At 46.4% G+C, this 144,179-nt stretch overlaps 2 protein-coding genes across 2 annotated transcripts; one reads left to right on the top strand and one right to left on the bottom strand.

The window, feature by feature from the left end:
• Positions 1-26,501: 26,501 nt before the first annotated feature.
• Positions 26,502-28,308, bottom strand: IMMP2L (inner mitochondrial membrane peptidase subunit 2). Its single transcript, XM_085640015.1, has one exon. It carries the CDS (start codon positions 28,158-28,160, stop codon positions 27,603-27,605), a length of 558 nt encoding a protein of 185 aa, XP_085496141.1. The 5' UTR covers positions 28,161-28,308; the 3' UTR covers positions 26,502-27,602.
• Positions 28,309-28,530: 222 nt separating this feature from the next.
• On the top strand, positions 28,531-72,310 carry EXOSC6 (exosome component 6). The gene is made up of 2 exons (XM_085640014.1): positions 28,531-29,288; positions 69,371-72,310. The coding sequence occupies exons 1-2, from the start codon at positions 28,584-28,586 to the stop codon at positions 69,530-69,532; spliced, it is 867 nt and encodes a 288-aa protein (XP_085496140.1). The 5' UTR covers positions 28,531-28,583; the 3' UTR covers positions 69,533-72,310.
• The last annotated feature ends 71,869 nt before the right edge of the window (positions 72,311-144,179 follow it).

A 144,179-nucleotide genomic window follows, 5' to 3' on the forward strand; every position in this document is an offset into this window, starting at 1 on the left:
TGAGCCTAGGTGCTTCCAAATCTGTATATTCACCTTCTGCCCGACAGGATTCTGAATACTTGACTGTAGCTTGGGCAGGTTCTTACAATATGTCCAAATATAGGTTCCACACACGTGGCTGTTTCTATGAAAAGAGTTTATGAATTTTTGCTCTGGAAAATATAAAAAATAAAAACAATACTGCAATTGCAATTTGGAAACATAAGAAACAATCACTAGCAGTTTAAAGGTTGGAAACAGTCTTCTGTGCGCCTATGTGCACCCGCACACACGATGTTTTAGGGGCAAAATCTACCTAACTTTCACACAGCAAGAACAACATCCTACTACAACTCTGCAAGTCCCAAGTACAACACTTTCCACACGTGACTCTCTGGACAGCGAGGGTAAGCAGTCACAGGCTTCCGAAGGAGGTAGAGTGTGGGTCACTAGCTCTGAACTGAGCAATCAACCACCAGACACCATAACCTCAATGTCTAGCTCAGATAGGTTTTTAGAACAGATATGTATGTTGTAATATCATAGCAGCACTTAACACTAAGCAATTCAATCAAGGGTAGTGAACCTAGTCATGACTCTTGTGGCTTCTACACCTTTTTTCTCCATCCTTGCTTTCTCACACTCCCACCAGAGTGACCCTACATGAAACGCCAGCAATTTATGGGAGAATCATGAATAACACTCAGGTAACAATATGGTGCCCAACAAGTCAAGTGTGCTATTTTACTCCTTTGTTAAGGTGTCTTGGTGGGTAGGAATTCAGTCTCTTAGTTCTTTGTGCTTGACTAGTGTGGACCACTGCTGTCATAGGCCTGTAGGTATTGGGTGCTGTACTTCGGGGACCCCCTGTGCACATTGGTTTGTATGCCGCCAGCCAGATCAATCCAGTGTCGATTGGCAGCCCTAGCACAATCTTTAAGAGCATGGTTCAGAAGCTGCTCCTGTCCAGCCGGTGAGGTCATGGAGGCAGATGTAGCCCCCAACCGGTCCAGTGAAAACACCATAGCAGGTACAACACCGTGCGAATATCACACTTGGCTGACGGGAACACCACAGCAGTTGCAGTCCTGGCTAGGCCAATGCAAACATCAGGGCAGCTGCAGCCCTGACTCGGTCAATGTGCAGTAGCATGTAGACTTTTCACAGTTCTTGCCGGGAACCAGGAAGAGACCGGGAGACCCTCTCTTGCATAGGTCACTCATAGCTTCTCTCTCGGGCAGTCCACTTTGTCTTGGTCCTCTTCCAACCAGAAACACTGTGGGCTTCTCCTGGACAGGTTCTCCTCCTGCAGGGCTGACTCCTTCCCTCTCTCAGCAGTCAGGCAGGTAGGCTGGCTTCTAGGCACTAGGCAGATCCTCAACTTCTCTAACAGACAGCGCAGACTTTAGATGATGTCCCCTCCCCTAGAGAATGGCGTCCAGATACCAGCCCTGTAACACAGCAGTCCTCTTAGTACTCTGCAGAGCACTCCCTTTCTTGGTCAAGAATAACTTGGAACTGGAACAATGTGGGGTGGCGTGTGTCCCACGTTTACACACATTGTCTAGATAGAGGATGTGGATCCGCTGTGCCGAACTTCAGAAACAGCTTGGGGCAGCTCTATTTCAAGTGTGCTTCTCAGGCTGCTCTCCGGACCCAGCCTCGGTGTAAAGTGATGGCTCCTCTAAGCAGGTAGTCGTGAATATCTCCAAACTGGAGCACCCACAACAGGGGCACAAAGACTTTTGAGCCATAGGCAAGCATGTAATTCCTGGTGAGCGAACAGGGCTGAAGGTACAGACCTCACGTGGTAAACCTTGAGCAGATTTGCTTCACTTTCTTCAGCTATTGTGAGCTGTAATTACCCCAGAGATGAACAGATCGCAATGTCAGACATCTATGAGATGGTGACTGGTGGCTGACAAAAAAAAGATATCCAGTGTGAGAAGCCTGTGTAATAATGAATACAATGTTATCAATACCATATCCACAGAAATGTTTTGACAGAATGAAGTGTTGTGGGATTTCTAAAGAAGTTAAAGATGTTACTTAGTACACTGTACAGCTCCTAAATGTAATAAAGTGCCACAAATCCAAGATCTGGTGTGGAAAGTGATTCGTATGAAGAACCACGTATAAATCACTGGTTCTGCAGAACTGTCTGTCAGGCTTATAAAGGCACCAAGAAAACATGTCAGTGTGGTGCCACTGTTTAAGTATTTACGACAAGTAAACTCCTATTGGCTATTGTTATTTCCTGCTATTCAGCTGCACCCTCAGCACAGTTTTGTCATCTACTGAATTCAGGTCAACTTAGCTTTCCAAAGCTAGAAGAAGAATAAATGTACTGCTTGATTAGTTAAAACCATTGCACTACACAGATCCATTCCAACATTAATACTGTGCAAAACCACGCGGCGCCGGCCAGTCCTGCGTTGAGCCAGCTAGAACATATGTACATTAGAGTCCCTATGGCTAGTTGAACAAATCAAGTCCAAGCATGGGGCCAGAACGTGTGCGGCTATCCCTATATAACATTAGACAGAATGTTAACACCAAATACTCTTAAAAAGAATAAAAAGTGCTGGTTGGGCAGCGTGACACTGTCCATTGACCCAGCTACAAATTGTTGCAATAAGATATTTAAAGTAACTGAACAGTCCTTTTAACTCCTTATTATATGAGGGTTGACCCAGTAAATGACCTTGATTTTAAAAACTTGCCTGTTAGCAGGCAGCCACTGTATCGAGAAGTGGAAGGTAGTAACAAAAACGCCCACCTGAAGCTTTTCTGTTTGACTGGATAGAGAGTTTATGCTAGCAATCAGGTGGCGGCAAACTATTTCTACGACAGGTATCCCTAAAATAAGGTGCTGTTAAGCCTGAACCCCCACCAATCGCTATTCCTTACATTATGCTATTGCCTTCCCTGTACTATCTAAAGTAACACGTTAGGGTGCATGAGTTTCGGTAAATAAAGTGCTGGTGCTTTTACTACCTGCACCGGTTTTGCAAACCAAACAGGAGTGCTGCAGATATGGCTAGGTGTCTGCCACTTCTCGTGCCTTATAGTTAATCTTTAGGCCACCCATTACTGCCCATATCAGTTGGATGTTACAATGCTTGTGCATTGGGTGAGGAAAAGTGCTAGTGATCTGGCAGCCCACCCAGTCTTGTGCTCGGGAGAGATAAAGTGCAGGTTAAGCCAGGATGTAAACCTATTCCCGCTCATAACAATTAGTCATTGAGCTGCCCTGCGTTAACTAAATCAACTGACTGTAACAGGCTTGTGCCTTAGTTAGTAAAAAGTGCTGGTGCTCCTGCTCCCCGACCTGTTTTGCCTTCCAAGTGATGAGGGCAATTGTGCTTGGGCATTCACCTCCTGCAGTTCCTTAAAAATAAACTCTAGGCTGCACAGTGCTGCCCATACCTACTGGCTGTTAAAGTGCTTGTGCCTTTGCTGATAAAGTGCTAGTGCTCCTACAGCTCAGCCGCTCTTCCCTTCTCAAGGATTAAAATTAGAGTGCAAATTGTATCTGGAGATTAGCCCCATTCTGTTCCTCATACTATGATTTTATGCTGCCCTGTGCTAACCAGACTGATTGACTGTTGGGGGTTTTATGCTTTAGCTAGTAAGGTGCTGATGGATCTGCTACCCGATCACTTCAACAGTTCTGAAGATGCCATCTGAATTGAGCTTGAAGCTCCTTGGCCAGAACTCTTTTATCAACCCTCTAGAGAAATGTCACCATTGCGCAGCTCAGTTGGGGGTCAGATGGGTTGAAGCAAACTCCCCCTGCCGCCCTATATGTCCTTATACATCTCTCCTTCACTTTCCTGTGCAGGATTATTCGGTGGTCTTCCAGAGTTGATCTGCACAGGCACAAAGCGTGAAGAATGCGCATAGAACCTTGGCCGCACAGCCTGCAGGTTCTTTACCATGTAGGATAGGGCTTTAGAGCAGGCAGTACCCCAGCCTGCATTTCAGGAACTTTACCTTAATCTGGTGACAGCAGGGTTTTCCTAAGTAACTTTGAGGATTAGCCTTGGAGTAATTACAGAGAGTCATCCAGTCATGACTGCGCCTCGCCAAGTTTGCTTTATCCTATAAAATTGTCAACGCTTGTGTGTTGAGTTTCATCAATTTTTTAAGTTCCAGGCGGTTTAGAGGTAAGGGCCAGGCAGGTGAGAGGCCACGAGTAGCAAGGGCCAGATGGAAGTAGGATTTTGCTGCAGAGCAAAAGCCCTACCTTGTATTTCCAGCTAAAGGTGGTGCTCCAGGGAGCCCTCCAGTGGAAGCAGTTCACGAATGCCGCTTGCCACGCCAAGTTAGCTTTACGAGGTTAAGCTCCAGTCTGATTTGGGCAGGTGACGCATATGCTGGCAGATGAAAGATGGACCTATAGATTATCATTATTGTATTGTCAAGGATGGCACTGTCCCTGCCCCTCAGGGATTCGCTCCCATCGGTCAATGTGGAGAGGACCTTGGCTTGGGCCACTTGCAGTACAAGAGTTATCGTTGGCCAGGAGCGGCTCCTCCATTAGAGCAGAGGAGCGTGGTCCCACTAATTAAAATGTCTCATAGATGACAAATAAAATGGTAATAAAGTTAATTTATTACCCTTTTATTTTTCACTACCGGCGTCCAGAGCCAAGTGTCAGACATGTACACTTTAAACCTGTCAAAGATCAAGCACAGGCCTCCGGTGCCCTTGGGCCCACTGTGAGAGCACGCTCCGTCCAATCCTGGCGCTTCTCTCATGTTGGTTAACAGCCTAAGAGCAGGATTGGTTAGGGGGGTTGGCTGAGGCCCGCGCTGGAGGAGAGAAGAACATTGAAACAGGAGCGAAGACGTGCAGGAAGGTAAGTTACTTTTATTTTCCTTTTTTAAATGTATTTTATGTCTGTTACTCTGTCTGTTTATGTGCACTAAATCACTGACATGCATTACATTACCAATTTAGTTAAACTTTGAACTTTAAAATGATAATGTAATGCATGTTGACAATTTAGTGCGTGCGTGCGTGCATGCACCCACTACCTTTTTGCCCAACCCACTATTCCCCATTGTTGGCAGCCACCACTGGCATTGGCCCCTTCAATTTCCTGTGCAGAGAGTAACCAGCTGCCAGTGCGTTACCTTTCCTTTTGATTTCATTGAGTTAGGCAGTAAACCTTCCGTTTGATTCAAATAGCATGTCAAGGTACTTGTAACTGTTTACATACTCTACCTTATTTCTACTGAGGAACCAAGTGCATTTTTTCAATCCTTTTCCTTGAATTGTTAATGTTTTGGTCTTTTTCATGTTGATAGTCAGGTCACTGATCTTTGAGTAGTCCAAGGTGGCATCTAAAAGTTATTGTAACACCACCTTGGTCCTGCTGACTAGTACTAAATCATCAGCATAGGATAAGCTGGACACCACCCAATTTTTGGTGCGTGGCAGTTGACGTAAAGCTGGTGGGAGATCCACCAGAAACAAGGTAAAGAGGATTGGGGACAACACACAACCATATGTAAGACCATACGTTGTTGGATTAGCCCTGGACAGGTAGGACCCATCCCACAGATTGACATGAATCCATGTGTTAGTGTATAGTAATTGTATGGCCCTTAGCAAGCCGGCTGGAATGTTCCACTCTGCTAATTTTTTCCATAGCTTCCCCCGGTCAACCCTATCGAAGGTGGATTTGTGATCTATAAAATATATATAGGTATTTATTCTTGCAAGGTCGTTCAGCAAGGAGAGGGCCATAGTGTTGGTTATTGTCCCTATATGTTTAGTTAAGGTGGTAGGGTTTAATGGTATTATGGTGTTTGCTGCAGCCCAGTGCTGTAATTCTTCTAGAAGGGTCCCTGCAAAATATTTAGCATAACTGTCTATTAGGGCCACCAGGTGATAGTTCTCTGGGTTTCCGTTGTCGCCCCCTTTAAAGATTGGCGAGATGATTGAGCCATGCAAAAAGAGGGGAGCATAGTTCCAGCCTATGACGTTGTATGAAGTTGAATAATGGAAATAGTTGATCTGCCCAGTAAGTGGGATCTTTTTTACAAATCGCCGGAGGGATCCTGTTCGGACCCAGAGCCCCTTCTCAGCACCCCTTAGAGATTTGCCTCTGGATGACCCTTCTGCTGATTGAAGGCTTGAATCTGTTAACATTATAGGGGCCACTGGAAGATCCTTGGAACTATACGAGAGTCTGGTGGTATATCTGGGGAAAAACGACCATTTAGAACTCGAAGGCCATGATGCTCTAAATTGCCAAGTAGCAGCTGGCCTCTTATATCTTATCTATGCCAATATGTCCTTTCTTGGTGTGGTATAACACAGTGTGAGTCTTGTGCCGCCAACAATTATTTCGAGGAGGGTGAGCCATTGAGCCACATGTTAAAATCTACCAAGAGTATAAGTTCAGTTTCTGCTCTCTCTCTTTTTAGCCTTATGATCAGGTTGGTCAATTTGACGACAAGCTCCATCCTCACTTTTGGCTTGGGTCACGGGTGGATATATACATTCACTATTTTGATGGTTTTAGTAATGCCTTCAGGTGAATTCCGAACCATTTCCACAGATTGCAGGCCATCATCACTGCCTCCCACTTCTTTTCCTTCTATAGCAGTGGCTGCTGATATGTAAATTGCGAGCCCCCCTTACAGTGCCTATGCTTGAGTGCTTTGGTCGCTGGAGTGAAAAAGTTGATCAAACCCTCCAGTGGCACTGAGGGCTGCGCCCATGTCTCTTGTAGTAACACCACTTGGAAGGGAAAACTGATCCAGCAGTGAACCAGCAACAGATACACCAATACCATATACTCACCTGGGCCCATAAACATGCCTACACATGCTGGCCAGTAAAACCACTGGAGTCAAAGTTTTTTTGTTGTTTCTTACTTCAAGATTAGTTACCTTTCATTCTTAAATTATCTTTCACCAATCAAAAAGTTCTTTCCTCTGGTCAATGGACCATTAGTTGAACTTGTTGATGGTGAAATGACATGAATTATTTCTCCTTGCGATGAAATAACCACAGACTTGTGGTAAATAAAATATTACGCTGTCAGACTTTTAAAATATAAATAAGATCATGCATAAAGCAAGAGGCTGAGTCTGTGGTATCAGGTTCATAAAGGGATTTATTCCATTAACTCGAGTCAAAGGGAGAATATTTCCATCACCAAAATTGGATCTGGAAAGGGGCTCAAAAGTATTCTCAATATTCTCAAAACATTATTCACAGAGTACAGTATATATACATTTCTCAATTGTACGTAAGCAAAAGAGCAAGAGAGAATGAGATAAGAGCATGTGGGCGTGTAAGTAGGCGTGAAGGTGGGCGTCCATGTGGGCGTCTACTTGATGATAATGGGTAATCTGTCATGTGTGGGTGGATACCTGGAGAATCCTGCAATGTCAGCAGAAATATTTGGCAGAGATGCGTGCGCAGTCGCATGACGTGTGATAGACGTGCAACTAGAGGGAGAAAGGGACTTGACATTTAGCTCTACATGTAGAGACAAAAGTCTGGGGTTATGTCAACCTAATCCCAAATCATATCTAATATCCTATGTTTAAAGAACTGTGTTATCCAAAAAGAGAGGTCTCTTAGGATAGAATCTTATTCTATACTGACTAGTGCGTGTACAAGCGTCTAAGTGTCTACACTAAATGCGAGGGGGTAGGAATATTCCATGGTAACAGGGCTATGAATTACTTGCATAAAGACAGAGAAGCCGGGCCCTTGCTCGGTAGCTGGCAGAATGTTTACTTAAACTACTAGACAGGAATGCATTGGATAGGGACGGAGCAGATAATCACAAGGTGAAATACAGTTCTTGGCAAGCAGACAGGTCGAGTCAGGCACCGTTAGCTGCGCAGAGAATGAGGACAAAGTTCATGGATACAGATGCAGGCTCAGACTGGAGCTCTCAGAGGCAGAAGGCAGGAAAAGGCTTGATGGCAGAATCAGGGCCTACTCGCCTGGACTGAAAAATAGCATAAGTGAACCATATAAAGCCGGTGGCCTTTCGTACTTAGGAATGGAATATCCGGCCCATTCATGGCGGATCTGAAAGAGGACATGTTAACGGTGGACGCACATGTATTTGCGTCTTCATAACTGGAACTGGAGGGAACATACATGTACTTGTGATTTATACATGAAACCGTTGGGGTCCAAGATAGGGGACATAACTGATCATAAAAATCCATATTTCCACATTCCCTCCTTGTCCCCTACTTGCCCGTCAAGAGATATCAATCTTCATCAATCCATTGATCTGTTCATATAGCATCATTTGTTCTTCTTTTTTCTTCTGGGACGAACGAAATCTTGGTGGTGGAATACACGATGTGGCACACAGACCACAAATCGCTGGTCCACATTGTAGGCATAAGCAGCAACTGAATAGTATGAGAAAGCCAATACCTAGGAAGGATAGGACCCTCCATCCAAAGGTAGATAATACACTCCAAAACCAACCGGACCAAGTCCAGGTGCCTGGATTCTGGTGTATCTGGCTTACAATCTTATGAAGGCGAGTTATGGCTTTATATACAGATGGCGAATTTTCTGGTATGAAAAATGCAACAGCTTGATTTGATGACCCTACAAGCTCCGCCCCTATCGGCCAGGATAACGTCAAGGACAAGACTATTTTGAAGCACAACAATCCGCATAGCAGACTGCTCTTCTGTTAAATTGCCTAAGGCGGAAATAGTTTCGTTCACTACTGCTTCAAGGGTTCTGGTTAATCTACGTATCAGCTTACTATTGGTAACTGTACCTATATAGGGAAAGAAACCTTTATTGAAATTTGTGTATTTTTCCCATGCTGTTTCAGTGTAATCGACAATTGGGAGATCTCTCTGCTGTCTATTGTGTACTAAATGAGTATTTCTATGATAATCAGGAGGAGCTAGGAAAACAGGTGGTAGGAGGAATGCTATGTAACAGGTACCATCCCAATCTAGAGGTAGGCGTATATATGCGGTCTGGCCACATATAAAGTAGGAATGACGAGAAGCTCTAAATGTAGACTTGCCTTGATCACTGAATTTTATTACAGTGGTGCATTTACTATGGCCCATGTGTATGGAGCCATTCTTTCTTATACATAATTCCCCTTTTACTGGGAATACGGACATGGCGGGCAAGATTGGTGTAGCTTCAGATTCAACGTTCAGGATCATGAGGTTAAGTGTAAAATTACCTAATCCATATACTTCATTTCTTAGATCAGTTCCTGTTCTTTTGGGAAGTCCCTCCTTGTTAGGGTAGCAGACTTTAAGCAAAACTAAGTTCAGGTTTCCCCATACCCAGTTGTCTTGATAAACTGCGGAATTCGAATCTAGGGAATTAATCAAACTAAACCATGCTCCACAGGAGCCATTGTGTGTGAACGGATAGAGAAAGAGGGGCAAAACTCCCTTATAGTTCTGATAGAGGGGGAGTCGGCCACAGACCCAGCAGTCTGTAGCATTGCTAGTCTGATGTGAATGGTGCAGCATCTGAATAAAGGTATTGTTGCGTAAGGCAAGTCGATATGATAGCTCATAGGATGGCAGATCACTAAATGTGTGCTTTATGGTATCATTAGTGGAGGAGTATAAGAGTGAGGCAATAGGAGGAAAAATAGCATGTAGTATTAAGCTGATACATATTATCGTGATGCACATCTTGCTCTCTTTTTTTTTTTTTATATCAATGTTATTGTCCAAGATCTTATGCAAGCCAGAATACATGTTCAACCGCTTCACCACCTAGTGGACTTAATTGATCAAACGGGTTCTGACTTCTTAGATCAAAGTTTAGCTTTGTGGAAACTTCTGGGGAGTCTCCTCTAGAAAATGGTGTTCAAAATCCAAAATCCAAGTTTAAAGTCTTTTTCCTTTGTAAAAGAGTGGTGAAGGTGCACTTTGACTTTAACGGCCGTCCCCGTGGTCCAGAGCACTGACTTTGGCGCCTTTCATCCAGGAGCGATGGAGTATTCTTTGACCTGGGTGTTGTCAGGGAAGGCGGCAGCAACCTGCGAACAACAAGAGAGTAGTGCAGACATCAAGGAAGCCAGGTAATCTGTCAGCATCAGTAATCTTTTAGGCATTGGAGTGCCCACATATTTGGTGGTCTACCAAAGACCACTTCATAGGGAGATAAGCCTGTTCTAGAATGAGCTACCATTCACATGTAAAAGAGGGCAACCGGCAGGGCTACCATCCAATCTATACCTTTGTCTGCGCAAATTTTTAATGTCTGATTATGTCTTTCTACAAGGCCTGCTGCTTCAGGATGTCGCACACAATGGAATTTCCAGGTATACCCTAACAGAAGGGACACCTGCTTTATTAGTACCAGAACATATTTGTAACCTCTACATCTGTTTATTTGGATATAATCCATTTGGAGCACTTCAAAAGGGTGGTCAGGTGGATGGAATCCACCTTGTTCCATCGGAATGCCTTTACCTGCATTGAATTGGCAACAGATCATACATGTTCTGACCTTTTGTTTCGCTGCTGCACGCAGGTGCTTGTTGAACCATATATTCTGTAAGCTATCTATCATTGCTTTCTCTCCTAAGTGTGCAGGACTATGTGCGGTATTTATGATTATTTGTACCATTGAATCAGAAAGAAAACCATATGGATTTGCCCTTATTCATCCAACCCTGATCAGTCAGTACCCCTCCTTGTTCCGATCATTTCTTTAATTCGTCTACAGTAGCATGTGTCTGTATGTCTTGTACATCCTTGGAAGGATCCCTAACTGTCATGGCTTTGGACACTTATTGAACCTGTAACTTTGTCATGTCTAGTGGGGTCTGAGCTGTCTGTTTAGCAGTTCGGTCTGCCAGATCATTGCCTTGGGAAATGGTATCTGTGGCTCTAGTATGTGCTTTACATTTTAGGATAGCTATGGCTGTTGGTAAATGTATTGCTTCCAGTAGGGCTTGAATATGGGGGCCATGCTGTATCTTGGCCCCATGAGAGGTCAAGAAACCTCTTTCTCGCCAGAGAATCGGTGTAAATGTTTACTCTTAGGTGCTTAGCTCTTATGCACGCTTGTGTCAGGGCGATGAGCTCTGCTGCTTGTGCTGACAATATGTCTATTCTTTTAGTCTCTATTATTACAGTATCAGTAGTCACTGCATATGCTGCCACTAATTCTCCCGCCCCTGTCCTCATGCATGAGCCGTCAACATATAGTGTTAGGTCGGGGTCTGGGAGTGCAACGTCTGTCAAGTCTTGTCTTGGTTTAGTCACGGTATGTATTACTTCAACACAGTCGTGTGGTGAAACGCTTTCTGTACTGGAGGGCAAAAGGGTAGCAGGATTCAGTATGTTGCATCGTCTGATCTCTATGTGTGGTTGAAATAACGTTGGCTCATAGCCTGTCAGTCTAGCTACAGTCAGGTGTTGTGTTTGTGTCCGGTTCAAGAGAACCTCTACTGCGTGTGGTACTTGTACTGTCAGAGGGTGGCCCAGCACTATCAAGTCACTTTGTCTTATGGCTAAGGCCGTTGCTGCAACTGATTTTAGGCACGCAGGCAAAGCCTGTGCTACTGGGTCTAATGTACTAGAAAAAATAAGCACAGGGCTCGTGTTTTCCTGCATGATCTTGTGTTAGGACAGATAGTGCTGTTCCATCCCGCTCTGTCACAAAAAACATAAACGATTTGTTGTAATCAGGGTTTGCTAAAACTGGTGCTTGACATAAAGCTCTCTTTAATTCTTCAAATGCCACAGTGTGTTCTTGTGTCCAAGGGAGGACTTTAGTAGAAACTGTATTAGGGGCTTGGACTAATTCCCCTGAAAGATCACAATAAAACATGAGAAAAAGGGGAAAACACCATACCTATTTCCTTGGCTTAATTTCTAAGGGGGCTAATTTCTAAGGGGCTTAATTTCTTAAGGGGCTAGCGGGAAGCGAACCTCCTCAGGGGCCAGCAGAAAGCCAATATTCTCCTCCTCCCCCCCCTTTTTGACAGGAGGAAATCTGAAACAGATTTCACTGCTGTCAAACACTATCAAACCCTGTGTCTTGTCAACACTATTAATCCCTGTGTGTAGCTACTGGGCGTAAGCAAAATTATAGGAGATACACAGCGTATTTGAAACGGCGAGAAATCCTTCAAATTAATGTACAAACCTCATTGTGTTAGCTCATAAGCTGGCCAAATGACATCTCATATGCAAATGTCCCTATTACATGAACCTACACCAACCTGAAGTCAATATTAATGCTAGTAGGCCCTAATAGGAATGCTAAATTACCTAAATATTCGGAAAACCAAGTTTAAGAACAGTTGATAATGTTGATAATTAATAATTTATCTGCTAAAGAAATCAGTCATTTTGCAATAATTTCCACCTATACAATAAATAGCCTAATTTAAAAACAAGTCAACTTTTGGGGCCACCACTTACAAGAATGAGCTTACTAAAGCAAACTTTAAAAAGGAAATCCTGTCAGATATTTTCTCATTACCCTAAATACCGAGCCTCATTTGTCACTCTGTGGTGGCAGTCCTTATTTAAAACAGGCCTTTCAAGAGTTAAGATGCGAGTGTACAGATCATAATTGTTCCTCAATGTCCAATCTGGAAACATATGACCGAGGCTGCCTGTCTATAAGAGAAAGGCAGTCATGTGAAAAATATTTTAGTCTTGCATAATTTTTCCTTTTATTTCATTCATCTCCAACACCAATTAGACATACACTGATAACGTGTTGTCTGCTATTTTGACAGCATGATAAAGGTAATATCACGTCTGTGAAATTTAGTAATTGTGAACAAGTTCCAGCCAAGCGCTGTGCAAAGATCGCCGTCGTCACGACTATCTCTGTACTTGCACAGGAGAACTTGGTATTAAACGCTAAACAGACTGGTCAATACAACACAAAAACAAAACATATATAAAATACATATGCCAAGCCATCAGTATACCAAGCACAGAAAGCATAGACAATTGCACTAACATATAGAAATGAGCAGCGATGCGCAATTACAGTACCTACAGCTCAGAGGCGAACATTCTGGCCTGCTTAATTTGTCAGGCTTATAATCAATAATTCATTTACCTGCCCTATACACCCCCATCTGAAATCACCGTGTCAAGTCTGACACACAGAATCAACAATAATAATCAAAAACGAAGAACACACGAACCTGTTTGTTTTCTTTTATAAAAACAGAATCAGCAATAATAATCAAAAACGAAGAACACACGAACCTGTTTGTTTTCTTTTATAAAAATGAGCTATGCATCTTCGTCAACACAATGTACCCTAATGTCCCAGACGAAGACGCACCTCTCATCTCTCCTCACAGACTTTTAACCACTGGATCATTTATCCAATGCAACTGGTGGCAGCTTGTGGCCACAATTCAAAAATGTCTGAATTTGAAAATCGTTTTTATATAGGCACATAGCCCTTAAAATTCCAAGCAAGAGCAACACTTTACTTTCTGGCCAGAAGCAATATAGCATTTTCTAAAAAATAAAACAAATCTTCTCCATAGACATTTCCTCGGGGCACTCGTTTTGCACAGAATAGAACAAGGGAATCTTTCTCGACTTACATTTCTCAGCTGCTCTGTCTTATCAGAGAAGTTAAAAATAGCCCCTCAGCGCGGCCTGAGCCTGGGCTGCCAGCCATCTTTTTTTGTTTTTCCTACTCCTTGCCCCCAAGGCTCTCCGCCTGCAGGCATTACACAGATGCGATGTCAGAGAAGCTTTCTAAGCAGTGCCTCTGTTCTGCTCCTCTCACCGGCCCCCACCTACACTGGCTACAAGGTCAGAATCTGTCTCCGATTTCTGTATCACATACTGCTCTACACAGCCCCCACCTTCTCCTCACTCTGAAGCTGTCAAAGACAAAAAGACTACTCAATTCCATAAAAACTGCAATAATTCGCTCAATTGAAAAATTATTTTTACATACAATTTGCACTCAGGGGGTCATAATCTCACCGACTTGACCCAGCACATTGGCTCACTGGACCACCAAGAACACAAACCTGTATTCTTGAACAATTTGCAAATTCGAAATACCCACAATTCTTTTTTTTTTTTTTTTTTTTTTTTTTTTTCAAGCTAAACTTTTCAAAAATTACTTTTTCGTTAGCACTTTGTACATTAGGGGTGTCATCAAATCACAGGTGTTGCTCCTTCTCTAGCTACACCCCTCTCAATTTCCTATTGACAACGTAGTCAAATGTTGGACCATGTAAACACCAGCTATGCGCTGTTCAATTGGTGGGTGGTTCAAGAACCTTCGGGCTACTATACCTACTCCAATTACTCCTGTAACATCTGTTCCTTGGCTTTTCCAGACTCCAGTCTACTCCTCTCTGCTTCGTGAAACACTTACTCTGACCTACTATGTGACTCCTTGCGCCAAAACTCAATGGCATCCTTCCAAGCTGGTCTACATTTTCTCTTTCATAAGAGTGTTTCGTTGTCCATCTACTTGTTCTGCTTTTACTCGGATACCTTCCTCAACTAACACATTTTCTCGAACTTTATTTGAATTCTCCTTACTCTTCTCTTCCTGTCTACGTGCTTTTTCCGTACGTCTATACGATTCTTTTCGCCATAATTCAATGGCGTCTTTCTGTTAATTGTCTAGCTTTCCTTTTCCATAATTCTTCCTCTACTTTCACGATGCAATCTGCATCCCAGGTCCCAGCTGCGGGCCACCTCTGACTTTCTGGTAATTCCTTAGTGTAGTCTACCCATAGATCAAGAAATAATATGGCGTCTAGGCCATGTTTATGATACATGAAGTACCCTGGAGTGTCCCTAGGAGGAATGGGAACAGCTTCTTTGAGTACCCCTTTTCTAGTTGTGATCTGTCTTAGTTTCGAAAAGAGCGGCATATTGAGAACTGATCTGATACTTGGTTTTGAACAAACTTAATACAATAAAACACAATAATGAACAGTCATTCATACCACAATATGCAGGACGTATTAACACATTTAACATTTAACGTTTTTAAATGAGCAACAATGATGATGATGATCTAAGAAACTAGTCACTAAACATAATACTCGGCATTAACTGAATTATTCTGAATTTATATACTTGATATACTAGATATACTGCTAAACAGTACAGATACACTGCTAAAACAGTGCAGACCGGATTTGTGTACCCAAACCCGTCTTGACCGGCACAACCTATGTGCACGTCAGAACGCCTCCCCGGCAATGGTACTCACCGGGTAGCTCGGAACGGAAGGCCTCGGAACTGAACTGGACTGGACTGGACCGGACTGGACTGGACTGGACTCGACTCGTGACCTGGATACTTCGGAACTTCGGAATCTGGTGGGCCTCTGTATACCTCGGACACAGCTCTCTCGCAGGTGGGCTCTGGGTAGGACAATCTGCGTTCCTCACCGCCTCGAATGGATGCCTGGTCGCAGTCTGTCCCCTTCGTTGGCCTGAGGGAGTAGGCGGGAAGACCCGCGACGTGCGCGCTTGAAGTCCATCACGGCTGTGGAAGGGGGCAAAACTGGACCTTCATCTCCGGCGTGTGGGGAAAGAGATTAAACTGTTCGGGCGCCATTATGTGGTAAATAAAATATTACGCTGTCAGACTTTTAAAATATAAATAAGATCATGCATAAAGCAAGAGGCTGAGTCTGTGGTATCGGGTTCATAAAGGGATTTATTCCATTAACTCGAGTCAAAGGGAGAATATTTCCATCACCAAAATTGGATCTGGAAAGGGGCTCAAAAGTATTCTCAATATTCTCAAAACATTATTCACAGAGTACAGTATATATACATTTCTCAATTGTACGTAAGCAAAAGAGCAAGAGAGAATGAGATAAGAGCATGTGGGCGTGTAAGTAGGCGTGAAGGTGGGCGTCCATGTGGGCGTCTACTTGATGATAATGGGTAATCTGTCATGTGTGGGTGGATACCTGGAGAATCCTGCAATGTCAGCAGAAATATTTGGCAGAGATGCGTGCGCAGTCGCATGACGTGTGATAGACGTGCAACTAGAGGGAGAAAGGGACTTGACATTTAGCTCTACATGTAGAGACAAAAGTCTGGGGTTATGTCAACCTAATCCCAAATCATATCTAATATCCTATGTTTAAAGAACTGTGTTATCCAAAAAGAGAGGTCTCTTAGGATAGAATCTTATTCTATACTGACTATACTGACTAGTGCGTGTACAAGCGTCTAAGTGTCTACACTAAATGCGAGGGGGTAGGAATATTCCATGGTAACAGGGCTATGAATTACTTGCATAAAGACAGAGAAGCCGGGCCCTTGCTCGGTAGCTGGCAGAATGTTTACTTAAACTACTAGACAGGAATGCATTGGATAGGGACGGAGCAGATAATCACAAGGTGAAATACAGTTCTTGGCAAGCAGACAGGTCGAGTCAGGCACCGTTAGCTGCGCAGAGAATGAGGACAAAGTTCATGGATACAGATGCAGGCTCAGACTGGAGCTCTCAGAGGCAGAAGGCAGGAAAAGGCTTGATGGCAGAATCAGGGCCTACTCGCCTGGACTGAAAAATAGCATAAGTGAACCATATAAAGCCGGTGGCCTTTCGTACTTAGGAATGGAATATCCGGCCCATTCATGGCGGATCTGAAAGAGGACATGTTAACGGTGGACGCACATGTATTTGCGTCTCCATAACTGGAACTGGAGGGAACATACATGTACTTGTGATTTATACATGAAACCGTTGGGGTCCAAGATAGGGGACATAACTGATCATAAAAATCCATATTTCCACAGACTCAGGAACATTTTAAAGGCTTTAACTGAATTAATTTCATGTGAACCACTTTCAGAGTACAGTAGAGTCTCCGTCACTCATAGAAAGGAAGATTCAATTAATCAATAAAAAAAATCATACATTACATTTGCAATGACTTGTACTCAGAAGGGAGAGGACAGAGAGAATAGAACATATATACATTCACAGAAATTATAATTACCTAGGATGGTGTGAAAACAAACCCCCTGGCCAAGGAGCTGGGAAGGGTCCCCCGGGAAAAGATCAGGCGACAAAGGCTTCAAGACAGGAATCAAGACAGGATATGTGACCTCTCTAACATCGATGCTTGCGTAGCACCCCTCTCTGACACTCTCTTCCTCCTCGAGATTCTTCCGCGATCTTCTTCTAAATTAATTAAGTTTAAGTAGATGGTTCTGCATTCGATTCTTCTTCAGCATTCGCTCGTTACTTTGACAGCATCCCGAGCTCAGCAGCATTCAGCAAATCTCCGTCTCACTAACTAACTAAAACTACCTCAATTATACTCTTCGACATTCCTCTACCACCCATTAATATTTCAATATCACAAAAATACTAACTCTGATTGGACCGGCAAGGGGCGAAGATCATCACTCCATGCAAAAGTGTCTTCTCAGTCTATCAATTTATTGTTCATAAATCCAACCCCCTGCATGTCTATTCATTCAGATGTCTTTGAAGCTGGTTCCCAAGGTATGTAATTTTTGCGTCCTTGAATGGCGTTCAAAAGGTCTCATCACTCTTTCGGCTCAATCACACCATGCATGTGCAAAGGTCAGGTGGTTAACAGACTCTGGATTCATACGAGAGGCCCAAATTACACACTAATAAGAGTCAGAAAAACAAATGTTAATCCCAAGAATAAATTCACTGTATACCACCTATCTCTACTCTAACCCCCGTTAATCAATATTACTTTCCCCGCGTTAGCATTAGTAAAATAGCTGGGTTTAGTTTCGGCAAAGCAGATGCCAAGCTTGTGAGCTTCCAAGCAGCCATTTTAATAGCCCTCCAAGCGACAGCTCGTCATACTGCATAGATGCAGTTGACTCATGTGCAATAAAGATTTACCCATTAGCAGGCATTTTAGATTTTCACTCGAGTTACTTATTAGTAAAACAAGTAGGCAAGCTTCTCTGTCTTTTATATTCAATGTGGTGTGTATTAATTTACACAATACGTGGTTAATACAATGTTAGAAATTATATGAGAGGATTGCTTCCGAGCAAGTCTCTTTTCTACGAGTCCTTGCTCCATCAGAAGGTGCACAAATAGTAAAGGATTTTAGGATCTCTGTTTGCTTGTCACGCCACTGATGTTCCAGGAGCACACGCTCAACATTTTATCTGTCTGGGAGCTTATGTTTGCTGCTTGTCATTGTAGTTTCCTGGTTGTATTGAAAGCACCAGATAGTCAGCCCCAGTCTGTTTCTGCTCTAGGCTGGGGCTTGGCATCAAGGTGTGTTCACTGTGCTCATTCCTATTAGGCCCTGGAGATTTACTTAGTGCCTTTCTCAAGACTGATTAAACTCTTTTTGAATAACTAGGCGGTGTCTCCTAGAACTTGAAAGCTCTGAGTGAGTACGGGTAGCCTGTCCTCCTTGCAGCGGTGATTGAAATCCCACAGCTTTTGAAAGTGTCCGCCTCATCCAACCCCTTCTGAGAGGGGTTAACAGAGCCCCAAGTAACTTTGGTGGTTTTACTATGTTGTCCGGAGCTGGGGTCAAGAAACTCAATCGAGACGATGTCCTTGGATGTAACTTCCTGAAGTGAGTCGATAGAGCGTATGAGCTTCAGGACATTGCCTGTCTACTTGTCGAAGGGCTCTTTTGATATTGTAGTCTGGAAGTAAAAGGGTGTTTGCAACTTCAGTGTCTGTGGCTTCCCCATGTCTTGTAGCTGCTGTGGCCATTGTAGGTGATGAGTTTCGAAGCTGGCTGCTTCTTGCCTATTACCAGTGAGTGTAAATTCTACCCCCGCCCTAGTGACTACTAGGGCCCTTGTGGGGATTGGTTTGCCCAGCTGTCTTGTAGAGGGAATACTATTCAAACTGGATTCCAAGCTCAAATTATCTTTAACTCTCTTTGGCAGGGTGTATTCATTTGATGAGTTTGAGGGCGCACTCTTTGCTGAATTACCTGGTGTAGAGACTTTTTCTTCTTTAGCTTGTCCATTGCATCTCACTTTTTAAGAAACCTGTTGGGTGGGAAGTTGCATAGTGACAGAACCTTTGAGTGGAGAGATCTAGGATAGTTTTGAAGAGTGATTTAATCTGGTTGTATGATCCGGCTCATCTAACTGCGCCTAAGGAGCCACCTCCAGATCTGTTCTTTGGGATCTGTTCCTGCTTCTATTCCTCATTTGATCAAATTGCGGATTCTTACTCCATGCACTTCTTCTAAGACAGCATCCAAGCCTGTTGCATATTCACGGTCATAATTGAGGAGCGCCTCCCTGCTGTGTACATTAAATATTGGCTAGGCAGCTAGCTGACTTGCCTCAAAAACATTTGTATTGTGCCCCTTTATTTTCTTAGCTCTGTTGCCTTTAGAGGTTGCCCCTGCCATGTGGAGCTCACAATCAGTACTCTGAATTTGTGTTGTTACGTTTGTCGTCCCAGGATGCACATCCTTCTGTGCTGTTTCATTCTGTTGTATTGCTGGCCGGGGACCCTTGCCCAGGTACTCTGTTATGGCCACACTACCTGTCACCTTCGCCCCCTGCTTTAGCCCCAGAGTCCTCAGGAGTTTTGATGCATTATCCGATTAAATTCCTGAACCACTAGATGCTGTTTGTTTGACAGTTTCCCTTAGATATTTAAGTAGCTAGGACATGGTCTCTAAGAGTGTTCCCAGTTTGTCCAAGATGGGCGAGCAGCTGCAGCATTGCCCATTGCCCTGTGTGTCAGCTTGTGCTCTTATTAAATTGTTCAGGTTTGCAATCTTCTCATCAATCCCTGACACATACATTGCCAGGGTGTTTAAAAGGCTAATCCATAGATCCTTTTTGTTGGTTTGGTATTTAATTGCCGCTACCAAGCTCTGTAGTGTTCTGAGAAAGAGCGGCCAATGGCCCCCTCGTTGTTCCTTGTAATGTGCTGCAATGGGGCTGGCGTATGAGGCTAGCATATTTTTCCATTCTTTAGTGCTGACGTATGAAAAGTCTTTTGCCTGATCCTGCATGAGGCCAGTAGCTGATGCAGATTCTTATTCTTTTCGTTCTGATTCTCAGGGCGAATTCCTCTTGCTCTCACTCTGCACAGTTGGAAATGCCACTGTCAACACTCGGCTATCGTTCCCCAATTATGGGGTGGCCACCTCGCATAGGTTCCATGCCACCCATAGAGGCCTCTGTGTCGCCAAGTAGTTACTGCCTGGATTCCTCCTCCTCCAATCAATTTATTAGGGGAGAGATTGTCCTCTCCTAACAAGGAGCACAGCTGGCCATGGCGATGTCCTTCTCTGCCCTCCTTGATCTCTTCGGTGCAAGGTTGTTCCAGGGAACTGAGTCAAACTGGTGCTCTTGAAGTAGAGGGCTGGGCCTTGTTAAGTTAGTGGGAGCAGCCTCCCCGTCTGTTGTTGAATGCCGGTAAAACACGGGCAATTACTTTGCATGCCTTTGACACGCATTTTTAGTGCGTATGTTTTTACCGCAAATATACATGTGCAACGAATGCCAATACCACGCATTGTTTTTATATTTAAAAAAAAATGCATTTGTGGGGGGAGACCCCCCTCACCCTTCCCCAACTTACCTTGAATGCGTGGAATTAGCACGCGTTGTAAATGCATATTCGCTGTAAATATATGCGTGGTAAAAAATGCGTGGTAAAGGCACAAAGAGGTAAAAACCTTGTTGTAAAGGCTGTTTCCCCCCCATCTGTGCCATCTCGATCTATAATATCCATCCTATCAAGAACCCCCAGGTTGATGCCAGAAGCTGCTGGGCCACACCTATCTTCAGTCCCTTCAGTTGGTAGTAGGATGCCTGGACCCCACTGTTGTTTTTGCACTACCACGGTGGGGCTGAGTAGAGGGGGTAGCCCAGTAATGTTATTGTTACTTGAATAGTTTGCAGCCCTTCTATCCTTTAAGTACTTGAACTTAGTTGTAATTTTTGGTTGTGATGGACTTGGTCCCAGATTTGGCAGAGCGGGTTCAGGAAGGCCAGCCATTGCGGGTTGCTGAGGTGTTACCTTAATTAGCTGCGAGGTCTGACCAGTGCGCCTAGGCGCCAACAGGGTTCACCTATTTCCTGCAGTTCAGTGGCATCACTGGGTGCCTGGTTTTACCAGAGCGCATGGTGTGACTGCCCAATGTTAAAGTATAGCTCCTTACATCTGTGAGCATACCCTAATGAAGTTGACCATGCCTGGTGCAGACTTGTGATCGCAGCCACTGAAAAAGTTCAGATAAGTGAAATTATAGATTTTGTGATATGACACAATCCAGGTGATCCAATTAATACCAGATGAGTAGGTCAAGTGAGCAGTTCGATTAAGAAGTTTAAATGGTGCTCCTAAAATTCTCAACTCGATCCCGGATTCAATGAGGGCTGTTTTCAACTTCCAATGAGAGAAACAATGCGAAGAGGAATGCAGGAGCAGGCTGCCAGCGGGGCTAGGCAAGCAATTGTGTTATTGGTCAGGCAGACATTGAGCTCTAATGGTGTGCGCCTGAATTGTGCTATCTTTCAGGCATGTAGGCTTGCAAGCCCCTCTGCGGGAAGCAAGCCACACCGGCCTAATGGCGGCCGCCTCCGCACCATCAGAGACAGCCTGCCGCCTACTGCCTGCCCTTGCCCTACATCCTGCCATGTGCTGTTCCAAAAAGCTACTCACTCACAGCACTTTGTATCGTGCTCCAGGCCGTCTCTCTCTTGCATGCGTCTCTCACTGACTCCGCAGATCCCAGCTAATTTGACTTATTTGACTTCCTTGTGGTGCCGCTGCAGAGTGCAAAGCAGAGAGCGGTGCGGCACAGTAAAGTACTGAAACAGCTGCCTGAAGCCGTAAGTTCTGAGGTGCCGGGGGGAGGAGGGGCAAGACGACAATCCTCCAAAGCCCATGGCCGCTCCTCTCAACCGTTGTGCTGCAATGCTGACCACCCCCAGCTTCGTCGTCATCGTCGGCTTTGCAAGAGCAGGAAATCAAGAGCCCCTCAGATTCAGGCCAATTTTGTCTCATACGTGAAAGAGAACAAGAGCGCTCTACCAAGTTTCTTTTTCTCTGAGTATTTCTGACCTGTCACCATTCAGCCAACTGAGAGGACAAGCACAAGTAATAGGTTCAGTAAGCTTGCAATTTTATACAAAATGGACTGCCACTGCAGTCTACATATTTTGATAGTCCCCACATATTCTTTCAAGTTTGATTATCCTTATCACAGGCTAGATCACTTGTGTTATGGTAAATGGTCATGTTTCAGAATATGGAGCAGGTGGTGTATCTCAGTCATCCCTTTGCGACTTGCCTAGAAGGAGACAAGCTTTTAGTTACTGGTAATTACTCCTATCCGGGGCTGGAGACTGAAGAACTGTATGTGACCCTGAACGTCCACTTATGAATTAAGGAAGTGTAGTGCTACATGTATTTTTACATCGTGGGATTGTGGTGACCTTTGACTCTGTGTTTTAACTGACTCCATTTTGAACGTACAACATAATTTTTGTGCTCTTGCATGATTTCATTTCGTGTTTTCTTGCAGCTTCAGAGTGGGATGTTTTCTTTCTTCTAAGCACATAGCAAAACAGCATTGCTTGGAACAGAACGTGGGGAATGTGCATTTGAAAGCGTGAGAGAGGAATGTACTTTTCTATCTCGAAGTCAAAACATGGAGGGTTGGCCAGTTTCCGTCTTGATCTCAAACAGACCAGTACGGTCAGCCTTGGTTTTGCAATAGATAAAGTGAGGGGGAATTTCTAGAAGTTTCTCTCCGTATTAGTAAAAGGTATTAAAGACAGGAAGTTTTGGCAAGCAGACAGAAGCTCACTCGTGGGGGGAACACACCATCACAGGGACGTTTTTGCTGTCCCATGGAGACTTCTGGATGACTGAAAAGGGCTTCCCAGTCAAGATGACCAGAATGTTGTGTTGGAATCAATAGGTGAAGTTTGTTTCATTGCTCTGTGATGTTTTTATGTTGTGTATACCTGCTCTTTATATTTAATTCTTGCATTTGACAGTGCTTGTTTCTTGCACTGGAGGTCGATTATTATTATTTGCATGTGTTTTACTATTATCTGCTTGTGTTTTATCTCATGCATTTGATTACTTATGAGTGTTTTATTATTTGGTTGTGAACATATATATCTATGTACATTTGCATGTTGTTTGACATCTGGGAAAGTCTTTCTAGTAGAGTGTTGCATTAATAAAACCCCACATTTTATTTTGAAACTGCATTTTGATGAGCCTCGTTTTGTGAGTGCGGAGTCTCCTTTTCAGGTGTTTCGTCCTGATTTACCATGTGCCTCATCTTGGGAGTGCTGAATTTCTTTTATTTGGAAGTGTAAAGCAAGCACAATTTTTGGAGGATCTGACCTCCATTGAACTTCATATATACCATAATCATTAAGAAAACTAGAACCTAACAACTTATTCTAAAACTGAAAAAATTGGATTCCCTATCTCGAAAGACATGATGGCTTATTTTGATTTTGGGCACGCTGGTTATACTGTTATGACATGCTATGAACTTTGGATCTATATATGTAGTATTGGATGAACACTATTGAAAAGTTGTCCACAATTAAGTAATTTTCTCAAACGAGGATTTAACACTGGTTAATTAATACAGGTATTTGTTGATTTTACTACTTTAAGTTGTCTGACTGTGGTGCTGCCAACATGTGGGTTTATGATTTAAACACAATTCTTGTTGGATAAAAAATACACTTATGAGGGCACCTTTTTAGCACTGGGCAATTATTAAAAGTTACCCAGGTTGTGCAAATTATATACAGCTACAACTAGAAGGAGCAAGTACAATAAATCATAATGTGACCGAGGCGAAAGTGGCCACTGGAGTTTCCATATAACAAAAAAATGATTAGTAAATGTGAACATGAGGTAAAAACGGCCACAAAGGTGAAAAGCAATGTATCCCCAGACTGATCTTGTGTGTAACATGATAAGTCTGAAACAGTAGGGTAGCTTTTGAGGAAGACAATAAATCAAAGCAAATGCCATATATAAAGTGTACCTGATTTGTAAGCTTGGCTTTACAAGAATTACTACCCTTTAATAAGTATAAGCATGTCAATACCATAATTGTCAAAACCCTGAAAAAAGACCAAAGAAATGTACAGCATGGAGCAACAATTTTACGTTTGCTCTGCTTATGAACTTTGTGGATTATATCCATACTAATTGTGACAATTTCTCGATGTGTTTGCCAATTAAAACACCGTAATCACTAATCCAAAGTGGATATTGGACCCAACCATGTTTACATAAGTACTTACAGCTCCTCCCTAACTAATGCTCTCTAATAAGCCTTGTAATGGCCTTCATATAGTTGGGGTTCGACAAGTAAGTTTAAAGTAACATTTCATGACAAAGTCTTAAAACAAGAAAAACGAGACAGGAAGCAAATGATGGCTACATTCAACGAAGTGACTTCAAATGTAAAGGGGAAATGTTCCTCTGAGTATGCTAAGGGAAGATCAATTGTATGTGCGCTGCTATTGGCTGGTTAGGCAGGGTAAGTTGAGGAGGCGGCTTGGGCCTGGCCTCACCTTTGGTCAACTCAGTACTCAAATCTCACAATAGCCCTCTTTTGCTTTTTTTTCCCTTTCAGCCTATGGTGCTGGGATACTCGCATTTGTTTTCAACCAAAACAGCTAAGAGCTTAGAGCCAGCCTGCTGTATAGGCATGAGTTTATAATGACCGACGTCCCACCAAAAGAGGCCCAGAGATGCTCTCCAAAATTAAAAGCAGAATAACTGAAAGTCAACATAGATAGGACTAACATTCTGATCTTTAGAAAGAAAGGAGTTACATCTACTTTGAGGCTAGTGTATAATATACAAATTGCTATCCTTTCATTTTAAAATTGACCATTGCTATATCCTCTCATGTTCCTACTTAGTTCTTTTTCTAGTATCCCTCTATCCTGCAGACCTCTCAAACCATCCCCCCTTGTTCTGCTCATATAACTTGCCTTTCAACTATTCAACTCCTCCACACTATTCCAAACTGTTCTACTCTTTTCTTTTACCAGGCTACTCCCTTTTGGGTAACTTGTTTTTTTTTAGCATTAAATTGATTAGTGTTTCTGCAGTTTCACAGTAAGAAGGGTTCCTGCTCCCCAGTGTTATTTTACTTGTAAAGTACACTGACACCCAGTCTGGGTTCAGTTGTGCTGTATAACAATGCAAAATAAATAAAATGTATTCAGTGCAAGGAGTTGAATCAGGTGGTTTGATGCACAATTTTGCAGCCTAACTGTAAAAGACTTTCGATGTTTAGTAGTATCTCCGGCCCCGCATGGGTCATAACTACTGACCCTGTATGGACAGATAAGCCATTAAAAGTTATACGGGAAAAGCTTGAAAAGAGCCTACCATCAATTGACAATAGCTGTGTCAATAGAATTAAAATACAACTATGCTAATGCTCAAAGAATTTGTTAGCAAAGACAAGAACTTAATTTCCTGAGTGTGCACTAATAGTAAGATTACAATAATGCACCTTAAACAGATTGAGGGAAAACAAACTAGGATATCCAATGCCTAGAAAGCACATTAGCTTGTCATAGTGATCATCTTGAAGGCTGCTGTTTAGCTAGAATGAGAGCAATATAGAAAATAATGCGCAAGTAAATGTGGGCCAAAATGACCACAATCACAAAACGAAGACATTAGTTGGATTAACCAGAGAAATGGTTTCCTTGACTTAAAGTAGAGAAATCAAATATCAAAACTCCATATAGGAATTAACTTGGGTGAGCAGAGCCTGTGTTTTGTGCATGCAATTGAAATGAATAACGAAAAATGCTAATTCAATCTGAATATGAAGTATTTGAGGCAGCACTCCATCCAAATGAGCTTATTTTGTTTCCCATCTGCAGAGTCGTCATTCATCCTGCTTCAAACGCAGCATTGGCTTCCAAGAAAGAAAAAAAACAAGAACCAGATTTAAATACCAGTCTGCTGTCACCATGAGGCACTTGAAGATTTGCAGCAGAAATATGGCAGACACAACATTTATCTCGTCAGAGGGTAAAGGGTACTATAAGTGTTTACTGGCAATGCCAATCGGTCTCTTTTGTATGTAAAGGTGTGCGATAACAATTGGCATTGTCAATGATTGTTTAATTGTTGCAATAGGACATGAGAAATCTTGGTCTATTCAAGGGAAACAAATGATTTGAACGCATTGTCAAAGTTTGTGAATTGCTGTATATTTTTAGAGGCATTGATTGATAAACATGGTTGCTATTTTGTCTTGAAATTGCATCCTTGTTCCAGCACGATTGGAGTAACATTAATTTGTTTAGCCATTTAACTGAAGGACTACGTCAAGCAAAAGGGGCAGACTCAACCATAATCAATCACCTTTCTTTTGGTTGGAAGTATCATTACTAATTAGTATTGTTGGGGTGGTGTCCTGATTGCAAGGAATAATTGGGCTAACTGGAATCCTTTAAGTATCATCTGCTTGAACAAACACGTCCTCTATAATAGATCAGCACATGTCCCTAGAAAAAGGTACTGCTGGCACAAATGTAAGTGAATGTTACATTTATTATTCACACAGCTTTAGAAAAATAAATATATAACTTTATATTCAATGTTCAAGTATAACATAGCCCAATATTAGGTCACGTAAATGCATAGAAACTGTGACATTCAAATAGCTCAGAGTGGAATTTGATTATACCGATTTTACATTCATTAGCAAACTCGGGTGTTCTATTTTGCGTTACAGGTACGTTGATTTGCTTTGCTTTTTGGGAATACCTTTTTGGGGGTCTATGCCATTGATGTCTGAAGGCAGGACATTTCACTGGAATGCGATGGTCTCTCCATTTTGAATCATTCACACTTTAGCAACCAGTGGAAAAGTCTTTCCATATGGGACGCTGTAGTTGAGCTTTGCTGCTGCAGGGCCATTCTACTTTGGTATCAATTAAATACTGCGTTGAACGCTACCCTTTCCTGTGGAGGGGTTTCCAGTTCACACAAAGCAATCAGTCTTTAAGTCTTTCTGAGAGCTTCCTTATACTCAACTGTTTTTAGGTACGAGTTCGTTATCCAAGTGGGAAAACAGCAGTCGTCTCCGGTTTGTTTTTAAGTGAGGATAGGATTCACCTTTGTGGGATCTGTGAGAAACACGATCGAGAGGAAGTGTCAGCCAGCTTTTCAAAATAGTTTTGACTCGATCTTGGTGAAGGACAAAGTGCCCACATTAGTTTCGTTTTCTCGGCAGTGCATCTTCACTTACAGTTAAGTGCCGACTGTGAGCAGGTCTCGCATGTTTCTGTGGAAATTCTGTTAGTCTTGGAGTCTGTTTCTAGTACCTATTTTACAGATCGTAGTGTTAACTGAATTGGAAGTCAACAGACTTGTATAGTGTACCGTGGTTGCCCTCAATGTGGGAATGAAAACATACTCTTAAAAAAAAAAAAAGATGAATTTACTGGCAGTCTCGAATTCGGATCTCAATGGGCTACTTCGTTTAGGAATAAGAGTGCGGCTCGTGGGGTTGCCATCGGCCCCTTCTTCTGGAACATGAGAACATGTATCACAATTCTTGAAATGCTTCATCATGGAGGTAGTGGTGTCATGACCCACATGCCTTTAGAAGTTATGAGACAGACAAATATGTTACTGAATCCTGGTCACGGGGGAGTCCCCGTCTCTGGAAAATGACACTCTATCCCCTGTGCCCAGGGGCCCTCTCTCTGAGGGAAGCTCCCTGCTCAACCTCTGCCACCGTCGTGGGGGCCACAGGATGTGCGTGGCCTGCGCGTGCAGTAGCCCCAAGGGTACAGGCCCGAAGGCGTTGCTGTCAAAGCTATGTCCACGGTGGTCGCCCTCCACCCAGGCGTGTCCGCGAGGTACACGCAGGGGCATCCGCCGGGCCCCAAGGGGCTGCACTAAGTCCCCCTCCAGTGCAATCAGCCGCTTGATTAGCTTCTGTCGCGGGTCCCTGGGAGAGAGCAACGACACCACGTCCCCGCGCTGCACATGTCCGCTCCTCGCCCGCCAACGGTTCAGAAGCACCACGTCCTGAGCCGCTCCAGGGGGGTTCAGTGCCGGCTGCATAGAATTACCCTCTACCCGAGCTATGCAGGCAACGCGGTCAAGGAAGGCTACGGTCACCGGTACTGCCACAAAAAACCCGCTGGCGAAAGCCTTTAGAGCACGCCGGACCTGGGCCATGGCTCCAAAAGCCAGCCCTCGGGATCACTGCGGGCACCGCGCGAGCCCTTTAGTGCCGCAGCATTCAAAAGTAGGAAAAATCAGCTCAAAGTCCGGGCACCTCTGCCACAAACGACCTTTGAGGAAAGAGAAAGTGAACTGACGTAATGTGGCGGCCATTTCGAAACAGGTTGCCTTGTATAGAGTTCAGTAGACCGGGCGCTCCATTACGGCGGCTGAATAGTCAGTCATGGAAAAAGCCATAACCGTTCCGGAGCTTATTACGCCCTTTCATACGCAGCTTCTTGTTTCACATAGTTCTGATGAGAAGAGGCGCACTCACATTCTTCGTCTCCGTCGGAAGCTCTGCGCCAACACCGGAAGTATTAAAGACACGCTCTGCAGAAGCACCACGTGAGACCTGGAAGTGCTGGTTTGACAGTGATGGCGCGCGTGGATAGCCGCAGGATCCGAGGCCCGGAAGAGTCTCAATCTCCACTGCTGTTTATCGCGCAGCCTTCCCTCGCACCTGATATCCCGACAGAGATCGGAGCGCTGCGGACAGACGGACGGCGCCAGGACCAGGCGGATTTAAGGCCGGTGTACGCGCGGGCAGGACTTTTAAGCCAGACTAAGGGCTCGGCGTACCTGGAGCTGGGCGGCAGCACCAAAGTCCTTTGTGCCGTGTATGGACCGCGGGAGGTGACTGAACGGCGAGATGCAGCCTCTGCGCAGCGCGGCGGTCGCTTGATATGCGACTTCCGATGGGCTCCCTTTGCACGGCGGGGACGCTCGTTGCGACCCTTCACGCACGCAGCGGGCACGGGCAGCCCGGAGCGAGAGATGGCCCTGACCCTGCAGGAGAGCCTGGAGGCGGCCGTACGCCTTGGAAGCTACCCGCGAGCGCAGATCGAGGTGCTGGTTCTAGTGCTGGAGGATCGAGGCTGTGCTCTGCCCGCCGCCGTGTCCTGCGCCGCACTGGCCCTGGTTGACGCCGGCATCGAGATGTACGACCTGGTTGTTGGCTGTGGACTGTGCCGGGGTTCTGGGGGTGGTCTGCTGCTCGACCCCACCGATGGCGAGGAGGAGCCACGGCCTGGTGTGCCCGCAGCCTGTATGAGCTTGGCACTGATGCCGCAGTTGAACCAGGTGAGAAGATGATGCAGGAGGTATATCAGGGCATATGAAGGAAAAATGCCAATGGTACTTCGGCAAATAATACAGGAGCTCTGTATAAAGTAGGCGATAGTGGTACACTGAAGTGCAAGTCTTTATTAAGTACCCAAAGGATCGCAACATCCTCCCGAAGAATAACCGCCATATGTTCCTCCCCCAGTATTCTGACATCGCATATCTCGTACACAACTCTGCACGAGAATAACCATGCCACGCCACACTTTTCTCTTTATACAACTTAACTAAAATTGTACATACAACAAAACAGCATTCCTAGTAAATATTATAGAATATATGGTTTTAAACCGTAATATAAGTATGTACTTCCCCATATACACCTTTAAAACATAACAAAGTCCTTACATTTCCCTGCTTGCTTGACCTCTCTACCTCTCCTAGTAACTCGCGGAAATAGGCTCTTTCTACCAGCGTCACAGTCAGAATCTTCTGCAACTACTTTCGAAACATGTTGATTAGCCCAGCATCCAGATCAGAAACTCCTGACGCATACACTTCCACATAACCGATTTCATCAGTGTTCACAGCTGGTTTATCCAATCGTTCCGTATCCTTTCACCATCCACAATTTGGTAGGCCAGCACCATTCTTCTCCTTCCACAAAATAATTTTGCTGTACTTCACCAACTTACTAAGGTGCTACATCTTATAATTCAACTCATCAGCATTAGAGAAAATGTTACAACACAGTGGTTCACTGTACTTGCCCATACCTTTCTTAGTTCCAACACGATTAACAACATAAACCCAGTCTCCCAATTCTAAGGCAACATTCCCTACACCGTTTTTTACCCATTGCAAGCCAGGTAATTGAGTCAATAGATGACTATGCTGCAGCTTTAAAGAAATTGTCCATTATTTGTAAGTTGGCATGAAGCTTGGCATGAAGCAATCTGTGGTCAAGTTATTATGCATAACAACTATTCTAATCTCAGAGACTGTGGGTTATATGTGATTCTTCCTTAAAATAAGTTGTTGCCATAGCAAATAATTTGCAGTTGTCTAAAATATGTGCTAAGGCAGCTACTAGAAATAGTATGTCCAATATAGCACAGGATGGGGGGAATTCAGTTGTGTGCAAGGTTACTTCTAAACCGGAGTGCAAGTCTGTACCTAAGGGTGGACAGAAAAACATTATGCCCAAAGCAAAGCACTACAGAAGTGAAGAGGAATGTTTTACATGTTGCACTGTTAATCATCTTACCAAAGACAGAAGCTGTCCAGCTTCTAAACAGATGTTCATATTGTGGAATCGTAGGGAATTTTGCCAAAGTGTGTAGGAGGAAACAAGTTTGTGAAGTGTGTTGTTGAAATATAGCAGTCTGAATCTAAGGAGGCTGATGAAGGTTCTACCTCAGATTGTGTTTTGTGCATTAAACACACAGTGTTGAATATTTGGATTGGACAAAATAAATCCGTTTGTCAAACAACCGTGGAGTTGAGGTACAGACTGTGGCGGATTCAGGTTCACCTTACACAATTGTAAACAAATCTGTTTGTTCTAGCAAATTTGGTGGAAAATTAAATAATAAACTATTGTCACTAGATGCACAACCTGTAAGTTATACAGCAGAACAACTCTGTGTATTGGGATACATAAATTTGTTCTTTCTCTTCAAATGTAGACAACCCAAATGCAATCGGTATGTTGCCGTGAATGGACCCTCTATGTTAGATTGGATGGATCAGAAGGCATTGGGTACAACATTGAATCACAACAGCATGGTGGAATCTGTCCTGTTGGTTGACTGTGAGGAATCAAGGATGGGTGTGCCAATGGAAAAGTATTCACTGGTGTGTTTTTGGGTGCTGTTGGGGAAACTCGACACGTTTTCCCACAAAATAGTATTGAAGATGGGCTGGAGGGGTCAGTGTGTCAGGGAAAACCTTTTAGTGTTGGAGATGCGGTACCGTCTGTATGAAACACATTGTTGAGGAATGGTTTATAGAACCAGTGGAAAGTACTGAATGGTTGGCCCCTTTGGTTGTGGCGTGCAAGGCCTCTGGCCAGGTGCATTTGTGTTGAATTGAGAGACCTCAATAGGACCATTGTCATTGATAAATTTCCTTTACCACATGTCCACTAATTACTTGCACAAACTAAGGGTGTGAAGTGGTTTTCCTCTATTTGACTTCTGAATACCATCAGGTGGCATTGTATCCGGATAGTAGGGAGTCTTACTTCCTTTGTGACCCTGTTTGGTTGCATTCGATTTGAGAGGGTGCTATTTGGGATAGCCTCTGTGGCTGCCATGTTTCAGAGGTTGATGCATCAATTATTCAAGAGTGTTACAGGAGTTTTTTCAGGACGGTATACTTATAGGGAAGAACAAAGACAATCGCGATAAGCTACGGAAGTGACGCATTCTGTGATACCTTAGGGTCAACTCGATCCTCAGCGCTGTCATAACAACCTCACACCTCTTCTTGACCATAGCTTATAATACATCAAACACATTCCACTATGGATGAATCGTATACAGTTTACATTAAAACAATGACATACACCATTTTTATTTATTTTTTTATTTCTGGTATTTGTAGAGCGCAGCATTCATCCCAAGGGATATCAAGGCGCTAAAAAAGAAAAGGCTGCTGAGGTTTATGCAGGAGGGGTTAGTATTTGGGAAAGAGGTGTGTTTTGAGTTTTTTTCGGAATGAAAGAAGGTTTACGGTATGTCTCAGGTCAATCAGTAGTTCATTCCATCGTTTGGCCGCCAGGTGGGAGAAGGCCCGTCCTCCTGTCCTTGTTCTATAGATGCGCTTAGGTTTTGCTAGGGCTGAGTTAATGGATCGCAAGTTCCTGTTTGGAATATAAAGTTCAATTTTCCCTTGCAAGATTGTAGGGCCTGTTTTGTGGAGGGCTTTGTGCGCATGACAAAGTAGTTTGAATGTGGCACGCTGGCGCATCGGAAGCCAATGGAGTTGTTTTAGGCATGCTGATGCCGAGTCACGTTTGCCTTTATTGCATACCAGTTTAGCAGCCTGGTTTTGCAGAACCTGTAGGCGGGAGAATAGCTGCTCTTTCATTCCTTCGAATAGAGCATTGCCATAGTCCAGGCGGCTGACTAGGAGGGCCTGGGTAATCGTACGACGACAGTCGAGTGGGATCCAGGTGAAAATCTTAGCGAGGAGTTTCAGGATTGCAAATCCCTTACCCCACAGTGTGCGCACATGATCTTTCATAGATAGTGCGTCATCCATCATAATGCCTAGATTTCTGGCGTATTGTTTCGGGGTCGGGGCTGTTCCCAGTGACGGTGGCCACCATGAATCGTTCCACGATAGTTTGGCTCCTCCGAACAGCAGGATCTCAGATTTTCCGGCATTGAGCTTGAGGCAGTGGTTGCGCATCCAATCTGCCATTTCGGAGAGGCAACTGTGGAGTTTATTTTTGGTTGTTTCTGATCCTTCCGATCTTTCATCCATGGTCACCATCAGCTGCCTATCGTCGGCATATGAGCAGATGCCGATGCCCCACTTTCTTCCGATGTCGGCCAGAGATGATACGTAGGCATTAAAGAGAGTGGGGCTTAGGGAGGCCCCCTGTGGGACTCCACAGCCAATGGGACGGGGTTCTGAATGGAATTGGCCCATGTGCACTGCTTGGGTGCGGTTGCTCAGGAAGGATTCAATCCATTGCAACGCAGTGTCTTGTATTCCTTTGCTCCGAAGAATGTTCAGTAGGCATTTGTGCGACACCGTGTCGAACGCTGCCGACAGGTCTAGCAGTATCAGAGCCACCGAGCCCCCTTGGTCGGTGATGCATCTGACACTGTCCGACACTGCCAGCAGCGTGGCCTCGGTGCTGTTGTTGGATCTGAATCCGGTTTGGGTGGGGTCCAAGAGCGAGTTGTCCTCCAGATATTTGGATAACTGTGAGTTAACCATTTTTTCCAATGCTTTGGAGAGGTAGGGGAGTTGTGAAATAGGCCTATAGTTCTCAGGGTTGAGAATATCGGAACCAGCTTTCTTCAAAAGGGGGGTTACAGATGCGTGCTTCCAGCAGTCTGGAAAGGACGCGGAGGCGAGGGACTGATTGAATAAGTTGGTGATGAGTGGGCATAGAGTCGGTGCAATTTCAGAGAATACAAAGTGCGGGCAGGGATCTGCGGGAGAGCCAGATTTTATTGCTCTAAGGACTGTTAACACTTCTTCTTCAGAGAGTGGTTGGAAGTTGGATAGACGAGGGGAGTTGCCCAAGTCTAGGCGATCGTTGTCATAGTCGGATGCAGATGGGCATACGTCATCACAAGGGGGGACGGGATGGGAAGGGGTGAAGGTTGAATAAATTTTATTAATTTTATCGGAGAAGAAGGTGCTAATCCATTCGCATGCTTCTGTGGAAGGGGTGAGAGTTTGCGAGGTGCAGGATGGGTTGCTGAGCTCTTTCACGATTTTAAATAACTCTTTTGCAGAGTTATGGTTTTCGTTGATTCGTTGCACAAAAAATGCCTTTTTTGCCTCTCGGATGGCAAGGATATATTGTTTCCTTTTGGCAGTATAGTTGGCTCTGGTTAGAGGGTCTTTCGCTTGTCTCCATTGATGTTCTGTTTTTTGGCATTCCCTTTTAAGACTCTTGAGGGCGGGGGTGTACCATTTTTTGTTAATGGTTGTTTTTTTTCTAACTTCTCGTAAGGGTGCTATTTTGTCCAATATTTGGTGAATTCTGGTTTCTATCCGGATGACATTATTACCGATAGGTTCATTGTCTGGTAGGGAGACGTCTGTCTCGTGAAAATGATTTTGGAAGTTGGAGTTATTGATTAATTTCCAAGCTCTCTTAGAGGTGAGGGGGGTGGATCTGGTCTTAACGGGTTTGCCAGGAAGTTCAAATGAAAGCATGAAATGGTCGGTCCATGACAGAGGGAGAGTTTCCTTAAGGGTGGTCGATTCGATGTTCGTAAAAAAGAGATCCAGGGTGTGCCCAGCTATGTGCGTAGGGCCATCGACTAATTGTTTCAGTTGGAGGATTTCCATGTCATATTTGAGCTGTGCGACTCCAGGAGCATTAGGGTTTTCGTAGTGGACATTGAAGTCTCCAATAATCAGGTAGTTTTTGTGCTTTAAGCACAAAGGGAGTACTTGATTCAGGAGTTTAGCGCTGAGTTTGATTTGTTGTCCTGGTGGATTATAGACAACTGCGCCCGCTAACATAACATAATTCTCGGCGAGAATTTTAAATGGTAATAGCTCATGTTCAGGATCCGCATTAGTTGTATCCGTTAGACAAGTTAGGTGGTCCCTGAAAATTACGGCGACTCCGCCTCCTTTCTTCTTACTTTGTCTGTTTTGTGTTATTATTTTATAGTTGGGGGGGAGGGCGTTGGCTAAGTCTGGAGCACTGACATCGGATAGCCACGTTTCTGTGACAAAAACTAAATCTGGCGTTTTTGAGGATAAAATGTCCCATATGTCTAATGCATGCTTGGGTAGTGATCTGGCATTAAAATATAGACATTTTAATTCATGCTGGGGGTTAGTAGGGATTATGTGAGGATCCGTTGAGAGTTGACCCAAGCTGGTCCATTGACATGAACGGCATGAGATGGGTCCGTAGGATATGCCTGGGCCGGTTTGGATGCAGTTTGTTGTTTCGATAGGTTTATGCAGGGCAAGTAAATCGCTACGGTTGTAGCGAATGGTGGCTACCTCAGGTGCGCTGGAACCTACAGGGGATATGGCCCCTGGTCCCGGTCGGTCGCGGACGGGCGCAGACGGGCTTGCCTTAGGCGCGCCTTCGGCGCGCAAAAGTCGCGCCCGCTGCGCACGTCCGCTGCGCTTCCTGGCAAGACACATGCTTTATGTTGGCGGGTCAGGAGGTTGGAGGGGCGTGTCCAGCCGAGGGGGCGTGTCTCGCCTCTCCCTCGGGAATGGCGGGGATCGTTGCAGCGAGTAGCGCTGTTTGAGAAAGCCAAGTGATGCAGGTAAGTGAGATAAAAACACAGTATTACAGGTACAGGTTTTAAAAAGTGAATAGCCCTGCTCCCGGCTTTCCGCCTCAGGAGCCAATCTTTAATGCGACGCTGTAGAGCGGCGCGCTCTATTTGTAGGTATGGCGGGGGGCGTGTCCAGCCGAGGGGGCGTGTCTCGCCTCTCCCTCGGGAATGGCAGGGATCGTTGCAGCGAGTAGCGCTGTTTGAGAAAGCCAAGTGATGCAGGTAAGTGAGATAAAAACACAGTATTACAGGTACAGGTTTTAAAAAGTGAATAGCCCTGCTCCCGGCTTTCCGCCTCAGGAGCCAATCTTTAATGCGACGCTGTAGAGCGGCGCGCTCTATTTGTAGGTATGGCGGGGGGCGTGTCCAGCCGAGGGGGCGTGTCTCGCCTCTCCCTCGGGAATGGCAGGGATCGTTGCAGCGAGTAGCGCTGTTTGAGAAAGCCAAGTGATGCAGGTAAGTGAGATAAAAACACAGTATTACAGGTACAGGTTTTAAAAAGTGAATAGCCCTGCTCCCGGCTTTCCGCCTCAGGAGCCAATCTTTAATCACTTTGAGCGGCTCTCTGGAGATGCTCTTCTTGAGATTGAGAGTCCAAAAGACTAATATCATCTATACCAAAAGTAATACTACATCCACTTTGGCTGTCTATAGGTGAAGAAAGATTATTATTTGAGACTTTCAGAAACCTTTTGTTGCATGCACTACCAATGTCTGATTCTTCATTCTTTTTAACTGGACCAAGAGGATTATCGCAGACAAATATTTGATGTTTTAAGCAGGCCTCAGTGTTTTTTCCTGCTTGACTATTTTGCACGTCGTTACTGAATGAAAATGATGAAGTATGAGTCTTGGGACCTTCGTTTCCAGAAGGTTCAATTTCATTGACAAGAACATCTGTTTGTTCTGCTGGATTACCAAGCATGTCCACGCAGGTCACATCTGCTCTATCACTTCCTCTGGAAACTGTACCTGGGAGTGACCCATACATTGATGTTAAGACATTTTCCATAGCAAGCAAAACATATTCCTTATTCTGAATCAAAACTTGAGTTTTATCAGGTGTTAGGTTGACATCAACAGTAGAAGCAGGTAAGATAATGCTGATGAAAAAAACAGGATATGAACGGGCTGATTCCTTTCTGAAATTCAAGTTGTAGTACTGCCGAACCAGCTGGCTGGAGGAAGACTGCCGAAAGAGCAGCCCGAACTTCCCACAGCCAGTAGGCTTCCCACACCATATTATTATTGTATGATATTCATTACCATCTCAGTAGTAAATTACTTTATTTCGACAACAAGTGCCATAAAGGTTTCTGACAAACAATACTATAAAACCAGACATGTAAAATAGACACTTAGTTCTTGCTAAAGTTATTAAAATTCAGTTCATAAAAAGAATAAAACATCATTACAGATATATGAATAATCTAAATATTAACATAGTTTATACTAAGGCAGTATTAGGTAGCCTCCATTTAAATCCGAAAGATAAGGCGTCTAAAAAAAAAAATGCAAGTAGACCTGCAAGTGATAGGGGCCCAAGAGTGGAACAAAGGGCCACTTAAGGGAAGGCATGCAGGAATGAAGATCCTATGGCTTTAAGCCTGGCTTAATAAAGCCTTCCAAATATGAACAGTAATAATCCTAGGCAACTGAAGGGCAACAATGACATCAAACCCTATATACAAGAACATTAATGAGTGTTTAGACTCAGTATACAACACATTTAAGTTAAAATTTCCATTTTATTGATATGATTTCATATATCAAATTTAAAAGTACTGACATTTACACAAATCACTTAATAACCATAATACATCATAACAAACAATTTGAAATTATGATCAATTATACAAAACCAATGATCACAACCACTGAAAAAATCAATATTTCTGTATAACGCAACAAAAAACAATCAATGTTGATATTGTTAATGTGAAAGTGTGGCTGAAATGGTGAAAAGATCTTGTTTTTCTCTACGCGCGTTTCGGCGTGCAAGACGCCTTCTTCAGGAAAGCCACATTTATTCCTAAACAGACAATAAAAACAAAATAAAAAATGTATACATATATAACAAAGTGTACATACATTCCACATCCTGCCCAAAAATTTTGCTACCACACAAACATATAAAATGCTGGGTTCAGATCTCAATATTCTGAGAGCAACCTCATATTGGCGAGTACCCAACTTCCTGCATACTGGCTTAATCCAGGTAGATTTAAAACGTGAATAAAGCCCATAGGTGAAAAAAATGTGTGCCACAGTTTCGTTAGTAGTTTTACTGCCTGGGCATAACAAAGATCTTGGTGATAGTGTGGACCATTTAGCTGTAAATGTATTTGAGATGCAGTGAGCCCATCCTGAATTGGATGCAGAGCTTCCTGTCAGTAGGATCTGTAATGCTGTCCAGATATTGCTCAAATGCACTGGCAGGTTTAAAGTCTGCAAACTCCCTTGTCCGTACCCCTCTAGTAGCATTTAGCTCTGCATTTTGGGCTACCCACTCCCAATAACACCTTTTCAATTGTTTTTTTGTGGGAATGAATTCCAACGTGGGAGAGTTCCAAGCCTCCTGCATGCCCATGGAGTATAGGATCTTATTAATATTACTAAACCAGACTATTTTGTGGTATCTGTCCAGCCTGACTAGTTCCTTAAAGGCTTCAGTGTAGGATGCTAGTTGTGGCGTAGAAATGAGTCTCCTCCAAAACAAAAGTGGTCATAACCTAGCTCTGTCTTGAATTGATTTTCTTCCCATGTCGAGCTTAAAGGGGTGTAGATGAGTACTATCCAAATTTAAATATCAAATATATATCTTTATTCGGATATTTACAAATAACCATAAAAGATTCACATCATCAAGTCAACATACTTATGTTAAAAACCACAATCAGATATACATAATACCCTAAAATCATCAATACATAAAATCCCAAAATGCGAGATCATAAAAAGCAGGACAATTAAGTGCTAAAGTTCATTTGTCGGCAACCTTCTTGTGCCTATTAATGATTGTCTGTATCTGAGATGAAACTTTTATATTCATATTGGCAAGGGAGCAATCCTAGCAGTTAGTCCTCTCCTCTAATGTTTCTTAATCTAACTGCCAGTCGCAAAAAGTGCACAGTGCTAAATAATACAAATGGGTCAGCAGAGAGTTTAAGAAACAAGAGGGCCACTTTAGCCTTTCTAATTTTTGCGCGTTTCAAGATGTTTTTTAGAAACCGCTTCCTGGGAAGGTCGTAAAATGGACATATAAGAACAAAGTGAATGGTGTCTTGCGGAGATCGTTGATCGCAGCCGCAACACCCTTTTTTGCTAACATCATTCGTGTAACCAGCTGGAACTGAAAGAATATGGTGCAGGAGGTTTAATCTAAATCTTGTTATCAGGAATCTATCATGTCTGTTGTGTATATTGGACAGGTAAAATTCCATCCCTGCACAATTTTTTGTAAGCTGGTGTTCTCTTACAGTGGATTTCCGCCCTTCCCTTTCCTCTCTAACGTTAGCTGAATATCATGAGAAGTCTGCCTTTATGGCCCCCTTGTCTCTCTTTCCTATTGTGGAGGGGTCATCAAAAAGATTAGCATGGCCCAGACTAGTTAGTGTGTCCTTTACATATTTGAGCCAGGGTATTTGCAGCCCCTTGTCCCCCTTTAAATAGTCCTCCAAGATTTGTCTGCTAAGGGTTGCCTCAGGGTTTATCCAGATTTTAATCCAACAGATGATGGGTTTGAGGCATGCCCTATCACTAATATAGGGGATACCCAGCTCTTCGTGGACTATGAAAGAGGGAATACTTTGAGGGACTTGCAAAAGTCTCCTCAGGAACTTATCTTCCTCAATCTGAATTTTTCTCCCATTTGTAAAGCCCCACACCTCACTTCCATACAGGGTTTTAGCGCAGCAGACAAGACTATATAAATGTACAATTTCGTTGGGTGACCAACGACCCAGTCTGCGTGCATAATTCATAATTGACCCCTCGGCACCAAGTTGTTGGGTGCATTTATGACTTACAAGCGGTTTAAAATTTAGGTCTTTGTCAAAAACCATACCCAAGTAGTTAAAATGTTTCACCTTCTCCAATTTGTGTGTGCCTATGGTGAAAACACAATTCTTATGTGGGTTTTTTCCTACTTCCATAATGAAAGATTTTGTGAGGTTAGGGACTAAGTCAAGGTCTGCCATAAAACTGACAAATCCCCCGATGAGGGCCTGCAGGCTCCTGCCAGTGCGCGCCAGGAGGACCGCGTCATCTGCGTAAAGGAGGACAGGTATTCCTCTCCACCCTATGCAGGGGCAATCTGCCTCCAGGGCTCCGAGCGCCTTGTCTAGCCCATTGATATAAAGCGTAAATAGGAAGGGTGCCAGGATACATCCTTGTCTCACCCCGCCCTTACACTGAAATTCCTCAGTGACGTCGCCCTCATTTGTATACCTGACCCGTGCCGTAGTATTTTGGTGAAGCATACGCAGAGCGTGGATCAAACCAGGATCCACGCCCATGGTACTCAGGATTTCCCACAGCCTTCTTCTGTTGACACAGTCGAAGGCCGCTGAGAGATCCATGAATGCCAGGTAAACTGTCCCCTCCCTGGCCACAGTATACTTTGCCACCAGATGGTAAAGGTTAAGGCATTGGTCAGTTGTGGAGCGCCCTTTTCGGAAGCCATACTGTACGTCAGTAATAATATTGTTTTCGTCAGCCCATATCATTAGACGATTTAAAATGACTCTCCCCAAGACTTTCGCCGTTACATCTATTAGGGATATTGGGCGATAACATTGAGGGTCATTTTTGTTACCCTTCTTAAATATGGGCACAATGACGGCCGTAGACCATGATCTCGGCATGCCCACCTCCATGGCGGTGTTAAAAACCCTAGTTAAAATGGGGGCCCAAAGATCTGTCTGGCTTTTAAATAAATCAGGAGGTATCCCATCTGGCCCTGGCGCCTTCCTCACTACTAGGCCTTCTATGCCCAGTTGAACCTCGTCCACCATAATGGGTGTCCAGTCACTAGTGGGGCAACCATTTACTGGTGTTAACTGCGCCTCCGGTGCCCCACGATTATACAATCTTGAGAAGTGTGCCTCCCACGCCTCTGGTAAAATATGGGAGGCCAATTGTGGTTTATCTAGGGTTGGAAACAAGGGGCGTTTATTATCCTCCAGAAACTGCTCATATCTTTAAGCTCGGCAGCCTCTCTTAAAGAAACCCATGCTTCATTTTGTAGGGCTATTTTCCGTGACTTGGTCGCCTTTTTGTAGCTACTCCTGCAAGCGGCTATCTCACCTTTGTCCTTAGGGACCTTGGTTAATGCCAACTTCAGGTCCCTGTGGGCCTTTGAGCAGTTCTTATCGAACCACCTGGGACTAAAGTCACCCTTAGGCTTGGGTTTACTTCTTAAGAGACTATCGATATGCAGAGCAGTGCCCTCAAATGCTTCAATTAAGTCCGTCCCCTCTATGTTGGGATCTAAGCACCTCCAGATATGATTCTCTGCATTGTCGAGGAGAGCTCTGTGGAGTTCATCGTCATCAATGTAACTCCATTTGATTCTTCTCCCCTGGTCCCTAGCTTTGTATTCACCCACAGTAGATACTTCAGCCCCCTTGGTACCAAGTATGTCCGCTAATGATAAAACCAAGGGGTTATGATCGCTGAACACGCTAGGTATTATCTCAAAATGGGCTACCCTGCTTTCAAACACAATGGATATAAAAAAATAATCTATAATTGAATCCCTTCCTCTCCCCTTAAAGGAAGGGATCAATGAGCTAGGTGTCCCATTCCTGATCATGTCCATCGTGTGGGTTAAAGCGAACTTGCTGAGAATTCTAGTTAGTGCCAGGCCCTCACCGGAGTGTTCCGGATGCCAACCAATGGTAGTGGGACAGGCATCCCACATCCCATCTTCCCATTTCAAGTATGGGCACTGGTGGCAATTAAAATCCCCCATAAGAATTAATTGGGTGCCTGCATCCCTTGAATCATTTAGACTAGTCAACCTCTCTTCCAGTTCAACCAAGTTTAGCATGGATTGTCCTGCATTGTAAAAATTAATAAAAATAATCTTTATACCCTTTATTATGAGTTTCACTCCCTGGAGGCAACTTGAATCCCATTCCAGGTCTACCCACCTCCCATTCAGTGCCAGTGCCACGTACATAATTAACCCTCCCATGGCACGGCCCGTAGTTGATTTCCTGGCTGCGACAAAGAATGACTTGTAACCTTCAATAAATGAGGCATTGTTACTTATTTCCCATGTCTCCTGGAGGCAAATAACATGATATTTTCTAATAAAATGTAGCCAGTCCGAATTATGAATTTTAGATGCCAAACCAGCAGTATTCCAGGAGATCAGCCTCAAATCGTTATGGTCTGGGTCTTGACCTTTTGATGCACCGGGCAAGTTCCTTGGGGTGGTGCCCCTAAATAGACAATTGGCATGAGGTCTCCTGGATCCAGCTTCTCTACCCACCATGCCTACATCGCCAACTGCTACATCTGGGTCGGGGGCCCCCAAAACCAAATCAGGTACCATTAAGGGAGGCGATTCTACATGGTTACTAAAGGTATCTATGTCTGTCACATACTCCCCGTTCCCTGGTGTCGTCAGTCAATCTTGCTCATCCAGGGGGGATAGACTTGAAAGGGGGGCAAATCTATTTGATTGAAAGCCTTGAGCCTCCTCCCTTCTTCTCAGTACTGCCCCAGACCCCAGCCAACTAGTACCCTTGGGCGAAGCTCTATTTCTATAAAAGAAATGCAGAGGTAACATCCTAATACAGGACCCAGGGACTCCTTCCTCATATCGATTGTCCAACAAATCTCTGACTAGCTCAGGATACCTGAAGTTAACTATCACACAGTCGCCCGCAAAAATTTTCGCGGACTTTCCAATCCAAGCTACCCTCCTAGCCATAAGGATATGCCTGTGCTGCAAACTTCTATCAGGTGTGTTATTGAGTAACCAGTGTGAGGCTTTATTGATCAGAGCATTGGTTGTTTCCTCTCTATCGTTGTTCAGACCCGGCACTCCTACTAAAACAATCGAATAGGGGCTAGAGGCGGGGGGCAAATCCAGAATCTGGAGGCCTGGGGTGCTTTGAACACAAGCATTCGCAGTGTTTTTTTTCCCTGATAGCTTGCTCGCTTGGTCCCCAGCAGGCCTCATTAGGTTCGGGAGGGAGTTGTGTGGGGCCCTGGGCCATGCCACCAAGGGTTCTGTTGCTTGTATTCCTGTAGTCCGGGGGTACTTGCCTATGGGCTCTAAGATCAGGGTCGGGATTAGTTACAGACTTAATTCCAATATCCTCCACTACTGGCTCCTTCTCCCTCCTCAGTGGAATAACCCCATTGTGCTGCTCACTAACTGAGTTTACCAGCCCACTTATCTTCTCCACTAGATTTAAAACTACATTCAGGACTGGGTCTAGATGTTGGGCTAAAAGCTGTTCCATTTTTTCCCCAAATGCTGTGGTGATATCCTGTAGCTCCCCCACCCTATTTATATTTTGACAGCCTGGGCATGCTATATTCTCATGGTTTGTATTCCCTCTTTTGCTAGACGTGATTTGCCCTCTGCGGCCAGACTTGCTAGGAAGATTAGCAGCACACCTTCCACCACTCTCTGGTTGCCCTGCCGCAAGTTGAGATCTTTTAGAACGTGTGATAACTTCGCTAATGGGTGGTTGTATAGGGTGTAAGTTAGGCATTAGTGATTGTGCACTAGTTGCCCCCCTAGGTACTTCTCCCCCTATGATGTTATTATCATTAACCAGGTCAATGTTGGTACTAGCGGACTTAGGGCTACCTATATTAGTGTGGTCAGTTATCAGTTGACCTATTGGGTCTGAGCCCCCCCGAGAGCTATTATCTATCACTATCGGAGTATCAGAGGACTGAGGCTGAGGTGGATGTGCTTGCGTCATTTGGGGCACGCACGTTCCTCCGCCAGGCGTAGGGCAGAGGGCTATGTTGCCCAAAGAAGACCGTTTATTAGCAATTAAAGAGTCCAGCGAAAGCCGTTTCTCAGTCAACAGGATCTCGTGGGCTAGGAGTGACTCAGCGCGTGTAATAAAGGCGTCCAGGTTTCCCCTAACCCCTCCCTCAGCCCTTATGTGCTGGTTTTTTGGTTTGACCATGATCTGACTGACTCTACACCACTCGTTTGTTCTTCAGCCTTAATGGGGAATAATGTATCTTGTATATCATAGAGGGTACAATGTCCCGACAGTCTTCTCCTGTGGCCCACCTATCTCCTAGCAATACCATAAACCAAACGATGGGGCCATACACAAACCAAGTACCTCCACAGGATGCGAAGAAATCAGGATACAATGGATGTGTCCAGTTAGTCCTCCACACGAACAACGTGTAACTCAAACATAAGGGACAGGGCCCAGCCCTGCCTCTTCCTGCCCCGGACGGCCACAGACGGTCCCGCCCTTGTCCCGGGCTTCTCCCGGCGCCGCCCGCGCGCGGGCCCGCGACGCGGGAGCAGCGTTGATGCTTTAAGCGCCTCCTGGCGCGCAACTATCGGTCAGCTGGTTTGGACCGCTCTGGCTGCTGGGGCGTGTAGTCCCGACTCCCCACTGCGGCCGCGCTGGATGTTAATGCGGCGGTGGGAGACCGGAACAGCTTCAATCAGCAGGGCAACAGGAGCAGGCAACGAAATCCACCGGGAAGGGGCGAGGAGCCAGGTAGGTGTGTGAGTACTATCCAACAAAAGCACTAGTTTCCTTGGGAACTTATGTTCTGACCTAGTTATATCTATGATATTGAATAACCCCCAAAGTTCTGCTCCACACACGGTCAAGCCTACAGCTTTCGTGTCGTAGATCTGTAGTGCGGGTCTTACTGGCTTGCTGTAAGCTGCACAATGCTCTTTCAGTAGAACACATACGACTCGTCTGTTTCATGGCCGTTTTGTTGACATGGGGCTGCCAGGACATGTTAGTCATTAATACCCAGATAATCAAAAGCTTCCACCCTTTCAAGTTCAACACAACCCCCCCCCCCCCCCCCCCCCCTATGAAAATCCTCCTCCTCCGATTGGATTGATGCTGATTTATGGCCATGTATTAGTTCTTTATTGCAGTAATCTCCTAACCACGGATGGTAAAAAATCCCTTGAATCGAATTAGCACGCATTGCAGACCCCCCTGGGGTTTTAGAAGCTAAAATCATATAATAAGCGAAGAGGAGTATAGAAAAGGTTTCCTTGGCAAGAGAGGGGACATCAGTGGGACAAAGGGAGAGGAAGTGGACGACTTCATTAATATATAACAAGAATAGTGTCAGGGCGAGGACACATCTCTGGTAAACACCCTTACTCACAGAGATTTGGTCTGTGAGCTACCCCTGCTCTCCCCAGCGGATTTTCGCAAAATTGTCCTCATGAGGGCATATGACTTAAGCTAAGATTTCCTGTGGCACTCCTAAATCGTGTAATGGGAGCGAGGAGCTTTTCTCAGGGTAACAAATCAAAGGCTGATTTCAAACCAACAGAGGCCACATAAAGGTGACCCCTGTCGAATAGGACAGTTTTCCCGTACAAAAAGAAAAACCGCAAGACCTGATCTATAGTATTGGTTTTCGTTCTGAAGCCAGCCTGGTGGGGGGTTAAAATATCTTTTTCATCAATCCATTCCTGAATTTTGGTCAAAAGACCTTTATGGATTGAGTTGATTAGACTTAAGTCTATAGTTGGTAGGTAAATGTTGGTCACCCTTCTGGAAGATGAGAACCACCTCAGCTCCTTTCCAAGAATGAGGCCACCCCTTGCTATTGTGTTTGACAGAACAAGGATGTATATGAACCGGCTTTCTTTTTCATGATCAAAAATATCCTGTGGCATGACATCAGGCCCTGGGGCTTTACCACGTACTATAGCATCTAGGAAAGTAGTGATGTCACTTAGGATGAACAAATCAGCCTGCCCCAGAGATAAAGATGTTAAAAGGAATCCATATACAGAAGTTTACAATTTGTCAGTAAACAGATTTTTAAGCTGGTTAAACCAATCGGAGGGTCACATGAGGTAAGTTAGTTGGGATAAAGCTAGATTGCGTTGCGCTGCTAAATGATGCTGAGCTGAGGCACTCAACAATGAAACAGACTGACACAGCGGGTGTACAATTAGAAAGCTTGGCACTCTTCGGCGGCAGTGTTTACCCACACGCTCATGGTTTCAGACGCGAAGCTCGTAAGCACAGCCGTTAGGGACTCGTTATGCCGTTGAGAGCCCGCTCACGCACGGCGTGCTCTGCCTCCGCGTCCTCGCCTGCGCAAGCTCCCTGGCCAGGGAGACGCCAGACATCTTGACGCTTGTTGCTTTGAAGTGCTGCTGATACGGACGGCGGTGCAATGAATTCCCTTTGACACCAGCGCATGGGTAGCGGTACATTTTGATTCCACTGAGAAGGCGCAAAATAGTTCTATTTTTACCTATATCTCGAGTTACAGACATTGATGCGCCAGCGTGCAAGAAGCTATAAGTCTTGCAATTGTGGCTTAGTAGACACCCTGAAGAGGTGAAACAGGTAAGTTACGCATGCAGAGCTGACGTCTTCGACTGTGGCAACACTGCAAAGTGTCCAGAACTTATGCTTTGTAAACTCTATTTTCGATTCGTAGATGTGCGCGTTCAAAAACCTGTCAGAGAAGGGATCATGCAAATGAGAACACCTACGCAGTGGTACATTTGTGAGGATTCCCAAAAAATTGGAACATATTTTTCACGCTCATCTGTCCTAAACTCGCACTGTAACGAGGTATAGTAGGGGCACTAATGCACCCCCATTGCACAGGAGACATGTAGACAACAAGCATTGGCATTGCCAATAGGTCTCGCTTTTGGGATCTTATGTTTACTTTTGCTATAATCGCGGCACGTATAGCGCGGGTGCCGCGATTATAGCAAAAGTAAATATACTTATAAGGTCCCAAAAGCGAGACCTATTGGCTATGCCAATGCTTGTTGGATCTTATTGCCAAGGTCAGCTGTTTTCTGAGTCCTACATGCCTTATTAAACCATAAATGAAGGTTTCGTACTTTCGTTTTGAGGTGTGAGGAGGGCGCTAGAAAATGCAAAGCAATGTACTCAAAGAAACATGAGTGAATACTAGTTACTTTCTCTACCTCACTGCTCCCTGGTTGCATACCATCTAGAATGGCTAGAGCTATTTGTAAGTAATGGTGAATGTAAGATAAGGTGTCATGTTGAAGCGCAAGATGGCACCACTTTAGGCGACGCTTGTCATTGGTGGATTCAAAGTCCAATGTGGTACGATGTGGAAGAGAGTCAGATGGCTGTTTTTCCATGCAATTACTACATACAGGGGATTATGGTCACTCTTGAGTCTTTCCCTAACTGCCACATCCTTAACATTATGCCAAAACCTCAGATCAACCTGGTCATAGTCAATATGACTTACACAATTTGTTCTATTATAAGTTCGAGCCCCTTCTTTATCAGACTTTGTTCTACCATTGACTGCCCTTAACCCAAGTTCTAATGTTTTAGTTTTAGTCAAAATTACTAATCCTTTCCATGTCACCAAGGAAAGTGTTCTCATTTGTTGTTTTCCATCGCACAGAATTACAAAAGATGTGCTTTCATAACTATTAAAATGTTTTGAAATGTTTGTACAGCTCATTTACAGCCTATTTTAAATGTGTTGGAAAATAAACTACAGTCTTTCATTTCCTTCTTTGTACAGCACAATTGTCATACAGTTCACTTCACAAAATCTCCTAACTTGGCAACCGGAAAAAGAAAAGTAAATACTAACCTTGAGAAGCAGCAAATTGATGGAAGACATACTGTGATATTTGACCTCTGTCTCTGAACGCAGAGTAAATGTTACAAGATAAAAACGAGATTTAAAGGCATCTTTATAGCTCATTCACTTTGAGTGAACAGAACAAGTGTTCTTTGTCAACCCCCCAGAACGGGCCATTAGACCCTAAAAACAGCTTGCACTGATCAAATCTGCGAGAAGATTTCTCAAGGCCTGTCTAGTTAGACTATGGCCCTTAGGTCTCTAACAACCGGCATCAAAGATAATGTCCTGGATAGAGGCTTTCAGTTTATCTGTAATAAAAAAAATAAAAAAATTGGAGCCATGCAGACTAAAAAAAGGAGCAATACATCTTAAATTTGTAGCTCAATCAAACACAATGGGCCCCATTGAAACTCTAGTAAGATAACATCGTTTCATTTGCAACAGCCAAACTTATCATTTAGATCAGAACCACATCATTGCCCCTGCAAATACCATGCCAGGCAATGAGGGAGACTCTCTGGTGCTATTAGCTCCTCTGTCCCCCACGGCCTCCCAACAAAAAAGCCCAAGGATACCCATAAGGTACTGCATGGTGGTAACGACTACGGCCACCTAGGGCATGCTAGGGAGCTCAAGGACAATAGAAATATTTTGTCCCCTGCCAGGCTACATACAGATATTGATTACCATACTACTGCTATCACAGATCTATTGGGTCCATTGAAAGTCAACAGCATTGACTTGACCCACACTTACATCTCTGAGGTTCCTCATATCATTTTGACCAGAGCCGATCTGCTGCTCCTTCTATCTTGTGACATTCTGTTAATTACATTTTTAGACACACTGGGCATGAGCCACAATGAAGCCACAAGGGTAGTCTGTGTGACCAGTCTGCTCTGTAGGCCCAAAACTCTTTACTATGCAAATTGGGAATATTGGTAATAAAAGTCCCACTTGAAAAGTACCCACTCTTTCGTAAATCCTCCAACCATTCTTTGCACAAACATAACAGTGCACTGGCAGGCAGACCAGCCCAGCTTCCAAAGACACTGACCCATTCAAAGGCCCTGAGTCTGCACTAGCTCAGAACTTCCCCTTGATGAGAATAAGATTTAAGATTCTTAACGACAGAAAAATAATGAAAGTCAGTGCTAAGCTCCTTGAGGGTGACTGGATACTGCAGTGTACTACGCGAAGCATTGCAGGATCCCTAACACATTGTCTAGCAACATAGCACAGATAGTACCTTCATATGCTAATTACTCATTGCCCCCCAAATAAGGTACTTCATTTCACTGATCTCAAATGTCTAACCTGGAATGCGTCAGGCTTGGTGTGCAACCTGGGCGACACTGACTGGTGTGAGTTTCTCGGCAAACACTATATATAGGTATTCCAGGAAACTTGGGCTCTAATCCTTCACACAAATTTGGCAATTTTTGCTGTGATAATTCTGCTGTAAAAAAAAAAAAAAAAAAATCCTAAAGGGAGGCCGAGGGTAGACTGTTCATTTAGATCCATTCCTCACTGAACTGCAAGATTAAGGTCACTACTTGTAGATTGGAGAAAGTTAAGAGCAAGTGTTGAATGTCAGAATTATTACAAGTCTCACTCTTTAATATATATTGTAGAAGGGCCCCAACAGGAGAATTCACAAAAGCACATTTGACCCATGAGCAGGCACTCACAGCTTGCATCTCAAAACTAATATGTGGCAGCCACCTAATGTTAATCTTCATAAGAGATTTCAGTACCTCCTTTGAACCTCATGAAGATTACTGACTGTAATGTGATTGAGAATAAAGACAAGGCATGGGGAATTATATCCTTAAAGGAACGTAACCTGAGCTCCCTTATATCAACAGGGTGCCAGTTAGCCTCGGTGACACTATTATATAGCCTGCATGCCTGTAATGGGAGATCCAAAATGGGTATCTTAAATTTGAAATATATCTATATATCTCTCTCTCTTTCGCGCGCTCTCTCTCTCTTTCGCGCGCTCTCTCTCTCTTTCGCGCGCTCTCTCTCTCTTTCGCGCGCTCTCTCTCTCTTTCGCGTGCTCTCTCTCTTTCGCGTGCTCTCTCTCTTTCGCGCGCTCTCTCTCTCTTTTGCGCGCTCTCTCTCTTTTGCGCGCTCTCTCTCTTTCGCGCGCTCTCTCTCTCTTTCGCGCGCTCTCTCTCTCTTTCGCGCGCTCTCTCTCTTTTGCGCGCTCTCTCTTTTGCGCGCTCTCTCTTTTGCGCGCTCTCTCTCTTTTGCGCGCTCTCTCTCTTTTGCGCGCTCTCTCTCTCTTTTGCGCGCTCTCTCTCTCTTTTGCGCGCTCTCTCTCTCTTTTGCGCGCTCTCTCTTTCTCTTTCTCTTTCTCTCTCTGATAGAATGCGTGACCTTTACATTCCAATGGCGCTCAGGCCGTGCAGCTCCGTTGCAGGCTGAAATGGCATGAAAGCACATTGCACATATGTCTTATCGTTAATATCCACTGCCTTACAAGATTTTTTTACTCCCAAGAAGAAAGCTCCCTTTCTAGTCCACAGCACACCATGAACTAATACAGCAGCCTCAAAGTACCTTAAAGGGCCACTACTACCTAGGCCAATTCTGGGCCGCTAGAACTATACCATCACATTTGAGCAATGGTTCTTCAAAGCTTGCAGACTGACAAAGACGACTAACACAATCTTTTAAGACTGGGTCATATGCAGAGATCAAAGCCACAAGACATCACTATACATTTTTGATTAGAGCCTAATAATCTGAATGGGGAGGAGCCAACTGGAATAAACTGCATGTTGCAGTAAGGATCAAAGAACAACAAACCAGGAAAATCATAGCTTCTGGACAAAAAAAAAGCATTTGTTCATATCCATATATAACTGACAACCAGTGGTATTTATATTTCTTTGATTTATGTCCTTTGGCAGTCCTGTCAACTGAATCACCTATTTCCAGATGTAAACATGCTAGATCTCATGGCCTAACTGTTTTTCACTAAAAGAGGTGATGGCAACCATAATCATGCAAAAGTCTGGCAAGGCCCCAGGCATTGATGGTATTCCAGCTGCTCTCTACTAATTGGACCCTATCCTATGGGGTCGTTATACTACCCTCGTCTGCAATGCAATTTTACAAGGAGCCTCAATCCCTGCCTTATGGCTAGAAGCTGAAATTGTGCCCATTATCAAGAAAGGTGACGGGCATGACCCCGCCTCTACCGCCCCAGTAGCTTGCTTGATAACATCCAAAAAAGTACTCTCATGCGTTCAGCTCTTGGGAACTGAGCGCTGGGCAGAGAATAAGATCTTATCCAACTGCTAGGCTGACTTCAGGAAGAAAATGGGCCCAACAAATCAAGCATTTAGGTTCGATCTCCCACTGACCTTAGCTGTCCTGGAAAAAAAGCAACTGCTATATGTAGTATTTGTTGACGTGCGCTATGCCTTCAACCATGTCCCTCACCATTTTATTTTGGGCTACTCTGTGACCTTGGTATCCCATCTGGTATCCTAACTCTATTAAATAGCTTGTATGAAGGGGATTTTGCAAAGATACGACGGGGCACTGCTGGTGAAACCATTTCCAGTCCAAAGGGGGGTTCCTATAGGGTAGTTTCCTTGCTCCTACATTATTTGTACTATACATCAATGGAGTAGACGGGTAGGTCATATCCTGTGTATGTGTTGCTCCAGCCCTGGGCATGACCAAGACAGCAGCACTTTGGTTTGCCAACTACGCTATCTTGGTCTTAAAAAACCCCACTGATCTCCAGAACATATTAAACCATTCATGAAATATCTCTTCTTTCAGGGGTATTTTAATCCATTCTGCCCAAACTAAGTCAGTGATGTTTCATCCATACAAGGGCATTAAGAATAACTCCCTCTCCCCTTGAACAGATATTCTATTTTTCATATCTGGGCATAAACTTCTCTCATGATCTCCGGCAGGCTAGATGGCAGGGATATAGTACTGGGCAGTATCTATGCACCAAACACAGACCAATTAAATTTTTTCTCACACCTCTCTAGGAGGCTGGCCCCTGTACTCACAGGTTCGGTTATTTTGGGGGGGGTGACTTTAATTGCATACTGGATTTTGCCCTTTACTGCTCTCACTCCCAGCTTCCTGGTGCACCCACCCATAGAATAGCAGAAGTACGGCGGAACTGGCAGCAGAAATGGGGGTTGATGGACTCTTGGAGAGCCCAGCATCCCGATACTCGGGACTATTCCTTCTTTTCCACACTCCATGAACTGCATGTGCGCTTGGATACAATCCTGTGTTCCCCTGATGTGCATCAGGGAATACGCAATAGCGAATACCGCACTCGGACGATCTTTGATCATAACCCAGATTTGGTTTCTCTAAATTGGACCCATGCGCGGTCCAGAATACCTACGTGGAGGTTGACACCGGAGGCCCTTGAGGACCAGGTGTTTCATAGTCTGATAGGCATGGCTATTGACCAATACTTCCACGAAAATGCGAATACAGCCACGGACTCACTGGTAGAGTGGGATGTATTTAACACAGTCATCAGGGGCCGCTGTACATCAGAAATGGTGGGTACTCGGAGGGTCCTACTCCAAGATGTGCAGAGAGCAGACCAGCGCCTTAGGGAATTAGAACAGGAAAGGCCAGAGAACGCAGATAAACAGAGAGAACTATTAGAGGCTAGAGAAGCAGTAGCAGTACAGGTTGAGCGTCTTCGCTGCTTTGACTATAAGAAATATTTGACGAGGGCCCATTCCGAGAGGGACAAATCGGGAGCCCTACTGGCCTGGCTGACCAATCCGGCTAGGAGAGGCACGACCATATTAGAGCTTAGGGATCGTAATGAAGAAGTGAGATATGATCAGCAAGGCATAAATTACTTGTTCCCAGACTAATACACTGAATTGTATAAGAGCAGGGGGATTCTAGCAGAAGACGACATAGACAGATTCCTGCAAGACCTGGACCTACCAACTTTCGATGAAGAGTTAACAGACACATTGGGGAGGGATGTGGAAATTGGGGAAGTGAGAGGGGCCATTAAAAGCATGGCAAGAAACAAAACCCCAGGAACCAATGGCCTACCAATTGAACTCTACCTCAAATATATTGATCTATCAGCCCCCAAATTGCTACAATTTATATAATGCGGAAAAACAATTGGGACATCTGCCTGTCACAACCAGAGAGACAATTATCATACCCCTGCTTAAACCGGGGGTACAGCCATGGGGACAAAATGGCATATTGGCAACTTTCCATGCTTAATCTGGACTACAAAATCCTCAGCCGTATACTCGCTGCTCGATTACTTCCACATATGACTGCACTGATCCACAGGGACCAATCAGGGTTTATCTCCACCAGAAATACAGCGATCAACGTTAGGAATCTACTACGGGTGCCGGGGGCAGACACTTATGAGAAGGACTTAGCGACGATCTTTGCAGTGGACATAGAAAAGGCATTTGATAGCCTAGAATGGCAATATTTGTTTCATATGATGCAGCGGTTTAGACTGGGAGATACGTTTGTGGACTGGACTTCGCTCCTATACTCCGGCTCCACTGCTCAGGTAAGAACGGGGAACCTGATATCAGATGCCTGTGGGGTGGGGAGGGGGACGAGACAGGGGTGTCCGCTCTTCCCCCTGCTATTCGCCCTTGGGGTCGAGCCACTTGCTGCCCGAGCCCGCACAGGGCACCATTATCGAGGCCTTGAAGTTGATGGGCTAACACATCACATTGCGTTGTACGCGGACAACCTTCTGATGTTCCTGGCGGACTCGGATAAGGCACTTAGGGGAGCGAAGGACTTACTTCAGGTCCTGGGCGCAGTAGTGGGATTTAAAGTGAGCTGGTCAAAATCTTGCCTATTCCTGACAAAGGACTGCAGAGTAGGACCACAAGAAAATGAGGGTGTGCGATGGGAAGATAGATGCCTCACGTACCTGGGCACACAAATATACCACACTAGGAGATCTCCTAGAGGGCAACATAGGAAGGGCTAGAAGGAGCACAAAAAGTAATTTTGACTTTTGGAGCACTTTGCCACTATCGGTAGCAGGCAGAGTAGCCTTACTTAAAATCATGACCGTACCGAGACTGTTGTATTTCTTTGGCACTCTACCAATTTGGATACCGCCACACTGCTTCGTCCAACTTAGGTCAATGGTTATGGGTTTTTTAGGGGGGGACAGGCAGCCGGGTTGTGGCACTTAATGTTCTAATGAGACCGAGAGCGGAAGGGCGATGGGCAGTGCCTGGCTTTGAGGTCTACTACTTGTTGGCACAGCTCCAATGACTCACAAAGTGGGTAGCGGGCGTTAATGAGGAGCTGAGGACGGGAGCGACGGCTTTATGACTCTGAAGCTCCAACCCCGACTTACTTTACGGCTCACGATCAGGGCCCTTCCCATGGAATTGGACACAGCTAGACACTGCTGGCACAGATACCTGCGGCGAGCCAAGAATGGTTGCCCATATGCTCCAGAAATCCCGTTACTTATGTGCGATGCCTTACCGCACGGGTTTAGTTGGCAGAGACTGATGACTTGGATGGACCAGGGATTGGTTGCGATGGGAGACTTGTATGAAGAGGGTGCGCTGATCCCATTTGATGATCTGCGGGACCTATACGACTTACCTGGGGTGGATTTTCTCTTGCACTCCGCCCTCACTGCGGCCATACGAAAGCACTGGGGAAGAGGACTCGCTGAACCACCAACGTCGTTGGGGTGCCAATACATAGTGATGGCGGCAGGTACATTTAAGGCGGTCACCTGTTTGTACAGGCACATCACAAGGAAAACTTTATCCCCCCTATCGGGGTTGCATCAAAAATGGGAGGCGGACCTGGGAGAAGATATCCCAGAGAAAGCAGAAAGGTGTGAGCTGGTGGAGAGGACTTGGAAAAGCACCAGAAATGCGAGATTCCAACTGTTACACTTTTACATATTACACAGGGCACACCTAACTCCGGAGAAAATTAATAAATACTTTGTGACCAATACTGCGGCTTACCCCTGGTGTAATTCAGACAATGTGGATTTCAAGCACATGTTTTGGGACTGCCCACTATTGAGCACTTTCTGTGAAGAGGTGACTGCGATATTGGCTGTAGTCACTGACTGGGACACTGTGGCATCACTTAAATATTGCTTGTTGCACTGGTTCCCGCACACGTCCAAAAATAGTCAGGAGCAAATTTATAGACTTGGGTCTGCTCCTAGTCAAAAGGGACATTACCATGCACTGGAAAGCAAAACATGGTCCAAGTATAGCCAGGTGGAAGAGGAAATTCATTAAGTGGGCAGAGTGTGAGGGAATAACCAGATTACAAATCGCTCAAAGAATTGGGAGTGAAAAAACTTTAGATGCAGCCAGAGCATGGGAAGCTTTAGTTGTGGCACTCAAGGCCCCAGATGATGATGATGAGGGCGCACTAGAAGCGCCCCCAGAGGAAGTAGATTAGATCAGTTACCTGCCTTGCCTGACAGCAGTAGCGAGATGCAGTTGGTACTATATGTGAGGTTTGATAGAAGTACCTCTGGTGTAATGCACGACCTCCGTTGAAGGAAATGGGTCTTACAAGTTGGGCCTTCTCTGCCAATGACACGCCTGAGGAGTGGGGAGGGAGGGGGGGGCTGTTGTTTTGGGTTAAGGGTCTTCAATCCAGAACAAGGACACATATGAAAGCTTCAAATTGGATACTGCTGGACGTTTGCTCAGGGATTTACCAGGGCATGGGGGGGGGAGTTGTATGAGACTGGGAATGATCATTGCTGTCTTTTCCCCACCACTGCGTAAGGGGCATAGGGAATTGAAGAATTATGATCCTGATCAACGTACCACACAATGTATCAATACTGACTGGAACTTTATCTCAAATTCAATAAAGTTTGTTTTTTATAAAAAAAAAAAAAAAACTTCTCTCATGATGTGAGTTGTAGGCAGCATCTAATATACTTAAGAAATCTGATGGCCTAGCAAGCCGGGACCAGTCTTTATTTTTCCTGTAACCAGGGTGTCCTCTTGATGTATTTGGCTTTGGAGGTGTACAAAGCACAAGGTCAAAGCGCAACTCTGTATGTTGCAGAACCGTGGAGTTTTTCCAACATACCCAACCTATTGGGCTGCAAGCTACGATTCTTCGAACTACTGCTGAATTTGCCCCTTAGCACACAAACTATGTCCATGCTATTCAACCGTGGCCCAATGTATACTGGGTCAATGGCCAGGCTGAGACTTCTGTTATACAATGTGTGTGGCTATGTTGCACCCCAGAGTTAAAGATATTTAGGGATGCCCTGCAGGAAGTTCTATCCTTGGTCAGGTATGGGTCTTTGAGTTGGTTCAGGCACATTCACATTGAGCTATCCTCATTGCATCAGTACGAATTGTGGAGCTCTACCCAATCTCTCAGCTGAGGCAGAGGGGTGTGGAATTTAATAAATTATCTACTTGTCCATAGGGCAAGTTGCTTCATAAATCTACTTGTCCTGTAACAAAATCTACTTGTCCCTTTTGTGCCATGTAATGCGGTGACATATTATGGCAGCAATCTCATTATATAAGAGTTCATAAATAGCCTCTCTGATTTGGCCTGGGCTCCTTTCATAGTAGGGTTTGAATACTAGCAATTCCCTTATGGTGCCACGTTTCCGCAGATTTACATACTGGCGTTGAAGGTAATAGTACGCAACAGTTCCAGAGTTGGAATGCCCTTTTGAGTCTGTGCAAACCTATTAACTTGCATGTTTTAATGATTTTCACCAACTCTTCTCTAATATTTTCCCATACTACGAAAGGTTGCAAATTTACTCCTCACAATGACCAACCTGAAACATCTTCAAGGGTTGGGAGAAAATAGTTTGGAGGGAAAGTGAACTGGCGAACACTCAGATTCTCGCATGAGCAAATCTGCATATTTGCCCATGCTAAAATGCAGTTCAACAAATATTTTCTAGGACTACTATTTCTTGGCCTACTTCTGTAAAGTCTTGTGAATTCACGAAAGTCGTATATCTGCACTTAATGCAAGGTCATGAGTGCACTTTTGAGACTTTATTTAATAATTGGACCCCTAATTCGGTCTGGCGTTAACCTTGACCTTTTGTGTTTATTAAAATTCTGTCTCTCTCTCTGTCTATCGGCTAGCTTCACTGTGAGTGACAGCATTCTGTTCTTTCACAAGGAGCATAATCAACACAGTTGTTTTGTTCAGTACCAGGAACAACTGTAGCAATGTATGCTTTTTGAGACCAAACAATTTTTGCTTTTGCCAATGTTTGTTATAATAATGAGGGCCCGGCAGCCCCCACACCAATAAGGTTTTACAAAAAACATGCCAAAACAAGTCACGCATTGACAAAACCAAAAGAATGACCAACAATTTCAGACATATTGGCTTTACCAATCCGTGTTTATCTTTGTTTCCCATAATCTTATAAAACTGGTTACACTAATTTTCCGTGCTGAATATTTTTTGGAAATACTAGCATACACATTTTACTAAACGATGCTGCAAAATGATGCTGCAAAAAACGTTAAATGTTACAGTAGTTTAGCGAAATGTTTTAGCATTTTTTTGTGAACATTTTATTTTGAAAGCAAATCTTTAATCTTGCATCTAATCGGAGAGCATTCTGGGAGCAGTCTACATAGCCTCATATTGCTACACATTGAAAACGTGTGTACAGATTTTTATACTGGAACCACTGTCAGTAGTACAGTCTGAGCTTACAACATGTACTTAGATCGCTCGCCCTAATAAAGGTTTTGCATTAATGAACCATAAATACAAGTTTGAACAGCGTTCATACATGGACACAAATATTTCCTTAACTTCAGGCAATGCCTTTCTCTGATCCATAATGTGCTACTGTAAACTGGCAGTCAAAAGGTTTATGATGTAGGGGGTTGGGCCTACTTGTCCCAAGGACAAAATGCATATGAAAACTTGTTGCCCTTGACCCCAAACAATATGTCCCGGGCGTCGGGCTATAGGAATTCCACATCCCTGTGAGGCCGCAAACACAATCCATTGCAGCTATGAGACCCATTTCTGCGAATCATTGAAAATGCGATCTACAAACTGGTCTGTAACTATGAGTTTTAAATTCAGGAAATCCATGCACAACTATGAAAATGTCTAGAATCAATCCCTTGAGTATCGGCAAGATCCTCTACCTCAAACTAAGATACTGAATCCTTCCTTTGAACTATCCGAGCCACTGGTGAGCTCTAGCTAGTACTAAACACTGTCTGGCTTGGTCCACAGCCGTTAAGGATGAGGCACACTTTCTTTCTTTTTTATTATACATTTTTGTTGTTGTTCCCCCTTCACCTCCCTTAAGGCACTCTGGCTCAGGCACCTAGTCAGATCTGCGGGAGTGCGGACAGAAAGGTCCACCCTAGTCTTACAAAAATCATATGCAGTGGTGTCTTTAACACAATTTCTCCATGACATGTGGCAACACAGGTCTTGTATATGACTATTCTACAACACTAACAATCTGATTGGAAATGTTTTTTTCTTTTCCCTTTTTATAATCTGTTATGCTAATTCATTTTTTTTAATAAAGATGGAGTTTAAGGTTGCTTTTGTAGTGTTTTTATATTGTTTTATGGGCTTCGTCCCAAAATAAAGTATTGTTGTTGATCTCGTTTTCATGGTCCCTTCCAATTAAAACAGTTTGTTATGCACCAATAACTACTCAAGGGAAGTGTAGCAATGCCGGGGGCAGACAAGAGGGGCTTTGGTTCTCTACCAGCCCCTAACATACAATTATGGTTTGGTGACAGAAGGGCTCTCATTCTAATGAGTATTCTGCAGACAGTGGTAGTTCTGTTTGTTTTTGTATTTGCCTCAAATAATGTATGTACCTATAAATAGAAGCTTCATGAAATTGTGGGAACATACCTATACCATGGTCCAGTTTGCAAAGCCATTTCAGGAGATGCCCTGCACAGTACAGGCAAACAACCCCAGCCTCTGCGACTTTGGCCCAGTAACCCTTCCTGCCCATGGCCTCACAAATTGGATTTGACACCCGCCATGTCTCTGATTTCTGCTTGGGTTACTGTTTTCATCTGCGACTAAAATTACCCCTGCACTTTTATCTTTGAATTTCAAAAATATAGCGTGCCAGCCATAGCATTTTTTAGACATAAATATTTGTATTTTTATTTTAAACATCAGCAAGTGAGCATTATATACAGTGGATTCAACAATATTACAGTCCGTAGTTACTGTCAGGGATACACAGATTACATTCAGGAGATCCATCCTCCATTACCACTCGCCTCCCTCTCTCTGGATTGGTCATGGCCCTCCCCAGCTCCATATTCCCAGTGGGTGAGAAAACCATTCATTGCATACTACTTTTGAATTGTGTGTTGTGCATTATCCAGTCCAGATCTCTCAATCTCTGGATTGTAATATCTCAGCCATGGTTGCCATATTTTGGTGAAGCTATAGGGAGCTCCTCTGGCTGTGTATGTGGTTTTTTTCAGCGCCCATGTACAAATCCATAGTGGCGCGCCATTCCGCCAGAGTGGACAAGCCCTCAGCCCCTAGTGTTGAGCAATATCCCTTTTCGTGACTATCAATCCTAAGTTACTCAGCAGGAGTTTGTATCTAGGGAGGACAATATCTGTTGTGGTGCCCAATAATACATATTTAGGACCCATAGGTATCTTTGCCTCTAGTATGTCATTGAGTTCCTTCACTATTCGTGACCAGTAGCATTGTATCTGCTGACATTCCCATACAGTGTGTATATAGGTGCCTTGGATGGGTTCACATCGCATGCAGTTAGGTGTTTCTGCCCTACCCATAGCAAGAAGCCGCACTCTATCATAGTATACTCTGTGCAGGACTATAAATTTGACCAACCTTAGTCGGAGCTTAATTGCTACCTATCTAGGGTGCATCAGTGCTCCCTCCCACTCGATATCCTCTACCTAACCAGTGGTTTCCTCCCATTTGGACCTGAGAGCGGACATTTTGTCGGGGATGTTATTGATTAAAGTTTTATATGTCCAGGAGACCGCTTTTGAGGGTATTTCTTCTTGTAGTAGTCTGCCTTCAAGCAGCGCATATTCAGGTATGTCTGTAGTGTAAATTTTTTGGGCCCTCTAGGCATGTCGTAGTTGCAGGTATTTATAGCGTTGGGTTTGCGTCAATTAGTATTCAGTTTGGAGAGCCTAAAAAGTTAAGTCCCCATCCTTCAGTATTTTGCCTAATGTTGTGATCCCGACCGTGTTCCACTCCCTGAAGCCCTGCAGCTTCGCTAGCTCTGGCATCCTCTTACCCTCCGATAGTGGTGTGGCTCTAGTTCATTTTTTATTCTATCTCATCTGTCGCTCTGCCCCCTTCCAGGCCTCAATTGTCCTTTGATTGGCTGGCAGTATATCTTTAGCTCCTGCACCCCCATACAGATGCATACGTGGATTGGTCTCCCGCGGCATGACCACATTCATTGATCACCGTTAGATGAGCGGCTCGATAATAATACCTTGTATGTCTGGCAGACCGATTTCCCCCATTATATTGGTTATGCTGCAAATTTTGTAGCGCTACTCTGGGGTGCCCTCCGTCCCATAATAGTATGCGGAGTTCGTCATTGACTGTCTTGAAAATTAGTTCCGGGAAACTGTGGAACGTGCTTTGGAGTATGTATTGTAGTTTGGGAAGTTTTATACATGGCTGCTCTTCCCAGCAGCGTTAGGGGGACTTGTCTCCACCTGGTCACGTCTTCTCAGAATTCTGTTAGAACCCGTTTGATGTTTTGATTGAGACATTCAGTTTAGTTTACGGAGATATACGATCCCAAGTATTTAAAGCACCCTTCTGTGATGTGCAGGTGTCCCAGTATTAAATGTGCATCCATCGACCTTCCCACAGGGTAAAGGCTTTATTTTTTTCCAGTTTATATTATACCCCGCGTATTTACCGAACCTCTTAAAAAGCTGGAGTGTCAAGGGTAATGTAGTGCCGGGATTTGTGATGTACAGCAGAACGTCATCTGCGTAGAGCGATATCTGTTCATCCGTAAGATGTTTCCCTATGTCTTGAAATCCCCTGAGATCTGGGTGGGCTCTGACCAGGCAGGTCAGCGGCTCCAGAACTAATGCAAAGAGTAGGGGAGACAAAAGGTAGCCTTGTCTGGTTCCTCTTTTAATGGATATGTCTGCTGATTTCATCCCATTGACCCTCACTCTAGGGTTAGTGTATAGTAATTCCGCCCAGGTCTTAAATTCCCTGCCAAACCCAAACTTCACTAGGACTTGTCGCATGAAGGGCCAGTGAACCGTGTCAGAGGCCTTCCCCGCTTCCAAGGACAGGAACACATGTGGGGTGGGCCTAGTGTTGACAGTATCTAGCCAGTTGGCCAATCTACGATGGTTGAACCGTGTGGCACGGCCTGACATAAAGCCTGGTTAATCACGGTGAATACGAGATTTGATCACTGTTAAGTCTTGCTGCTGGAACAGAGGCCAGAATTTTAGTTTGTGTTCAGTAGTGAGATTGAGCGATAGGGCAATAGGATCCACAATTCTCCAGGGTGTTACCTGGCTACTTTAGCTTAGCACTGATCCGGTGGGAGCGATCCCTCCTCTTGTGCTGCTTGAAACATATTTAAGAGGTGGGAGCTTAACAGATTAGCATTTTGTCATGGGGTTTTCCCTTGGTTTTGTCTGTTAATAGCGTCCATTTCTTCTGCCAGAGTAATTTCAGCCTTTAAAGTTTCTGCTCCTTCCTGTGTCAGGGTGGGGGTATCAATGTTACCAAGGTATTTTGCTATCTGGGATTCATCTGCTAATGGTCTAGCATCGTATACTTCCCTGTAGAACAGTTCAAATGCACCCATTATTGTGTGTGCCGTAACATGTAGCTCTTCTGCCTCCTGGATCTGAGCCACCCAGCTTGCCTCCCTCTTACCCTTCTGCCCAGCCAGGAGCCTCCCTGCCCTGTCTCCTGACTTCTAGAGTCGGTAATGTGTGGCCTGACTTTGAGTCTATACTTCACGCTCAGTCAATGCTCGAGGTTCCCTACTGGTGATTGCTATTTGCCGTACCTGCCTGGCCTCAGTGGCTGTGGTAATGCTGCTCTCGAGTTCGTAGAGTTTACGCTCCAATGCCTCTATTTGGCTAATTTCCTCCCTTCGCTCTCGTGCTATGACATCATGCACTCTACCTCGGATTACTGTCTTGTAGGCTTCCTAGAGGGTGGTGGCCGAGGCCACCAAGCCCTCATTTACTCGCAAATATAGTCCAGCCTCTGTCCTTATCGCTCCCCGTACCTTTTTGTCCTGGAGCTCCCAAGCATTTAGTCTGCAATCCGATCTTTGAGTAATGCCCCACTCCTCCAACCGTTAGCCATAGTTGTGAGTGGTCTGAGATTGCCCTTGCTAGGTACTCTACTTTGTCCACAGCTCGCATCTCCCCTGCTGCGGCGAAGAAATAATGGAGTCTGGAGAAAACTCCTTTGGCCCCGCGGAGTAAGAGTAGCTAGTGTAGTGGGTGTTGTTTCCGTCACAGGTCAGTCCGCCCTAACGAAGCTACATAGTCAGCCAGTGGGGTGGGAACACAGATTCCAGCTGTGTTCTGTGTGGGCGTTCAAGATTGGGGTCTATTACGTCGTTGAAGTCTCTGCCGATTAGATGCATGGAGGGGCCCGATTCTAGTCATATCTTTGTGATTGCATCTAGGGTTTGAGATTGCAGTCTTGGCGATTCATAGACACTAATCTGCATTAGTTTAGGTCGTCCACAGGTCCCCTGGACAGCAACAAAGATTCTATTTGAGTCTAACCAGGTTCTAGTAGTGCAGAAGGGGGGGGGGGGGGGTTTCTTGATCAATATTGTAACTCCTCGAGCCCCGGAGCAAAACCCAGCATACGCTAGCGTTATGTATGATCCCCTCCCTATAAAAGCACAATGTGTCCCCATCAAGTGGGTTTCCTGCAGGAAAACTGTCAGGTTTGAGTATCTCCACATACTTGGATACCAGTCCTCTCTTAATTTTGCTACTCAACCCATTGATGTTCAGTTTCAGTGCTGTGTACGTTTCCTCACCTGTTGTGTGTATGTGTCTTGTATTTACCCTGTTGTAGTCCAGGAAGGAACTATCTGTTGATCCCTTTTCCTCTGTCCCTGCCTGTAACACCCGACACTCCTACTGCTGGCTGTATGGGTAACGTGTGCACAAACATTACAATATAACTTTTGACCCCTCAACCTATCCCTCCCACCCCACTCTCCCACTTCCTACGCCCATCCCTTAAACTGTCAACGTGACAACCTGGCACAGGTATAGTTTGAGAGGTCTGTAGTCTCCACCCCCCCCCCCCCCCCCCGACCCACTAAGTGCTAATCAAGCTATAAAGGATATAAGCTTCAAATAAGTCTTTGTGCTCAGGAGCACTGAGCCCAATAATATCTGGGGGACCTCCTTGACAGTGCTGTAGTTCGTCTGCCATCAGCCCAGCCCATGTTTTAATCTTCATCGCCACTATTGTCTTGCTGCTGGTATGCTCTGTTGGTTGCTCGTTGAGGTGCCCCAGTCCAGTCTTCCATCTGGTTAATGTTCCTAAGTAGTGGATGGTCACCGTCTGTATCAGCAAGATACTCCTTATCCGAGGGCTCCGTGTGGGTGCGTCTCCTCGTTGACTGGAGTTATTTTTTACTGGCTAGGGCCTGTGTGGAGTCTTCCGACGACTCCGAATGTACTTGTTTATCTGACATTCACGGTGTTCTCCTCCAGGGGGTCCCCATCGAGTCTTGCGTCCTCTTGTGAGTAGGTGCCTCTTTTTAACCGTCTGCGGTTTGGCTTCTGATTGTATTATTGCATCTCCGGGTGGCGTCCCTGCCCCGTACCTCGGAGGAGGGCGCTCCTCTATTCAAGCCCATGCTTCTTCTGGTGATTGGAAGAAATGGGACTTGCCCTGGAAGATGATTTTTAGCTTGGCAGGGAAGAGAAACCTATACTGTATTTGCAGTGCTCTTAGTCAAATGTTCTTCTCATCTTCTGGAGTTCTGTCATGTAATCAGGGAAAATCATTATCTTTGCATTAGCCAATTTAAGTTCACCTACCCGGCGTGACTCTGAGGATTGTGTCCCGATCCTGGAAGTTTAGGAACCGTGTGATGCGTGGCCATGGCGGAGCACCAGACCGCAGTTTCATGCTGGGCATTCTTTGAGCTTGTTCAGTTATAAAACAGGCTGAGAATTTTGCCGCTGGGAAGGATTCGTGCTGTCATTTCATTAAGAAAGTCACAGGGTCTGGGCCCTCTGCTCCTTCCGCAAATCCAATAAAGCGAAGATTATTTCTGCTGGCCCTATTTTCAGCATCGTCTACTTTCCATGCTACCTCTCCCATGGTTGCTTGAAGGCTTCTGACGACTTTTGTTTGCGTCTCATGTCTTTCACTTCCGAAATGCGATTTTCAGTTTGCGTTACCCTGTCAGAAATATTCTACATGTCTTGACGGAGAAGGGACACTTCTGACCCTATTTCGGCCATTTTTCCTTCAGTGGTTTCTCTGGAGGCGTGTATCGCTTGGAGGATGGTCGCATTGTCCCGGGAGCCTGAGGGTACTTTGGTGTACTTGTCCATTTTACCCTGCTTTTGGGTTATGGGCTCTTTATCTCTTGCCATTGTTTGAATGGTGGGAGCAGTCCTCCTAGTTGAGTTCCCACTCGTCGCCAGATTTCCCGTGTGCAGTATGTAGGCAGATATTATGTGTTTGACTTAGGGATTGGGAGGGCAGTTAATCTCTAATGCCTGGAAGAGGCCTCCTGTGCGAGCGGTGGTGAGGGGTCTCAGGCCCCCGTGGTGTCCATTCTATGTTGGTGGCCCCCCTCGCTTGTCCACCTTTGTCTGTCACTGCCACCTACTTTGTCGCCTCTACCACCGCTGCCTCACATCACTGTGTCTCCCCTTTGCTTGGCAAAGTCCAGCTTATCCCTCCCTAGCATGCGGTTGGTCTTTACATTTACACTGTCCTGTCCCTTTGGTGGCCTCTCAGAATCCAAATCCGGTTTTCTGCGACTGGTTCTATTACGCTCCCACGTCACTGAGTTCTGGGCATGATGGTGCCTTTATCTAGGATGGGTGGGAGAGCTTCTTTTAGCTCTCATTTTCCCCTTATAAGCAGCTTAAAGTATTCCTCTTCTCCTCCTCATGGCTTGTAGGGTCATCCGTGGCTGTCTTGCCCACCCCACAACACTCCATACGGATTTCTCAGCCTCCAAGTCTGCCTCCCAAAGGCATTCTAGCTTACCCAGGGAATCGGGGCGAGCACATTCCACTACTCCTATCCTCCAGGTATCTCTGCTATCTCCAGGTTCTGCACCTGCGTGAGGCGCAGGATAACCTCTTAATTTCGGGGCTAACTGGGGGGGTGTTTGGGGAGCCAGAGAAGAGGGCCCACCCAGGCCACCAGTGTCTATGCATCTGTAGTCCCTCTCTCCTGCGGGTGGCCTCTGGGTCTTTACTCCGCTCCACCAGGCTCTTATTTGGTGCCCTTCACAACAGCCTCTGTGAATTCTGTGTGGAGGGTGGTCTCCATGCCCCTTCAGTCTGCATCGTTCCTGTTTCTATTACGGTGTGGTGCGCCTGTGATTCATCTTCCTGTGCGCTCTGAACATAGGTCGGTGCCTGGGCATCCCTTGCAGCTCGCCCGCATTCGATTGCAATGCCGCATCCCAGCCCTGTATGCCCCGGGGGGGGGCCACGTCCCTGGTTCTTCGATCCCAGGTCCGCTTTAGCCGTTGGACGCTGGGGTCGCAGATCCACTACCGCCAAGTCCTCTCTAGAGTCCCAGGTGTTTTACTGAGGACAGCATTGTCTGGATTCACTCCTCGCTCCCCCCGGGAGAACGATGCTCGAGCCACACGCTCTCGCCCGTGCACAGCCCGCCTCATCTGAGCACAGGTTGGGCTCAGGTCCCTGCGCCACCACTGCTTATGCTCAGCTGACTGTGCTCGTCTCACAGGCGCAGCAGGGTAGGCGATGCAGCGGGACAGATAGGGGAGTCAGCTCTTGTCTCTTCAAGAGCTGCCTGGTAAGTCCTTCTTCTTCAGCCCCTCCGGAGAGCAGCAGGGAAGTCTGGCTTCTCCTCTTTCGGCCGACGCGGGGCAATTATCACAGGCCCAGCCCCGGGGTGTTAATTGGGAGCGGGCTCGGTCCCTCAGTTGCCTCGGCTCATCAGGCGGTACGGTCATCGCGTCGCCGAGTTCTCATGACCTTCAGGTGCTCCTCCCAGAGCCACCCACCTCAGATCCTGGCCAGCTCTCCATGGAAGGACAAGGCTCAATTCGCCCACTCTTGCCCGTGCGCAGCCCCTCTCACCTGTGCGCAGCCCCTCTCACCTGTGCACGGGCTGGGCTCAGGTCTTCACACCACCGTGGGCTGTGCTTGGGTTACTATGTAACATGCAGACTGTGTATGTTGTGCTTATGCACAGATTACCTCCTAGTCAGTCCTCCCTGTCCAAACCACATAAGCATAGCTCCTCCCACCAGAAACTCCCAAGCAAAACTCTAAGCCCATCCCTTCCCTTCAGGCCACTCCCACACCCTGAGGCATATAAAACATGACCCCACTATCATCATCCTGTTGTTTTTTTCTGCGGATTACTGTTCCAGGCAAGACTTTGTCGTGGGGGGTGCCGGCTGGGCCTCCAAGAGGTGAGTGTGAGGCGGTCTGCTTTTGCGGCTGTTGGTTCCCCTACGTGCCTGTCAGGGTAAGTTTGAGTCCCTGCTTTAGCGGGACTGAGGGTTTGGGTGATCCGGACTACCTGGTGTGGGGTAGTGGTGGTCCCTACTGCGGCTTCCCCTCTTCCGGGTTTGTTCCCTGCTCTAACCGGAACACCTGGGGAGAGAGGGGAGGTGTGTTGAGCATGGCATGCCTTTCTAGGTGCGCCGGGGGGCGTGGCAGATAGGCTACTTCTCGGAGGTCTTCTGCGGGGTCTCGGTTCTCGCTTCATAATCGAGACCATGTTTCCCCTCTGTTGTTTGTGGGTGACTCTGAATACTTTTTGTGAATATGGCAGACTATGCCTCGTGGAACCCGCGGTTCCTTTGGCAGTTTGGTGAGTTGATTTTGTGGAGGGCGGATGAAAAGTTCCCGCTCGTTGTGATGGCTGCCTGTTGTTGGAGCCGCTGGCGGTTTCTGTTTTGCCGTAAAATGGAAGGGCTCGGTCTCTCTATACCTGGAGGGTGGGGGGGGGGGGATTTTTGGGGCTGCTGTGTGGGGGTTTGTGTCGCTGTTGCTTGAATGGGTGTGGTCGCGCTTTACCCATGTAGCACTAGGTTCTCGACTGGTGCACAGGAGTCGGTGTAGGGACTTTGGTCTGTGCTGGAGGTGGAAATGTCTTTGAATTGGAGGGAGTTGAAGGTGGTTCAGTTGGCATTGACTCATTTTCTGACTTGGGTCCTCCAGAGATATGTGATGGTGCTGTTGGACAACACGGTGGTGATGTGTTATGTCAACCGCCAGGGGAGTGCAAAGGAGGCTTCCCTCAACTTGTTGGCTCAGCAGATCTGCCAGTGGGCCGAGTCGCACTTGTTATCTCTGAGGGCTTTACATTTGCTGGGGGTTTTGAACTCGGAGGCGGATCGCCTGAGCAGGGTGTTTTCCTCCCTGTCCCACATGTGCCTGACGCAGGAGGTGTTTGGCAGGAGGTGTTTGTTTACCTGATGGCCCGGTTCGGGGTCCCGCGGGTGGACCTGTTTGCGACCCAGGGGAACACCTTGAGGGAGCGGTTTTGTTCTCTGGTTCGGTCTGACGCGGTTTGGAGGTTGGATGCCCTGTCTTTCCGGTGGGAGGGAGGGCCTGATGTATGCTTTTCCCCCCGACTGATTTAATTCCGCGAGTCCTGCTGAAGATCAAGCTGTATTGGGCCTCGGTGGTCCTGGTGGCTCCGGATTGGTCCCGGAGGCCTCAGTTCCCTCTGTTGAGGTTGCCGGTGGTCCTTTGTCATGCTAATATAAAAAAAGTATCCCAATGCATTTCGGGCCCATTTTAACCCTTCGTCATGGGAAGCTGTTCAGATTAAAATAAAATACACCCTCCATTAGTCTTCCATACTCCAATACAACAATATTCATACAAAAATACATGCTCTAATGAGATCATATGTCAATGCAATCAGTGTAATAAACATAACTCAACCCCTTCATAACCCAATGGTAAACAAAAACACCTTACACCACTCTCCCTCAGTGCCTAAATCATGTTACGACCTAATGGAATGTTCATTGCGGGCAGTAAACATTTGGTTACAGCAGTGCTAACTACAGCAGAACTTCCAGAATGGAAAGTTTTGGCGCAGGTCAAGTTCATTTAAATATTCGTCTAAAGTTATTTTTTCACTTAAGCGCTCCATTACCATTACCTGCATAGTTGCCTCATGCAGCATCCTTAAAGCGCACCGCATCCACAAATACCAATCTTCACTGTGAGCAGTTTACGTAACGGCCACAGGAAGAAGAGCCACACGTTTTATCTTTCCTTTTTATCTGATAATGAGTGGGGAAGCCTCTGACGTCCTCCATATGACGCTGAGCTGTAAGGCCAGGCACCCATGGAGCCTCTGTTATTCTGGGCTGCGTCCCTTCCCTATTTTCCATTGGAGTTTAACATGTCTCCCTGTGTGATTTAGGGGTGGTGAAGTCAGCGCCCTGACATGTTCAGACAAAACTGTTGGTGAAAGCAAACCGCGTCAAGAAAATGGAGTAACGTTACGCTTTTTACTTAAGTAGCAGCAGGAGGGTTTTTTGTTTGCTCCCTGATTCTCTGTTCATTAATTGGGCCGCAGGCCTTTTACCCATTATTAACAATTGCTTGCCTCACTAGTGACCAGTAGGTCGATTTTAAGACTTGCTTGCCCACCTTACAAAGTGATTTGGGCGAGTCCCACAGTTTAATCAAACATTTATCAGGGTACCTAAAAGCATGTTCCATATCCTTTACATCCCTCAGGAATTCTCTATATTCCACTTATTCCGGAGTTGTCCTGATACGGATCGAAAATAATAGCGGTTTTAAGTGCGCCAGATCAGATACTCTTTTCATCCCCATATCAAAGTAAAGCGGGATGCGGGGGGGTTCCCTACGGGGATCGCAAGCAATGATCTAGCAAATGCGTTCTCGTCACTGCAATCCTCGTGGTATCCGTGTAACCCCAAACTTCTGCGCCATACAAGACCACCCTTTTGGACCTTCGCTCGATTGGCTTTTAGGGCTGGAGAAATGGAACGTGAATGTGTTCTTCTGGAAACTTAGAATGGCCTTTGATCTATGTGATCTTTGTTTACTTGATGGACTCACCTAAATGTATCCGACAGGGTTCACCCCCAAATAATCAAAGCTAAAGACCTGTTCCGAACAGTCTTTCCCGGCCATTACAGACCAGTTCTTATTAACATTCTTACCAAAGACCATGAACTTCGTTTTAGCAGCATTTAAATCCAAACCTCTGTGGACACAGAACTCCAGAAATTTATTTAGCAGATTTCGTATCCCCATCGGGGCCGGAGTACTCATCACAAGGCTACCCCCCAACCTAAATCTTGTTGTTAAAATCCGTTCCCAGATAGAGCACCCAGTCCAAAACTGCTCCGTACCCATGTTGGCTCGTATCATGAAGTGTTCACAGTTGATTGATTTCAGAAACCACACAGCCTCCATTTCCCTCTGCCAAAACATTTCTTCTAACCCAGCATCTGTCTTTAAAATGTAGACTCCTGGGTTTAAAAAGATTGATGGTCTACCTAACTTAGTGCTGGTCTGTTTTAGTATAAAGAAGACCTTGAATTCGAAGTTCAGAATCACAAGATAGACATTCCTCAATGAGTTCCTTGTTAAAAGTGGCATGCAGATTTGACCATATTGAGCACTGTAAGAGTAGGAGGGGTCAAATATACCTAGTCCTTAACAAAGGAGAGTCTCATCTCCTCATGGATTGCATAAGCATGCGGACTAGCTGGCAAGCCTAGAATAAGCCTACCACTGCTGGACCTGTGCCTGGTTTACCCTCCAGAGTTAGCACTTGCCTGTAAAAAGTATGTGTAACGAACTCAAACTAGATAATGCCTTGCCTTACATTTTTTAGATGTTCACAAAATATTCTCTAATTTCTTCTACAGTGGAATGTGAAAGTCGTAGTAATACATATCCATCACAGTGAGCATTTTGGAATTATGTATGTTCTCTGAACCTCTGCATTCTGGGCACCAATGTTTCAGTTTTAAACTTGTATCTTTTTCTAAATGTTTTTGACCAGGTGACTGGGCTCCTGTGCAGTGGAGAGTGGGAAGAAGATTCCTCTTCACAGGCGGTGCGTCTCGGCATAGAAGGCTGCCAGAAGCTCTACCCAGTGTTACAGGAGTGCCTGATACGTGCCACCAAAAAGAAACTTTCTACTCCAGATCCTGGCTCTGCTTAACTGAGGATATTGGCACCCAATTGATCCCCTTGTTGGATTCATTCTTAACCAGCAATAGACTGCTATACTCTGTTAAGTGGTTAAAGATCCAAGTTCTCCCTGCTTCAAGGGACCACATGTTCAACTCAGTTGTGGCAAGGACACCGGTGTGAGGTCATCTTTCCTTACTAGATACACTGTTTGAGGCTTCATGTCCCTACGTTTGGCAGACTTGTAACTAAAGAATATTTTTGAACTAAGTAGTCCGAGGAGTTCCATGTAAACGTCACACTCCTATTCTTGATAAGGAGTGTTCTCCTGTGCTTTAAGTTGCCACGGGTGTCCAAGCTTGAAGTTCTAGTTCACGTAATCACCCTTTATTGATCTTTAATGCCACAGCAAGCTTTACAAACAATTTGATATGTACAGACACTTGAAGGAAAAATACTCACTTTAATGTGTAAATTGGTAGCTGGATAATATACTGCTGGGATAATTCCAGCTTCCTTGAATTATGGAAGCCTGTGAATATGATGACATCACTTCATAATATGATGATTTCATAGTGCTGATTTCACTTTGCACATGGCATAACCTCAAACGTACTCCCTGATAGTCATCCGAATGGTTGTACAGGAGAGCACTAGTGTCCTTGAACACTTTACTAAGGTCCTGTTATAGGAAGGAAGCTTTTGGGTTCCCATCAATACGTGTTAACTCAGTCAGTGGCCGAATGATGTTTTTCTATCTTATGTTTCACTGTTTCTCTTGTTTTTTAAACATATACAAGATCCTGAACATACCGGATCTGGTTTTCTGTTGCTGTAAATGATTGATCCTGTAGATCGCTGGTTGGAGAGTTTGTCAGGGAAACTATGCACTTACACTTGTGAAAGAAATATATGCAAAGACACATACCTAGTTTGGTCACCTACTAAGATCACAAACTTATATGCCTACAGTCTTATCGATAATACAAATTGAGTACGCTTTTCCTTGATTGGCATACCTACACCTCTTTTACACTAGTACCACATATACTTAAAACAAGTAGTTCACTTTCTGCCTTGACGGATTTGAGAGAGACACACACACACCCCTTTCCTCCCCAACTGTCCTCCTGCACCTTTGCTCTGACATCCTCCTGCATAGTCAGACAAACACCCTTGTGTACATGAAAAGAATTATTGACTAAAATTATCCAGCACAAACAGATAACACAATCGGATAGCATTCCCATGGGCCCTCTTTTTGTAGGGTGATGTGCTTTTACTTGTTTCGTGCTATTTCAAGTAGTAAGTTTCTGCTGCTAAAAAGTTAGCATACCACCACCAGTCGGCCTTTGAATTTTGAGAAGATACTCAACACATATCCTTCACCCCATCTATATTGAGCAAAGTCACCACATAAGTAAAAATAGCTTTTTTTCTTTTGCACGTAGATCACACATACATACACACACCCACACACCATACCAAAATAGCACAAACACACTCTTAAGTCCTTCACGTATTTCAAAATAAGTTGGCTGTCTTTCTATACTACTACACATTATATTGAAAGACTACACACACACACAACCACCCCTTTCTCCAGTAGAATTGAGTTTGGGTTATTTAGGTCATAAGGATGAGTCATGTAGACTGACACATTCATATATCAACACATCAGACATAATTTACCTCCCACTTTTCTTTTTGCAGCGCCACATTATACCCCCACACACACCTCCAAATATCTGTACACACAAATATACAGTCACATTAGAGCAATAAAGCAGTTTTCATTCTCACTCCATGTCACCCACGCAGATACCCACATCTTCACTATCATATGTGGTCACACATAATCACTAAAAACACAACCCACACAAGTTTAGACTATATACCCTCGTGTTGAGCACATTGATTAGAGTAGAAAAGTTAGTGACCTTAGTAGTTCTGAGTGAGGTGAATTTGAGTGGGAAAACATATTTTTTTTTTTGCACACCCACCATTGGTGTTGCCAACCTTAATAACCTGATTTTCTTTGCGGAGTTAAATTTGCTGTACGGTAGGTGATAAAGTACTTGATCTGGACTTTTAAACATCTGCATAATTCTGCTCTGCATTAGAGTATTAGAACAATCAAGCAACATGTCAGCTCAGTAAAATTATTTCTGATCTTGCTAGCCCGAATCTTGAGCCTTAGCCTGAATAGTTATAGTCTTTCCAGAATTTCACCTAATTTGCACGAGCTGCAAGAGTGATGGTGGAAATCAAATTCTCTCATGTCGAAAGATGTTTAATTCTCTGCCCATGGTGCTATTTGGAAGCACGTGAAAACGAATCCCTTCGCCCATATGGTTTGAGGGAGACATATTCCCTTCATATCTACATCAGGGCAGTTACACATGATTAAATTGGCACCATGACTTACTTCAGTAATAATCTTGGGGTGATTGATTTTGTGACCCTTTTAGCTTGATCAGGGAAGGCCTCTAACCATGTATTTACTATTTACAGGGAAGATCCTCTACCTTTTTGAAAAAAATGAATTACCCTTAATGTTTTTCCTACTTTTCAAAGGGAGACTACATTGTTTTATTGGTAATTTCTGAAATGTGTTTTGTATGAAATCAAGCTTCGCATATTTTGATAGTCCGATGCGGGTATGCAATACTTCCTGGTGTATGTCATATCGCTCCATTGAAGCCCCTCTAAATTATTAAATGTTTGAGTGCAGTATCTGCTCCAGCTTGCGACTTGTTGACTTCATCAATTTTATTGTGTTATTTTCAATAAATTGATATTTTTCTCACCGCTTTTTGCCAGTCAAGTGATTTCAGCTCTGTGTAGTATCTGTCCTTTAAAACTACAGATTGTGACAAAGTATTTTTTGAGAATCCTGCATATAATGCTTAGTCTACCTATCATAAACTGAAGAAGGTCCCACTTACTTTGAAGATCCTTTTTCAAATCTTGCTCTGTTGGAAATGCACTCTTGCCCATCTCCAGCTCTGTTAACTTTGCCACCAAGATTTCACTGAGCGGGATTGGAAACAAATTTAGGGCCATAATGACTCAAATATATACTTAAAATCACATTCATTTCTGATCAGTTTTACAGTTATAATAGATTTTGATTTCCACTTGTAGTGCCACACAGAGCTCAAAGACCTCAGTCCTCAAGGAAATAGATCTTAGGCTGTATTTCCTAATCATTAAAAAGACCTGCACTATTATGTTATCACAAAAAAAAAAATTCTGCCAACTTTTGTTTCGCGCAGCAATAAAAACAAGCATTGACAAAGCCAATTTGTCTCTCCTATGCAAGAACTATTGGCCATGCCAATAAGTTTTAGCCATGTTGTACACCAGCATGACTGCTGTTCGGCATGCCTAAAAGTTAGTGGGGTAAAGGAGAGTGGAGTGTAGCGTCATAGAGTGGAGTGTGTAGAGTTGTGTGGAGTGTCGTGTAGTTTTGTGGAGTGTCTAGGAGGGAGTTAAGTGGAGTGGTATAGAGTGGTGTAGAGTGTCATGGAGTGTATGAGTAGAGTGACGTAGAGCGAAGTAGATTGTTGTGTAGTGGCATGGAGTAGTGTAGGAGAGAGGAATGGCATAGTGTTGTAGAGTCGAGTGGCGTAGAGTATAGTGGAGTTAAGTGGCATGGAGAGGCGTAGAGGGAGTTGCGTAGAACATTGTATAGTGGAGTAGTGTTTTAGAGTGGCGGGGAGTAGAGGATTGAATAGTGCAGTAGTATAAAGCGGAGTAGATTTTAATGGAGAAGAGCGTCAGAGTGGAGTGTTGGAGAGTGGGCTAGAGTGATGTGGTGTGAAGTACGGTGGTTCAGAGTAGACCTGCGTACAATGCATTGGTTTTAGAGTAAAGTGGTATAGAATGCACTTGTAGGAACCTGGCTCTGTATATGATGTTGCCACTAGCTTGTAATACTGTGCACAGAGTCCAGGGGTTCCCTAAGAGTAGCTCAAAGTAAAACCCAAAGTGCTCAGTTAGTGGTAGTGTGGGCGAGCAGCCTTAGGCCTAACACAGAGGAGTGTAAGACATTTATTGCACAACAGTGATCAATAATGGACACACGACTCAAGAAGGAGATCCAGACCAATTTTATCAAATTATACTTTGTACTTTATTTTAAGACCAAGATCTTCGTAATAGGGTAAGTACGTTTTTAATTAAAAATTCTTTGCACTTAGCAAAATCAACACTTAAAAACGTTTCAGCATAGTTCAGTGTTATCCTCTGGGGAAAACAGTTTTACGGGTAATCGTTTAAATATGCAGCTTACAGTTCTAGTCTTTGGGACCAAAGGTCAGCAGTGGGCAAGGTTCAAGTAGATACCAACACTGCATCACCAGCGGCACAGGGGCGGCGGGGTGCAGAGGTCAAAATCGAGTTTGGATCAATGCTTTTCAATGGAGACAGGGGGTGCCTGGAGCCACACTGTTTGCAGGTAGGCAAATTGATTGCAGGGGTCAGCCTCTGGGAGTTAGCACCAGCATGGGGGGCACACCAAACGTACACCATCGGCGGCACATGGGGCGGCCAGGTGCAAGGTAAAAAATCAGTGTTGGGTGCCCAATGCTTCTCAAGGGAGATTCTCTTTTTGGCAAAGAGGCTGCAGGCGTGGCACCGGAGGTTGCAGGAGGAAGACCAACAACACCAGAGGCAAGAAGAGATGTAGGGAGTCATTGGGGCACCATCTGTTCAGCTCACCAAGGCCCAGGGGCTTCTGGTGCAGGATTGCCTTTCGACGGCAGAGTCTTCTTACTGGAGCCGGTTGCGGTCAGGGGGAAACTCTGTATTCATACTGCAGGTGCCGGCGTAGAGGGTAGGAGAGGTCAGCCAACACTGGACACGAGGTGAGAATTGCCAGGAAAACTTCACTGCATAGGTGAGCCACTCAGACTTGGGCCGTGGGTGTTGGGTGCAGAGTCTGCAGGAGACGCAGATCTGCCTGGATCTGGGGGTTCTTGGAGCTGGTTTCTTCTTGGATAGGTCCGCTGTCCACGGGAGATTAAAGTCTTTTTCGAAGGCAGCAGCCCTCCCAGGGTGTTCAGAGGTCGCTGGCTGCAAGACTGGTCGCAGGTTCACCAAAGGCAGTCGTCATCTTCAGTCTTGTCTGCAGGGTCGTCTTCTTGCTTAAGTTGTCGTAGATCTAGTTCCCAGGTCTGGGGGATGAGGAACTTCGATTTCCGATCGCGATCGAATCGACCCGCCATATTGTGCTCCGCCGCCATTTTGTGTTGCCATCACGCGAACAAAGTCTATTCTGCCTTTTCTGCAGCTTCTTGTTAAAATAGCCCTTCTGCCTCTATTTGCAAAGCTGGTGTTAGGTTTGGCCGAGTACACTAATCCCTGTCTGGTTTTCCTAATCCCCGTCTCAACTATCTGTTGGTTCACACTATTCTTTTCTGACTTTATCTTATCGTCTGGCCTTCACTGTCCTCTGCTAGCATTCTCTCGTTCCACAACTGTCCTCCAACACACACAAACGTATCTCGCCACCTGCAAGTTAGTTACGAATCCGTTAATGAATTAGTTTGAGGGAGGGGTGACAAACATAGTTGGAGGAGAGGTTTCTTCGAGTCATCTGACACTTTGTTTTCCAATCTCTCCTATTGGTTCTGTCCTGTTTTCCAGCTTTCCTTATTGGCTCTTTCTTGTATGTTCTGGGTGTATATTTGGTTAATGTATATGTTATCTATATGGTATAAAAGATTGTGCGCCACAGAGTGAAGTGGCAGTCTCCTGAGAACCTACCTTGTGTACTTCTGGGATAACTGTACTAGCTGCAGCTAATAAATCTGATCTTCTAACGCCGACAGAGTGTCCCGTGTCTCTGTGTAGCTGAGCAGGAGAATCCAGGAGATTAAGGCATACCATGCGCCGCCAGGCCCAAAAGGTTCTGGTTCTTCAACTGGCGCCCAACGTGGGGCGGTTTCAGTGGTACCGGTTCTGCCCGAAGGTCGTGAGGAACCCCGCAAGAAAATTCTGGAGGAATCGCGAGCCACGTTAAGCGACCCCTGTATGTCGAAAGTGGTCCGAAGGTCTTTTGCAGCGCGGTTACTCCTTCCTGACGGCTACTGACGACCGCTGCCCTGACTTCCGCCCTGCCTTGGCCCTTTCTTTGGTGATGTATAGACGGGCCTCTGTTGGCGTGAGAAGACGTCCTTAGTTAAGTATTTTTGTGGGTCGCGCCCACATTTTTTGTCCTTTGTTGCTTTGTGGTCCTTAGATTCGACTATTGCAATAGCCGAAGCCGAGGGTAAGTGCATTTGTGCTGCGTAAACTGAGTTTTACCCCCTTGAAGTTTGTGAACAGTCCGGTGAAATCATGAGATGCCTGGTCTGACTAAGTTTGGAAAATGTTGTTGCTTTGGTTGTAATAGGGATTCCCGGCTTGAGGACTCTTGTCCGATTCCTTCGGTTGAAACTCCCACATATGAGCTCTATTCGAAACATGGTATTGGCCCCATTGCCTTTAACGAGGCATGGACCCGATACACGAAGAAAGATGGTGTTATAAAATGGCCAGAAAATGGTAGTTTCGATTCTGATGTGCTAGATAATTTAGAAGTAGTTCTATTCAAAAGAAAAGCCCGGCCGGCAATGTTTGACTCTCTCCGCCTTTGTCGTAAGGAAGCCAAACAGAAAGAAATTAAGCAAGCAAAACGAGATAGAAAAGCACAGGGTATGACAATTATACAGGCTGCCCAACAATTCAAGGATGATGACATTGATAATGCGACTGAAATTTTAGAAAGACAGCATCGCATGGCGATAGATAAATGCTATCCGGTGTTGCCCGTTTCCCCTTCTGAAAACAAGAAAGATGTAGAAGAAAATCCCCCTAATGTCCCACTTATTGAGGTTGCCTCCGCCCTATGCACAAAGTGCCAATGCACCCCAATTGTTACAGCCTGTTCAGCCGCCAGCGGTACCTCCGCCTGTTCCGGCTCTTCCGCATTTGCCTCCTCCAGTATTACAGCCTCTGCCAGTTTTACCATTAACTTCAACTTCTTTGCCCTCATCTCCTGATCTTAGATCTCCTTTGCCTTCTGCTCCTCCTGCAATTATCGGTTCTCCTCCTGTCAGTTCTCCTAATACTTTGTCTCCAATTCTTATGTCTAATTCTCCGTCTGTGCGTAAGCGTCTCACAGACACTGTCACTGGTATTTTGTCTCCTTTCTTTGGAGCTCTAAATGTGTCTCCGGCTTTTGCTCGAAGACAGTCTCGTAGTCAGTTCCCAGATTTTGAAGAACGAGAAAGGTTGGACTCTCTCGCACGTAAATGGATCAAAAAGGGTCCTCAATACAGTGCGCCCGATATTATGTCTACTTTTTCACAATGGAATGCGCCTACGCAAAGATATGTTTTTAATGCAATGTGCGATACTCTCATTAAAGAATGGGAAGATGTAAATTCTAGTCCGATCCCACAAGATCTGTTAGATGTTCAGGCTGATTTTAATAAAGGACTTGTGGGTTCTAAGGTTGAGAAAGCTGTAAGGACACTTATTTCTTATAGATCCTTATTGTTCTCTCAGGCTTTCCTTGATTCCGATCCGTCGGTTGGACTGACACTGAAAAACTATCCCATGAGAGAGGTTCCTCCAGTATGGAAGGAAGAGGTTGCAGCAGTAGGTAATATTCCAGCTATTCCTGCTCATTTTCAACGTATATGGATACATGTTCCATGGAAACGATCTGAAGTTTTGGCTCTTAAACAGACTCTACCAGATCCTCGTAAGAACCCTGCAGGTTATTATAAAGAATTATCACAGACAGTTGATGCTTGCATCATGAACCTAGCTGATATTGATATGTTAATGGGAAATGTAGTCCCACAGACAATATGGACTAAGATTCATAAGGAGAATCACGCGCAGGAATTAGGTGCTACTTGGGATGTTATAACTGCCACAGATAGAGACCAAGTGGGTGGTGCAAAGCCTGAAGCATTGATTTCAGAACTCCCTGGTAGGATTATTACATTAATGAAAACGATGATGCCTGCATTGAGAGTTAATTGGGATAAACTAGCAGCATGCAAACAAAAGAAAGATGAAAGTGTCTCTGATTTCTTCACTCGTTTCGAGGAGACATTTATCGATCACAGTGGTCAAGATATGGCTACAGAGGGTGGACAGCGATTTATTTGTGGACAAATTCGTATTTAATTTGCTTCCCGAGCTGTCATACAAATTGAAAGATTCTGAAAGTTCATGGGCTGTTTCTTCTGCCCAGATATTGGCTACTGCACAATATTATGTAAATAGAGATAAAGAAGAAAAAGAGAAGCAAGAGAAAAAGACAAAAGTACTAAAAACGAAGGTTCTCTTGCAACAAGCCTATCCTCCTCGTCATGTTCAGCCTCAATTTCAACAGCCTCCGCAGTTTCAGATGTTGTATCAAAAAACCTGAGCCATACATTCCGCGACCTTTGTTAGGACCTAATCAATGTGCCTATTGTAGAGAGGAAGGTCATTTTAAGAATAGTTGTCCGGTTTTATTGCAGCGCAATGGAGCATGGTCTGCTCCACGAGGTCGTGCTGGCCTCCAGTCAGCAAACAGAGGTAGAGGTCGAGGTGTGTTGACTCAAGAACAGCGTGCCCTTCCTTCTCCCAATTCCATGAACTACTTTGATCAGCAAAATGTAAGGTCTACTCAGTACTACAATGAAGACCATTATATTGAAAACGGAAATGAAAGTCTTCATGCCAACTAGGACAGCCATAGACAAAGTAAGGGAGTTGTGTCGATTCCAGTAGATCAGAATGGACCTTATGTTAACGTCACTACAATGGGTGTTTTAGAGCCATTTCTTCTAGATACTGGGGCGATGAGAAGTTCTATCATTCACTCTAAACTCCCTGGGGCACCTTTGTCTGGCTTAACGAATGTTTCTGTAGGATTTTCTGGCGCCCCTGTTCGTAATCCTATTTTCTTGCCCTGTGCCTATTTCAATTGGCCCTTATGATTTGGAAGCTCCACTTCTGTTGACGAATGGTTGCGGTGAGAATTTGTTGGGTCTAGACTTATTGAAAAGAATGCATGCTACGATATATTGTTCTCCTTCTGGTGTACATCTTACTTTAGGACAGAAATTGACTTCTCCAATGTATTTGTCCAAAGATCAGTTTCCACCTGAATTGCTTTCTCTTCCGACAACGCTTTGGGCCACGAACCGAACGATTTGGGTTGTCTTGAGATTCCACCCTATGTTGTCACTCTCAAGCCCGTTGTTGAATTACCACGCATCCCGCAGTATAGAATTTCCACTGAAGGTGAAAAAGCGCTTTTGGAAATCATTCATGACTTGATTCAGAAGGGTGTGGTTGAAGAAACAAGAGGTAACATATGCAACAGTCCTATTCTTCCTGTTCTTAAACAAACTGATCCTACTCAGCCTCCTGTATATCGTTTCGTAATTGATCTGCGGGAGGTAAACAAAATTGTTGTACCGCAATTTCCTGTTGTTCCAGATATCACTGCTCTATTGACAATGATACCTTGCACAGCGACTTGGTTCTCTGTTATCGATCTAAAGAATGCCTTCTTTAGTATTCCCATTGCAGAAGAGAGTAGGGATATTTTTGGCTTCTCTCTTGGAGGCCGAAGCTTCCGGTTTAAGCGTGCACCTCAGGGCTATTGTGAAAGTCCCTCCATTTACAGCCAAGCTTTAAAATGTAATCTTGATACTTCTCATTTGCCGTCTGGTGCTGCTCTTATCCAATATATGGATGACTTGTTAATCGCTGCTGATTCAGAAGATATTTGCAAAAATGTCACTGTTGCATTGTTACGCCATTTGTTTAATCTGAATCATAAGGTTTCACCTTCCAAATTACAATATGTCCGTAGAGAAGTTACCTACTTGGGTCATCTCCTATCAAAGGAGGGACGACGATTAACACCAGAACGAATTCAGGCGATTATGCAAATGTCTGTGCCATCCACATAAAGGGAGGTACGTGCCTTTCTGGGTATCACCTCTTATTGTAGGCAGTGGATCCCTAACTTCTCTCTGATGGCCAAGCCTTTGTTGGCACTCACTTTAAAAGATACGCCTCAGCCCCTTCCTTGGACTGACGAGTGCCAAAAGAGTTTTACTGACTTACGTGCTGCTCTATGTTCCGCTCCTGTATTGGGTACTCCTGATTACAGTAAGCCTTTTACGCTCTATGTTCACGAGAGAGAAGGTTGTGCGTTGTCAGTTTTAACACAGCGATTTGGAGACAAACAGCGGCCATGTGCCTATTTTTCGGCTACGTTAGACCCAGTAGCTAAAGCATTGCCTAGTTGTCTCAAAGCAACAGCAGCAGCAGCGATTTCTATTCTGCAGTCTGCTGGAATAGTGTTGGATAACACTCTCATTGTCATGGTGCCACATGCAGTGGATACCTTACTGAACCGAACGAAAACGCAGCATCTTACGAGTGCTCGTCTAACTGGATACGAGCTGACACTTTTGTCTAGTCACATACACATCAAACGATGTAATACCCTAAATCCAGCTACTCTGTTGCTCCTTCCAGATGAGAAAAGTGTTGAGGAGCAACATGATTGTTTCTTTCGTACTGAGGAAGAGACAAAAGGAAGAATTGATTTGAAAGACACAACGCTAGAGAATCCGGATGGAATTCTATGGGTAGACGGTTCTTGTTTTAAAATGCCAAATGGAGATACAGTTTCAGCCTATGCTGTAACTACTTTACATACAGTCGTGGAAACAGCACGTATTAGACATAATTCAGCTCAAGCAGCAGAATTGATAGCATTAACGAGAGCATGTGTACTGTCAAAAGGGAAGAGAGTGAACGTGTACACCGACAGCCAATATGCCTTTGGTGTAGCATTCAACTTTGGGCGTTTTTGGAAGGAAAGGGGTTTCTTCACTTCCCATGGCGCTAAAATACAACATGGTCAGTTAGTGACTGATCTTCTTGAACTTGCCTTACCCACCCAAATAGCGATTGTGAAGTGTAGTGCACAAAAAAAGATTACAGATGATGTTGGTCGAGGAAATGCATTTGGAGATGAAGTAGCGAAAAAGACAGCGAGAGATGCAACAAGTCGAATGTATGTGGCGGGTCCTGCAAATTGGGTTAGAGAGAGAGGAATGTATGAGGATACAGTGGAAAGTGTAAGAGCGATTCAGAAAGAGGCTTCAGAGAAAGAGTTGAGCAAGTGGAAAGAAAGTACAGGAATAAAAACACGCCGCTATACAAGGAATCCTGCTTAGGCGACTGCCGTAATTGGAAGTACATGTGAAATACACTATACTTCACCTTGCTGTCAAGACTTGTTTTATTTCCAAGAACATACACATTTATTCAAGCCCTGATGAAGTTCCCCTTGAGGGAATGAAACGCATTAGCTGACCATTCCTTTATCAACCCAAATTTATTTTTGAATTAAAGAGGACATTCAGTTACAACGCTTTGGCTGATTGGACTATCTTATTCGTGCACCCCCTCTTTCATTTGTTTTTGTTTAACTGATCTGGAGCACAGTAGCGCCACTCAGCGGCTGGCGTATGGGGTTGATTGCACGATAATTATTACATTTATCTTGAGAACTGATGTGAGGTGCGGCAAGAAGGGCCCGCCGTTGCTGCAGTTGGAGAAAGTACAGGAATGTTGGATGAGATGGGTTGTTGGGTGGAATTATCTGAACACCAATGTTGGCTGTTACCGGATGCCTATGTACTCCCAGTGGTTACTATGGCGCATGGTCCAGCCCACTTAAGTGCAAAAGGTATATGCAAACTTCTGGCTCCAGTGTGGCAAAATGAACAAATCCCAAAATGTGCAGACAATATAGTGAAACATTGTATTGTTTGCTTGATGTACAACCCGGGAAAGGGAACCCCGACTCCAGCGGGTCACTTTGCTCCTCCAACATATCCATTTGAGGTGTTGCAGATCGATTATATTCATATCCACAGCTAAAGCTTTATTAAAAGAATTCTTCCCCAGGTTTGGTTTGCCGCGCATTGTCTGGAGTGACAATGGAAGCGAATTTGTTGGCCAAGTCATGCAAAAAGTTTGTGCGGGTCTTGGTATCAAGCAAAAGTTCCATGCGGCAAATCATCCACAGTCAGCGGGTTTAGTAGAAAGCTACAACGGAACCTTAAAGTTAAAACTAGCAAAAGTTCAAGCTAGTACAGGACTCCATTGACCCGATGCTTTGCCCCTGGCTCTTCTGTCCACCAGAACTGCAGTACACTCTCGTTTGGGACTTAGCCCTTACGAAGTGGTTTTTGGACGCCCGGCTAACGTATGGGGAGTCCCTCGCCCTAAGAAATACTCAGACTTGCCATATCCAATGTTAATTGACTACTTGCATGATCTTACGACTAAATTGCGTGTATTCCATCCGACCAGGTGACTGGGTCTGCACCAAGAATTTCCAAAGGATGAAAAATTTGGAGCCCAGATGGAAGGAGCCTCGTTTAGTACTTGTAACCACGAGAACAGCAGTCAAAATCGAAGGAAAGAAAAATTGGATTCACGGTGTGCATTGTAAGAAAGTGCCTTTGCCTCTACCTTTCGATCAGTGGGTTCGTAGAGGTGTTAGTGACTCAGAAAGTGAAAAAGTTCCACGATTTGTACCTTTCAGTGATGCACACCTAAATGGAACATTGTCTGAGAAAGAGGACGACGACATTCTTCAAGAAGCAATACCATCACATCGTCGCTTGAATACGACCAATCCACGAACATTGTTCCAAGATCAAACCACACCTGGAAAAGAACAATATAATTTTAGACCTAGACCAAAGAACTCCTAAGATTTCTCTCTCCTATGTAGTATTCTGTCCCGGTTGCAAGGTCACGGTAGGAGTCTTAGTTGCGACCTGAGTAGTGGCAATAGGCCTGCAGGACTTGCAGTGTCGTAGGACGGCAGACAATCGTGATTAAGTGATTGAGGAAGATTGCCGTGAGCATCCACTTAGAAAGATGGAGACTACATTAGGCAAAAGAGAAAGTAAAGATAAAATGAATCCGTGTAAATCAATGTATAGTCGTTGTGGTATTGCTTTATGTATTATTATATTAAGTATTCTTTTGGCATGTATAAATTGGATTGCTATTACCCTGCAGCAAAAAGTGGTCTCTCCTTCTACCTCTTCGTCTTCTACTGTCTCTCCACATCTCTTTCATACCCTTCCTCAACATGAACTCATTAGAAGAACTGAATATTATAATAATTCCTTTGTCCAGTTATTACATCAATACCAGTTAGTGGTCAATACGACTGACTGTTGGGTGTGTGGACTTATGCCACATACCACAGAGAAAGGAATGCCATATTTAGTTCTTCCGTTCTTTTATGAGTGTTCTGCTTGGGCTTATTTTGTCATCTTCTCCAATGCCTATCAAAGCAAATTCAGACGATCCGTTAGTTCACATGTTAGTGATCCGGATTTTAGTCATAGTTCGTTGATAAAGGGAATGGTAGCTATGGCTAAAATCATGGAAAATAGTAAGATCTCCATTGACGAAAGAAAGGCGTACACTAACTGGAATGTCACCCAATATGTCACTAGCCTTAGTGATAAAGTTAAGAAAGGAAAGTCTTCACCGATTTGGACTATACCACATCAGGGCAATTTCTGTTTACAGATAAATGATCAGTCTGCTGACACTATAAAAAGAAATAGCTGTTCCCACACATGTCTACTCCTCTCAAAACTCGCCTCCTCTAGTGCCGTCTCAAGGCACATATTTCATTTGTTATAATAGGGCTTATACGTGGTTGCCAACGGGTTTTTCTGGTACCTGCTATATAGCTTTCCTTCTTCCCCCTACATACACCGCTTCTGCAAACTATCATCGAAACAGATACGGCAGAGGGATTATTGATTCGAAGGACACAGCAGGACAAGAGGGAGGAGATTTCCTAAAAGGATTCCTTCTTTTTTGGGGTCCAATGGCCAACAGCAGAAATATAAGGCAATTGTGTCGTAGAGACCACCATAGACATCACTGTAGGAGCCTTAAGTAATATCATGGCAGAACTACAGGCGGACCGTCCTATGACTTTACAAAACCAAGTTGCCTTAGACTTTGTTCTTGCAGACCGTGGTGGAGTATGCAAATTGATCGGGTCAAGTTGCTGTATTTTCATACCAAATGATGCTCCGACAGTATACCAAGCTATCTCTAAGTTACACATGATCTCTGAGTCGATTCATCAGGACGAAGGAGATTGGTCATTATTGGAGTGGTTTTGGGGACTACTGTCCAAATGGGGTTGGAAAATACTGACGTTTCTTGGAGTAATTTTAGCCATCATATTCTCCTGTTGCCTTTGTATGCACTGTGGTCCCGCCATCTGTGACCTATGTGCTACCATGTGCATCCCTAAACCCAAGTCACAAATAACAGAAAACATAAGAATGATGTTACAGCAACAGCTCGATGACCTCATTGCTATCGACATTGACTCAGATTAACATGAGTCTATCTTGCCTGAGTTCTGGCAAAAGGATGGTCTGAGGAACTTCGATTTCCGATCGCGATCGAATCGACCCGCCATTTTGTGCTCCGCCGCCATTTTGTGTTGCCATCACTCAGGCAGCACGGTGAACAAAGTCTATTCTGCCTTTTCTGCAGCTTCTTGTTAAAATAGCCCTTCTGCCTCTATTTGCAAAGCTGGTGTTAGGTTTGGCCGAGTACACTAATCCCTGTCTGGTTTTCCTAATCCCCGTCTCAACTATCTGTTGGTTCACACTATTCTTTTCTGACTATCTTATCGTCTGGTCTTCACTGTCCTCTGCTAGCATTCTCTCGTTTCACAACTGTCCTCCAACACACACAAACGTATCTCGCCACCTGCAAGTTAGTTACGAATCCGTTAATGAATTAGTTTGAGGGAGGGGTGACAAACATAGTTGGAGGAGAGGTTTCTTCGAGTCATCTGCCACTTTGTTTTCCAATCTCTCCTATTGGTTCTGTCCTGTTTTCCAACTTTCCTTATTGGCTCTTTCTTGTATGTTCTGGGTGTATATTTGGTTAATGTATATGTTATCTATATGGTATAAAAGATTGTGCGCCACAGAGTGAAGTGGCAGTCTCCTGAGAACCTACCTTGTGTACTTATGGGATAACTGTACTAGCTGCAGCTAATAAATCTGATCTTCTAACGCCGACAGTGTCCTGTGTCTCTGTGTAGCTGAGCAGGAGAATCCAGGAGATTAAGGCGTACCCCGCGTCGCCAGGCCCAAAAGGTTCTGGTTCTTCAGGGAGCCACCTAAATACTAGATATTAGGGGAGTAGCTGGTAGGGCCAATGGGCACCTTATCTGGGGTGACTACACTCTATTATGCCACCCTCCTTTGGGGGGAGGGGGGCATAGACCTAGCCCTGATTGGAGGGATTGCCCCCCATCTTCAAGGTGGTGGGGACTAAACGATGCGCTTTACCTCGCCTCCCCCACTTTGGGGTGGAGTTGGTAGAGGTGGGCACACCTCCTATTCTTCTTGAGTTTTCCCACCCAAAGTGGGGGGGGGGTAAACCGGGGGCTTCCATCTGCTTCTAGCAGCAGAGACTGGGGTTGCATTACAAAGGGGGCAGGCCTTTGAAGCTCCCCTCTTCGAGCACTGGCCCATTCTGAGGGAGGAGGCATGACACCTCTGCCCAGGATGTGCATTGTTTCTGGTCCTTGAGAGCAGGGACTCTCTACCCAGGAGTCCAGAAACAGATGTATTGGTGACTGGCTGCCTACAGCCGGTCAGAGACCACACCAGGGTTAGTTGGTTTTCATGGGGCACCACTGAGGTGCCTTTTGAGTACATGCTTTAATAAATCTCACACTGGCATCGCTGTGGATTTATGACAAGGAGCTGTTTGGTATCAAACACTCCTGGCTCTAGTGAAGCCATCATGGTGCTGTGGAACGTGAGTTGTCAAGATCCTAGCCTATGTTCTCTCTATGGCTTCTCTGGCACTTCCAATATTAGGGAATAGACCCTAATACTGTAGGGGCCTATCTGCTCATGCAGATATGCGGACACCTGGGATATAGTGCACCCTGCCTTAGGGCTGGTAAGGCCTGCTAGAGGGTTGACTTACCTATATTTTAGGTGGTAGTGCTTGTTTGCATGTCACACAGGTAGTGTGCAATGTCGACTTGGTCATTTTTTTTACCTCTCAGGGGCATGCCAGCTGCAGGGGCAGTGGCATGGTCCTAGTGAGGGGGTCCCATGGCACCCTCTTCAGCCTCCAGGCCATACGTACCTAGGGTACCATTTACTAGGGACTTAGAGGGGCAGAAGTACCAATTGCGGACATGTTTTTAGGGAATGAACACTGTTACTGGGAACCTGGACAGTAGGTACCCAGTACTATACAGTCAAAGTTGCATCAAAATCCAGGCAAAAAGTGGGGGGTAGTGCTACATAACCCCATTTTCTCACAGCAGTGATGTGGTGCAGTGTAAATTGCAGTGGTGTAGAGTGCCTTGGTGTAGTGTAGATTGTTTCAAAGTGGAGCGGTGCAGGGTAGAGTGGATTGCAGTGGCACAGAATAGAGAGTGGAGCGATGTGTAGTGGCGCAGAGTTGAGTGGTACAGAGTAGAGTGCAGTGGTGGAATATGCAGTGGCATAGAATAAAGTGGTGCAGCGGCAAAGAGTGCAGTTGTGCATAGTAGACCGGGTAGATTACGCTGGCATAGAGTTGAGTGGTGTAGAGTAGAGGCGTAGTTAAGTGTCGTAGAGTGCAGTGGCGCAAGGCAGATTAGAATGGTGTAGTGTGCATTGGCATAGAGTGGCGCAGAGTAGAGTTCAGTGGCAGAGTGCATTAGTGTAGAGTAGATAGTTGTAGAGTATAGTGGTGTACATTGCAGCAGTGCTGAGTAGATGGGTGTAGAGTATATTGGTTTTGAGTAAATCGGTGTAGAGTACAGTGTCCTAGAATAGAGTAGCGTGAAGCGGAGGTAGAGTGGAGTGGTGTAGAGTGGAATAGAGTGATGTAGAGTGCAGTGACGTAGAGTAGTTTGTTTCAGAGTAGAGCAAAGTGTTGTAGAGTGCAGTGGTGCAGAGTGGATTGGCGTAGAGTGCGCTGGCATAGAGTAGGTGGTGTATAGTGGAGGTGCATCGAGTGAAGTGGCATGTAGGGGTGCATAGTAGAGTAGTGTGGGGTAGAGTGCACTGGCATAGAGCAGAGTGGTGTAGAGCAGAGGCACTTCCAGTGAAGTGCTGTGCAGTAGAGTTGAGCATAGTAGAGTGCTGTAACGTAGTGTGGAGTAGTGCAGAGTGGCATATCATCGTGCTAAGTAGAGTTGAGTGGACTAGGGTAAAGTGGAGTATGCATGGTGTGGTAGTGCACTGCTATTACAAACAACACATCTTCTATTGAAATGGCCATTACATTTGCACTAACATACAATTTTGCTTATGAAAGTACAGAGCATAAAGATCATGTTTGAAAATGTTATCACCTAATGTATTGATTCTGAATGTATTAAAAAAAACTTGTTTCCACCACGCTTCAGAATTACCCAAAAATGTGTTTCCTTTGTGCTCAACAGGGTTGCAGAGCGGGGTATGTCACCGGAGTTTTCCCGTGAAGGATGCCTTTTATACCCCAGCATGCGCGGTCCTCTGCAAACACCTAAGGGGCACGTATCTTACTCCTTGAGGGTTTGATAATGCACAATTGGCTAGACAAGGTACCCTTTTCACCACTGTACATGTGGGTGATTTTATGATTGGGTAATTTTTGACACCTTATTGCCAGTCCTGATTAGTTGTAGAGTAGGTGTTTTTTTTGGTCTTGGTGAATTGCCTACATCAACCATGACTTATTAACGGCAAGAAACATGCTGACCCCCTTTTTTCACTGTTTGAGCTGTGAAGGATCATTACCTCCTAAACCGCCATATGCTGTTTTTACTCAAGACTGTAGACACCTGCTTAATAAAGACTTTATAGGTTCCTCTTAGTCATTTTGAACTCACTCTATCACCAATTTACACACACTGCACCTCCACACATAATTCATCGCACCATTTGAAATCTTTAAAAGATCTCCAGCAAAGAGCCTCCTTGAGGGGCCCTTTGGGCACTGGCAGCACCAGCCAAACGGGGAGCTGCCGATGATGAAGCATGACACCCAGCTGGGTATGTGAGGGCTCTTGCTTCGTATTATTCAGATCCCTTTGGCCTGATTGATCAGTTCCCTCTGGCCCGTTTTCTCACTCTCCTCTATCGATTATAGGTACTGCATACCTTTTGCTTATACCTTCTTTTGTGCTGCTTTCCATATTCTGAAATATCTGCAAAGTTCATTTGCAGACATTTGAATTTTGTTTTGTGCTAGAAAAAAATATCGTACAGCACACCCCAGTAGCCAATATGATTGTCAAATAAATCCTCTCACTTTGAAGACAGTTAAAGAAAAATAAATGCTAAGCTCTAAGGAAGAAAGAGCCTCACATTTAACCTCTGTCTTTGAAAGGACAGCAAATGTGACTAGATAAGAACAAAATTGAAAGGCTTGCTTACAGAATTCACTACTGGTGGAAGAATACAGTAAACCGGGTTTGGTCAAGGGATGGGACAAACTTAAGTTGGACAGCCTAAAACAAATAAAGCCAGCAAATGGAAAGCAAGCAAATGTGAGTTACAAAGCCAATGGTAAGCAATGGGTGGAATGCATTCCCCAAGATGTTAGAAAACCGGACAATTGTGCTATATGGTCGGCTTCAACCATGAATAGGGTCAGAGTGAATTGATTTTTGATAGATACAGCGTGGCAATTTCGGATGCTCTCTACTGCACCAGATACTCACTGCTGGAACTCTTTACAAAACTAATGGATGCATTAAATGTGTCAAGATCTGTTTAATAATGTATCTTGTGTAGATTAAAAATCATTTACCAGTCCATATTGACAGAGGGAGTAGGCTAAGAGCATTTAAAACAAAATACCTTTCTGATGGATACATCTGCCTGTGGATTCCTCACTTTATGAATATCTCCTGCGCCAGCATTCCGCGGAAATTTTTCCTAGCTCTCCACGCCGACGAGGTCGTCACAATGCTATGGCTCCGCACGCGGCTCCGCGTGACGTCTCTGGAGCCATAACAGGGCCACGTCGGCATGATGACGTCAGTTCCCTTTTTTCCGTGCTGTCAATGCCAACTGTTTTTTTCTAGGACTCTCCATACTTTTGTCTGGATACATTGTAATTTTAGATTGTATCTCTCTCTGTTTTCGCATGTCTGCCCCGAGGAAGTCTGGCTTTAAGCCCTGTAAAGAATGCGGAGGCCATATGTCCATTACTGACCCTCATGAGGACTGTCTTTGATGCTTGTCGTCTGACCACGACGTCAAGGGTTGTTCTTCTTGCAGGAAGATGAATCCGAAGGCTCTGAAGGAACGGGAGGCCAAGCTGTATATGGCTAAGGCGAGAGAAGAAAAAAGGGGTCGTAAAAGATCGAAGTCAAGATCTTCAACGTCGCATGACTCAAAGAGAAAGCATAAGAAGAAGAGGCATGCTTCTCGGCACCGGTCGTCCAAGGCTGTGGCTTCGAGGTCGCCTTCTCCAGCCCATCGACGTTGAGAAAAGGACTTTGTCTCTCCTTCTCCTTCAGTATCTCCTCAGGGGACTCTGGAGCAGTCATCGACGCCGAGATTCTCACCGACTCCAGAGGGTGTGTCGAATCCGGCTGATGCTGAGATTCCTGCGGCTCTGCCTGTGGCTCCGGCGGCTCAGTCTTCAGAGGTGCCTCGTTTGGCTCTTGAACCGGCACAGTACCCACAATTTCCGGCGCCGGGTTCGGATCCATTGCATTTTTTAAATGCGATGTATGGCGTGTTTGCCAGGGCCTCGTACCCCTCTGGAGCACCTTCGGGTCCTATGGCTTTTATCTTGGGTGTGCCTCACCAGTATCCTTAGGCCCCCTTTGTACCATTTATGCAGACGATGCCGTCCTGGCAGTTTCCGGCTCTGAGGATGTCAAAGCCGTATGGGCAGTCCCCGGCTCCATCCCGTGAACCTTCTCAGATTCGTTTGGCGCCGATTACTACAGCGGATCCTCCTTCGCTGCTCCCGGAGCCATCGACCCCGCATGTGGTGCCGCCGACGCCGCAACCCAAGATGTGCTCGAGGAGAGAAGCGCAGAGGTTGTTAGAGGAGGAGCAGTACCAGGCTAAGGAGATGGAGGAAGGAGAAGTTTATGATACGGAAGATTTGTTTGAGGGATTGTGTGAGGCAAGTGGACTTGAGACTTCCCCAAAGTGGGACTTTCCTTCTCAGAAGGCTTCCCCCTGGAAAGAAGTTGCACCTTACCATATTGTGATAAGGAAGGCTGCTGAACTTTTGGATTTGCAGCTTCCTGTGGCTGAGTATAAGCCTCATTTACTTACAGAGGTGCTTCATTCTCCGTCCTCTGTGGTTGAACCACTTTTGCCTTTTAACGAAGCATTGACTGAGCCAATCATGTGTGGTGCAACCCTCTTTCTGCTCCTGCAGTTTCAAGGTCAGTGTCCAGGAGATATAGACCTGCTCCAGGGGATCCGGCGTTCCTTTCATCCCACCCCTCTCCTGAGAGATTAGTTGTGCAGGCTTCTTGTTCCAAGCAGTCCACAGGTGCTTTTCCGCAGGCTCCTGCGGACAGGGATTCCAAGAAGTTGGAACAGTCTGCAAAGGTCTTTGCATCGGCTAGCATGGCTATGAAGTCTACCAATGCCACTTGTCTGTTGGGTAGATATATTCATGCCTTTATGGACTCTGCCAAACAACTTCTTCCTAAATTGTCTGAGGAGGATAGGGGAAATCTGAGTGAGGTGCTGGCGGACTCACAAGCCGCAGCTCGCCAAGTCATCCAGTCTGGCCTGGACACGGCGGATTCGATTGCCAGGGTGATGGGCTCATCCATTGCAACAAGAAGGCATGCGTGGTTGAGGTCTTCTGGATTCTCTCCCTATGTACAAGCTGCCCTTCTTGATCTGCCTTTTGATGGGTCTAGACTGTTTGAAGAGAAAGCTGATGCTGCTCTGCAAAGATTTAAGGACAGTAAGGCCACAGCGAAGTCTTTGGGCCTGCGGCCTCAGGCGAAAGGTTATGGCTATAGATGATACCGTGGCTTCGGAAAGTCTTCCTTTCATCGTTAGACAGTCACAGCAGCAACAGCAACAAAACCCCTTGTACAAATCCTATAGGGGTAAGGGCAGAGGTCGGCTTCGTGGAACCGGACGTCAGCCTTCTTCCTCCTCCTCTACCTCCCCAGCCCCTCCTGGTAATACAGGAAAGCAGCCCTAGATCCACTATCCTGGATCATGTAGGTCCCGTGGGAGGTCGGCTTACCCATTTTCTACTAGATTGGAAATCGATCACTTCGGACCTTTTGGTTCTAGATCGGGTAGAAAATGGGTGCACCCTTCTCTTCAGGGAATTTCCTCCTCCTTGCCAAGGGTTTTGCATGGAGGATCATTTACTTCTCCTTCAAAAGGAGGCTCTTGCCCTATTACAACAAGCATTTACAATGCAATGGTCTCGGCATTGGTAAAGTTAGAGCTATTGGAATTGCTCATTACATTATTTTTGTTTGTTTTTGTTTTTAAAACATATAAAGAAGCGGCATTGTCATGAGCAATGCCAATAGCTCTAACTTTAACAATGCCGAGACCGTTGCATTGTAAATGCTTGTTTAAAGGCTCGTGGAGATTACGTGATTAGCGCAGAATCACGGGATATTGAGCAGACGCACGGAATCCAAGATTCAAAATGTCCTCTATAGTTTTCCCCTGTATTATCACTTCTCTCTACATCCACATTTTTTAATCGGTTTCCATTGGCGCCTGAAACAAAGCATTCTAATAGAACACGAGCATTATTAATTCTGCTGTATAGACGCTGCTGAGGTCTTCACTGGCGCCAGTACAGAGTGTAGTAATTCTTGTAAAAGGTATAAGCAAAACGGTTGGATTTGTAAATGCTTCTCCCCGTTTGACTACTCGTTATGAACTTTTAACTTACTAATATATTCACAAATACATTTAACAAGCACACCACTAAGCACACCACCGCCTTTCTCCTAGGCGAAGCAGAAATGCCTCGGAGAAAGGCAGCGGAGCTTTCGGATTCGGGGGCGTGTTCTCCTCTTGCCATTGGCTGGAGGAGATAATTGGACTTCTTGAAAAAAACACGCCCCCGAATCCGAAAAGGACGGGGCCTAATCGGAATGACGGACCTCTTCTCCAATGGCTGGCCAGCATTCAAAAGGCCAGCCAATGGAGAACAGGGGAGAAGAGGGGCGGGTTCAAACCCCTCTTCTCCAAGTCATTAAATCTCGGATCAAACAGGAGAGATTCAAGATGCTCACCCTAGCGTAGGTTCTTCAGGCGCTGCAACACTAGGACTGGATGGTGTCTATTGACTTACAGGATGCGTATTTTCTGAAGTTGCAGTTTGCGGTCCTTCCATTTGGTCTTACTACTGCACCTTGAGTCTTCACCAAGGAGATGGCAGTGGTTGCTGCTCATCTCGGGAGGTTGGGAATCCCGGTATTCCCCTACCTGGACGACTGGCTTCTGAAGGCAGAGTCGCCAGAGATGGTGCGTCATCATCTGCAGGTAACAACTCAGCTGTTGTACAAATTGGGTTTTTCGATAAAGGTACCCAAATCTCACCTGGTGCCCTCACAGCGCAACCTGTTCATAGGGGCAGTACTGGATACCACTGTGTGTCAAGCTTTTCCTCCTCTGCAAATGATTCTCGACATTCAGGAAACGATCCCTTTTGTTTCACAATGGAGCGGTTGTTCCAGTCTTGAAAGTCCTTCGCCTGCTCTGTCTGTTTGCCTCCTGCATTCTGTTGGTCAACCATGCACGCTGGCACATGAGGACGCTCCAGTGGTGTCTCCGCAGGCAGTAGTATCAGCACAACGGGGATTTTAGGGAGTCAGTCAGGATCTCCGGAGAAGCTGCAGCGCATCTGTCTTGGTGGAGCGTGGAGGGCAATCTGTCAAGGAAAGCCCTTTCATCTTCCTCCTTCGGTGGCCACAGTGATGACGGATGCCTCTACCCTAGGGTGGGGTGCTCATCTGGGGGATCTGGAGATCAAGGGTCTTTGGTCATCAAGGGTCTTTGGTCTCCAGAGGAAAGGTTGCTTCATATCAATCTTCTGGAATTGCGGGCGATCCGTTTGGCCCTGAAGGCCTTTCTCCCTTCCCTTCGCGATCAGTCGGTCCAAGTCTTGACGGACAACACTGCTGCAATGTGGTATGTCAACAAACGGGGAGGAGTGGGGTTGTACCGTCTCTGCAGAGGCGTTGCGGCTCTGGTCCTGGGCTCAGGACCATCGGATTTGTTTGATGGCAAATCATCTGGCCGGGGTGCTGGACGTACGTGCGGAGAGTCTGTCAGCAGTTCTCTGAAGACCACGAGTGGAGGCTTCATCTGTAGGTAGTTCGACATATCTTCCGGACGTGGAGAACTCCTCGGATGGACCTGTTTGCCACTGTCGAACGCGCACTGCCCGTCATTCTGCAGTCTTTAGTTTCCGAGGCAGGGAGCGCTGGGGGACGCGTTTCAGTTGAGTTGGAGCTCACAACTCCTTTACGCGTTTCCTCCCATACCCTTGATTCCTCGGGTTCTGAGGAAGATTCGCCAAGACCGGGCCCAATATTGATCGCACCGGATTGGCCAACAAGAAGAGTGTGGTACACAGACCACCTTCACCTCTCGTCGAACCCTCCGCTCAGTCTCCCTCTCAGGGTAGACCTCCTCTCGCAGTCGAAGGGGAAGGTTCTACACCCCCACCTCCAGAGCCTGCACCTTCATGCCTGGAGATTGAACGGGGCAACCTGAATTCTTTCTCTCTCCCGCCTGACGTGGTTGATGTTATTTTATTGGCCGATGACACTCCACCAAGTCTATCTACTCCTACAGGTGGTCTAAATTTGTTAAATGGTGTGGAGAGAAGTCTATTAATCCTTTAGAAGCTCATCTTTCTGATTTTCTTTGTTTTTCGTTGCATTTGGCCCAGCAGGGTTGTACTGTGGCTACTGTTAAAGGATATTTGTCTGCTTTATCTGCATTTCTTTGTTTGCCTGATCAGCCGTCTCTTTTGAAATCTCCGATTGTTTTAAGGTTCATTAAGGGGCTTACTAACATGTTTCCGCCCACTCCTTTTATTATGCCCCAGTGGGATTTAAATCTGTTTTTTATCTTTATTGATGGGCTCTCCTTTTGAACCTATGCATAGTTGTCCTTTGAGACTGCTGTCTTTCAAAACGGTATTCCTTGTGGCTATCACCTCTGCTATGAGGGTGAGTGAGTTTCAGGTTTTGAGTTCAAAGCCTCCGTTTTTGACCATACATGCTGAAAGGACCAGGGCTGCTTTTCTACCTAAGGTGGTAACTCCCTTCCATCTGGATCAGTCCATTACCCTCCCTACTTTCTATCCTCCCCCTCCCCCTTCCAAGGAGGAGGAGAGGCTTCACCGAGTGGATCCTAAGAGGGTGATTAGTTTCTATCTGGATAGAATGAAGGACTTGCGACAGGACGATCAGCTCTTTGTGGGCTATGTTGGACGCATGAAGGGCAAGTCGGTGCACAAGCGCACTCTTTCCAGGTGGATCATCTTGTGCATCAAGATCTGCTATGCTCTGGCTGGTAAGGAGCCTCCTGAAGGCATTGGAGCTCATTCCACCAGGGCTAAATCTTCTACTTCTGCCTTGTCCAGGGGTGTTCCTGTGCTGGACATCTGTAAGGCCGCAACTTGGGCCTCCCTCCATACTTTCGCGAAGCATTACTGCTTAAATTCCAAAGTGAGGAGGGACGGCCGTTTTGCGCGCTCTGTTTTGCAGGACTTTTTGGTATAGAAGGGTGGACACCCTCCTCTGGTAGTGGGACTGCTGTGGGATTCTATTCATAAGGTGAGGAATCCACAGGCAGATGTATCCATCAGAAGAACAAGTTACTTACCTTTGGTAACGCTTTTTCTGGTGGATACAGTATCTGCCTGTGGATTCCTCACTGACCCACCCGCCTCCCGTTTTCCACCCTTTTATACCTTAAAAGAGGTTATGGTTAATATGTTGCTTCATATTGTCATTTTGTATTGCCTCTGTTTGCCTTTGTGTATGCTTAAAGGAAATGCTTGCTTTCTTTTGCTTTCCTTTTTCACTTTACACTGTGTATTTGTGTGAATACTGTGTACTATGTATGCAATGTCTCTATGGTCGGTCCGCCCGTTCGCTTCGGAGGCACGGAAAAAATGGGTGGAACTGACGTCATCACACCGACGTGGCCCTCTTATGGCTCCAGTGACGTCACGCGGAGCTGTGTGCGGAGCCATAGCATTGCGACGACCTCGTCGGCGTGGAGAGCTAGAAAAAATTTCTGCGGAATGCTGCCGCAGGGGATATTCATAAGGAGAGGAATCCACAGGCAGATACTGTATCCACCAGAAAAAGAGTTACTGAAGGTAAGTAACTTGTTCTTCCCCCCCCCGCACCCCCAAACTTTGGGATCATGCTTGCATAGCTGGCCACCAAATAAATAGGTTCTTTTGAAGGTGGAGCTTTGTGGTTACGATTGAATATGATAATTTCAATGTGTCCTTGCAGCCCATGGGCTGGCTCTTTGCCATGTGAACTTACTGCTGTGGTGGTTCATATTTTGCTTTCCTACTCCTCTTGCGTTTGATTTTGCCTTTCATGGAGCAGGTGTTGATCCTGACTTGCAATAAAAGAAATCCTGAGGTTATCGCAATGTGCACTTAAAAAGCAATAAACACCTTATAGCCAGTACTACCAAATCGTACAACAAATTACTTTTCAACATCCTCTTAAAGGGAAAAAAAGCTGTTCTGTAGTGTCCGTTAACTGCATAGGGAAATCCGCAGTGATCAAGCCACTCTAGGGAAAGTCCTTCCACCTTCTTTCTTCCTGATGCTTTATGGTTGGACAAATCAACAATTTCTGATCAGCTGATTTAAACTCGCTTGCCTTCTGGAAAGGTTCTAGATTTTTTTTTTTTTTTTTTTTAAATACGCTCTTCTTTAAACTGCTTTATGAATTGGGTTCAGAGTCTTAACCTGCCCATGACTGGGTCTGGATTTTATAGAATATGGGGAATGTGGGCTGTTTTAAGGAAGTTTTGTAGCGTAAACCTTTTCTAGCTTCACTTGTGTGCGTTATTTTACCATTCAGTTGTAGGGTACGGAAATGTTAGCCCCTTTTTCTGGTTGTACGTCCTCCCAGGTGGAGTCAATATCACTCACTATGGTGTAGTCCCAAGCCCGCAATGCTCCCTAATGTAACTGCCATTGTAGTTTTTTTGTGTTTTTTTCCCAATGGGTTCAGAGGTATGTTGATGCATCCCTCAGGAGTATGCAAGAGAACATAGAAGAAAGGTTGAGCAAACATCAGGAGAGTATCCACAAATATCGCTGGATTGATGATTCAGGTTTTTCTTTTGGGGTGGGGGGGGGGGGGTGTAGAATGTTGTACAATAGAAATGGTGTCCCTGAGACTTCTCTGTGCCATTTTGTGATATGAGCACGGTTTGCAAATCTGTCCCAACAGCAATTGAAAGTTTGTTGTTTATGACAAACACAGCATGCATATACTGCCTCCTTAGCGACCATAAGTATTGTAATTCCATTTATATAGTGCTTACTACCCCCGACGAGGCGTCGTAGCGCATTTTCTTCAAGTAACATAGCATAACGTGACTTGTATTTGTAAAGCGCACGTTCACCCCAACGAGGTATCTTGGCGCTGAATAACAGATGTTTGTTACCCAACTCAATGGTACTCATTTTATCGACCTCAGGTGGTTGAAAGGCTGAGTGGACCCACCAGGATTTGAACCTGTGACCATGAGGTCAAACACAGGCCCCTGCAGTGGATGCATTAGTCCACTGAGACACCAGACCCAGCATTCTGGGTAGCACGCTACTCCGGAACCCATAAAGGATTAGTGGTGAATTAGTATAGTGAAATATGATAGTAATTTGAGTGGTGGATAGGTTAGTCAGTTATCTGGATTGAGAACAATAGTGGAGGGGTGGGGGGGCGGAGCTTGGCTCGCGGCGAGAATGGCGGCTTGAGCCTTGGGCTCCGGCGCACAGAGCCTATTATCCTAAATTTATCCTGCCCACACCGTGATTAGCGACCGTACCTGACCTGTACTGAACGGCGAGCAGAGCGGAGGCGAGTCGGAGCGAGCCTGGCGGGAGCGGAGAGTGCCGGGCGCCCGATTATCGGTGCTGGAAAACTGAGACGGAGAGGCCCCTGATCCCCGACCTTGCGTGCTGAGCAGGCCCGGCGACGTCGTTCTGCGTGCGGCGCCGCAGACTGGGAATGCCGGAGCGCTGGAGGTGCGGCACCTCCATTGAGTCAGCAGATGCGGCGGGGGGCCACCAGGCTGGAGTGACACTGCTGGGGGGGTGTTGACGCCCCCTGGCGAGACGGAAGGCAGGAGTCTCGGCCGGCTCAGGTCCGGGCGGCCTGATTAAGGCGGAGGGTGCCAGCAGCGACGACCCCTAGGGCCTGACTACAGGAGTGGAAACGGGGGTGAGACGCACAGCGGCGGTACCTGCCTTCTGTGACTTTCGTTTTATCACTGCATCCTGAGACGCGCTGCGGCGGTAGGCAGCCGCGAAGTGCTGGTCCGCCGCAGCGGCCGTGGGGACGACAGCCGCATCCTTGAAGGCTCCGGTCCCGACAGTTGCTGGGATGCGCGGAGGGCCACACCGGGTGTTTGGCGGCGGGGGCAGCGCCTGGGAGCCACGTGGGGCCTGCTGTCGGTTCAGGACGCTGCGCAACATCGCGGGGCTGCTTTGTTGGCGGCGAGCCGGCTGGTGGATGGTCTGGTTGCAGGGCATAGCCGGAGAGCAGGGTCACTCTACTGGCTGCTGGTGACACCGGTGCACAGGAGGGGCAGCTTGGCGAGATCGACTGCAGTGCCTGCTGGGGATGGAGGTGAGGATCGCGTTGTTCTACTTGGCTAGCCAGGGCTTATAGGAGTGCACCTGCGGAGGAGGCCTTGTGCACTGCGGGCGCCTGGGCCCTTGAGCGGTTGGAGCAGCGCTGGGAGACGTGAAGAGGGAGGCGCCCCGCAGCTGGAGACACTGGTGCCTGCGTCAAGCTGGTTGAGGATCGCGATTTGAGCAGTGGCTCTTTGGGATAACGCGCCCCGGACGCCATCGTGAGGCTCCTGGTCACGGGGGCGCGGCGGTGCGATAGGCAGACGACGCCCAAGAACGAGAGGTGGCACGATGGGCAAGTCCGACAAAACGCAGGCGAAACTCTCGTTCGAGCAACGGCGCCCTAGGGCCCAGGAACTGGGAGAGGTGGCGGCGGGGGGCGTGACTGCCCCCCCCCTGACGACGCCCAGGACATCCGCAGCCTCCTGCTTTCGATGGAAAAGGGCCTTCAGTCGGGAATCACCTCCCTTGGGGCAAAGATAGATGCCCTCTCCTATCGCATGGACCGCATGGGGGGGCGACTCGATAAACATGCGGAGCGCCTGGATCAAGCTGAGGAGAGATTGGCAGAGGTGGAGACCGCGCAGACCTCGTTGGATACTGAACACAAAAAACTAGGGCGTGTTATGCAGGTACTGCAGGATAAAACTGAGGACCTGGAGGACCGAGCGCGACGCTGTAATCTGCGCATCACAGGCCTGCCGGAGACGACGCCCACGGGCAAAATGGAGCTATTTGTGGAAAAACTGTTGACAGGACTGCTGGGCTCGGAAACTTTCTCGACTATGTTTGTGGTGGAGAGAGCGCACAGATCCCTGGGACCTAGGCCGGCGCCGGGGGCGATCATCGCCAAGTTGTTGAACTACAGGGACAGAGATGCTGCACTCAGGGTAGCGAGGGAAAAGCAGTCGCTCCAGTATGAGGGGTCCTCTATCTCGCTTTATCCAGACTTTACTGCGAGAGTCCAGGAAGCCAGACGGCAGTTCGTCCCGATTAAAAAGCAACTGCGTGAGCAGGGCCTGGACTACGCGATGCTCTACCCTGCACGACTGCGTGTTAATCGGCAAGGGAAGACTCACATCTTTCTTGAACCCAAGGCCTTGCAGAAGGCATTGAAGGACTGGAGCAGGGAGAAGAGGTGCGGCCCAGCGCGGAGCCCAGGAGAGGAAGAGACCGAGGGCTCCTTGCAGCAGCAGGACTAACACGAGTAGGTGATGGGTGCGCGCTGGGCCTGCGGCATGCTGAGGAGGTGACACATTGGGGGCAAGCTGGTATCCGAGACTCTAGGGCGCAGTAACATAGGCTGGACCATTGGGGGAGTGCGGGTGCCACCAGTTTGATGTGTGAGGGGTATGGCTGGGAGGGGCCCTGCGTGAAAAGTGAAAAGTGCTGATCTAAGCGGGGTGGGTCCCGCGGGCGGGGTTGCGGTCTGGTACAGGGTTGCGACGGCGGAGAGACTGCATTGAACGCCAGGAAACTCTGCTCTGTGGGCCGAAGGTGCAGGGCAGTGGATACTTGACCATTTCTCCCCTAGCGGTGGGGGAATTCACCCTTGCTCTGTGCGCGGAGGGGAGGGCTCGGTATTCAGCGTATTTTGTGTATATTCCTCTGTACGGAGCTACCTCCGCCTCCGAGTGTATTACACATTTTTTGCGGGGATCTATGTTGAGAGGGTGGGGAGAGGGAGGTGGGGGTCATCTCCAAGTGAGATCCAGCGTGGCTGAGTTGGGGGAGGTCAGCTGTGGGAGGGGGGAGGGGAAGGGTGGTTGGTTGTTTGTTCAGAGGTTAGTCCGACGGATAGGAGAGGGGAGAGGGCGGATGCCTGGAGACTCAATACACACCGTGAGACCGATGCAACTAAATAGTAACTATGAAGCCACAGGTTAGAACTACTGTCCCGCTAGGGTCACCCAGCCCTATTCGAGTCTTGACTTGGAATGTCAGAGGATTGAACGACCATCGCAAAATGCGTAAAGTCTTGCAATATTTACGCAGACATGACATTGATGTAGCCTTTCTGCAAGAGACGCACCTACCGAATCACAGTCCCATGTTACGAACTGGGGGGCTGAGAGGGAATATACATGCGGCTGGGTTTACCACACACGCTAGAGGGGTCCTCACCTGGTGGAACCCAAAGTCTGACCTTGCAGCGCAGCTACTCGCCGCAGATGGGGGGGGGTAGGTACGTGATTTCCCGCTGCCAGGGCAGGGGACTGGACCTATTGTTAGTTAATGTCTACGGCCCTAATTTTGACTGTCCTGACTTCTATAGTAAACTAGCCGACACTGTGAGGGGCTGCGGAGAAATGCAGATACTGTGGGGAGGTGATCTTAATGTAGTTATGGACCCGCGCTTGGATAGATCGGGGGGACCCGCTCGGGCGCTCGCGGCCGCAGCCATGATGTTGCGCAGGACAATGATACGCATGGTGCTCTCTGACGTATGGCGGACGCTTTACCCTACGGTCGGGGGCTTTACGCACTATTCTGCTTACCATAGTCTGCACACACGCATAGACTACTGGCTTGCGTCGTCGACGCTCATCCCGCGGATCGGCCTGTGCCGGGTGCTGCCGCGGACGTTGTCTGACCATTCCCCTATCTTACTGACTATTGACACGCCCAGGAAAACAATACCGCCGTTCACGTGGCGGTTCCCCCCCTACTCGTTACTGGACCCCCTTTTTAAGGAAGAACTGGCGGAAGCTATAGCCACCTTTTTTGACACTAACGTGGGTTCAGTTGACAGCTTCCAGACAGTCTGGGAAACGTTCAAAGTCTATCAGAGGGGTGGCTATGGCTAAGCATTCAGGGGTGTTACGCGATATCCGCAGGAGGTTGGCGACTCTGGAGCGTCGACTGGGGGAGGTTGAGGCCAGACAGTTGGGGGGTGGGAGAGACGGGGCTACGGAGGAACTGAAGACTCTACTGGAGGAGTACCACGAGGCCGCGGATGCGGAGGTCAAACACTTGGGGAAATACGCCACGGCTAGGGTCTACGGGGAGGGGGAGAGGCCGGGCGCGGTCTTGGCGAATTTATTGAAGGCGAGAAGGAGTAAAGCGAACGTAACTGAGGTCCGCTCGGAGGCGGGGGAGATGTTGACTGGGGAGGCGGAAATTGCAGATTGCTTTAGGGCATACTATGCGGCATTATATGCTTCTCGACAGACGGGGATGGACGAAGAGATTCGGGAATATTTGGACCACATTAAAATGCCCTTTCTCTCCAATGCTCGTAGGGAATTTCTGGCCCTCCCCATACAGAGGGATGAAATTCTCGAAGCCCTGGCGGGCATGCGCGCGAACAGTGCGCCGGGGACGGACGGCTTGACGGCTGCCTTCTATAAAAACTTCGTGGATATTCTCCTCCCATATCTTTCGCAGCTGTTCGATGACATGTGCGACACGGGCCACATGCCGAAATCCATGAGTGAGGCACTATTGGTCGCCATCCCTAAGCCGGGTAAGCCCCCGGAGGAGTGCAGTTCCTATAGGCCCCTGTCGTTACTCAATGTTGACACTAAGATATACGCGAAAATATTGGCTACGCGCCTTGCGCTGCTGACGCCGGAGCTTGTGGCTCCGGAGCAAGCGGGCTTCATGCCAGGTAGGAATTTAACCTATAATCTTCGAACGGTTTTCGGCACCATGCAGCATGTCCGCAGGGACACTAAAGCACTTGCGGTGTTTCTAGACATGGAGAAGGCGTTCGATTCAGTGGAATGGCCTTTCATGAGTCAGGTGTTAACCAAAATGGGCCTGGGTCCGGTGTTCCTCCGAATGATGGGGGTCCTGTACACGGCGCCCAACGCACGGATACGTCTAGGGGGGCGCGTTACCAAGGCTATACACATCTCCAGAGGGACGCGCCAGGGCTGCCCGCTGTCGCCGATACTGTATGCTCTGGTGGCCGAACCGTTAGCTTGTGCTTTGCGTGAATATCATGGCCTGCGGGGGGTGAATTTCCCCACCTATAAAATAGTAGTATCCACGTATGCAGATGATACTCTGCTGTACGTGCGCGACCCAGAAAGTAATTTGGCATCGGTGCTGCGAGAAGTGGTGCACTTCGGTTTCCTCTCGGGCCTGCGGGTGAACTGGACTAAGTCCATTGCCTTTCCGCTCACCCCCTCTACGACACCCTTTGAGATGGAGTACCCGTTGCAATGGACGGACGAATCGATCAGATATTTGGGAATACGGCTCCACACGGATCCGGAAATCTTAATGAGGGAAAATTATGGCAGGGCGATAGATAAACTGGAGGATGACGTGGAGATTTGGATCGGCCTCCCACTCTCCCTGGTTGGCAGGATATCAATTATGAAGATGGTGGTGCTGCCTCGCTTCCTCTTTCTGTTTATTAATATACCTATGGTGCTGCCGCGGGTATTTTTTGATAGGCTCCGTAGGTCTCTATTGAAGTTGGCATGGGCGGGCAAACAGGCCCGAGTCAGCTGGCAGGTGCTCACATTGCCGTGCCATATGGGAGGACTTGGGGCGCAGGATATGGAATTGTACTATCGGGTGGCTCAGGGAGCACAGGCACACAGCTGGATCCATGGGGAGGAATTGGTACCGTATCTTATATTGGAGAGGTTGTTTGCGGATCCCCTCCAGTTACCGGCGACTCTATTTGAAACGCCTGACCGCCGCACAGGCTACTTGGACTCCCTGAACTCCACGAGGCACGCTTGGGATAGTATATTACGGAACACGGCTGGGCCATTACTGTATTCCCCGGCGATGCCAGTGGAGTGGGCGCAATGGTTGACTCCCTGCATGGATAGGGGCGTGGTGAGGGCCATGCAAGAACTTGGCCTGCACGTGATGGGAGACATGTTTGTGGAGGAGACAGTGATAACGTGGGAAGAGGTGGCGGCGGGGGCAGAAGCCCCGTCTGTGCCGCAGCGTTTCCAATTTCATAGAGTCAGGGGGGCGTTGCGGCAACTACTGGGGGACGATATGGCAGAGCCTCCGGAGGTGCCGGAATTAACTTATATCATAAAGAACAAGAGCCCTCGCAGGCTCATATCTCGACTTTATAGGATAGCTATGGAGCAACGCATACACAGATACCCCAAGGCTCGGCTGGCCTGGCAACAGGACCTGGGGATAGTTATAGACGATGACATGTGGCGTTATTGCTGCGACGGCACACGTAGGATATCGCTCCATGGGAGGCACAGGTTACTTCATTTCAAGTATATAAATAGAGTATATTATACACCGGCCAGACTACACCGTTATGGTCTGCGAGAGGAGGCTACGTGTGAGCGATGCGGACACACCAAGGCAGACTTTATCCATTTGGCCTGGGCATGCCCGGAGGTCTATAGGTTTTGGCATGACATTTTCCACAAACTGGGGGGACTGATGGAACTAGAATTAAACCCGGACCCGGCAGTAGCTCTGCTGGGCTATTCGAAGAAGCTGCCTAGAGCCGTTCGAAAGATGGTGGACATGAGGCTGCTGGTGGCTAAGCGACGGGTGGCAATGTGATGGATGAGGGGGCCATTACCCACAGTAGAACAGTGGGCCCGGGACGTGCTGTATTGCTGCACGCAGACGGAGGTATTTAGTGAGCTTCTCCCGCCGCGTAGTCGACCGAAAAATTTCTGGGGCCTATACGCAGAACGCCTCAGGGGGAAGGAGGCGCCATCGGAGAGGGGCACGGAGTCGGGAGCTGAGGGGAACAAGGGGCGGTAGCGCAGTCGGCTACCTGAGGGGTGACCGCTGGTCACCTGGAGAGCCGACTAGTGAGCAAACAGCCAGGAACTACACTTACTGGAAGGGAGCAGTAGGAAGAGAGGGGCGGGGAGATGGGGGATAACGATGCGGGGGTGATCTGGGGCTGGCAGGCACCAGACGGTGGAGTATGGGTAGACCGCTTGAGCTGGTAGACACCGGGACTGGCATTGCTGGAAAAGATCTGTTCGGACGCCTAAATGTTGGGGAGGTGGGGGGATGGGGAGGGTGTTGGGGGAGTTTGATGTGATTAGTGGGGGGGGGGGGGAAACGACTATTCCCCGATGGGGAAGTACACACAGGCTGAGACATACTGCTATAATGCTGTAAGACCTCACAGCGGGATTAACTCGGGGTGCAGCGATGCCCGGCCTCCGGGATGTGGGATAAGCTGTCGGACTGCTGTGATGTGCGGTGGTATAACAGCCGGCCTCAGGGTTGTAGGCGCATGAGGATGTATGTCAGTTCAAGCAATTGATAATAAAGAAATAAATAAATTTTTAAAAAAACAATAGTGGAGGGGTAGAAGAGGCAAAAATGATGCATTTATATAGCGCTTGCTACCCCCGAAGAGGTGTCGAAGCGCTTTTTCGGCGAGTAGCGCGCTACTCCATAAACCATAAAGGATTTGCAAAAGATGAGTAAAAGGGAGGTGGAGGGGTAAGAGTCAGCAGGAAGGGTTTATTAAGGCTTGGTTTGGGGGATCGGAATAGTACAAGTGGTATGAGATGATGCAAGGAGGGGTAGAGTGGCAAAGAGTCTATAAAGGGTTATTTTGGTTATCATAGTAGTGGTATGGGGTTTAGGATGAAAGTGAAGGTAGAGGATATATTGATAAAGGTATAGGGTGAGAAATAGGGTAGTGCATAGGAAAGAGTAATAGAAAGAGGTTTGAGATTAGTCAGAGTTGAGGTAGTGGATATATTGTGAGTAGTATAGAGTGAGAAATAGGATAGTGCATTGGATATGCTGAATTAGAAGACATTTTATAAATATATGGATCCTTAAGTACATGGAAGGCATATAGATGCATAAAGGAAGGTAGTATATGTAGATTAAAGATGCATTAAAAAAACTCCGGCTTTCAAGTGTTGTTGTACTTAAAATAATTTTATTTGTGTGTGTATATGTAAATTAAGTCAATAGTGAAACAGTTGTAGATAAATAGGTATGATAAAAGATTTACTTATTTATGCAGTCATTTATATACATGTTAAAGACCTAGAATAATGTAACTCAGTAATATGAACATTTGTTAAGCAGAACTAATGAATATCTTTTTTTTAAACATAATTATTCTTCACATTTATACAAAGCAATATATATATATTTCTGCACATATCTATAGTACAAATAAATGCTTACATAGAGAGGGATATGCTGTATATTTCTGTTTGCGAATGGTGATTATGTGGAGAAGGGCCAATTCTTGAGTAGCTTTCTGAAGATAAGGTGGTTATCTGTGGGTCTTATGTTGTGGAGCAAAGGGTTCCATAGTTTGGCTGCATGAACAGAGAAGGATGTGCCACCCATGTTTTTTTCCTTGTATTTTGGGGCGAGGTGCCACTCTAGAGCGGCGGTTCCTTTGTTGAATGTGTTTGGTGATTTGATTCCTGATGAAGAGTGGTACCTTCCCATGTATCGCTCTGTGGGTGATATATAAAGCAGTTTAAACGTGGATCTTCTGGCAACCGGTAATCAATACAGTCCTTTCAAGTCAGAGGAGATGTGGTCTTGCGGTTTTATATAGGAATAGTCTGGCAGCCGAATTCTGAATCCGTTGTAGTCTTGTAATAGTCGTTAAAGGTGATCCGTGGTAGAGGCTATTGGCGTAATCAAGTTTGGAGAGAACAAGAGAGACGGTAGCCTGGACCTTGTGTGGAAATCGCAGATGGGGGAAGATTTGTTGCAGAGTTTTCATAGTAGCAAAGCTTGATCTTGCTAGTTTAATCACTTGGGCATTCATTGATAGCTTGGACTCCATGATCATTCTGAGATTTCTTACTTCCGTTGATATTTTAGGCGGTGTTCCCAGATCATCAGGCCAGGTGGCGAGCGGATCATAATTTTTCCTAATCAACACATAAATATTTCTGTTTTGGAAGCGTTCAATTTGAGATGGCTCCACGTCATCCATTGATCCACGGCTCTGAGACAACAGAAAATTGGCGACTTTCCAATGTCTTTGGAGCATTTTAGTTGAAGGAGTATTAGCATGTCATCTGTATAGTTAAAGCGTGTGAGGTGAAATTGATTGATCAGTGCAGGTAATGACTTCACGTAGATGTTGAAAAGCATGGGTGAGATGATAGAGCCTTGAGGGACCACTGCTTTTGTGAAGTACAGTTTGGATGAGAAAGGGAGAGTATGGATGACATTAGTTGTGTTGTGAAGACAGGATGTGATCCGGTCTAGAGCAGTCCCCTCTATACCGGCTTCATAGAGTCTTGGTATCAGAGTGTTATGGTTGACCGTGTCAAAGGCAGCTGAGCGGTCCAAGATAAGTAGCACAGCAACCCCGTTGTGGTCAGCTGTGTTCCTCAGGTCATCCCAGATGGCAACAAGGACAGATTCTGTGCCTCTTCCTGGACAGAATCCCGTTTGGAAGTCTGAAAGTATGGCATTATCTTCAATTAATTGTGGCATCTGGGCAAATGCTGCTCTCTATCAGTTTGCCCAGGAAAGGTCCATTTGTAACCAGTCTGTAGTTGTAAGGGTTCAGCTGGTCCAAGTTTGTTTTCTTCAGTGATGGGCCTATGTATGACTTTTTGAGTTCTTCTGGAAATATTCAGGTAGTTCAGGAATTGTCAATGATCCTTCTTACTGATGTGGCAGCAGAGGTCGTTAGAAGAATTGTCTTGAAGGTTTGCGGTGGACACTGGTCCGAAGGGCTGCCGGCAGGCCTGCTTGCTTTGAGGTCCATAAATTCATTGTGTGAAATGTGTTGGAAGGAATGGAGAGGCTGGGTTAGAGTATTCTTGGATTGTTGTTTTGGAAATGGGTCTGTGCTGGTTCTTTGCTTGTTTTAAAAATGAATCCAATGTGTCTGCTGTCACCATGTAATGATTTGCCAGTTTGTCTGTGAAATCTTGAGCAACGTGATGAGCTCCTTCTATGCCATTTGGTTTATGGAATTCATTGAGAATCTTATAGAATTCTTTATTTGCACATTTAACATTTTGAATTCTGTCTGAATAGTACCTCTTAGCTTTTTTGATTGCTGACTTGTATAGTTTGTTCAATTTCTGTAGGCGAAGGATGTCTTGATTGTGTTTGTTTTGAGCCAGGCGTGTTGCAGCTTTCTAATTTTATTTCTTTTATCTCTGTATTTCTCCAAGGTGCTTGTTTTCTTTTGTTCTTTTGTCTCGTTTTTAGTGGAATCAGGATATCAAAAGCTTGTTGTAGTCACTCATATAGTTTTTAACAGAATTTGTTTAGATCTTTACTGGATGTTAGTTGTGTTTCCAAGTGATTAAAATTGAGTTTGTTCCACGGTCGATAGGTGGATGCGCGTAAGGTGGTTTTAGGTGCGTCTCTTTGTGGTGTTTTATTTTGGAAAGCAAGCAAATGGTGGTCTGACCATGTGAACGGCGTAATTGTTTGAAAGGTAACTAATTCTGTATTAGAAAAAATGACATCTAGGATGTGTCCCATAATGTATGTGGATTTGTGGACAATCTGTTGCAGGTTCAGTGCTTCTAGGCCAGCGATGATTGTTTTTGGATGGGGCATATTTGGTTTGTCAATCCAAATGTTGAGGTTAACCAGAACGCATAAGTTGTAGTGTAGTGTTGTCAGGATTGAAACTGTGTCTAGAAGTGTGTCTGGAAATGTTTCATTTCTAGGTGGAGGTCTGTAAACGAGCAGTAAGTTACAGAAGAAAGATTGTGTAGGACTTTGTCTGGTGAAAAGGGCCTCACAATCTTTTATGGAGACGTTGTCAGCTTTAGTCATATGTAATGTTTATCTGTACACAACAGCTAGGCCCCCTCCTCTTTTGCTTATACGATTTTGTGTGATAGTTTGAAAGCCTAGAGGAATGGCTTAATGCAGGACTGGAGCCATATCTCCCAACCACGATTCAGTTATGACTAATATTTTAGGTTTTGCTTCACTGAGAAGGTCGTAAATGTGATGTTTGTTTTTAGAGAGTGATAGAGTATTTATTAGTAGAAATTTTAGAGAATGTGCTTTGGCGATAGAGTGACTTTGTTTTGTAGAAGAGTGAGCAGTATTTTGTGGGCTTGTAGCAGGTGTGTCCTTAGTGTGGGTATTAGCTGCATGAGGATAGCAATTGTGTAGCTATTCTGTATCGTGTTTCTCGTCCAGCAGGCTAAGAAGGTGTTTTGATGGGTCTGCGTGTGCAGGTGGTAGAGATGGTGGTTGAGAGTGAGTTGGTGTGCTGTGTTGTTTTTGTAGCATAACCTTGGTGTGCAGTAGACATGGAGAAGTGAAGTTGTGAGGTGTGGCACGTTGCTCATTTTGTTTGTTTAGGGCGGAAGGTGTATGAGTTAGGGGTGGTGGTGCAGCATGTTGGTCATGTAGTAAGGTTTTAAATTGTCCAATCGATGAGAGGCGGTTAAGAGTTGCTGTGTATGTGTTAGTTGTGGTGAGAGAGGAAGCTTGACAATGGGGTTTGTTCATTTGCGTAGTCTGAAAGGTGAGTGTATGTTCGTAATTTGTGATGGAAAGTATTATAAGGTGTTGTACTTGAAAGATGTTGTTGTGCATGTCATGTTTTGTTTTTTAGGAGTAGTGAAACGTGATGCAGATGTATATTTTTTTTAGATTAGTTTGTTTTGTTTGTTAGTGGAAGCTGTAAGGTAAAGGGGCGGTGATGCGTTAGAGTGTATGTTGTGTGTAAGAGGGGATGAAGTAGAGTTAACAGTGTTTGTCTTAGACTTGATTGCTGCTAGAGGTAATATGTCTGGTGAATGATGGAAGGCTGAGTATAGGTTTGTTATTGACAAAAAGGGGTCTGTTAGGAGTAATTACAGCAGGGAGTGTGTCTGGATGGGATATAGTTAAGCGTGGTGTGGATTTGGGTTGTGTTAGTGATGAGTGGATTAGCTAGTGGTATAGGATAGAGTTGCCTACTGTTTGTAGGTGATGGTTGAAATGTGTGGTAGCTGGGATAGAAAGGTGTATTGGTTTGATTTCTGGAGTTTTGTAGTGGGTACTGAGACATTGAACTTTGTCCATTATTGGTTTGTGTTAAATGAGTACAGTACATGTGTTGAGTGTGTTACTTTGGTCGTGGATGGGGTACGGTGGGTGCTGGTGTATATGGAATTGGGCAGCATTCCTGGCCTACTCCCAACCACTCTTAAAAAGGCTCAAACAGGCAATTGCCCTTGTCTTCTCTGCCCTTGTCCTCGATGCCCCGGTTGAGACTCCCTGAACCCTGGCCTTAAATAGTCCTAGTAATCATGTGAGCCCTTAGGCCAATGAGAACCCTAACCCATCGCAACACTAGCCCGAAGCCCTACAACCAATAGGACACCAGCCTCTTACAGCCAATCACAGCCCTAGTCCCAACAGCCAATCATGCACGAAACCCTAAGCCCTATGTCCCATAGAAAGCCTAACCCCAGCCCTAGTCTCAATCCTGGTCCCAACAGCCAGTCATGCAGAAAACCCTAAGCCCTGCATCCACTAGAAAGCCTAACCCCAGCCCTAACCCTAGTCCCAGCAACTAATCATACAGGAAACCCTAAATCCTACATCCAATAGAAAGCCCTGCCCCAGGAACCAATCTGGAAACCTAAACCTAGCCACCAATCTGATTACTAACCCTAAGTCCTACATCTATAGACTCACTGACCCAGTAACCAATTAGCACCCTCAAATGTTCAACCAACCCTAATCCAATAGAAACACCAGATACAACCACCAATCAGTGCACATGTAGCATCCAATAGCAGCCTATATAAGGTCCCTGCAACCTCAGGCAGTGATTGCTGGCCAGGGGGCTGGAAGCTGCTCCTCAATTCAGAATCTCTTAGCAGACAGACTGTTTGTCCAAACCTTTACTCACTCTCCTAGCCAAAAGAACAAGTTACTTACCTTCGGTAACTATGTATCTGTAAGAGATAGTTAGAGGGCTGATCAGGAAGACGAAGAAAGGCCGAAATGGCTGAAACATAGCCGTTAAGAGTGCCCAGAGCAGAGCCCTGCTGGGCCAGAGTAAGAATGAAGAGAACCTCTGAAAGAGGGGCAGAAAGGGGATCCACAACCTGTGCTGTGCACCATGCCACAAATTTGTTCTATCTACAGGCGTATACCGTTTTAGTGGACGGACGCCTGGCTGCCAAGATGACATTACAGACTTCGGGAGGGAGGTTGAAAGCTGTCAACTGTCGCTGCTCAATCTCCACGCAAGGAGGTGGAGGCTGGACAGGTTCGGGTGGAGGACCGTCCCCTGCTGCTGTGACAGAAAATCGTCCTGAAGTGGCAGTTAGATCGGAGTCCCAGTCCGGAACCACAAGAATTACTTGGGTCCAGTCGCGCTTGATCTTCTTCAGTACTCTGGGTTAAAGTGGTACAGGCGGAAAGGTGTACAGGAGGCTGCAATTCCACTCATGAAAGGCGTCGCCGAGCGAGTGCCGCCTTGGGAACTCCAACGTGCAGAACCCGCTGACATTGCGCGTTCTCTTCGGTGGCAAATAGATCTAACCAAGGCTCTCCTCACTGCTGAAAGAGACCTTGCACCACCTCCGAGTGAAGAGGCCATTCATGATCCATCATGCACCGGCGGCTGAGTTTGTTCGTCCTGGTGTTCATGAAACCCGCCAGGTGTTGAACCACCAGGGATATGCCCTGATGTTCCAGCCATGTCCAAAGGTGAAGAGGCTCTTGACATATGGGCCACGACCCCACCCCGCCCCGTTTGTTGCATGAACCACATGGCGGTGGTGTTGTCAGTGAACACCTGCACCACTCTTCCTTTGACAGAAGGAAGGAATGCCTTCAGTGCAAGACCAATCGCCCGGAGCTCCAGAAGGTTGACGTAGAGCCTGGATTCCGCTAGAGACCTCTGATCTGTGCCTCTCCCATGTGGCCGCCCCATCCCAGGAGTGACACATCCGTCACCACTGTGAGCTCTGGTTGGGGAAGGGAGACAGATCTGCTGTTGACCCAATCTCTATGAGCCACCACTTCAACTGACTTGCAGTCCCCTCCGAGATCTGGACGACATCGGAAAGATTGCCCTGATACTGCACCCACTGGAACTTCAGGTCCCACTGCAGAGCCCACATATGCCACCGGGCATGATCTACCAGCAGGATGCAGGAGGCCATAAGGCCCAGCAGCCTCAGGGTAATTCTCCCCAAAATCCGGGATAGAGGCTCAAACATCGGTATCATAGCCCGAATATCCCAGACTCGCTGCTTGGGAGGATAAATCCGAAACCCCACTGTATCCAGAACTGCTCTGATGAAAAGGAGCTTCTGAGAGGGAATCAGGTGTGACTTCGGCATGTTGATAGTGAACCCCAACGAATGCAGGAGGTCCGCCATAGTCTGGATGTGGGAGACGTCAGCCTGGGGCGAGCCCGCCTTAAACTGTCAGTCATCTAGCTAGGGGAATACTGCAACCCCTGATCTGCGCAGAGGAGCTACGACCACCCCAATCACTTTCGTGAACACCTGAGGGGCGCTGGTAAGGCCAAAGGGGAGCACAGTAAACTGAATGCTTGTGGCCTACCGTGAACTGTCGGTAACGCCAGTGGGCAGGCAAGACGGGGATGTGAAAATAAGCGTCCTGCAATTCCAACGCTACCATCCAGTCTCCACGTCGAGGGCAGACAAGACCTGAGCCAAGGTTAACATTTTGAACTTCTTCCGAAGGAAGCGGTTGATGTCCCTGAGATCTAAGATAGGACTTGGGTCTTTGTCCTTCTTGGGTACCAGAAAGTAGTGGGAGTAACAACCACAACCTACTTCTGGCACAGGGACTCGTTCAATAGCTCCCTTGGCCAAGAAAGCCGTAACTTCCTGGCGGAGAAGGGCCAAGTGATCCCCCGACATGCGATTGAGTGCTGATGGCATGGAGGCAGGGGTATTCCCTTGGGACTATCTGCAAAATCCACCTGTCTGACGTGATATTGTGTCAGTGGTGGAGGTGATGGCAGTTCCTGCCACCCACTGGCAACTGGTGGCCCTGAAAAGTCTGCCTAGGAAGGTTTGGAGGCTGCTACAGGGGGGCATTTGTGGCCTGGCCCGCCTGCTGACCATTGGTGGACAGGCCCGCCTGCTGGCCCCCGGACACGTGACGCTGGGTCCCCCAGCCACGCATAAGATGGGTAGCTTGCGCGGTCCTGTGGCTCTGGGTGGAACGTGGTGGGGCACCCCTTCCGTAGCCACGAAAGGGGCGAAAGGCAGACTGCATGGGGCTAGAAGTTGCTGCGAGGCCCAAGGATCTGGCTGTGGCCCTAGAGTTCTTGAAGCGCTCGAGCACGCTATTCGCCTTGTCACCAAACAGGCGACGGCCATCAAAGGGCATGTCCTAAAGTGTGAATTGGACATCTCCAGAGAAGCCAGATGTTCTCAGCCAGGCGTAGTGCCTCAGGGCTACCGACTTTGAAACTGTCCTTCCCAGCGAGTCGGTGGTATCCAGCCCACACCGGATTGTGAACTTCGCTGTGTCGCGACCCTCAGCAACAACGTGGGGGAGCACGGACCGGGCCTCCTCCGGGCACAACCGTATCCTACACCTAGTGTGTATAATGTCCCAAGAGACATGCGGTGTTCACCGACCGCAGTCCTAAGCTGGCGGAAGAAAATATCTTCTTCTCAAAATGGTCCAGCTTCTTGTATTCCCTATCTGGGGGAGCAGTAGGGAATACACCTTTTGAGGATGAGGGTTGGACCACCAAGCTCTCAGAGGTAGGGTGTTGGGAGAGGAAAAGTGGGTCACCTGGGGACCGGGAGTGGCATCAGGCAATCATCCTGTCCACAGGAACCCCTTTGCTAGGCTTGGACCAAGTGCCCAGAAGGATGTCGGTGAGGCCCTCCTTAAAAGGCAGCAGGGGCTCCGAAGAGGCATGGCAGCCACTGTAGGAAGTTCGCGGCCCAAGGACTCAACCGCCCTACGCAACACCACAGCGTAGGAAGCTCCCTCCTCTGTAGCCACGGTAGGGGGAGAAAGCATACCAAGGTCTGGGGGGGTATCCAGACCACTGGCATCACCCGACTCCTCCCGCCAGCCTGGCTCCTTAAGTTTGTCTGCTAGAGGGTCAACAGACCCCTCCCAGTCCTCCTCACCCTCCTCTGGCTGCCACATAAGGCGGTAGGGAACGCCAGAGATGAACAGCAGTACAAAAGTACCCTCCGGCTCCGGTTCCGACGTCAGTCCGGCACCGTGTCCGTGACGTCGGAGGCATTGTCACTGGAATCTGCGACTGGGAAGGTACCGTAAGGTCGACTGGCGCTGATCCGTATCCAGGCCTGGATCCTTGGGGACCCTGCGGTGCTGAGGCCGGAGCTGCCGGCATCGAAGGCCCAGGGCCCACAGCTGAGTCCGTGATGCCCGAAGGTGTGCCTGCGGAGTCTGGCTGCCCAAAGATGCTATGCCGCGCTTCAAAAAATGCATGAAGCCGGGTAGGGTACTCTCTGGGAATGAGAGGGAAGCGCGGAGCCGTTCCAGCAGACTCCACGGAAGGAGCCAGAGTGCGACAACGCGCCGGGTCCCAAGTCGCGCCGACAGGCGGGGAGAAGGCGAAGAGCGACGATGCTTCTTCGCCTTCTTCTTGTGCTTTGACTTACCCGAGAAGTGCGCAGACTTTGAGAATGAATGGTGGTGACTCCGTGACCTTCCCCTCACCCGGGCCCTAAAACGGCGCGGAGCGCACTGCCTGGCCTCCAAAAGATTTCAGGATCGCTCCCGCAAAGACTTCGGGTTCAGGGCCCAGCAGTCGGAGTACAACTACGGGTCGTGAATGCGCTCCAGGCACCAGAGAGACACGAGGTGCGGATCGGTGACCGACATCAACTTGTGACCGGAGTCCCAGGGCTTGAAACCGGTCAGACAGCTGGACATCCCTCATGCACCAGGAGTCGGAGACTCAAAAAGATGTTGACGAAAGTCGAAAAAGGGTTAGTCAAAAAGTGACTAAGGGGCACGTTCTCTCCGGATCTGCCCCGGCTGGCGCTGAAAAAGAAAGAACTGACGTCAGCGCGCAGGGGCAACATCTAAGTAGACACCGCGATGTCATCCTGGTGACGCCGACGACTGACGCGGAGTTGACTGACGCCACCTGCCAACGCGCAGGGGTACTGCTATGAAAAGAATTCTCCAGATCCAGTCTGACACCTGGGGGTAATTCTAAGGTAAGGAATCTATAACTATTGTCTCTTTCAGATATGATTGTACAATCCCTAAAAAACACAGTTTAAAAAAACTAACAGCAGATTACTGGTGTCTAAAAGCACCCTCTGTTCAGTCTCTGATGTATAATATCTCTACTGCTAAGGGGGGAAGGAATCTGGTTTCACTCACTTGCTAAGACAAAATGGAAGCTGGGGGTGGATTGCTTAACACACAGGATTAAGCAGAGAACAAGGCAGAAACTAGGAGGGGAAATCAGGTAATATGGATAGTTGTATAAAATGGTAAAATCTTGTATAGCGGGAATTTGGTGACAAACTATGAGGCTGAAAGCTAAGTGGTCTGTAAATGTCACCAGAACCCTGAGATGATAATATAGGACTATATTACCTATTATGTATTTTGAATATTACGTTTATTTTGGGGTGGTTAGCTTTAAACACAAACTGTTTTCGTAAAATTCCAACTAACATTGGGCACTATTCTAATTGGATTTAGAATGTTTAGGTTTTGTTTATCTTCCATGAATAAATTGCTGCTAATACAGCAGAAAGTGGTGAGGGTGAGGTGATTTATGTGGTTCTGTAGCTGCAATTTTTACTAAACAATTATGAATTTACCACATTTGTTGCATGATTTGCAGGGTTCTAAAAAATATTGCTTATAGCTCAAATTAAAATAATGCTGCCAAAGAAGGTGCAGCATGATTTCCCCTTTTTGCCACATAAGTGAGACAAGCTTGCTGCATGATTTGGTCCTCCATGCTGCAAAATCCTAGTAGCTGACAATGGTAAAGCTCTGCAGAGTGGTTTGGTGGTTCTCATTATTACGATGATGAAAGATATTGAGTAATACACAAAGGCAAAGAAAAAATATTTCTCTTTTTTCGATATGATTGCACCAGGATCCTTGTATCAGTTAACCATTATCTGAGACAGAGCCATGGTGACCAAGTTATGAAGATTCCAATTGATGCTTTGGCATTAAAGTGAGTTGTCTATCCTTTGGGGCCCCAAACCTCTTATATTCACTATAATGCAAGGGACCATGCCTTACGTAAATGGATACTCCCTCTTTGTATTCGGCAAATGCAGAACCTCTACATTGTATATTACAGTAAGGGGTCTCAATAGTGTCTGGGGGTTCTTCAGGAACATCAGAGGCTTGTAAGAGCCCAAACAAATTGGTGCAAATAATCATGGGGCTCCTGGGCCACCTCTGTGAAATGTGCAACCTGAATACAGAGTGTAAATATTGTGCTACAAAATATAACGAGGATATGGACTTCTAAAATATTGCGCAGGTGAGTCTAAGTTGGTAAGTCCTATATTTACTGTACGTAACTCCGCATACATGTACAAGGACATTTTGTATATCTTCAACGTACTAGATGTGAAGTTAAGAATAGTAGATCTGTGCTTAAAGTCAAAATATTCTGGCTACAATATTTTGGAGGCATAGTATTTCTGTGCATACAAACCTTTGCAAATATTGTCCTGAGCTCCATCCTCTGCCATGAAGCCTAATCTTCCTAAATTAGTCCCTTTGGAAACTGAGTTCAGGAAGTCTGGACTCATCTGATAAATTTTTTGTTTGCAAAATAAAGTTTAAGATCTGAAAGATGAGTTGAATTTAAGATTTACTGACTCCTACTTTTAAGTTTTGTTAAAAATGGGATTTCTGGTTGGCTAAGGCTTGCTCCAAAGCCAGGCAGAAACCACCACTCTAGTCAGGGCTGGGGAGTTACACGCCAAAGATAACCCCTGCTCACCCCCTTGGTAGCTTGGCACGAGCAGTCAGGCTTATCTCGGAGGCGATGTGTAAAGCGTTTGCGCGCGCACCCAGCAACAACACCCAAGGCCCACCACAAAGGAAACTCCACACAAGGCTATATATAAAAATAGCCTTTGTATTATACCAAAACACATTAGATAATATTCACACAATTTACACTGTGCCAACTGGCACGGGCAGAATTTTACAAGGGATTATATGTACAGGGGACAGGGCCACACGGACCACTGTCAGGAATTAGCACTTTTAGCACTTAGAACATAGGATATAAAATTACTGTAGCACGAAATAACACATGTAGCACACAACCAGTAACTACTGGTAACAGGTAAGTACCACCTACGCAACCCTAACCACCTTAGGAGAATGTCACGCAGGGAACCAGGACCTCACTAGCACCACCTGTACTAGGGAGAATAACCACCTAAGTATCACAATACCTGTAGGGGTAGAAACACATTACACATGATGCATCACAACACATTCAGAGGTGTAAACACAAGGCACATGACGCATAAAAACACATTCAGAGGTGCAGGAAAACACAATTGCGCCAAACGGCGCCAGGTACCCTAGGGGAGGGCACAACACAGGGAAACTGCCCCCAGGCCAACTGGCCTCTCACGGGTGCAGAAATGCCCAATATCCAGCAAAGTCAAGGCAAGGCTGCGCAAACCAGGGCGCACAAGGCACAACCTACACGTTGCAGCTGCCCACTAAGTGCTGGGCAGCTGTGAAAGTGAGCGTGGGCCACACTGTGCCTTTTAAAACAATTATACAGCCGTTGTTGGAGCCTCTCCTGGACTCTCAAAGGAATGAGGGGGGCCAGACGTTGGAGCCTCCCAGGGCTCTTTAAACAAATCTTGGCCCCGGAGTCCCTCTGGACTCTACAAAATGCTGCCCCCGTTGTTGGAGCGCACCAGTGCTCTAAAATACACAATGCCCCGTGGGAGCGCACTCGCGCTTTGAGAAAACAATGTCCCCCTTCGTTGGAGTCCTGCTCAGGGACTCGACCGAATCATGCCCCCAGACGTTGGAGCCTCGGGCTCTAGAAAAATATGGGGGCCAACGTTGGTCCGTAAAACAAATGCCCCTCTAGGCTGGAGGGCCTCTAGCGCTCTCCGATCCTAAGGCCTCTCCTGGGGGCGACGGGGGCGCTCTCCTCCGTGTGCCCCCGTCGGAGCGGCCCGCAACGGTGGCGCCGCTATGGAGGACAGGGGGGGCAGAGACCACAACCCCCCCCCCGGAGTCCCGCTTACCTGGGTTTCTACTCCGGGGGGCTGGGGCAGCGCGCTGGAGCTTTCTTCACCGGAGCTCTTCTGGGAAGGCCGGGGTAGGCTCCCGTCGACTTCCTGGTTTGGGACGAGGCCCCGCCCACGTCACCACGAGCACTGCCTGACTTCCTGTCTTTGCAGGGGCCGCGGCGGTGACTTTCTCGGCTTTCTCCGAAGCGCGGGGTGGGCTCCCGCCTTCGGATTAAAGTACAAATAGGTGGAAATAAGCGGGGAAATGCCGGGTGGGCACCGCCTCTTTTGAAAATGCAATAAATCGAGGTGGGCACTCGATATGGGTGGCAATGTCCCTGGCAGGGTGGGCACCTGCCAGGGGACTTCAGGATCGGCAAAGATGGGGCCAACGCCGGGTGGGCACCGGCTTTCAGAAATAACGCGCTCCCAGCGCTAAGGGACAAAGTGAAAGCGCTCTCAGCGCTAAAGGCCAGTCCAGCGCTTCCAGCCGCTTAGAGATGCAAATGAAGCGCTCACAGCGCTTAGGGGAGAATAACGAAAGTCCAGCAAAGTTCTCCTCTGTATGCGGCAAGTCAGGGGGGGCAAGGCTGGGCCCAGAGCCAGCTCACTGGGCTTCCAGGCAGGGAGGTAGTCCAAGTGGCGGTCCTCTGGCCCAGCAACAGCAGCAGCCCCCTCAGGCAGGATCCTGGAAGAGAACAACTTGTAAGGGGACACAGCCCCTTCTCATACACCTTTTCCCTTTGTTCTTGGTTCAGGGTGAGGGGGAAAACCAGCCACAGCTGGTTGGGGATCACCCTTGATGTGCTCAGCCCCTCACTCTATTCACTGGCAGGGCTAGGGTCATCAGTCGCACCACAGGGGGCGGAGCCAGCATTGTGTAGGGAAAGCCCTGCCCTATTCAGGGCCAAGGTGCACTCCTCCCCAGCCATCAGCATGCTAATCTCACACTCACCACTGGGGCAGACCCACCCAGACTCCTGGAGCCAGGCTCACCAGCCAGCTCCAGCCAATCACACGCCAGACACATTTTACACTAATATGCCAACTCCTAGAAGTGGCACTTCCGCACATGACCTAATCACGCATTATACATCATTGCGAAGCATTCGATCACACGAGTCCGCACATACCAAACTCGAGCCTGCACACCCCACGCATCAGGAACTACCAGGGACACATACATTCCCCATGCATTCCTATGGGAGGGCAGGCCTATCTCACCACATGCACTCAGAGTGCGCACGCACTTTACTCTGGGACACAGGGAAAGTGCGCAGAAACCAAAAATCACTACCAGCAGGTCACCAGTAAAAGCAAAGAGTTCAGGGGTGAACCTGCCAGAAGGGCCAAGTCCAACAAGTTTTATTTAGGGACTCAAGATATCTCCTCATTACAATGTTTGCTAAAAAAAAACAGTTGTAAATCACCAAGCTGACTTGAAGTCCAGAAATAAACATTAATTGGTTTATTTCCCTGGCTGCCAGTTCTCTAAAACTATGAGTGCTCAACTAATTTGCTTGGCCTGGGGAGGAAAGCTACCGTTATTCCGATCAGATATATTTGGGCAATCATTCTTGAAAGAGGGTTTTGAAGTCTTGTATTTGGAATTATATTTCTTATGTGCCCAAGCGCGCTTTGCAACTCACTGGTTTCACCCACCCCCTTATATACCCCACTTGGTGAGAGAGCAGGTGTTTAGGGCACCAATCCCAGCTGTTGCTCATCTTGGGACATGCTCTCAGAGGAGGAGAATGGACACAACAACGGTGGCCTGCACCACAGCGGTGTGGCAGGGGCTCGCAAGGCGGCTCTGGGTACCTATGCTTTATTCCCCGCTGCTGTGACTTTCGTACCACCCCCTTCTAGTTACACAAGAGGCGGTCTGCTGCCAGATGCTTCACAGATTCGGCATGCACACCTGGGGGGACCTCTATAAGGAAAGCAACCTCTGAAACTGGGAGGAATTCTTTGGAAATCACGCTCCAACCCCATTGGAGACATTTCTATACATTTGATTGAAACACTATATCAAGACAGCCACTCCTAATTTCCAGAGTGAGCGCCCTGGCTTGCCCCCCTGCATACGCTACTGCAGACCCTAACCCTTCGCACGTGGTCTCACGGCTATATTGCTGCACCCAGACAGAACAAGCTGGAATGTTGGGTGGGTCACGCATGGGATGGGAGGCAGAACTGAGGATTCCCCTCATTGACAAACAATGGACCTAGCGCTGCCTGCAGACAGGAAATATAAAGGCTTGTAGTCGCTTTCATATCATCCATTTTAAATTCTTACATCTCGTCTACTACACTCCAGCTAGGTTACACCGATATCGCTTGCAAGTGAACGCCAATTGTGACCGGTGTTGGACAGAAGGCGCTGACTTTCTCCATTTGGCATGGATTGCAGCTCGAACGCAGATTACTGGGAAAAGGTAACAACAGATTTAACACAAATGATGAAAACACAGACATAACTTACCCCACTTGTGGCACTGTTGGGATACACGGAAACTGATGAGCTGTCAGTTAGATTTGTTTTGCTGGGATTGTTGCTCGCCAAAGTAGAGTTGCATGTAGGTGGGGACGTGGGAGGGCTCCCAGATTTAGAGATTGGCATAAATTACTTAATATGTTGCCAGAAACCAATGTCTGTATTCTTAGAATTACTGCCGCCAACCTCCAGGCCTAGAGATATATGGGAGCCCCTAAAGTCCTATTATTATTCTGTCCCCGCACCATTGGGAATGCATGTAACTATACAACTGATCCTACCATGTAAACAGTTGTCAGCCTGGGTAACCGGATGTACTGCTTGAGTTTTACCGAAAAGCCCAAGGGAGGGACTTATACTAAAAGGGCATCTACATGCAAATAGAAATGTGAAAATGCTTCTGCCATCCTGCACTGCGAATTAAGATAGAATTTTGAAATTGCTTCAAAATAAGGATTCATCTGCTGATGTTAGTTTTTGTAAAATATGCTTATAAACCAGCATCATGATTTGATTCAGGATTCATCATCTCCAAAATCAGAACTCATCTGCTGATTTCAATGTTAGCAAAATAAAGTTACAAGTTAACTAGATGATTTCAATTCAGGACTCATCAGCTCGAAAATCAGGATTCATCTGCTGATTTCAGTTATTGTAATGTAAGCTTATAAAGCAGCAACATGATTTGAATTCAGGATTCATTCATCATTTTCAAATTAAAGTTACAAATGTGCAAGATGATTTAAATGCGTGACTCAGCTCGAAAATCAGGATTCATCTGCTGATTTCAGTTTTTGTAAAATATGCATATAAACCAGCAACATGATTTGATTTCAGGATTCATCATCTCCAAAATCAGGATTCATCTGCTGGTTTCAGTTTGTGTAAAATATCTTTATAAACCAGCAACATGATTTGAATTCTGGATTCATCAGTTCCAAAACGGTGACTCATCTGCTGATTTCAATGTTTCAAGTTCCAGGCCCAGGACCTAGGCTCCGGGGCACAAGCCCAGTGACCCAGGCACCAGGACTCATCACCCAGGCCCCAGGATCCACGACCCATGACCTAGCACCCAGGCCCCAGGACCCCAGATGAAGGCCCCAGGCACAATAACCCGGGCCCTAGGATCGAAGACGCATTACCCAGGACCCAGGCCTCATGACCTAGACCCCAGGACTCTGGCCTCAGGACCCAGGAATGAGGACCTGGGCCTCAGGACCAAGGCCACGGAGCCAGGCACCAGGTCCCAGGACCCAATGCACGTGACCAAGGCCCCAGGACACTGGCCCCAGGAGTCATGACCCACGACCCAGTCACCAGGATTCAGGACCCAGCCCCTACGACTCAGGACCCATGACCCAGAACCTAGGACCCAGGCTCAAGGACTCAGGACCCATTACTCAAGCGCCCGAGCCCCGGGACCCCAGCCCCAGGAGCCGTGACCCAGCCCCAGTACCCAGACGACCAAGGACTCAACACCCAGGACCCAGCCCCTAGGACTCGGGACCAATGACCCTGGACCTAGAAGTAGAACCCAGAACCTAGGACCCAGGCTCTAGGATCCATTAATCAGTATCCTGGACCCAAGCCCCAGAACCCAGGCCCCAGGTTCAAGGACTCAGGACCCAGTACCCATGACCAAAGCCTCAGGACCTAGAACACAGGGCCCAGGAACCATGCACCAGGATCCAGGACCCTGGACCAAGGCGCTAGGGTACCTTTAGTGGTTTTCAGTTAGTCGCTCAATTGCGATTATCTGGTAAAACAATAGCAAGCTTGAATCCAACCGCTGCACACCATTGTGAGAAGTTGGCCAGGTATATTCTGCCCACTAGTTATAGTGGGCACCTTGTACCAGTCCAAACCACTCTTATTGATGATAGGTTTAAAGACAACCTTTATTGAAAGATATCCTAGTGGTAGCTATGGAGAGCAGCCTTCAGGCTAAGTCTTGAAGGAGTGTAAAGCAGCTTGTTTTACTAAACACACCCTACTAGTCTCTCTATGAGGCTAGAGGTCAAAGCACATATGTTACAATCAAAATATCGCAGTAAATTAGCACAATATACGATAGGCCCCAGGGGGGGACCGAACCATATACTAAAAGTGGTATAAGAACCACGATTTGCCTAGACACCGTGCCTAGGGCACGTAGAATTGCTGGCACCCAAGGTAGTGACACAGGAGACCCATGGGGGACGCGTGCAGTGTATGAACACAGGCGCGAGCCCCGTACAATGTTATGGGAAAGTCGAGGTTGGAAAGTTAGAGTTTAAGGACACTTCGAGGTGCACGAGGAACAAACCCTTTTGAACTTAGATGGTTCTAAGGCCAACACCCATGGGAGCACCGGAGTACTCGTGTTACCTAACCCAGGGAAGCCGGGTGCATAGGTGTCAAATGGTGTTGGGCGTCTTCATCGATTACAATGGCGAGATGCTGCAAAGAGCTGCTGCCGTGAAGAGAAGTGTCCGAAGAGATCCAAGCCTGGATCGAAGATGTGAAGAACTTGAAAGCAGAGGGGACAGAGTCTGGGTCACTGGGCAGTGACCAGGGGCACGATAGACGAATGCCCACCGATGTTGGGTGCTTCAGGTGTGAAGAGGTGAAGCTTGACTCTACAGCCACGAGGACCAGGAAGTGTCGAGGACGACCAGGAGCTGGATTCAAGCTGTCCCACAAAGGATGTCGAGTGCTACAGCGTCGGTGCCCTGATTGGACACAACAAGCCTTGGCAACAGCAACCCACGCAGGAAGAGAAAAGATGCTTCAGTGTGGACCAGCAAGGTCCTGGGGACTCCCCAAGCGATGGAGAGTCAAGACATGTCTGGAGCAACCATGGAAGCCCAATTAGAGTTAAAGTTGCCTTCACAGGGACCCGCTAGTCGACGGACCAGGGATCGCAAAGGGACCTCGAGAGAAAAAACAAAGGTCCAGCTCACGGAACACTGGTGTAGTGTAGGCTTGCAATCTTCGGTGCAAACGCTGCTCGGGGTCAAGGTTACAAGTCACCCAAAGCTCAGCTGCAGAGGTTGCCTCTAAGCTGATGCTTCTGCAATTCGTTGCGGTGACCAGGGGTTCGGGTTGCACGGTGTGGGGGTATGATTCCAAGGTGTTTGACACCAAACACAACATGTTTCCATGCAACCATCCCAAAGGTAGCATTTACCGCGAGGTTATAATGCACTTAAGAGTATATGGTCTGGCTGCATCACAGACAACCCAGGAGGATAGATTCCGAAGGCTGTAGAGGGGCTCTGCTCATGCATGAGCACCCTCGCACATAAAACCAAGCACCCTGCCTTCAGGATTGATCAGGCCTGCCATAGGGGTGACTGATAGGTTTATATGTGCAGTGATCGGGTGATATATAGTGAACCTATATCTCAGTAAGGGGTGCCTGCACCACCTTACTCAGGCTGCAGTAGCAGACCTGTGGTGTCATTTTTGGGTAGCTTCCCAGGGGTGGCATAATACATGCTGCAGCCCCTGGTAGGCCTCTGGGGTACCTATGCCCTGGGTACATAGTATACCATATACTAGGGACTTACAAGGGTACCACAGAATCCAATCTGGAGTGTACCTAAAGTACTGGTAATCAATTTAGAGAGGAAGCAGCTAGGCTGGGTCCTGGTTAGCAGGGCTCCAGCCAGATTAAAGTCGACAAACCGTGAAACATCAGCAAAAAGTAGGGGTAACCATAAGAAGCAGACCCTACTCTCCTACACTCAGGACCCAGGGCCCCATGCCCAGGTCCCAGGACCAAGGCCACAGGCCCAAGGACTCAGGACCCATGACCCTGGCCCCAGGATACAGGACTCCGGCCCCAGGACCCACACCCCAGGACCAAGGAACCGGGACCCAGGCCCAAGGACTCAGGACCTAGAATCCATGACCTAGGTCCTAGAACCCACGTCCAAGGCACCAGGACCCAGACCCCAGGACTCTGGACCCAGCCTCTAGGACTCAGGACACATGACCCAGAAAGAAAGAACTAGGAAACAGTACCCCGGACCCAGGCCCATGGACTCAGGACCTAGTAACTATGACCCATGACCCATGCCCCAAGTACCAGGACACAGACTTTAGCACCCCGGACCGAGGCCCAAACCTCAGCTTTCAGGACCCATGACACAGTCCCCAGTACCTAGGCCTCAAGAATGAGGATCCAGTTCCCAGGACCCATGAGACAGAACCCAGGCCTCGGGACCCAGGACCCTAGCCCCAGGCTACCCTGTACCCATTACCAAAGCGCTAGGACCCAGGCCTCCGTGCCCAGGTGCCAGGCACCAGGACCCAGGACGCTGGGTCAAGTCCACAGGCCCAAGGACTCCGGGCCCAGGAGAACCCAAGACCCCGGGCCCAGGAGCCGTGACCAAGTCCAGGTGCCTGGATTCTGGTGTATCTGGCTTACAATCTTATGAAGGCGAGTTATGGCTTTATACACAGATGGCGAATTTTCTGGTATGAAAATGCAACAACTTGATCCGATGACCCTACAAGCTCCGCCCCTATCGGCCAGGATGACGTCAAGGACAAGACGATTTTGAAGCACAACAATCCGCATAGCAGACTGCTCTTCTGTTAAATTGCCTAAGGCGGAAATAGTTTCGTTCACTACTGCTTCAAGGGTTCTAGTTAATCTACGTATCAGCTTACTATTAGTAACGGTACCTATATAGGGAAAAAGACCTTTATTGAAATCTGTATATTTTTCCCATGCTGTTTCAGTGTAATCGACTATTGGGAGATCTCTCCTTTCTCTATTGTGTACTAAATGAGTATTTCTGTGATAATCAGGAGGAGCTAGGAAAACAGGTGGCAAAAGGAATCCGATGTAGCAGGTACCATCCCAATCTAGAGGCAAACGTACATATGCCGTCTGACCACATATGAAATAGGAATGGCGAGAAGCTCTAAATGTAGACTTGCCTTGATCACTAAATTCTATTACAGTGGTGCATCTACTATGGCCCATATGTATGGAACCATTCTTTCTTACACATAATTCACCTTTTACTGGGAATATTGACATAGCGGGCAAAATTGGAGTAACTTCGGATTCGACATTTAGAATCATAAGATTAAGTGTAAAATTACCTAATCCATACACTTCATTTTCTAGATCAGTTCCTGTTCCTTTGGGAAGTCCCTCCTTGTTAGGGTAGCAGACTTTAAGTAAAACTAAATTCAAATTTCCCCATACCCCGTTGTCTTGATAAACTGCAGAATTCGAATCTAGGGAATTTATTAAACTAAACCATGCTCCACAGGAGCCGTTGTGTGTGAACGGGTATAGAAAGAGAGGTAGAATTCCTTTATAATTCTGGTAGGGAGGGAGTCGGCCACATATCCAACAATTTGTAGCATTGCTAACCTGATGGGAATGATGTAACATACTAATAAATGTGTTATTGCGCAGCGCAAATCTATAAGACAACTCATGCAGAGGTAATTCACTAAAAGAATGTTCAGCAGTAACATTATAAACATGTCTAGAAATAGGATAATATATGTGCAACAATATACTTGCAGTAATTATTAAAAGACTTAAGAAAAACAAAATTAATAACGTCACTGTGCAATGACTACGCAGTGATTTACAGTACGCATGTCGTTTCAACATTTTTCGTGTTTTTTCTCTATTCAGGTCTAAGGGATACATGTCAGAGACAAATTCAACCGCTTCACCTTGGAGAGGACTTAAACAATCAAATTGCCTGACTGGTTAGACCTGAGTTTTAGTTTATATTGTTCGTGATTACTTGATTCAACCAAAGGAAGTTTTGAGTCAATGGGTGAAAACACACGAGGTGTGGTATTTACATCCGATGGTAGTCCATGAAATTTCTTGATATGACTTGAATGTACCCAGCCCTTTCTGCCTTCGATCTTCACGGCTGTCCTTGTGGTGAGCAACACGAGCTGAGGCGACCTCCACCTAGGATCCAGCTGAGACTTCCGATCAAAGTTCCTCACTAAGACCAAATCCCCTGGAATTACGTCATGGGGTTTCACCTCAGTGTTGTCGGGAAAAGCTGCAGCTACCTGTGAACGACAAGATTGTAGTGCAGACATCAAGGAAGCCAAGTAATCTGTCAGCATATTACAGTCAATATCAGTTATTTTGCGTGGTATAGGCGTCCCCCACATATTTGGTGGTCTGCCAAAGATCACCTCATACGGGGATAGCCCCGTTCGAGAGTGTGCTACCATTCTCATGTAAAAGAGTGCAACTGGTAACGCTACTACCCAGTCGACACCTTTCTCCCTGCATATTTTGGACAATCTAATTTTCAGGGTCTGATTATGTCTTTCCACGAGACCTGCTGCCTCGGGGTGTCGGACACAGTGGAATTTCCACTGATAGCCTAACAAAAGTGAAACGTGTTTCATTAGTTCGGATGAGAACGGCTGGCCGTTATCTGAGTAGACAACACGTAGTAAACCGTACCGTGGGAAGAATTCTCGAACCAACTGTTTGGCAGTAGTCGGGGCAGTGTAATCTGAAACCGGGTATGCCTCTGTCCAACGGGAAAGAGCACAGACAACTACGAGAACATATTTGAATCCTCGACATCGTTCCATCTGGATATAATCCATCTGGAGGACTTCAAAAGGGTGATCAGGAGGCTGAAATCCACCCTGTTCTACGGGAATGCTTTTTCCTGGGTTAAACTGACAACAGATCATACAGGTACGAACCTTTTGCTTAGCTGCTGCTCGTAAATGTTTGTTGAACCAAATGTGTTGGATGCTGTCTAGCATAGCTTTTTCTCCTAGATGCGCTGGACTATGTACAGTGTTAATAATGACTTGGACCATTGAATCAGGAAGGAACCACACAGATTTTTCCTTCGTCATCCATCCTTGATCCGTTTGGATCCCCCCTAATTCAGTCCATTTCCTTATTTCGTCTGGTGTAGCATGTGTCTGTATGTCAATTACGTCAAGAGCGGGATCTTTAACCGTCATACAATGTGTTGGCGTCGGGACTATTGTCTTTGTCATGTCGGATGTTTGAGTTTGAGCAGTCTGTTTAGCTGTTCTGTCAGCTTGATCATTGCCTTGAGAAATGATATCAGTAACTTTCGTATGAGCTTTACATTTCATAATTGATATTGCAGTGGGTAGATGTATTGCATCTAATAAGGCATGAATGAGGGGTCCGTGCTGAATGTGGGCACCGTGAGAAGTTAAATAACCTCTCTCTCGCCACAGCACGCCGAAGTCATGTACAACTCCGAACGCATAACGTGAATCAGTGTATATGTTGACTTTTTTATTTGTGGCTTGAATACAGGCTTGTGTCAGAGCGACGAGCTCTGCGGCTTGAGCTGACAAGGTATTTATGCAATTTGTTTCAATGATTTCAGTGTCTGTTGTGACTGCGTAAGCGGCCACTAACTCTCCTGTACCTGTTCTCATACATGAACCATCTACATACAACGTCAGGTCTGGGTCTGATAATGGGACATCTGTCAAGTCTTGTCTGGGTTTCGTCGTGATTGTAATAACTTCAATACAATCATGAGCTAGTGGGTCTGTTCCGATTACAGGTAAAAGTGTGGCAGGGTTCAATGTGTTACAACGTCTAATTTCTATATGTGGCTGAAACAATGTTAATTCGTAACCCGTGAGTCGCGCAATAGTCAAGTGTTGTGTTTGCGTTCGATTCACAAGAACCTCTACTGTATGTGGTACTTGAACTGTCAACGGATGTCCTAACACTATGGCATCGCTTTGTCTGATTGCTAAAGCTGTTGCTGCCACCGATTTTAGGCATGCAGGCAAAGCCTGAGCTACGGGATCTAATGTACTAGAAAAATAAGCACATGGTTTGTATGATCCTGCTTGTTCCTGTGTGAGTACTGACAAGGCAGTACCTTCGCGCTCTGTAACGAAGAGTGTAAACTGTTTATTGTAACATGGTGTTGCTAAAACAGGTGCTTGGCATAAGGCTTTCTTTAGGCTTTCAAAAGCTTGTGCATGTTCCTGAGTCCAAGGGAGAACAGTCGATGTGGCTGCCTCCTGTGTTGTCAATTGAATGAGTGGTTTTGCTAGGAATGCATACTGAGGGATCCACTGCCTACAATATGAAGTGAGGCCTATGAAAGCCCGCACCTCCTTTTGTGTCTTGGGTATTGGCATGTTAGCTATTAACTGAATGCGGTCTGGTGTAAGCTGCCTTCCCTCCTTGGACAGCGAGTGTCCAAGATAAACAACTCGCTGGACACAGAATTGCAGCTTGGAAGGGGACACCTTGTGCCCCTTTTCGGCTAGAAATTGTAAAACTGTCAGTGATGCTTTCTCACATTCAGGTTCGCTTCTAGCGGTGATCAGCAGATCATCGACATATTGAAGCAGGGCAGTGTTTACTGGCATGTGGATACTGTCGAGTTCTCGTTTCAGTGCTTGGCTATAGATGCTGGGGCTTTCTGTAAATCCTTGAGGTGCGCGTGTGAATTTAAAGCTACGTCCATTTAAACTAAATCCGAACAAGTATTGGCTTTCCGGATCTATAGGGACGCTGAAAAAGGCATTCTTGAGATCAATTACAGTGAAGAATGTTGCCTCGGAATCAATAGCTGTCAGTAATGACGAGATATCTGGGACCACAGGGAATTGTGGCACAATGCATTTGTTCAATTCGCGCAGATCAATAACCAATCGATATACTGGCGGGGCCTTTGGATCTGTTCGTTTAAGAATCGGAATTATCGGGGAATTACATACATTGGAGTCTGTTTCCACAACCACTCCTTGGGCAATGAGCTCGTCAATGATTTGTAGTAAAGCCACTACAGCATCTGGTGGTAACTTGTATTGTCGCATTCGTGGTAGTACCACTCCTGCCTTTAGTGTAACTCGGTATGGTGTAATATTCATGCAACCAACATCAGTAGGGCCTTGTGCCCATAAATGTGTAGGTAAAGTCTGCAGTCGGGGGTCCATGTCTCGAGACACATAGTGACCTTTGAAATCACGTAAAAACAATCTTACTCCTTCCGGAGAACAACATATTATAGCTCCTAGAGCTTTCAGTGTTTTTATACCTAACAAGTTTTCTGGACATGATTTAGTAAGCAATAAATCTGTAGTTCTGGTCAAGGGTCCTATCGTAAGTGGAAGAGGCTGTGATACTTCATTGACGATAGGTTTTCCTGAAAAACCAAGGGAAATATTCTGTGAGCCTGAGAGGGGTGCCCCTGGAACTTCACTGTGTTTTATTGTTGTTCGACTTGCCCCTGTATCAAGTAAAAATTTTCTATCTTGGCCCAATAATTCACTATGTACATAAGGTCCTTCTTGGTCTACAGGGACCTCGATAAGGGGTAAGTCAACTTCCCTCTCTAGGCTGGTTCATGAGTATCGTTGATAATCAGGATAGTCATACTGTGCGGTCTGGTACAGTTGTCGTGTCGTGGTTTGTGTGGCAGCAACCGGCAGCGCTGGTGCAGCTGGCACAAACTGTATAGACTGTTGTGGAGCTGGCATGGACTGTGCATGCTGCGGGGCTCCTTGTTCATTCTGATCCTGTCTAGGTGGCCGTGGTCTTTCTTGTGTTTTACCTGTGGCGATATTACGCTTCAGGACTGGGCAATCGTGTATGTAATGCCCTAGTTGTTTACAATAGTTGCATGTCCCTTTTACAGGTCCTGCTGAATCACCGGACTGTGTCGTACCCTTTTTATGACCTTCAGCTGGAACTGTCTGGGAGACTAGCATTTTCATTTTTGTGTCTTTCATGCGTCTTTGTTCATGTTCTTGTTCCTCTCTAATTCTATTGTGATGATACTGTAACATTTGTAACATTTGTGATGGGGTGTTACCTTGCCAGGTACTCTCGAATTTTAATACTCTATTCTTCACTTGGGGCAAGGAATTCTCAACTAATTTTGTCACAAACAGATGTGGATATGATTCGCTACTTGCTTTTATTCCACTATTTATACCAAAACATTTTTCAAATCGGGCATAGAAATCACTAGTGTCTTCATCTTGCTTTTGTTTACAGGCTGAGATTGCACCCCAGTCTTCCTTTTTCGTAGTTAATAAACGCGGCAGTACCTGTACTAGTAAACCTGGTAGTGCTTTAGTTTTATCCCCAAGCCCTGCTCCTGCAGTTCGGGCCTTTTCTTCTGCTTCTAATGCTGTCCAGTCTATCTTTTGGTCTCCCACCTCCCACTCTTTTTCCTTAAGTTTTTCATAAATGCCAGCAGGCATTAATACCTTTAATATGGTCATAATGTCGGGATAGGTATACTCTCCCATGAGTAACATGTCTTTAATTTCACGGTGAAAACCCGCTGGGTCTTTGTCATGACTGGGTACCACTTTCTTCATTTCTAACAATTCTATTTTTGATATGGGCGTATATACAAATACACGTTTAAACTGATTGTCCTCGCCCTTTATTGGGTGTATTTCTCGTAAGGGATTCTGTCTGTCCATGTAATGCATCGTTCTTTCCTTAATGGGCAGTGAGACATGTTCTGGGCATACAAAAAGAATGTACTGCTTTCTTGATTCTAGTATATCTCTAATTAACTTAGTACCTGAACCTCTCCATCTATTCGTGAGTAGTTCAGTCAATATATCAGGTAAGGGACCAGGATCTGAATGTTGGTTTTTATATAGTATAAGAAGTTGTTGAATCATATAAATCCCAGCTAAACGCTGTTCATCTGGGGTGAGGTTCAGAAATGTGTGTGCTACTGTATCATCACCATATTTTCCGGGACTGTCAACCCAATGAACGGCTGACCTGGCTAATTCTTGTTCATCCATAGAATCGAGGAAATGGTAACCCCTTCGTTCTCGGAGTAATTTGTCAGCGGCTTGGAACGAATGCTCGGGGGACCTTATATTTATTATAGGTGTTTGGAAATTCCTGTTATTATCTGGACATATCGGACGTATCGGGTCAGTAAAACATCTAGTACTATTACAAGATCTTCCTCTACCTACATAGGCTATGGTTTCTGACTGTCCTGTGGGCAGTCCTGATCCTTCCTCCTCCTCGTTTTGTTCAAACTGGTCTACCGCTAATCTCTCTTCGTGTAGGCGTTCTATTTCTTTACGGATCTTTCGGCACATGGCTATTATACATTTTTGCCTATCATGTCTCCCTTCTCATATATTCTGGCTCCATCTGGTAAGAGTTTCCATTGTTTCCGGATCTACCCCCGGTCGGTCTTGATTTCTGATCACACAATTTACGAGGAAACGTAACAGTTCCCCCTGTATTTCCACTTTCTGGTATTCCATAGCTCTGTTAATACATTCAGAATCTCGCCCTGTTTGGACAAAATGATATATATTATCTAGATGCATAGTCATTCCTGGTAGCTTCCCTAAATACACCGCAGCTCGTCTGATACGTAATGATGCCAGGATCATTTCGTCCTCTTTGCCGGGCACAGGGTCATATCTACAATCTACAAGAAGTTCTTTAAGCGTGCGGGAATTTATGAGTTTGGGGGTACGTGGATGTGCTGACTCTTGAAAAGTAAGTTTATTTATTCTGGGTGGCGTAGAAAAAGTGTTGGTAGCACCTCCGGTAGCCCCGTCTGGGGTATCGGGCGTGAAAGGATTCGTTGAGCGCGATACAGCAACTATAGGTGTGGACACAGCTGTAGAAGTAGCTGTAGGAACAGATGTGGAAACAGATGTGCTTGCCGGAACTTGTGTCAGGATCTGTTGTTGTAGAGATACAGATACAGGATCTTGGCGTTGAACCTCCGCGGCAGACGGTCTATGTGGGGCGGGGTTAGCATACTCGGGGGCTGCGTCATCTAAATATGAGGAAAGAAAAACATCTTTTGCTGTTCTAGGATGCCCCTTAGGATGTACTTTTATTGGAAATAATGGGGGTGCCAAGTCTTTTGGTATCTCCGGAGTAGCCTTAGGTAATCCTTCGGCCAGAAGGGGATACATACCATTCATAAGGGCATTTCTTTGTCTGTCTACTTGTTCTGATTTCACTCGTGTACCTTCTTCAATTAATAGATTTTCTCGGACTTTATTTGAATTCTCTTTATTTTTCTCCTCCTGTCGGAGTGCTTTTTCTGTACGTCTATGAGATTCTTTGCGCCATAACTCAACGGCGTCTTTCTGTGACTGTCTGGCTTTCCTTTTCCATAACTCTTCCTCTACTTTCATGATGCACTCTGCATCCCAGGTCCCCGCTGCGGGCCACCTCTGACTTTCTGGTAATTCCTTGGTGTAGTCTACCCATAAATCAAGGAATAATATAGCGTCTAAGCCGTGTTTATGATACATGAAGTACCCTGGAGTGTCCCTAGGAGGAATAGGAACAGCTTCTTCGAGTACCCCTTTTCTAGTTGTGAACTGTCTTAATTTCGAAAAGAGCGGCATATTGAGAACTGATCTGATACTTGATTTTGAACAAACTTAATACAATAAACACAATAATGAACAGTCATTCATACCACAATATGCAAGACATATTAACACATTTAACTTTTAACATTTAAATGAGCAACAATGATAATGACGATCTAAGGAAACCTTACTCACTAAACATAATACTCGGTATTAACTGAAATATTCGGACTTTATATACTTGATATACTAGATATACTGCTAAACAGTACAGATACACTGCTAAAACAGTGCAGACCGGATTTGTGTACCCAAACCCGTCTTGACCGGCACAGGCTATGTGCACGTCAGAACGCCTCCCCAGTAATGGTACTCACCGGGTAGCTCGGAACGGAAGGCCTCGGAACGGAACTGAACTGGACCGGACTGGACTCGACTCGACAACTTCGGAAACTTCGGAACATCGGAAACCTCGGAACTTCGGAACTTGGTGGGCCTCTGTATACCTCGGATCTTGCTCTCTCAGCTAGGCTCTGGTCGGGATACTTCGCACTTCTCACCGCCTCGTCTGGGTGTTGATCGCAGCCTCAGTCGCCCCCGCTTGACCGGAGGGAGATACAGGAAATCCTGCTGGTACGCGTTGTTGTCCGTCCAGCTGTGGCAGGAGACCGGGCCTGCAACGCACCGCCGGCGCGTGAGATGAGAAAGTGTCCCTATTCGGGCGCCATTCATGTGGTAAATAATTTAATTACCGGGACTTAATTTGATACAGAAACATAATAAAAATAGCTCAGTAAAATAAGAGGCAGAATCCGTGGCATTAGAGGTTCGGAATGGGCTTTATTCAAATGGACGATTCGAATCGGTGACTCCAAGTTCCATCACCACGGAGGTTCAGGAAGTGAAGCACTTACTTTATTGATAAGTATCACTTTTATACAATAGGCATTACAGTGAAGCAAATGCAGGAGGCGTAACAATTGACAGTGAAGATAAAACATACATACGTAGCAAAAGTAGGCGTAACTGGGTGTAACTAAAGAACGTCATCAGGTGTGATGTCATAATAGGGTGGTTCCATGAAAGAATTTCGCAATGTCAGCAGAAATACTTGGCAGAAATGCGCGCACAGCAGCATGACGTGTGATTGACGTGCAACTAGGGGGTGAAGGGGACTTGACTTTTAGCTCTACATGTGGCGACAGATGTCTGGAGGGTCAAGTCAACCTAATCCCAAATCATATCTAACATCCTATGTTTAAAGAACTATGTTATCCAAAAGAGAGGTCTCTTAGAGTAGAATCTTATTCTATACTGACTATACTGACTGTTAGTGCGTGTACAAACGTCTAAGTGTCTGCACTAGATGCGAGGGCAGAAGTCTTCCATAATAATAAGGCTATGAATTACTTGCATAAAGACAGAGAAGCCAGGCCTTTGCTTGATAACTGGAAGAATGTTTACTTAAACTACTAGACAGGAATGCATTGGGCAGGGAGCGGAGCAGATAATTTCGAAGGTGAAATACAGTTTTTGGCAGGCAACAGGCTGATGTCAGGCATCGTGAGCCGCGCAGGGAATGAGACAAAGTTCATGGTCACAGATGCAGGCTCAGACTGGAGCTTCAGAGGCAGAAAGCAAGAAAAGCTTGATGACAGAATCAGGGCCTACTTGCCTGGACTGTAAAATGGCATAAGTGAACCATATAAAGCCGGTGGCCTTTCATACTTAGGAATGGAATATCCAGCCTATTCATGGCGGATCTGAAAGAGGACATGTTGACGGTGGACGCACATGTGTTTGCGTCTTCATAACTGCAACTGGAGGGAACATACATGTACTTGTGATTCATACATGAAACCGTTGGGGTCCAAGATAGGGGACATAACTGATCAGAAAAATCCATATTTCCACAGGAGGGCCCCAAAAATCAATATTAGCCTTAAAAAGGTCGATCTGAATCCCATCTTGGCCCAGTGCTTTGCCTCCTTTACTCAACCTTAAAGCCAAGGTGACCTCTTCCAAAGTGAAATTGAAGTCAAACGGTTTGTGGGGGTGTGTGGACATAGAGGAATTGGCCACGGGCACTGATATAGAGCTGTTACTGCCAAGTTCAATAGAATTGGCGTACAATTTAGAAAAATGGGCTAGCCAATATTCTTTGGTCCCTGCAACCTCAGTTCTGGGCTTGTCATCATCACTAAAGAAGGGGGAGTTTATAACACGCCAGAATGCAGTGGTATCATTATTACGGCTCGCCTCATGCCATTTTTCCGAGGCCTCCTCTTTCAAACCATTTTTACAATTTTTTAGGGCGAGCCTGCAAGTCCTTCTGCAATGTTGTACTTTAGAGATATCCCTGGATAAAATATTTTAGGCCCTTTTCAGATTTGTATGCGCTTGGGTACAGGCATGGTCAAACCAGCCCTTAGTGTTTACAGCTCCCCTGTTCTGGTGGGAGGTAAGCCCTACTTTGATTTCCTTAGTAATATGATTAAATGCCTCTATAAACATAGTAGCTTCTGATGACTTGTCCAAACAAGCATCAAAAGCCCACCTCTGATGCTGAATTAGTTGTTCTAGAAATCTGGTCGGATCAACCATAGACCAGCGCAGGGTGAAACCATTCAGACGGGAGAGTCCTATGCTCTCCACAGATGAGGTGTGATGACAGACCCCTTGATTTTTAACAGAGTTAGTGTCCAACTCTAGACTCTGAGGGAAATGGTCGCTCATTGCAAAATCATGTAATATAAAATCACTAACTAAAGCAGAATAACGATAACAGAAAATCAATAACACTTTTTCCCATGCTACCATCGAATGTGCAAAATATATCAACTGTACTGTCTCCAAACTCATTGCTAAAACCCAACTTGTATTTGAAAAGTAATTCATTGAGTTTCTCTCCATACTTTGTGTGTGAGAAATGAGTGACATCATCATTTTTGGGGGAGGCCATGACACAGATTTTATTAGCTGGCAATCGGCAGGGTTGAATATTAAAATATCTCCCTTATATGAGGATTTTATCTCTGGACTTCTTAAAGATTCCAGATCAATATAGAGATGACTTAAAACATTCAATATATCTAGGTCACAGGCATTATTATTAAAGTTTACTAACACCAGCGAAGAAGACACTGAAAGATCTATGGAAACAATTTGATAGAAAGGGTTAGAAAACTTTACAGCTATATTGGAGGAAACAAGTTTATTGGAAACATAAGTATAAAGACCACCCTTAGGCCTACCATGACTTGATGGAATGGCTGGGGAATGAAATGTTTTAAAGCCATTAAAATGAATTGGATCGACGGCCCATGTTTCTTGTAGGCATATGATATTAAAACCGGTCGTAAAGTCGAACCTTTCTGACATGTCGTACTTACTATGGAGCCCAGCTACATTCCAGCAAAGGGCTGTGATGGCACTTACACTTGATGTTATAGGATCCGTGTTTACCTCACTCCTCAATAGAGACTGCTCGGCAGTTATTTGAGGGTTTACAAAATTGTCATCTATTAGTGGCTAGGAACAGGGGTTAGGGTTATCGGGGGAAGTCCACAAGAAATAGCTCCATTCGAAGTATCAACCCTCAGTCAATCCACCCCAGTTAGGCTGGAGAGACAATCAAACCTATTAGAGGTCAGTATAGGATACATAGGAGGGCAGGCATTATACAGGTTTGATGTTGACGGGTGAGACAGTGATTGTAATTGAGAAAATGGCTGCATCAGTGCATTGGGTTGTATCGAGGGTTGTCGAGGACATTGATAAAAGAACCCAAGTGGTAGAACAGAAATTTGGTTTTGATTTGGCAGCGCTGAACTTGCTTTTCCTAGTATGGCGTTGACCAGTGCTGGAGTTTTGAAGGAAAGCACCACACAGTCACCCTGGAATAGTTTGGGACCTCTGCGACCCACCTGACCCGTCTAGCCATCTTAAAATCTGCAATAAGGGCTCCCCTTAGCCCAACTTTTGCATTTGGCCAATTGATTTATTTATTTATTAACTAATCCCATGCTTCTTGGGTAGAAGAGAGGAGGGTCGATGCATTGGCCAAAGTGACCACATGAGGGTTCGCAGGTGGGAGGAGGTCTAGTCGATCAGAACTAGACAGAAAAAGAGTAGGAACAGGTCCCCTAGAGCATTTGACGGGAAAGGAGGTGAAGCCCTTGTTATAAGTGATCCACTTACTTCTGTGACAGGTGCTTGTTGAATCTGTGGCACTAAATTTGGCTGGGGATGATTAGGTATCTTAGAATTTCCTGTAGCAATTTGTTGTAGTGGATCATTTACAGAGTGTCTGGGGTTTAAACCAGTGCTATTAGAATGTTCTTTGATCCCTTTTGTAACCTCCCCATCCGAGGGCTGGCTGTCAAAGTGAGGATTAATCGACCCCAATCGCTCTACACATGTTAATACAACACATTCAACAGCTTTGAGTCTATACGTAAGAGTGCAGAAAGAAGCCTTAATAAGGTCTGATAAAACTTGTACTGATGTCACCAAAGAGGAATAGTCCAGGGGGGCAGTTGACAGTGGTTTATTACCGGCTCTGGGAGGCTTGGGGTAGCTGCCTGTCTCTGCACAGGTGCCTACTTTTTAGCCTTTACTGATCCCTCGCGCTTTGCCATGGCAAAACCCGTAATCCCGCTCCGAGGAATTTTTGGCCGTTTGGAGGGCGGGTGAGAGTTCGAAGCGCCCATTGGGGTGGAGTTCAAAGTGTTCTCATCCTTATCCGGTATGCTCGATCTCACAGCCTGGAAATTACTGGGTTGAGCAGCGGTTGGGGACGCTGAGCACGGATTTATTAGGTCGGGCCCCCCTCGGTGCAGGTAGTTAGTGTTTCCTCCACACTAAGGATCTGTTTCTCAATGCCCCCCATTGCCCCTGGATTATAATTCATAGTGGACTGTCGAGCTTTTGGTGGAGACTGATCTAAAGCAGAGCTAGGATGTTTCCTTTTTCCCATGATTTAGAATACACAGTGACTTGTTTTCCAGGTAACGTAGAGAACAAAAAATAGTTTGCCAGGAAAACTGGAATCAATAAATGCTACAAACTTACAGTGCCAGCCACACCATGGGGGGAACAGTAGAATGATCTGTCGTAGCGTTCAACCAAGAGGGGGGGCCCAGCCCTGCCTCTTCCTGCTGCTGTCGGGCACAGACGGGCCCGCCCTTGGCCTGGACTCGTCTCGCGCTGCGGGATGCCAGGGCTGGTTAAATTGCAAGCAGGGCTCCTCCCACTCGCTGCACCAGGATGGCTTCTGGGGAACAATTCCCCCCTGAGCAGGAAGAAGGCAAGAAGAAAGCAAAACGGCGTTGTGGGCTCTCGTTTCAGCCCGTGAAGCACTCCCGCGCACTGGTTAAAAGGCGAGCGGGGCTCCTCCCCCTTGCTGCAACAGGATGGTTTCTGAGGGACCGAGTCCCACCCCCGCAGAAAGAAGGCAGAGAGAAAGCAAAACAGCGTTGCGGGCTCTCGTTTCAGCCTGTATGCACCATATATATAAATAGCTGACTCAATCAATCAATCAATATTTCTTTATTCGGCACTTATAAAGATACCATAAAAGTACATAAAACAGTTAAAACGCATTAAAAAACATTAAAAAGACAGTTCAAATTATGGCATTTCTTTTCATTTTCCAGGATCTCTACAGGGCATTGCAATCAACCCATCTCTCTCGAGTTCCTTATCCTTACCGCCATCTTAATAAAACTCATAATACAGGACAAGGTATGTGCATCATTGGCCTTTTGCAAAAACAATAAGGCAATCTTGGCATGTCTAAACTTAGCTCTTTTCAAAATTCCCACAAGGAACTTACGCCTAGGTGATGTATAAAATGAGCATAACAAAACAAAATGAAGGGTATCCTGCGGAGACTTATTGTCGCAGCCGCATGTACCCTTCTGCTCCACCGTTAAGGTAAAACCAAGAGGATCAGATAATAAATGATGCAAGAGGTTGAACCTAAAGCGGGTCATATAAAATCTGTCCTGTGCATTATGAATCAGTGAAAGAAGATAAGGCTCCCTTCCACTCTCCCATTTCAGTAATCTATAGGCCACAACTGTAGATTTACACTCCTCAGTGGCCGCCCTGCTTGCAGTTGTCCATTCCCCAAACTTTTTCTTGACTAACGTTTTATTCTGGGCAATGAGGGCTTCAGGCTCAGTGAAGAGGTTCTTACAACCAATGGCCTCCAAAGTACACTTTACATAGTTTAGCCATGGGATAGAGCTCCCTTTGTCTCGATTCAGACAATCTATAATAATTTGTCTACAGAGGCCTGCCTCGGGGTTAGACCAAATCTTCACCCTTGAAAGGTCCCGTTTTACCGCGCTGCGGTTTGTAAGGGCTGCAGATTTTAATCTTTTACTTTGTGCAGTTTTTAGCGCGTTTAGCGCGTTTTCGCGCGTTTGGCACTTGTTTTTGTTTTATTTGCTGTGCACTGGCTGGGCTCTCCCCCCCCTCACACCTGCATTTAATTTGAGGAATACTCACCACCGTTTTGGTGGGCCCGGGTTCTGTGGGTGGTCCGGGGATCGTCTTGTCATCGGCGACCAGCGCCATCTTGGATTGGGTCCAGGCTTTTTTTGGCGGGCGCCATCTTGGAGCGTCCAGGCGCTCCTCCCTCCACTTCGGCGCCTATTTAAAGTCGCTCTTGCCCGCGCAGCGGGAACGCGCAGCTAGGACGCCGTCGCTTGCCGGAGTCTTGCCAGAGTCCTGCCCGTCAGCGTCCCGGAGGCGTCTTGGCGGCGGGCGGGGCTCTGTTCACCGAGAATGAGTAATCTGGGCCCTCATTTGGTGCGGTACTCTTCTAGGGAGCTGCGCTCCTTGAATCATAGGGAGAGCTGCTGTTGTACTGTCTTTCCGGGCCGCTATAGGGGTAAGTCGCGATGTCCGGGTTGTGGCTGGCATCCGACACGGGTTCTGTCATCAGCCCTGCCTACTGACATAGCTGGTGCAGAGTATGCCTGCATGCTGTTAAACACCAGATCAGCTCGCAGCCATGCGCAACACATCTTTGAGCTCCTCGAGACAGAGAAGCCACTCTGCCTAATGCTGACGGAGACTTGGTGGGGTGAAGCTTCTAATCCCGATGTGGCTATGGCCATTCCGCCGGATTTTGACATCTTCAGGAAGGACAGAGCAAAGGGCAGGGGTGGCGGGGTCGCATTGGTGGTAAAGAAGGGCACGCCCTGCACTATCTTGCCCACTGAGGACATCCGCGGCTCGGAATCGTTGGCTTTTTCAATTGTGCTAGCGCCGCATCAATCAGTAAAGGGACTGTTAGTCTACCGCCCCCCTGGTCCGCTTGGGACGTTTTTTGCTGACCTTGATTCGGTGCTGGTGGGTCTAGCACTGAGAGCAGAACACTGCTTAGTGGCGGGGGACTTTAACATCCGGATGGATGATCCGTCGGACCCCGCCGCTATTAAGCTTTTGGAGGCTATGACTCCGCTGGGTCTCACCCCGCATTTGCAGGGCCCGACCCATGACAAGGGGCACACTCTAGACCAGGTCTTCTCGACCTCTCCTTTAGTGGTGAAAGAGATTCTCCCGGTCTTGTGGTCGGATCACTGGCTGGCCAAATTTGTAATCAGCGGCAACGTCAGGGCGCCTAACCCTGTCTCACGGCAGCGGGGACGAGCCTCTAGAGCATTTAGCAGGGTGACCCCTGAGATGCTGGCTCAGGCTGCTGCGACGCACCCTTGCCCTCTGTCTGGCGAGCTAGAGAGAGACCTGGAGTCCCTGCAAGAATGGCTGACGGAGAGGCTGAATGACCTGGCCCCAGTCCCGCCCCCCCGCCCGACATCTAAGCGGGTCTCGGCCCCTTGGTTTACCCCTGCTCTGTGGGCTACGCGGCAGCAGTGCAAGGTAGCCGAAAGGGCCTGGCGGGCACATTATGACAGCAAGGACAGGTCTGCCTACAAGGCTGTGGTTAAAGCTTACCACCGAGACATCCGCCTCGAAAAGAAAGCCTATCTTGCGGGGAGAATCGAAGCAGCTTCGAACTCCAGTAAGGAGATCTTTACCATCGTTCGAGAATTCATCTCCCCTCGGACTACTGCTTCGGAAGAGGGGCCCGTAAAATCTTGGGCGGCGGATCTTGCGTGTTTTTTTACAGGCAAGATCAAACTCATCCAGGACTCCTTTCTATCGAGTGAACCGGTTACATTGCCGATGCCCGAGGCGGGCTCGCCTCCCCCAGTTGCGCAGGGCGCCTTATTGGCTGAGTTTCCATCTCTGCCAGCCTCAGCTTCTCTAGCGCTTATGGGCAATTTAAAATCTGGGTCTCCGCTTGACCCCTGCCCTGCTAAGCTCCTGGGTAAACTGGCGGAGGTGGTTAATCCGCTGGCGCACCCTCTTCTCAACCTCTCGTTGAGTCTGGGAGAGGTGCCGCCAGTATGGAAGCAGGCAATGGTCATCCCGTTGCTTAAAAAGCCGGGACTTGACCCGAAAGCCCCAGCCAATTACAGGCCAATTTCGTTGCTGCCGGCTCTTGTAAAAATTCTGGAGAAGCACGTTCAGTCGGTGCTCTCCAATTTTCTGGAGTCCCATGAGATCTTACATGACTCCCAGTCGGGCTTCCGTTCACATCGCAGCACCGAGACCGCGCTCCTTGAGGTTTCTGAAACCATTAAAGGGGTGTTGGATACCGGGGGCAAAGTCATGCTGGTGTTGTTGGACTTGTCGGCGGCTTTCGACACCGTCCCCCATGAGGGCCTGCTCGCAAGACTCTTTGAGATTGGTCTGCGGGGGACGGTGCTCAAATGGTTTTCTTCCTTTTTGGCCGGCCGCCGGCAAACGATCTGGACATCATCTGACACCGCCGTAATGCCGCCTCTGGGAGTCGGGGTCCCTCAGGGCTCTATATTGAGCCCGACCCTTTTTAACATCTTTATGACCCCTTTGGCGGCGGTGGCGGAGTCATTTGGTGCCCGGATCGTGTCGTATGCCGACGACACCCAGCTCCTCTTCTCTTGCGAGAGAGGGGCTGACTTTGACGGGGAGAGTATCCAGAATTGCCTTGGGGCTGTGTTCGCATGGTTCCAACTGAACAGCCTCAAGTGCAATTCCGACAAATCGGAGGTACTGTTCTTCGGGTGCGATACGGAGCCTAGCTGGCAGGCCTGGTGGCCCATCGACATGTTCCCTCCGTCCGGCTCTTCTCCCATGGCTAAAAACTTGGGGGTTAAGATGGACAAGGGGCTGACGATGAAAGCTCAGATCTTGGGGGTAACCGGCACTTGCTTCGGCCTGTTAAAAATGCTGCGGAGGTTCTTGCCTCTCTTGTCCGAGGAGCACAGGAGGCTGACGGTGCAGGCTCTGATAGGCTCCAGGTTGGATTATGCCAACATTCTTTACCTGGGCCTGCCAGAGTATCTGCTACAAAGGCTTCAAGTTGCACAGAACGCGGCGGCCAGGGCCATCTTTGGCCTAAGTAGACGGGCCAGCGCCTCTGGGTTGTTGGTGACGTTACACTGGCTACCCATCCGCAAACGGATTGCCTTTAAGGCTCTGACCTTGGCCTACAAAGCGCTCCATGCTGTGGGAGCTAAACATCTCCAAAAGAGACTGACCTTTTACCATCCGACTCGCTCGTTGAGGTCAGAATCTCTACTTTTGGCGGCTGTTCCGCGTGTGAAGAGGGTTCGCCTTGGGGGCCGCTCTTTCAGTCTGTTGGCCCCACAGATGTGGAATGCACTACCGCTCCCTTTGCGGGGGGCGTCTACTCTCCTTGATTTTAGAAGAGGTCTCAAAACCTGGCTGTTTTCCCAATAGGTCTGCCAGTAGTTTTGCTTTCTTTTTGTTTATCTTTTAACCTCTTTTAGCTGTGTTGTGTTATTCTGAAATCTGTTCCCCTTACCTAAAAGCGCCGGGACACTCTTTTTGAGTAACCGTTGCGCTATACAAAAGAATAAATAACATAACATAACATAACACCCAGGCCAGAAGCGGCCTGACCTTGATTCGATCTTCAATATACGGTTCTCCCAGTTCTTCGTGTATCATGTAGGCTGATGTACTGTGGGGGACTTTCAGTATCCTTCTAAAAAATGTATTTTCCTCTATCTGGACCTGATGTATATTCGCAAAGCCCCAAACTTCAGCCCCATAAACTGCCTTAGCGCAGCATATTGATCTATACAAATTCATCACTTGCTCGGGGGACTATCTTCCCAGCCTTCTCCCATAACCCATTATAGCCCGAGATGAGGCCACCAATTTTGAGCAGTGTTTGTCCACTAAAGGTCTGAACTTTAGAAGCCCATCAAATAATACTCCTAGGTAGGAAAAGGACTGGACCCGACCAATTTTGTGAGTTCCTATCTTATAAAAAAAGTTTTTGTCTGCTCTGGCCCCCGCAAGCATGATATACGATTTATCTAGGTTTGCTGATAGATCAAGTGAGGACATAAAAGTTACAAATCCATCAATCAGCCTCTGTAATCCCCACGGGGTCCGTGCTAGGAGCACCGCGTCGTCCGCATAGAGCAGGACAGGGACTGGGCGGGTGCCTACCTGAGGAGAATCCACTCCGAGTTTACACAGTTCACTATCTAAGTTATTTATGTAAAGTGAAAACAAAAAGGGAGCTAGGATGCAGCCCTGCCGCACTCCACTAGTACATGGGAATGATGGAGTCTTGCTTCCGTCTTGATTAAAACGAACAGACGCAGTTGTATTCCAGTGCAGTGCCTTGAGAATATTGACTAGGTCCTGGTCCGTCCCAAGACCTGTCATCAGGGCCCATAGCTTTTCCCTATTCACGTGATCAAAGGCCGCGGAGAGGTCCATGAACCCCAAATAAACCGCCTCCTTACTGGCTATAGTGTACTTGGCGACCAGCAAATAGAGGTTCAGGCACTGGTCCGTGGTTGACCTTCCTTCTCTAAACCCATATTGGGTGTCCGTTATTAACTGGTGGGTGTCTGTCCAATCCGTTAGATGATTTAGGACAACACGACCCAGCACCTTCGCCGTAACATCGATCAAGGATATTGGGCGATAACATTGTGGGTCATCCCTATTTCCTTTTTTAAATATTGGAACTATTGTTGCCGAGGACCAAGAACACAGTAGACCTGCCACCACTGCCGTGTTCAGGACCCTCGTGAGAATGGGTGCCCACAACTCCACTTTTCCGAGATAAAGGTCTGGCGGAATCCCATCCGGGCCAGGCGCCTTATTTTTTGTTAGGCCCAGGATGGCCCCCTCCACTTCTGCCACGGTGATATCAGGCCTTGGAGTCAGTTTTAACCTCTGCCCCTCATCGTTATTAATTTCACCAGTGTGATTATATAGATTTTTAGAATGGGAATGCCACTGCTCCGGCAAAATAATATTTAAAATCTGTGGGGCATTAGAGTCCTGGAAACTTGGTGTGTTTATAATTTTCCAGAACTCAGTCAAGTCTCTTCTATCCGCCACCTCCCTTAGGTCCTCCCATGCTTGCATTTGGAGACTAGTCTTACGTTTTTTTTGTGCCTTTTTATATATCAGCCTACATTGGGCTATATACGAATTATCCCTGGGCAGAAGTTTTAGGCTAGATTTAAGCTCTTTAAGTGCTTTTGAGCAATCTCTATCAAACCATCTGGGTGTGGTAGGTAATGTCCTAGTCTTGGTGGTCTTTAATAATCCATCAATGAGGTACGCCATCTTTTCGAAAGCGGTTACTACCGCGGCCCCCTCAATGTTGGGGTCGAGGCATACATCAAGTGCGTCTTCCCCTCTGGTTATTAAGCTTTGTAAAAGCTATCCCCATCTATTTTAGACCATCTAAGCCTCCTCCCTTGGTCTGATATCGTCTCCACGGTACCTACCCCTCGTGATACATATTTAATGATTGGTCCTTTTAGCTCTAACACCAGAGGGTTGTGGTCACTGAAAATGCTCCTTTCTATGTCTGCCCTACTGACCCAGGTTTTAAGTATGGGTGAAACCATAATGTAGTCGATATAAGATCGACATCCTCTACCCTTAAAGGTGGGATTAGGCTCCCCACCTCTGCCCATTCCTACCAGATCCATGGTGTGGACCAGATTGTGGCCTTTCAACACCTTATCTAAATGTGCCCCGTCCGGTGAATGCAAAAAGTGTGGCCCTTTCTCCACTGTGCACCGTGACCAGTCCTTCGTAAGTGGTCTTAGGTTCGCGCACAGATGACAATTAAAATCACCTACGAGAACTACAGATGGAACTGCTCCCGACTTAACAACCGACAGCTGGGCATTTAGGCGAGAGTCCAATTCTTTTGTTATACTTTCCTTCCCATTTGCTCCCACCGCATTATACCAGTTAACTAGGGTGATGTTTACCCCTTTTGAGCGGAGACCCACAGCCTGCGTGTTGTATGATGCCCAATTTAGGTTAGACCAAACCCCTTCAATAAGAAGATCTACGTATATAATCAACCCTCCCATGGCTCTCCCTGAAGCTGACCTTTGTGCGGGGACTGCAAAGCACTTGAACCCCTCCATCGAGAAACGGTTACAATCAATCAACCAGGTCTCCTGAAGACATATAACATGAAACCTGGTGATGTATTGCCTCCATTCCTGATCCTCATATTTGGCAGCAAGTCCTGCTACGTTCCAGGATACTAGTTTTAATCCGTCCTGCTTGACAGGATTTCTTGCCCCAGCCAAGGGGGGGGGGGGGGGGGGGGGGGGTGAGTACCCACATTTCCCTCCATTATAAAAGTTTCATTTTGGTAGGCTAAAGTA

Source organism: Triturus cristatus, chromosome 12 (assembly GCF_964204655.1).
Source record: "Triturus cristatus chromosome 12, aTriCri1.1, whole genome shotgun sequence".
Classification (NCBI taxonomy): domain Eukaryota; kingdom Metazoa; phylum Chordata; class Amphibia; order Caudata; family Salamandridae; genus Triturus; species Triturus cristatus.

Coding starts and splice junctions, on each gene's coding strand:
- IMMP2L (XM_085640015.1), bottom strand. CDS start 28,160: ATGGCCCAGGTCCGGCGTGCTCTAAAGGCTTTCGCCAGCGGGTTTTTT.
- EXOSC6 (XM_085640014.1), top strand. CDS start 28,584: ATGGCGCGCGTGGATAGCCGCAGGATCCGAGGCCCGGAAGAGTCTCAA. Junction 29,289..69,370: donor TGATGCCGCAGTTGAACCAG/GTGAGAAGATGA, acceptor GTTTTTGACCAG/GTGACTGGGCTCCTGTGCAG.